Raw genomic sequence first — 144,179 nt, 5'->3', positions numbered from 1 at the left:
TATAATGTAAGATTTGTCATTTTTACGTCATAACTGATCGTGAATCTGTTGTTGCTAACAGCAGGTTGGACAACGCCGCCTCTAACTTCTCTTTCAAGAAACTGAAGTTGCACGGTATCGGTAATAAGCTGCAATTCCACTTTAGTAATTTACTGCATAGCATGCCATGCCAGGTGAAGTAATGTAAGGCACAGGATTCAGTTAATGATTTAAGACACACGCCATGGATTTTTCCGAACACATCAGTGAGGAGTTGCACGATAGTTTACAAATATAAATCTGAATACATGCCATATATTGAAAGCTCTTTGGTACTCAACTTCGTTTCACCTGTTAATGTACATTCAAACTTTTCAATTCGGGATGAATGGCCTTCCAATAACAACGAATCATTGCTGACTTACTCATGCGAGGGTGCAATGGGAATGAGGCTGCAAATGCTTCTGCTTGCTGGCTCTCATAGTCTAACTCACGGATAATCTCCTACCGTTTCTACTGCCAAACACATGCGATTAACACTTGTTAAAGTGCGTAAATAAAATACTCTCGATGTTGCTTATCGACAAGTACAAAATATATATTTAAACATACAAATATATACATAAACAAATCCCGCAGTAATTTATAACGGCTTGTAAAATTGACTTTTGTCTGCAGCTGACAACCCTTTAGTGTCGTTTACTTTCTCTCTCCTGCTATCAACAACATCTAACACCTCAATGCTAAGATTAAGATGGCAGCCATAGATGTGAGAACGTCACAGTGATGTCATGACGGGAAGTTCAAATTTGGGGGGGGGGGAGGGGGGGAAATAGGACAATTGGGCTACCTCCATTGAACTAATCCCGCTCCTCTCTCCCCTCCAAGCCTCTATCCTCCCCTACCCTCTCATCCCCTCCCCATCTGAAAATTGGTGGCAAAAGAAATCAGACAGTGCTGGGCTGCCAGATAGGATGGACGTAAGTATGCATTGTTTTTTATACAATTTGAGTTGTCAAACACAATAGTTCCAACTGTTGCTCATGAGGTACGGAGTCTAACTGAACTAATTCACAGCAGCAACACCACAGGGCGCTATCGTCCTTCCTCTTCTCCCATCCCATGACATAATCCAACATGGCGGTCTGCTGGGGGAAAAATGGCGGGGAAAGGATTCAGTCTCTGTTTAGCTGCTGGACTGGGAGGACAGATGTAATTGTTAACTGTCTTCAATGGACGATATGTCTGTGCTGGAGGAGGAGGAGTATATTAGCATCTGAGGATCATCTCGGTTCCGAGAGTTCCGGAACCTGTGCAGAAAATTGTGCCAGAGATCAACATAATCATCATTTCCGTCCTTTCTACTGCTCATGAAAACCACACACTGCATGTTATACCACCACACTGCGAGACCTTCAGATGTGGTGGCCCAGATTGCTGTACACACCGGTACCACTAATACCCAGTAGCACGTCCTCTTGCATTGATGCATGCCTGTATTCATCGCGGCATATTATCCACAAGTTCAAAGGCACTATTGGTTCAGATTGTCCGACTCCTCAACGGCGATTAGGCGTAGATCCCTCAGAGTGGTTGGTGGGTCATCTCGTCCATAAACAGCCCTTTTCAATCTATACTAGGTATCTTCCATAGGGTTTATGTCTGGAGGAAATGCTGGCCACTCTAGTCGAGTAACGTCATTATCCTGAAGGAAGTCATTCATAAGATGTGCACTACGGGAGTGTGAACTGTCGTCCGTGAAGACGAATGCCTCGCAAATATGCAGCCGATATGGTTGCACAATCGGTCGGAGGATGACATTCACGTACTGTATAGCCATTACGGCGCTTCCTTTACCATCAGCGGCGTACGTCGGCCCCACATGATGCCACCCCTAAACAGCAGGGAACCTCTACCTTGCTGCACTCGCTGGACAGTGTGTCTAAGGCAGCCAGCCTGACCGGGTTGCTTACAAACACGTCTCCGACGATTGTGTGGTTCAAGCCATATGCGACACTCACCGGTGAAGTGAACGTGAGGCCAATCCAGAGCGGTCCATTCGGCATATTGTTGGGCCCACCTGTACCACGCTGCATGGTGTTGCGGTTGCAAAGATGAACCTCGCAAAGGACGTCGGGAGTTACGTTGCGCATCGTGCAGCCTATTGTGCACAGTTTGAGTCGAAACACGACGTCCTGTGGCTGTACAAAAAGCATTATTCAACATGGTGGCGTTGCTGTCAGGGTTCCTCCGAGCCATAAACCGTAGGTAGCGGTCATCCACTGCAGTAGTAGCCCTTGGGCAGGCTGAGCGAGGCACGTCATCGACAGTTCCTGTCTCTGTGTATCTCCTCCATGTCCGAAGAACATCGCTTTGGTTAACTCCTATACGCCTGGACACTTCCCTTGTTGAGAGCCCTTCCTGGCACAAATTAACAATGGAGACGCTATTGAACCGTGGTATTGACCGTCTAGGCATGGCTGAACTACAGACAACTTGAGCCGTGTACCTCCTTCCTGGTGGAATGACTGGAATTCCTGGTGGAATGACTGGAACTGATACCGGAACTGATCGGCTGTCGGACCCCTCCGTCTAATAGGCGCTGCTCATGCATAGTTGTTTGGGTGGGTTTAGTGACATCTCTGATTAGTCAAATTGACTGTGGCTGTGATACAGTATCCAGAGTCAAAGTCTATCCTCAGGAGTTCTGAGAACCAGGGTGATGCAAAACTTTTTTTGGTGTGTGCATTTGGTGAAGACAAATCATTCGATAAAAGTCCAGTCAGTCAATCTTCCAAAGTGCAAGAGACAAGATGTTCAACCCAGAGTCTCTGTGCCCACTGAAGAGAGACAACACACCGGGTTACGGCACAGCCAGGGAGTGCTCCGGCTCACAGCACAGTCATACGGCAGCCCTAGTACCATGCGCTAAGCACTTCCTGTTGGGTTGAAATGCTCACGGCCCTCCTCCTGCTCGTTCTCATCCCCTGCGCACGTACACCCTTTGTCATTGAACACCAACTGGTTCAGGAGTTATTACATCTGGTGTTGCGGAATATTGTCACATACATAAGTTGAAGATGTCACAGGGGCTAACACAGACTCTAAAAAGATCGCAACACACTGGTGAAACCGTCCCTGAGACAGTCCGGGCTTTTGTGGTGAAATACTCTTGTTTTTGAGCACAAGCTGCTTCAGGAGTTACTAAATTCAATTGGATATGTCTCTAGATGCACTTTCAACAATTTCAACGCACAGTATTTTTCTTCAATTTTGTGAATGTATATCACCGCACTCGAACGTGGACTCTAAAGGATCGCCGTCCACTTGTGAAATCTTCCTTAAACACTTCACGCGCTTTTGTGGGAAACAGATCCAGAAACCAATATCAGTTGCAATATCTGATTTTACACACTAAAACAACGATATTTGGAAGCGGAAATAAATATCTCTGTAACTCTAAACAAGACGCTCACCAGTTTTCGAGTTTTAGCTTGTTTGAAGGCACTGCCAGAGAGAGAAAACTTTAAGTTCTAGAGCTTGTACCGATACACGGCACAAAATATCAAATCGTGGGACGACAAGTCAGAAACAAAACAAAGTAAAATGAAAACTGTAAAAAAACTTTGAAAATGCGCGTGCAATTAGCCGTCATAACGGTAATTTATAATGAAATGAAATAATAATGGTACAGACAGACTCTATAAGGTAACTGTATAAAATCTTTGTGGTAATTAATTGTCCTTTTAGTCGCTGGCGAAAGCAACTAAAAAAGACCAGCGTTATTACTCACCGTCTGTTCTAATCTCGAAGCTAACGCACGCTACGGCGGCCATTTCGCATTGTAAGTTGTAAATTTTAAGCAATATATGAGATTTAATGCTGATCGTGCACTTTTTCTTTCATATGCCTCGTGACCTTATAGGAGAAGTAAAAATACTATTTGTGAGGTGTTCATTACGCTGGATAATTAACAAGAACGGCCGAACAATCGACCATTCTTGGCAGATAACTTGCGTAGGAATAATTTCATTGCGTTCAGTCATCAGCGAACGCTTTAATGGACTCGCACCATAATTATTAAGAAAAAGAAAGTGAATCTACTAATTTTTGTCGTATTAAGGTAAAATCTAAGAATATTCAGTTGAATTCAAACATTGGCCGCTTCTCGGCAAGACGAGGATTATTAGTTTAAAAAAGGGAAATACTTTATTTCACTAAAAAGTTTCTTTTAATTAAATTTAACTGAAGTAAAGATATCCTGCACCAATATTTTAATGTGATAACACGAAATACAATCCCTGAGACTACGTTTTTTTTTCAGTATGGACGCTCCACGTAGACATCAGTTTTAACAAATTCTAAAAGCGCCTCGCACAATCCTATCTTAACAAGGCGGTGAGTCGCGCGCTGTTAAATAATCAGAGCTCAGAGAACTATATTACGAAAGTATAGATTCCGGTCCATCATATTGTCATCATCCTTTCTTGTGTCCGCTCCGCCAAATAAGTGCTCTATTCACGCTATTGCCGGGCGCAAATATCAGTAAAGTTAGGCGGTAAGATTTTCTTAGACTCTTTTTCGTCACATTCTTTGAGTACACCGTAAGTATACTTGAGGCGGTGTCCGGACCGACGCGGTAGCGGTACAAACTGCTGTAGTGTTCATCACTAAAGTTTCCAATTTCTAGAGAAATAATTTCCACTCTTTTTCTTTGGAATCGTACTGTGCGAGTGATAATGCTATGCAGGCGACATTGCTACGTGGCTGATATCGACAACTATCGCGTAAATAGTATGATATTCTGGCAAACCATAGTTAGTACTATAAACAAATTCATTTCAAGCTACACGTTTCGATTTTCCATATTTGTCAGTCTTGTTACAGTCAGCACATTTATTATACTATGCGCCTTGACATTTCGCCGAAGTCCTCTCGTTGGCAAATTGTACTCTGTGTTCTGTTTGGCGCTTTCTTCAGGAATCCCGCATTTCAGTCATGATATAGCTCTTCACTTCTTGCTGAGAGGCACATTGAATAATCAATATGATACCGATTCATAAATGTGAAAATAACTGTCTCTGTCTGTCACCTTTTCATGGTAGAACCACTGAATCGAATTTGAGGAAGTCTGGTATGGAGATAGCCTGAACCCTGAGAGAGAACAAGATTACCTAAAAAAATAAATCAGTAGGCAGAACTTAAAATAGTCGATAACAGTGAATCAAGGCAGCAAAATCTTTTTTGTGATACACTCTTTTACACTACGTTGCGCTAGCGATAAGAGCTACGTCAAATTGTAAAGTACGAAAAGATAGATCTCAAAAAGATCTTAGCTTTTATGGTTCACCCACAACAATTTTTGTCTTTTGATTGCACATGGCATAGCGAATAGGAAAGACATCACAAAAACGGTGAGTGTGGGAAAACCATAAAAGGTAAACATATCTTCTTGTGGAAATTTTTGTGGAGATTTTTGAGATCTATATCGTAGTGTAACGTCATTTAACGTGCCACATATCGATTAGGAAGTGTGTTGCTTTCGGCAAACTCTTTACTTTATACAGCATATTACCTTTAAATGGCTGAACAAGCTTCTTCAAACACATATCATGACAATTCTTATTAAACTAGCCTTCAAATAAATAAAAAAATCTGCGCTGAAATCGATGTGTTCTTGTTGGTGCTGCGATGCCATAGACGGACAAAAGTTATAAGATCTGACTTCGTGCGCTGAGATAGCGGAGGGGACGGTATACATCGCGAGCTGTGCTTCTCCGATACTTACTCATCGTAACAATGCTCCAGATACACGAACGAAACCGCGAGTAATAGCTAATTGAATACATAAATAAACAGACACTATTAATAATCGATGGAATACTTTCGGAAATGGTTACAGGTGGTACTGTGTTTACGATGCAGTGCATAGCTACGCTTTGAACGGATCAACATATCAGATTTTCAGACACAACCTTTTCTCGATCATTTGCTAAATGGAATGTCATTGAGTCTCCGTAGAACTGTCGCAAAACTTAAGTGATAAACATATAGATCATGTTTTGCATAGTGCTGAATCATACTAAGGCGACCTCCCTTGCTTTGCAGTTTTCAAGACAGAGCTACAAATCTGACAACAAATGAGCTTAAAAATGGTAAAACCACCAGCAGAGGCCTATAAAAGACGAACGGCGCTACCAAATATTAGAATCTTCGTCCCGTTGTTGCGAACATTTCCTGTAACAGCCAACATAGCGGAAAGATATTTCTCGACCTTACCCCGTTCGAAGACATATCTTCTAAGCAGGACGACAGAAGATCGCTCAAATGGACTGGCACTGATGCATACCCATCAAGTTATTGCATGGACGATGAATGCTGAAGAAGTGATAGAGATCTTCTTCTATAGGAATCGAGAGAGTAAATTTTCATTGCATCATTGTAAGGGCTTAAAGCAGAAATACTGGAAGAAGAAGCTGCTGCTCATCCGATATTTAATGGAGCTGTCACTGCGCAGCGAAAAAATGAATATGCTCTATTTTATGTTGTCCCAGCAAGTGCATGATTTAGCGTTGCTCTGTGTATGATTGGCTTGGAGTCAGTACCAGCGCAAATTCAAGTTGCGCTGTCTTGTTTTGTATTATCACGAAATAGGATAGAGAGTGCCACGAATGTGATAACGCGAATTTGGAAGCAATCATTAAAACAAAGATGTTTTCCGCTGAGGCAGGCTGGAAATATTTTTTTTGGCGCCCATCTGCTTAGGATGGCATGATGATCATAATAAGCTAAGAGAAAACAAGAGCTCGCACCGAAAGATTTATACCGGGTATAGTAGTATGAAATAGGAATTTCCCTATAGATGGTGCTATCCATCAGTGTAGGGCCCGTGAGACCGCGTCTGCAGCGCCATCTGCTTCCTGTAAGGCTGACGACAAGTGTCAACACACACCACCCCAAGTTCCATGCATTGGTATCTGTTCCAAACCCGTAAACATGTAGAGTTTTGTGCCTACGAACTACGATTCGTAGACAGCATTGGTTTTCTGTTATCATTTGAAGAAAACTGCTGCAGAATCTCACCAAATTCTTTCGTTGAACATGTTCTTGGAAAGCCACAGTGTTTCGAGAGTTCCAAAAAATTTAAAAGTGGTGATTTTGACGTGAGAAACGAAAAGCGCAGGAAACCACCGAAAAGTTCGAGGACAGCGAATTGCAGGCCTTATTGGATGAAGATGATACTCAAACTCAACAAGAACTCACCGAACAATTGAATGTGACTCAGAAAGCCATTTCTCTTCGGTTTAACGCTATGGGAAAGGTGCAGAAAGTGGGAAAATGGATTCCGCATTAACTGAATGAAAGACAGCAAGCAAATGGGAAGACCACTTGTGAAATGCTGCTCGCCAGATACAAAAGGAAATCGTTTCTCCATCGAATAGTGACAGGTGATGAAAAAGGAAATATTTGGAGAATCCTAAGCGTCGTGAATCATGAGTGAATCGAAGCAAACCATCGGCATCCACTGCAAGACCAAATCGCTTTGGGAAGAAGACAATGCTCTTTGTTTGGTGAGATCAGAAGGATCTCATGTATTATGAGCTGCTAGAACTTGAGCCGGCCGCGGTGGTCTAGCGGTTCTGGGCGCTCAGTCCTGCTACGGTCGCAGGTTCGAATCCTGGCTAGGGCATGGATGTGTGTGATGTCCTTAGGTTAGTTAGGTTTAAGTAGTTCTAAGTTCTAGGGGACATATGACCATAGATGTTAAGTCCCATAGTGCTCAGAGCCATTTGAACCAATTTTTTTGCTAAAACTTGGTGAAACCGTTAACACGGATCGCTACCAAGAGCAAATGATTGACTTAAATCGAACATTACGCGAAAAACGACAGGAATAGGGAAAAAGGCAGCACAAAGTCATATTGTTTCATGATAACGCCCCATTACACACAGCAGAATGGGTCAGGGAAACGTTCGAGGCGTTCGGTTGGGAAGTACTAGGGCATGCGGCCTATTTTCCAGACCTGTCTCCGCCCGATCATCATCTGTTTGTGTCGCTGGGACACGCTCTCGCTGAACAAAGCTTCAGTTCGTATGAAAATGTACGAAAATGGCTCGCTGACTCGTTCGCGTCAAAAGAAGAAATGTTTTTGGCGTGGCATTCATACCCTGCCGGAGAGGTGGCAGAAATGTATAAATAGCAATGGAAATTATTTTGAATAAAATATCTTTTGTCAGTTTCAAACAACAGAGTGTAAATATTGCAACCAAATTCCGGTTCCATACTTCTACAACCCGTATGTTCGTTTTTTCCAAGCACTGTTGGAAAGTGGACATTGCTACATTAACTTTGGACTGCGGAACAAATTTAAGCTTCTGGGGAATTTCCTGTACTTGCTGCCTTCCTGAGCTAGGACATACCGGTGTTTTTCATTATTATTGCTCCTTACAGCTCTATATTAATTAGTTACACGTTTTCTGATTGGTTTTTTATGCTCATTTTATTGTGATGCAACATGCATTGTGTTTATCAAGTCCTCACCAAGAGAGAATTTAGTGTAAGGCATACTGTCTCTTTTTGCGAAACAGTTAGTGATCTATGTTTTAGTGAAATGATGTTTGCGAAAGTTTAGTGCAAGTAACGTTCCATGATATTGATTCTGAGACGCTCTGATTAATGATTGTGTTATTAATAAATTGTAGTTAAGGTCTCTAAGTTTTATGCTGCAGAAATCATACATCAAATATTAATTTACATGAGTGTCAAAGCACCCTACCTCGAACTCGTCGATAAAACTACAGACTGGCTGGGTATCGTGGTATAAAGTTACAGACAGATGCCTGCATCTTTATCTCGAACCGTGCAACTCAATTCTCTCGGTGGTTCTGCCTACCTGTGAGTGACTTTGAACGCCTTCCTTCTCCAACAGCTTTACAGCTATATTGCGGCTCGATTGGTCATAATGTGGAATAACGCCAGGATGAGATGTTGCCTTACTATCTACAGAACACCACTGTTCCGTTTCCATTCATCTAGGTTCGTAATACTATTTTCAACAAATAGAAAATATTCTGTGTATACCCCCAGTGCATGGTGACCTTAGTTGATATCAACTTAATGCTTTTCCGTAAAGGCTCTAACTATTTCAGCAGCATTGTGTAGATGACTGTCATCTTAGATGACGCACGCGTTCTACACAAGTGTGGTATTATTACATTTATTATCTAGCAGCCAGCAGGCGTCTATCTGCATCTTGTGGTTTGAATTTTTAACTAAGTTATCTTGCTGTGCTACTAGTTGGACTGGTGTATTTTGTTAGAATATCGCACTGTGCTTCTTCTTAGTCATATAATATCGTGTGTTATATACCTTAGAATGGAAATGTGGGAGTATTTGTCTTTCAGTAAAAGCTATAGCAAATGGCGATGGGAAATGGGTGTGCTTACGGAAAAAAAATCATTAAGTCCTTATGTTATATATCTCATTAAAACTTGTTGCGGTATTTGTTTAGCATTTATAGCCATCAAAGGTGGTCATACACTGAAGCGCCAAAGAAACTGATATAGGCATGTATATTCAAATACAGAGACATGTAAACAGGCAGAATACGGCGCTGCGGTCGACAACGCCTCTGTAAGACAACAAGTGTCTGGCGTTACAGCTACTACAATGGCAGCTTACCAAGATTTAAGTGCGTTTGAACGTGTTGTTATAGTCGGCGCATGAGCGATGTGACACAGCATCTCTGAGGTATCGATGAAGTCGGGATTTTCCAGTAGGACCATTTCACGAGCGTACCGCGAATATCAGCAATCCGGTAAAACATCAAATCTCCGACATTGCTGCGACCGGAAAAGATCCTGCAAGAACGGGACCAACGACAACTGACGATAGTCGTTCAACGTGACATAAGTGCAACCTTTCCGCAAACTGCTGTAGATTTCGATGCTGGGCCATCAACGAGTGTCCGCGTGCGAACCATTCAACGAAACATCATCGGTATGGGCTTTCGGAGCCGAAGGCCCACTCGTGTACCCTTGATGACTTCACGTCACAGAGATTAACGCCTCGCCTGGCCCCACCATCACCGACACTAGATTGTTGTCAACTGGAAACATGTTGCCTGGTCGGACGGGTCTTGTTTCAAATTAGATCGAGCAAATGGACATGTACGGGTATGGAGACAATCTCATGAATCCATGGACCCTGCATGTCAGTAGGGGACTGTTCAAGCTGGTGGAGGCTGTGTAATGGTGTGGGGCGTGTGCAGTTGGAGTGATATGAGACCTCTCATACGTCTAGATACGACTCTGACAGGTGACACGTACGTAAGCATCCTGTCTGATCACCTGCATCCACTCATGTACATTGTGCATTCCGACGGACTTGAGAAATTCCAGCAGGACAATGCGACACCGCACACGTGCAGAATTGCTACAGTGTGGCTCCAGGAACTCTCTCTTCCGCTGAACACCAGTCTTCCCTGGCACTAACATTATTGAGCATATCAGGGATTCCTTGCAACGTGCTATTCAGGAGAGATCTCCACCCCCTTGTACTCTTACGGATCTGTGAACAGCATTGCAGGATTCATGGTGTCACTTCCCTGCAGCACTACTTCAGACATTAGTCGAGTCCATGCCACGTCGTGTTGTGGCACTTCTGAGTGCTCGTGTGGGTCCTACACGATATTAGGTGGGTGTTCCAGTTTCTTTGGCTCTTCAGTGTACAATGGTGTGCTTACAGAGAATATCTTGCGATAGGCGTTACTTTTTACGCTTGAGACATTATGTTTTTCCTGTTAGATATTACCCGATATCCGGTGCATGCATACCTGTTATCCGGTACATGTATTGTGATTAGCGCGATTGCTGACGACTGTCTGGCGCCACGATCGAGCGAAAATGAACGTGGTCGGCTGTGGCAAACGAAAATACCGTCAAGAAGTCCGCCATTAAATACATTATTTATTCAAAGAATAAGAGATTTGGACAGAGGCGCCAGGAGCTCTCTGGTTTTCATGTCTCCAGCAGACGCGGTGCAGGTCCCAACAGGCACGGTGCTAAGTTATCGGTTCTCTGGTTCTCGACCTTGGTTGATACCGAGAAGAGCTTTACAGACCCGGTATGTCTCTCGAGTTAAACGGCTGATAACTGGAAGAGACGTGCCGATTCGTCGTTTTCAGGTTCCGCTGCAGCCTCGCCGTACGTCTACACAAGTGTTGTCCACCGACAGGCGCGCAGCGATTTCCGCGGAAGCAGAAGCTTGTCTGATGATGATGATGAAATAATTTATCTCAGTGCACTTACACCAGAAACTAGATGCGCACGCGTCCTGTTCACTGTCTATAAATAATCAGCGCTGCCGTTTAGGGGCACGTCGAGCTACTGGACGTCATTTTCTAGACTTTCCACGAGGTCTTCACATCACTTCGTACTTCAGCTGGTGAGATGTCGCAGTCATCGCCGGAAACTTTTACACTACCAACTTACAGAAGACCAATTTTATTGAAGTGTTATTCGACAGCAACAGATATTCATCCAGCTGTTAGTGAAGACATAAATGAAATGGATGCTATATGGCGGCCTGGACACTTGTACGATACAGACAGTGAAAATAAAATTTTTGTTCAATGGAAAACAAGCACTTCACGATACCATGTAATCAAAAATGACAGTCATTGAGTTTAAAGGCTGGCGAAATATACTGACTAGGCTGGGGTAATTGCAAACCAGAACAAATGCAAAAGTATCACATAACTTGCTATAAATATATTTCTAACAAAATATATGGCGAACATAATGCTTTATCAGAATGTAGCCGCGCGGAGTGGCCGCGCGGTTTGAGGCATCATGTCACGGATTGAGCGGACCCTCCCTCTGGAGGTTCGAGTCCTCCCTTGGGCAAGGGTGTGTGTGTTGTTTGTTGTTAGCGTAATAATTAGTTTAAGTTAGTTGAAATAGTGTGTAAGTATAGTGACCGATGACCTCAGCAGTTTGGTCCCTCAGGAATTCACACACATTTGAACGTTGAACATTATCAGAATGTAGGCGATATGACTACTGCAGTCGTATGTGTTACAATGTGAATGTGGAATTAGAAGACATTCCAAGGTCTTATGTGGACAAACAAAGCAGTTTCAAACAAAAAATTACGTTAGTGTATCTTGTATGCAACGAACTGATGGCCCATATACAGGATGAAGAAATATTTTTGCACTCGGACTTCGCAAAGCGATTCCTCAAGTGCTAACAACACAAAAATGTCTATCACAAAATTTCTCTCTGCGCATGTTTTCAGTAGTAAATGGACGTCAAAGACAGGCAGTCTGGCAACACTGTAATCCACATGGACGGTAAGTACCTCTGTCAGGTGGTAGTTGCATGCTGTGCAGTCGGTGCAGTGACTAGAGTTTTGGATCAGCAGGCGGGAGGTCGAGGGTTCGATTCTGGATCGAGGTGAATTTGTTTTCATGTGCTAAATGCAGTCTTCATGGTATGATATCTGTCGTCCTAATCGACATACAGCGATTACAGTGAATCCTCTGCAAAACATTTGCAGTTAAATGGTACGACCACAGAAATTGAAGTATAATCATTTTCATTGGCCAGCGTTTAAAGAAGCCTTTTGCACGTCGTGGACGCGAATTGTTTCGCACCACTGCATCTACTAGATTCCAAACCTGTTTTCTGTGCGCCCTCCCCAAACGTTCTATCTATTAGTACCAACTATTGTTCAAAATGGTTCAAATGGCTCTGAGCACTATGGGACTCAACTGCTGTGGTCATAAGTCCCCTAGAACTTAGAACTACTCAAACCTAACTAACCTAAGGACATCACACACATCCATGCCCGAGGCAGGATTCGAACCTGCGACCGTCGCGGTCGTGCGGTTCCAGACTGTAGCGCCTTTAACCGCTCGGCCACTCCGGCCGGCCCCAACTATTGTTCTTGCCTCGTTCAGGTACGTTACATTTCGTTAGGTATGTACTATGTAAATGTCGGATATGTGTAGCTAAAGAAAAGGTGTATACTACAGTATTATGTGGCAGAATGAAAATGGCAAATAAAGCCAAATACGCCTTGGCTCAGAATCGAGCCCTCGACCGCCTGCTGAAAATCCAAAACGCTATCTATTGCACCAGCAGTACTGCCTTCCGCTGGCTAAGGTAGTTACGATACATGTGATTACAGGGTTGGCAGGCTGCCAATCTTCAACGTCCATTTAGTGCCGGAAATATGCGCAAGGACGAAATTTTGTGAGAGACTGTTTTGTATTGCTAGTGAATCGCGCAGCGAAGTCCGAGTGTGCGAATTTTCACTCTGTAAGTTATATTTAGTTATTGCAAATGTCACAGCAAAGTTCATAATACAAATGTGATTCAGACATTATGTCACGGTTGCTACTTAAATTATTTTGTTTCATGCTTTGATAATATTTCATTAGCTGTGTGTAGCTACGATCACTTAGATACAAAAGTGGATGATGATTATGAAGGTATTCTAGAGGCACCAGTTCAACAGAAATTTGAAAAACAGCATGGTAAAATTAAATGCCATAATAAGAAAGATGTCTTTTATATGGATCATCAAATGTAGCAAATTTTATGATGTGGTAGTCGTGAAAACCCTTGCTCTGCCTTTCAATAAAGTGATCATGTCCAAAACGACAAAATTACAGAAAAAAAGCACTGTTAGAGGTAATCCATCTGTAAACAAGACAAAGATTAGTTGCCATCCAAGGCATTAGTTTAATTTTTCAGAGCATTGTACAATTAACGCAAGAAACTACATGCGTGTTATTGGTTAATGTTCGTCTGAACGAGACTCAGTTAGTGAAATTTCACTGACACCGATATCAAACCAACTTTTTTTGAGAGAAAGTACTGAAACATATTCAGATAATTTTAAAGCACTGTACTGTATCTGCAATGTTTGCATTCATAAAACGAGTGAAACCAGTCACATCCATTGTGTAGTACTTTTCCATGAATGCTCTATTTTGCACATGGTTAAGGTACTTGCAATAAAACTAATAAATTCAACACTTTTGGACTACAAGAATGTGTAAATAGTAGATTAATTATAGTGGATGGTCCAAAGTTTTCGACGGCCCTTTCATGAACGGCCACATTACATTATGCCAAAACTCCTTTAATATTGTGTTCCACTACCCATATATTAAGAGGTGCTGTATGGAACGTAGGAATTTGAATTTTTCTTTTTTTCTTTTTTTTTTTTTTTTTGCATAGGATCTGAAAAAACAATTCAGATAAGTGCGAGAAGATCTCGCACACAGAGTTTGGAATACAAACTTAGTTATGTATTTAGACAGTTCATCCATCCTGGAAACAGAGAATCTCGACAGTTTTGGCCTGTTATCGATTTCAATACAGGCAAGCTATACGTGTACCCATTCCTGAGAAAAAGGACTGTTAACAGAAGAAGAGGCAGTCGGATAACAAATGACGAAAAAAATATTTTTCGAGTGATATAATTAAAAATTAACAGTTCTGTGATTATTTCCGTTCATGCACTGTGAAACCTTGCTTGTTGCCAAATTTCATGATTCTAGTTCGAAGTTTTAATGAATGCGTTTGCTATTTTAAAGTATGTGAATTAAATGGCCGTATCTTTTGATTGCATTGACTTTGAAGCTTAAAGTTTTTCCATAGCCAAGAGACCATAGACCTTGGTATGTGCCACAAATGTCGTGATACGTCAATATGTCCTGAGAAAAAGGGGTCTTAACAGACGAACAGACAGGCAGTTGGATAAGAGCCGACTGATTGCTTTTATCGATTGGCATGATAGGAGACAATAAACTTTTGGATTTGTTAATTTAGGTGTATTATGCAACATCGCTTCTTGTAAAATTTGATGATTCTAGGTCAATTGAAAGTACCCTAAAGGTTTTGATAAGTGAGTTTGCGAGTATCAAAACATGTAACATAAATGGCCGTATTTTTTGATTGTATTGGTTTAAGTTTTACATCGCCAAAGGACCTTAGACTCTAGTATTTGACGTAAATTTATCTTTAATGCGTCAACCCATTCCTGAGAAAAAGGGATCATAACGGAAGGACACAACAACAGTCGGATAACAAATGACGAAAGAAAAAAATTACAAATAAACAATTTTCGGGTTTTTTCTTTTATTTGTACTGTAAGAACTTACTTCTTGCCTAATTGCATTATTCTAGGAAATCGGGAGTACAGCATAGGTTTTGATGAGTGACTTTGCAAATATCAGAGTAATGGCCATTGGCGTACTAGCTTCACTTTTTTAAACTGCGATGAGACTGGAGACCTTAGTATGTGGCATCAATATCAACTTGAGACGTCTACCTGATCGTGAGAAAATGAGTTTTTCACAGTCGAACAGACAGAGAGACAACAAAGTGATCCTGTAAGGGTTTCTTGTTCACTAGTTGAAGTAGCGAACCCTAAAAAATGTATGGAGTAGAGTTAAATCAAATGGCGCTTTATAATTTTTTTGTTGATTGAAAAATATTTTTCAATAAATGATCTATAACGATAATTACTGAGAAATGTCTTTTTTTTCTTACTTCACCAGTCATTTGCATACCCCAGCATTATCTTTTTCCTTTACCATAAGTCCGAACCCACGTTATACTTGTCTTCACATCTATGAAGGTGGATGCAAGTGATAGTGTATTTTTTGCATTGAGGGTATTAGCTTATATTATGCTGCATTACAAAAGTAGATGGGATCCAGCATATTGCTAAATTGTAGAGTGAAATAAATTTGTTATACCAAATACCTGGACACTGAGTTAGAATGGAGAACGTATTGTCCAAAAGCAGCTCAAAATAAATAGCGGCCTTTTATTATTCATGTAAATCTTTCTTTTAAGTACTTTATTCTGAACTCTCTGCAAATCAGCAATGTCATGACGTCACAATTACACACTTTGAAGTGTTGAAACACCGCATCTCATAATTTTTACAGCCAATTTTTGTTGAAGGGAGTGGACTCATAGTGATGTTATTGTGGTAATCAGCTAAAATTATGGTGCATTACAGTAGTAGGTGGAGTGTCTTGCGTATTACTGAATTGTAGAGCAATAATTTATTATATCAAACAACCTGAACTATGAGCTAAAATGGAAGACATACTGCCGAAAGCAGTTCAAAATAGGTTTAGCATTTATAGCAGTGGAGGGTGCTCATACAATGTTGTGCTTATAAAGAATGTCTTGCACTATGTGTCTTTGATGCCTCATTGGATTTGTAATGTGTGAGACGTCTCCAATAATAATTGTCTCTAGAAATGTCACATCTCACACTGTTACCGTCGTTGGTCGGCTCTCTCATGAATACGTGTTTATAAACAATCCAGTTTAATCGATTGCCATATAGCATACTACTCCTTCCTAAAAAACGACCACTTTGTTCCTTCGATCCCTGATAAGACACATACGTTGTGCATGTGCTTGTGGTGGTGGTGTTGATGACAGGATTAATTTTCACGAACCACACTATCCCGAAATGCAGCTGCACAGATTGAATGCATACTTTACATATTTAGGTACTGCTGCAACGTAAACATTGCATTTTATTAAATTTTATGACTCATTTTAGAATGTTGTGACATTGCAGATGTGGTAAGGTAATTAATTTGACCCTTGCAGAGTTTCTTCCTGTGCGTAACCTCAACTGGGCCCATGATAATCTATATGAAAAATGCACTTTTCGCGTTGCTGACGTATTTTGTAGACTCTTTTATAATATTGTGACGTCACAGATGCAGAAAATAATATAGGAAATACAGTCTATAAGGCTTTTGAAAAGTATTGCCTCCGTAGTTGTGATTGCAAACGGCTTCTATTGTATTTAGCCTGCAGCAGCATTTGCAATAGTAGCAGTAAGTGTTAGTACCGTCAATTATTTTTTTTGTTGTGTATGACATGATGCATTACCTTTGTCCATCCTAAAATGGTGCCTGAGAACAGCTTTAATGTGGAAATATCTACTTTGAGGGTGTATTTTGAGTAAGCTTAGTTAGTTACATTCAGACTGTCAACATGCTAATGCCTTGTCTGTTTAGTGTAGTATTTAAGGTAACACACATATTTCTGCAGTTATAAACCTCACCAAGTCAGTTTTACGACATTGATTCCTTAGGCCTGCCTTACAAAATGACAATTGTTTTATGCAAGGAGGACTAGCTTTGGAATACATACTGTCAAATTTTGGGCACTAATTTGGCGAATTTCGTATATGTGGAAATCAGCTTCCACTTTCTGTACATTTCAGACGTATTTTTGGAGACGTTTCGGAACACTGTCACCATAGATGAGATACAGTAATTGATTTCAGTCTCATAGCGCTATTTCTTGTACTTAACCTCAACTGGGTCCTAGATAATTGGCGTGAACATTGCACTTTATTGAGATACCGCCTTTTTTTGAGACGTTTCAGAATACTGCAACATCTCAGATGTGCAAAATATTTAATTTACTACTGGGTTGGGTTTTTTAACAGTGAAGCCATCTGTTGGTGACAGTGGGGATTACTCACGGTACAACGAAAGAACAATTCACGTTATTTAGAGTGAATCCATCTGTTGGCAACAGTAATAATCTCAAAGAAAATTGTGCTACAAAGGTCGAACTATCTTCCCTATTCCAGTTCAGCTATCAGTTGGTGACAGGAGCAACTGAGACGTGAAGCAGGACTTCTTTTTATTTTGCGTTTTCGGGGTTTGTGGGACAGTATTTCAGATGAAATCCATATTCAACAAATGTGAATTTTTATTTCGTTATTCATATTTTAGAAGCAAATGTCAGTTTTTCATTATTTATGGAGAATTATGCTATCTACTTGAATCGTTGCTTTTTGAATAATAAATAGAATATGCTCCAATCGTTTAATTACGGCCAAAATACATTAAGAATAAATTTTCTCTAGGTAAACAAATCTCTAAAGTAAGGAGAAAAGGTCACGATTTAATGTAAGGAATGTATTTTTTTGCTGTTCCGATAAAGAATGTTCCAGAGAAATGTTATGTATCGAAACTGTAAAGCAAGTTGAAGGCAGTTGCCGCAATTTGTTTTTGGATCACATAAAAGAAGTAGCTGTGAGCTCTCTCTCTCTCTCCTCATCTACGCATCTGCTTTCCTTTTCTATTAATACCCCGTATCAAATTATTATGAAGCATTTTAGAACTTTCTCGAGCTGCAGCGAAGGATAGTTGCCGACGAATTGTTTGGTGGCCACAGCTACTAGAGTTCGATCGGCTATTACTTTATCAAACTTTTATTTCAGCGTCCCTGAGGTCTCTTTTACAGGTATTTTCTGTCAGTATCCGGGTAATGTAATTACGCAAACTGCGTAATTTTTTAGATCGGTCACTGGACTCTAAACATTGCCGTCGGTCAACGCTCTCGTCGGTCTGATGGGGATCTGAGACTGGTTGGATGGATGTTTAATTTCGTTAGCCACAAGTAAAAATTTTCTATGCACCCTTTTACTATTTTAGAAGCATGCCACCAACAAAAGCGATGATTTTTTTTTTAAACCGGTAATATTAAATACTGTCCCAGTACTACATGAAGAATAGTATACAGCTTTAAAGATATTTACCAGTGTGACTGGTGGAAAAGTCCTTAAATGAATATTGGGAATTCAGTAATGCAAACATAGCTGATAGCCTTTTTAGTATTTTAGGAAATTCAGATACTGTGTCACTGCTGCTGGAGAGCAATTTGAGCAGCTACAGATCCCAGTACGGCCTTGGAGATAAGGAAGTTCTGGTGCTCAAGTAAGCGAAATATGATATGCACAATTGTCCAAGCTGTAATATGACACCACAGATAAGAAACCGCTGACGCTGATGTCAGCGAAATTTCTCCCATATCTGCAGTGGCGAACTACCCTGCCAGGCCGACTGCGTTTTGCACAATTATTTTGCGCACTATGCCGCACAGGGTTCTTTAACATTCGCCATGGAGGAGTCTGACTACAGGTCCCCAGCTCTGGCACCACATCTTTTTGCTAGTTCATGCATCACATCCTCCATCCTGCATATTTCCTCCCCCTCCCCTCCTCCCTCTCTGTCCCCCCTCCATTCCCACATTTGGGAATTGGCGGCAACGCTCTATCTGTGCTGAGCTGTTGGTGTGGAAGAGTTTAACACTTTTTTTGGGATTTTCAGGTATTATCCTACTGGAAGAATTTTTCAATACCGCTCGAAATAGCGGGAAAAGCTCAGGAAGGTGAAAGTTTTACCCTGTCCAGGAATTACATGCCCTGATTGCACTGCTAAACATCATAAGTCTAAAAACAATTCATAAGCACAGGTACAGATCAAATAACACATCGCAAAAAACGGTAACAAAAACCTCACCTACCGATAATATAATGACTTCTGAAATACTGCAGAAAACAGTACCCGAAAACAGCTACAAAGCTCACCCAAAGATTATATAAAGATCTGAACATATTGCAAATATAATGAAATACAGTATGCCAACACTCCCAGACCTCGCCTAGACATCATAAATACGCACCATACATACTGAAAATGTAATCTATAATAATACTTGCACTGTCTGATACCAGCTACAAACATGCGCAATGCTGAAAAACACTGTTACTGCAATGTGCTGAGTGCCGGGACAGCTGAAGGCGGGTCCACACTGAGCGTGCTGCGCCGCGCTGCGCGAAACGGCCTTGCGCGGCTCTGCGCGCTCAGTGTGGACGGCGAACCGCGCTGCGCCGCGCCGCGTCGTGCCGCGCCGCGCTGCGCAGTTTCCCGGCTGTCGGTACATCAAAGGAAGTGGCGCGTTTGCGCGCACTCAGTCTAGACGGGGCTTCGGCTCGCTCCATCTTCAGACCGTGCGCGCGCTCCAACTGGAACACAGTGCGCGCCTCAGAGCGGTGCGCGGACGGCGCATTCCCCTCTGTGCGCGGGATGCAGCAGCGTGGCGCAGCACGGTGCGGCGCGGCGCGCTCAGTGTGGACCCGCCTTGACAGCTCCGAACAGAAACATGTCGCGCACTAAGCCGGTTTTGCCGGCGGCAGCGCTTAATGCCGGGGTCTGGCACCACTAGAGGCGACAGGCACTCATCCGGCAGTTAGGTAATATCATTCTTAGGTGTTACATTGAGTGGTGGACAGCACAGCGAAAGTACAGCATGGGACAAATAAAAGTGGCCTGGAGAACAGAGATCCAGGTTACAAAGAAACACAGCAGAGGAAAGGAAATACAGTACTAACTGGATTATAGCAGCTGCTGAAATTGACCACCATTCAACTCTTGGCACTTTTGCGCCCTTGTCAGCAAGTTGCTCAAGGCGGAGCGAAGATGGACTGCTAAAACTGCTGCAGTATCTTCTGAAATGTTCTATTGCAGACTCTGAAGGCTATGAGAGTTATTGCAGTACACCTTAGATTTGAGGGCTCTCCACACAAAGTAATCGCACACTGACAGGTCAGGTGTCCTGGTCAGCCAGCTAAGGCCGTGACCAGACTGGTCTCTACTAACAACTCTGTCAGGCGTGAAGATTGTGTTAATGGTCTCCAAGATTCTGCTGTCTTATGGGCAACTGCTCCATCCTGTTGCAAGTTGCTGTAGGCCTTTTCCACCTCCGTTAATGCTGCCACAAACAGTTTCAAAATGTGCGCAATGTAACGCACCGAAGTCAGCATCTGACGAGAAAGATATACAAATAAAGCGGCGAGCAGACACTGCACACGAAACACAAACCTTCTGATCACACAATTGTGTGTTGTGGAAGCTATGTAGTCTCCACTTCTCAGATCCTGTGTTTCTGTGTGTTGAGTAACCAATCATGTGAAACCAGGGTTCATCAGACATAAAGAACAGATCCATGTCCAAGCCATTCATCGTTACCTCGGTGAACAGCCACTCACAAAACTGGAGGTGCTGAGGCGCATCTACTGGTTTTTAATGCATGAGCACTTGGTACAGATGCATGTGCAGGTCTAGGTGGAGTATTCATCTGCTCGATATACCAGTCTCTTGAGACAGGCGTTGGGTTGATTTGGTAGGACTCTGAAAGAATTTCTGGTGAACTGTAGCCACATTTTCCGGTGTGTGCGTTGGGCTCTTTTGGGAACATTTTTTGACTTGTGTAATGTCGTTTTCGGACGAAGTGTTGCGTGGCACTCTTTGCTGGCACTTTGACAACATTAAACCTTCCAGCAAACAACTGACCACACTGTTTCTGTGACTTTGTTGTCACGTAACTTCCCACACCAACAACTGCTCCATTGTGAGTGCCATCATCCCCTTTGCACTCCTCCAATCACACTGACACAGCCTGCACTACACTCTGAACTGGTGTGGATCACGTGGCTGGCGTATGTGTGTTGCGTGCATCGCGGGGTATACACATACATTCACATTCAGTCATATGCACTCACCCGGGCCACTTTTATTCCCTCAACCCTGTAGTAATATGACGAAAGAAATATGGTTCTCCCTGCAGCCAAACAAATGGGGTTACAGTGACCTGTCATCTTCCACAACCCCAGACCAACCGACCTCAACCAGAGGGCGCTCGAAATTGTGGCTTCAGGGTTTTTTTCCACCTCCTCTCCCGTCTTCCCCACACCCACTCCTCCCCCTCCCCTCCCCTTCCCAATCTTGGTATTCATTATGTCAGGTACCTGCACTGCTGCTGTATCGACCGATTTGTCACTGGAGGCTGCTCCACGATCTCAGGGGGTTACACACCATTCACTAACAGTTCCCAGCGGAAAAACCATTATTGCACTGAGCTGCGGCCGCTGAAAGGTTATCACAGGCGGCAAACACACAACGCAGATAGATCAGGGAATATTCACAAATAATCACACTACTAAAGACATCAACATTAACATCTGCTATGAAGTAGTACATTTCATGACACTCGAAAAATCTTTAAATTTATCTAGTTAAACCTCTACAAACAAATGGATTGTAATATGATAACGCTAAATATGCTGTCTCGTTTATTTTACTGACGTATTTCTCTCATGGACTGGCTGTGGCTGCCAGGTCTGTTGCGTGAGCTTCAGTAACAATTCCGGCAAATATCACTCAACCTTTCCACCATGCACCACTGGCGCAAGACATAAGTGTCATCGGGAAACACTTTGGGAGCTACCTGCAAAGCATAAGCTGGAAGGCGGTGTGGATATCCCGAGACCGCAGCCGCTACCTTCGAGCACTGCAAGCCGTGGGCACCATCTGGTAGTGGCTGGGGTATCAATAGTTTGTAGTCATACTGCACTGCTTAGATAGAGTCGCTTCACAAATCTTGCGCATGTCAGCTTATGTCTATCGTTAAGTGTGACTTTTTACGCCGAAGTGTGGAAGTGACATACAATACCAGCGGTCTGATTACGTATGCAGTCTTCCATAGGGTTAAGAAACATAGTTTCGTTCCCCTGCAGAATAATACTGTTAAGATCTGTGCTGTAGAGTTTTTTCATATGATCCGGTAACAGGTGCTTTGCTACATGTAGCCCCCTTTCACACACACACACACACACACACACACACACACACACACACAACAACAACAACAACAACAACACAAACACACATACAAAGCTAGTAGCGACTAGCTTCTGTATAGAGGGTACTGCAGGGAGAAAAAGGAAATCTGAGTGCTGCCTAAGGCTATGTATCACATTATTTTAGTATAAAGCATTCTGCAGCATATGTAATCGGAGTTGGCAGTTGAAGGTGCTTAGTTTCTTAATGTGTGCACTATATGTTAGATGGACGGATGATGCCATGTATCAGTACTTCAATAGTGAAATGTCTATGCACTCTAGAGGTATTGTATCATATTCTATAGTCAAGAACGTAGTGTACATTAGGAGAAATTCTTATGGATGTAGCGGGAATATAAAAAATCCGCATAGAGCAGAATTGGTTGACGCTGAAATGGACTATCAGCATTTACATTTGCAATGGTCTTCAGCAGATGACTGCTAACTTGAGCAGTGGCATAAAAGGCTACTTTTTTTTTATCAGAATAGACATGTGCTACTACATGATGTTTGGGAGAAACGTTTAAATCTTCCTCTGCTAAAAAGAACCTGGTTTTAAAGCTCTGAATTGTAGCTATGGAAATTGACTGTTCGAGTTTGATCCTGTCTAAATGCTAGCGATTTAGAAGTACATTTCTAAAATCACCATCGGACATATATTATGAGGAAGGTTTAATGGAACCTTTAATAATGAAAGAAGGGTGCAACATACACAGCACCAGTGAACTTAAATACGGCTGATACGGTCGCAGGTTCGAATCCTGCCTCGGGCATGGACGTGTGTGATGTCCTTACGTTAGTTAGGTTTAAGTAGTTCTAAGTCTAGGGGACTGATGACCTCAAATGTTAAGTCCCATAGTGCTTAGAGCCATTTGAACCATTTTTTGATCTTAAATAATCCTGACAGGCGTTTGGAGATTAAGTTAGATGCATTTCATTTCTTTGCAGCGCTGGAATTCTGGGCAATTTTTCTTTTCTTACTAAGAAAATTGTATTTCGAAATCAGGAGGCAATTTGTATGCATGGCATGGAAGACTGTTGTCTTAATGGAATATTTGTTAATGGTGGGAGGGAGTACCACACACACACATACACACACACATACTGCAGCATCACTTTACTTAGACACCCCTAACAGATATTTTGTAACTGTGTTACATGCATCTGCTTCCATTGCTTCCCTGGATGGGTTGGTATTTTATCGTTAGCAAATAACATTTCGAAATCAGGATGGAGTGAATATGCACTTAAATGTCATGGCAGACTGTAGTTTTAATGGAAGATTTCTTAATGGTGGGAGAGGGTATCACACACAGCATCACCATACTTAAATAGCTCTGACTGACATTTGAAACCTAAGCGACAGTATTTCGCAAATAATTGATTTCTGTATGCTTTGAAGTCCACATTTATTGCATGCAGAACCTGATGTGGTAGGTACACCATCTTGCAATGAACTTTCGCTGATCTCAGAACGATTGAGTGGCAAAAATGATGAACAGGACATCTCCATCTCAATACTGCGACTGTCTTAAGCAAAACCGTACCACAGATCTACTCTTGCTCCACTGCAGCACATACGACTTCCTGCAGAGCACGAGTGTTCACTACAAATTACTATTTCAGAAATACACTCCTGGAAATGGAAAAAAAACACATTGACACCGGTGTGTCAGACCCACCATACTTGCTCCGGACACTGCGAGAGGGCTGTACAAGCAATGATCACACGCACGGCACAGCGGACACACCAGGAACCGCGGTGTTGGCCGTCGAATGGCGCTAGCTGCGCAGCATTTGTGCACCGCCGCCGTCAGTGTCAGCCAGTTTGCCGTGGCATACGGAGCTCCATCGCAGTCTTTAACACTGGTAGCATGCCACGACAGCGTGGACGTGAACCGTATGTGCAGTTGACGGACTTTGAGCGAGGGCGTATAGTGGGCATGCGGGAGGCCGGGTGGACGTACCGCCGAATTGCTCAACACATGGGGCGTGAGGTCTCCACAGTACATCGATGTTGTCGCCAGTGGTCGGCGGAAGGTGCACGTGCCCGTCGACCTGGGACCGGACCGCAGCGACGCACGGATGCACGCCAAGACCGTAGGATCCTACGCAGTGCCGTAGGGGACCGCACCGCCACTTCCCAGCAAATTAGGGACACTGTTGCTCCTGGGGTATCGGCGAGGACCATTCGCAACCGTCTCCATGAAGCTGGGCTACGGTCCCGCACACCGTTAGGCCGTCTTCCGCTCACGCCCCAACATCGTGCAGCCCGCCTCCAGTGGTGTCGCGACAGGCGTGAATGGAGGGACGAATGGAGACGTGTCGTCTTCAGCGATGAGAGTCGCTTCTGCCTTGGTGCCAATGATGGTCGTATGCGTGTTTGGCGCCGTGCAGGTGAGCGCCACAATCAGGACTGCATACGACCGAGGCACACAGGGCCAACACCCGGCATCATGGTGTGGGGAGCGATCTCCTACACTGGCCGTACGCCACTGGTGATCGTCGAGGGGACACTGAATAGTGCACGGTACATCCAAACCGTCATCGAACCCATCGTTCTACCATTCCTAGACCGGCAAGGGAACTTGCTGTTCCAACAGGACAATGCACATCCGCATGTATCCCGTGCCACCCAACGTGCTCTAGAAGGTGTAAGTCAACTACCCTGGCCAGCAAGATCTCCGGATCTGTCCCCCATTGAGCATGTTTGGGACTGGATGAAGCGTCGTCTCACGCGGTCTGCACGTCCAGCACGAACGCTGGTCCAACTGAGGCGCCAGGTGGAAATGGCATGGCAAGCCGTTCCACAGGACTACATCCAGCATCTCTACGATCGTCTCCATGGAAGAATAGCAGCCTGCTTTGCTGCGAAAGGTGGATATACACTGTACTAGTACCGACATTGTGCATGCTCTGTTGCCTGTGTCTATGTGCCTGTGGTTCTGTCAGTGTGATCATGTGATGTATCTGACCCCAGGAATGTGTCAATAAAGTTTCCCCTTCCTGGGACAATGAATTCACGGTGTTCTTATTTCAATTTCCAGGAGTGTACGTCCTGTGACGACTCTCGAGCTGTTAATTTTAACGTAGCAACACTTGGCACAATTATTATTGATGCACTAACACTGCAGCTGTCAAAGACGTCGCTCTGTACGTCAGGGATGCCCGTTATCGATGCTCTCCTTTGTTCTGGCTATCGACCCGCTAGTGAGGGCCTTAGGAATTGCAGTCAGTGGAGTACCTCTTCACATCATCACTCTTCGCTGCGTCGCCTACATGGACGACGTCGGCGTATTTCTGGCTGACACGAGAGACATAGAATCCACACGCCAAGTGTTGAGTATCTATGAACGTGCATCTGGAGCTGCAATTAACAAAAGTAAAACTGTCCTGCTTCCACTCAGTCTGCACCTTCCTGACGAACGACAATTGTATAATATTGTCCAGGAGCACAAACTGCTGGGACTGAAGGTGTGAGCCACACTCAGAAAATGCAGGCCCTCACGCCGAGACTATGTCTCCACACCATCAGGGGATTGTGCCGTTGCCACGCCAACCGACGTCTGAACCTTCACCAGGCAGTGTCGGTCATTAACACGACGATCCTCGCCAAGGCGTGGTATGTCGCCCAGGTGCTGACCGCCCCGAAGCTTCTGGGAAATTCGGTTATGAAAGCAGTTTACTGGCTGCTGTGGCGACACTCCATCTTCAAAGTGCGAGCCACCACCTGCATCCTCGATCGGTCAATCGGGGGACTGGGATTCACCGACTTCCCGTGCAAGTTCACGGCACTCCTCATCCGCCGAACAGCGACGCTTCAGACCGACCACCCGAACGGGACAACAGCAGCCATATTGGATCGATACCGGCCTCAGTCACAATGAGCTCCAGTTTCAGTAGTGGACATCCCCTTCAAGCTGTCTACGTCAGGGAATTTTATCTCGCACGCAGTTACGTCTTTGAGGGGCTACAGATCGGAATACGTCGGCTCGACGGATGTACGAAGCTCTCCTAGGCTGTCCACCAGCGCACAAACTGGAAATACGGATGCCAACCGTCGTCTGGAAGCAGGTATGGGCTAATATTAACAACTCATTCCTGCCATGGGACATCAGTTCGTTGTGGTACCGAGTCGTCAGTGACACCTTTCCGACTAAGCAGCGACTAGCAGACATTCACCTCAGCCAGACGAACGAATGCAGCCAATGCGGAACTGCCGACACCAGAGACCACCGTGTAGCGTGCCGCCACGTGTGGAGAGTATGGGAATTATGCCGATTGATGGTGGGGCTTATCAACCAGACTGCACCTTCCAGTGTAACACCAATGTGGATTATCCTTCCTAACCTTAAACTGCAGCCAAAAACGAAGAGCAACACCGTGGCCTGGCTACTGGGACACACTGCCTACGCCATTTTTGAGTTACAACTCAGTGACGCCGTGCAGTACATGGCTTACCTGTGCGAATGTCATCAACGATTGCAACGTTCACCGGAGTACCGCGAACATTTTGCCAACACATTATCGGTTGCATTATTGTACGGATACCAGAGGGCGCTTCATTTACAGTGAATACATTCACTGGGAGTATCCCTTTTGTTTCTCCTTTCTCATTTGAGTTTTCCATTTTCTCTTAGTTTCTTACCTGATACACTTTTTTAAATCTTTGTTTACATTCCACAACTTCAACTGGTTTTTTTTAGAATGCTCTCTGTGAATAACTTGTCACACATTTCAGTTGTATTTATTTCTGTTATTAAAGGATTTCGATTATGTGAAATATTAACCAGCTATTCATGTATTGTTGTAACGATGTTATGTTCATAAATAAAAAAATAAAAAAAATTCGCGTCACTCGGGCGCATAATTTTTGGTAGTCAGGATTGCGTTCGCGCTGTCCTGACGATTTACAACAACAACAACAAAAAAAGACAGGGGCGCTGATATATATGTCAGTTTGCTGCACAGCTTCCGCCACCATATTTGAACGAGCTCCACTGTCGTACCTCACTATACATTCTCAGTTTCAGCTTTTCAACTTTGAGTTAATTGTCAGTTGGTATCTCGACATAAACAGGCATAGACTTATCTGCAGTTAGATGATATATACTGGTGAACAGTAACATGTATTCGACAGCTCAGCACTTCATAGTCGCTGTCTGCCAATCCTGTGAGCTAACATCTGTTCGCATTACATGGTTGATCTGCAAAGCAATAGCATCATATTGATGCAGCTAGGATTGTATAGGTTTGCATACTCCATTGGAATATGGATGGAAATAAAAGGTCTTTGGGAAATACGACATATTTCTCCTGGAAACGTAAGGTTGGATTGGGGTATGTAAGGAAGTATATAGACAATCATTTTTTTACTCTATCAGTGCGTAGAATTTGGGTAGAAAGGTAGTCCATAATATTGCTGGGATGGATCCTCCGCCATGCACTGTGCAGCCTCATACAGTGTGTTTGTTTTAGATGTAGAATCTTCGCAATTGATGAAGTTGCCTGCAAGAAGGTGGGAAGACCTGTGGTGCAGTTTATAATTGACCTGAACATAACTAAACCTATTGAACATTAATAGGGTTAGAAATTCCATACACTGTCGTTGGAAGCATTAACTGCAGCAAAACGCCTAGCAGTAAGCGTCCGGGACGAACTGAAGTTGAATGTGCATATTGGGCTCTTATTAAGTGACTAGAAATTTAAGGGAAGTAACCCAGACACTGAGAACAGATAAGTCAATGAGCTAAAGCAGAAGAATATGTCAGGATCAAATTAATTAGCATGGATGTTTACTTGGGGTGTAATCCACCCACTAAGAAGTGACAGTGTAGGAGGCGAGTGGCCGCAAATCGGCATTTCACCTTGAGACTTGACATTACAATTCGGATCGAGATGTAAGAGGCACTAAGATGACTGTTGTTGCTGGAGCAAACATCGACATTGATTTTGTCTGGCTTATACTTGCTGGTTAATTGCCTCTCGATGTACGATAGTGCAACATTTTCGTCTTGTGTAACACTGAATCGAAACTGTAATGTATACCATCACATCTGATACAATTTTATGCAGTTTAGACATAAACCGAATCAATCAGTTCCCAGGTCGTATCTGACACCATATTTGCCGTGAACTTTCACTGCAAAAATACTGTAGCAAACTGTCATCAATGCTTTCCTTTCAAATTTTACCAGGGTTTAAAATTTTAGAACCGACTATGCGTTAGGGGTCTAACTACGGCGATGGTCACCCTTCGATTAAAAACCCTGTATTCCAATAATGGCCTCCACACACACACCATTCCCGCCAACCAATCTGGCGCATCTCGACACTCGCTCTCGCAACACGTCACAATCGATTGTTCGCCTTATCGACCTGTGCCGAGTGCAAAGTTATAGTAAGGGCCTACGGACCCCTTACAATGTGGAATGATGATCAATGTGGAATGATGTTCAATGTGGAATGAGGCTCGAATCCGCCTGGCAGATTAGTGTCGAGGTCTCGTGTGCCGGCCAGCCTGTGGATGGTTTTTAAGGTGGTTTTGCATCTACTACGGCGAATGCGAGCTGGTTGCTCTTATTCCATCTCAGTTACACTATGTCGGCGATTGCTGCACAGACACTGTCTCCACGTATGCATACACCATAATTACTCTACCACGCAAACATTTGGGGTTATACTCGTCTCATTGCTGGAGCAAACATCGACATTGATTTTGTCTGGCTTATACTTGCTGGTTAATTGCCTCTCGATGTACGATAGTGCAACATTTTCGTCTTGTGTAACACTGAATCGAAACTGTAATGTATACCATCACATCTGATACAATTTTATGCAGTTTAGACATAAACCGAATCAATCAGTTCCCAGGTCGTATCTGACACCATATTTGCCGTGAACTTTCACTGCAAAAATACTGTAGCAAACTGTCATCAATGCTTTCCTTTCAAATTTTACCAGGGTTTAAAATTTTAGAACCGACTATGCGTTAGGGGTCTAACTACGGCGATGGTCACCCTTCGATTAAAAAACCTGTATTCCAATAATGGCCTCCACACACACACCATTCCCGCCAACCACTCTGGCGCATCTCGACACTCGCTCTCGCAACACGTTCCCTGAGGGGTGCACTGGAGGCCGAACCACACAGTAACCCTGGGTTCGGTGTGGAGCGGCGGTGGGGTGGGTGGACTGCTGTGGCCTATTGTGAGGCTGTGAACAACTGAGAACTAAGGCGGGATGAAGCTTCTCCATCATTTCTAGGTCCTCGCTTTAATACACAATACACACTTGATGATAAACATATGAGTGGACACGTACAAGATCCGTGAAGCAACTGCAGCTAAGCGGTGCTGGACACCCAAGGATGAGTGATTACCCTGGCCCCCATCATGTGGTGCCCACAACTTGCAGTCCTCACAGCTGCGGCCCCAGTATGTCTGTACTGTCTTCGGGGTCATGCTTTGCAGGTAGCTCCTCAGGCTGTGTAGCTCATGTAAAATTATTTCCCATGGACCCTTAAGCCTTGCAGCAGCGGTGCGTGGTAGAAAGGAGAGTGGTATTTGGTGCAACTGTTACTGCAGCTCACATGTGACAGTCATGGCAGACAAGACCAGTGCTTGAGAGCAATGCATCAAAAAAAAAAAAAAAAAAAAAAAAAAAAAAAAAAAAAAAAAAAAAAAAAATACAAGACAGCAGATTTAGGCTTATCACGTTACAGTCTATTTACAGTGAAAAGGGTACACTGGATACATTTAAAGATATTTTCAAGTGATGTGAAAGGTACCACTTCATAACAGATGTTTATATTGATGATTTCTAGCAGTGTATTTACGTGCGAGTATTCCATGATCTACTTTCATTGTGTCTCTCCAACTTGCAGTAACCTGTCAGCAGTCCCAGCGCAATGCAGTAAAGGTGTTTCTGCTTGGAACTGTTTGCAGACGGTGTCTGCGCGACCCCTCAAGATGTTGGAGCAGCTTCCAACGGTAGTTCAATTGATGCAGTAGCCATTAAGTACCTGACGCAACGAACTGTTACAAATCGGTTACTTCAAGGACAGCTCCAAGCCAGAAGCCTTTTGCGTGTCATTTGTAGTATGTATGGTGTCTGTTTATGATCTCCAGATGAAGTTTTTCACGATATTTGCAGTATATTCTGATCTGTAGCTGTGCATACAGATGTTCACGATTTTTTTTTAATGATCATGTACGTAACTGGAACATCCCCTAACAGGGTAACGTTTGCACCTTCCCCACAAACAATCAGCTTTTCCCATCAATTTTCGTGCGGTAAAACCCATAGTGTTACATTTTCGAGCTTCCCCTGGTGGCGGTATTGTGAAAGAGGGGACTTAACACATACACACACAACCGCAATCAGAAAAAAGTGAAGTGGGGATGCCAGAAAGTGGGTGCATGGGTTGATATTGTCAATTCTTCTTTCAACAGGACAGCACTTGCACCCTCCACAAATGTCCTTCGACAGCACAGACTATTTCCCACAGATTCCCAAGTGAGCGCTCTAGAATGTTGGGTTGGGTGGTAGTATTGTGAACTAGGCCAGACAAATCCTATTCAAGACTAAGCTGGAATTCCAGATGGTTGTATAAACAGCCCAGTAGGTTTGAACTGGTGACTGGCCTGTGTCAAGCTGTGAGGTGGATAACCCCTGAAATCAGAATTTTGAATAACCTCTGGTGGTGGTATTATCAACTAGGCCAATCAGCTCCACATGTAAAATCGAGCACATGTCTTTGGAAAAAGATGAGCGCTTGAGGTGGTCGAAAGTGGGGATGGGGGGGTGATATTTTGATTTTTTCTTTCAATGGGATAACACCTTCTCATCCCCAAAAATGATGAGATAAAGAAAATACCAATCTATGTCTTTCTACACTGGCCACTGGGCACAAACAGAGCCTTCCCATGATATCCCAGGGGCGGTGGGGAGGGGATGGGACAATGGAGAAATGGGATGGGGAAAGAGAGGTGTAGGGGGAGGAGAGGTGGGAAAAACTTATGATGTCAGAATTTTGAGCACCTTATGGAGCCAGCATTGGGAAACAGGTTAGTTGGTCTTGGGTTGTGGAAGAGACAAATCACTGCAACACTGTCTCTTTGGCTGCAGGGAGAAACATTATTAATTCAGCATGTTACTACTATCAGTGTGCTGTTAACCACACAATGTATTATCTAAGAATAATATTACCCACCTGCTGGATCGGTGGCAATTGCCTGTTATGCTGTCAGACCTCCGGCAGTTACTGCAGGCTGCGGGCAGCTCTGCAGTAACCTTGCGAGGTGCAGGGGTGGAGAAGAGTTTGTACCTCTTTAATTCTGACGATTTTTGCATGACAACGAGACATGCACTCGACCCCCTCCTTACTTAGCAGCTAATTAATTACGCGCACAATGGTAATGAAAGGAAATGCTGGTGGATTCTACTAGTTGGTAAAATAAGGAGTGCACACTCACAATAATTTAATAAAAATCTTAATCTACTCAGGGGAAAAAAAGAGGAACTTTATCATAACAAACAACAGGAAACGGGATTCTGCATATATCTACGAAATGATATGCGAATTAAATATTACAGTGAGATTTACTATAGGGTAAACCTTGGTAATTTCGTGAGGATTTCTATATTAACTTAATTTAAAGTACATAAAAATATTCTGAAAGGATGCTGAATTACATATGTAAGCCTGTCCTTAAATGCATTACTCAATATGCACAATGTTATGATTGGTTGATTCTACATTCTCTCCCTTATGACTTCATCAACTAAGAATTTGGTAGGTTATTTCGTGATACCACTTGGTAAGTTCGTGACATTACTTGGGTAATTTCGTGATAATACCCTAATTAAATAATGAAAGCATTGTACCTCTATAAAAGATTTTATTTTGACATTTTACAACATTGAGGCTTATTGATGATAATAATGATAAAGTACTGACGAAGTAATTAGTAAAAACACTGAATAGAATTTACTGATTAAATGAAAGCCTCATTTTAGTCTTCATCAGAAAGGTTTTGACACCTGTTGCAGATAAAAACGTCCTCACTCTCTTCAAAAGTATGTTGACACTTCGAATGGTACCACATTAAACAAAAACTACACTGAATCCATAGTGCCCCTGATTTTTTCCTCACGTCTTCTAAATAACTGTGGCCACGGGACCCACATTTATTGTCATCCTTCGTCCTCTTCTTTGTCACTCCAGAGGTGCTGGGTTGTGGATTTAATGTATCTTCCTTTCGTGGCCTACCTATAAATCAATAAATTTCATTTAACTAAATAAACAACAACTGTCAACTCTGTTAATGAAGCATGTGAGATAATATTTTAGAAAATGCATAGGCCTACCTCCGGCTCTTTTGGGAGCTGCTTCTTGAATTGGAGTCAGACATTTTGCCTTGCTATCTGTCTTTATCCTCCGCTTGCATTTGTTCCCATCATCTGTTAAGACAGGCAGAGCAAGAAGTTCATTCACCTCTGAATGACTTTCTGAATCATCTAATGCTGGTTCCAGATTGTCTTATGCAGGTTTGTCTGTCAGCTATGATGTTGCTATTGCCTCATCAGTCACAGCTGCAGGATTAAATGGATATATCCCAGTCTTCCCAAATGCTGATATGATGATCTCAGGGCTGAAAGCACTGTAGTAAGCAGGTTTCAACAATTTGTGGTAATCAGATCTGTTGGATCTGAGACCTGGATTCTTGACCATGTAGCTATTTAAAGATTTTCCCAACGATTTTTTAAGTTGCCTTTACACCCCTACATCGAATGGTTGCAGAATGTGAGAAGGAAATGTCAGAAGAAAGATCTGGTTCTTCTTGGCCAGATCAGTGACCTCCTCTGAAATATGAGATCCATGGGAATCCATTACTAAAATTATAGGTCTTGCAGGAGGTATACATTGTATGAAATGATTGAACCATTCCAGAAAAGTTCTCCTTTTATCCACCCTTTTGGTGATAGTTTCACAATGGTGCCAGGAATTACATCTTTCAGAAGATCTTCTGACATTCGAACACCCGTAAATATCACCATAGGTGGTACCCAGTGACCACAAGCATTGACACAGGGAGGCAATGTGTGATTTTCACCTCGATCAGCAAACGTTCTACTATATACATACTTTTTGCCAACTGCTGTAACGATCTTGGATGCTTTCACCACATATAAGAGCCCTGTCTCATCGCAATTCCATACTGGATCTGGACGATGTTGAACTCCTAGATCTGTGGCTAATGCTTCTAATTTTTGATAAAAGTCAGTAATTATTGGCCTATTTCCGATTGAAGACCTATAAGCAGCTATATTTTCAGGCACTCTGAAGCTAAGCCCATAACGTGTTTTAAAATATTTCCACCACCAATCCCTTGCAGCTTGTTCTTCTTCATTGAAGGGATGTTTCCTACCAGTTGCTGCAGCTAGCTTATATGCCAGTGTTCGAATCTGAATTACAGCCAATCCGAATCGTAATTCCTGCATGGAAAGTATGTAATTGCACATTCTTTGTTCCATTTGTACAGGTAAAGCAAACGGTTTCCGTAATTTAGGTAGACTTACACATTCACCTTTAGTCCTGCTAAGAAAGTCTTGCAGAGTAGACTATGGCACTTCACATTGCTTTGATGCCTTGTAAATTGAGCACTTCTCCTCTTTTACCAACCTTGCTGCTGTAAGAATATTTGGGTTCGCATATTTGAGATATTTTGGAGGCATCTAACATGCAGAAGAGAAAAACTGGTTAAGTTCGTGATAGATTGGTTAATTCGTGATATGAGATCTGGCTTAAAATGAAGTGCTCTATCTATACCACGGGCATGCTACTACAAATAATTAAATATCCGCTTTTAAATACGTTTATTAGCCAGTATTTACGAAGACTGTCTAGAGTAGCGCAAGATGGCAGTTAAAATGCTAAGATTTTTCGAGCGCTACTAAGGCTATTACGTCTAAACTAACTAACGCAAAAACACAAACCTTAATCAGAAAAAAATATTTATATCACATAAACAACTGTGCAAAATCAAAAAAATTTATCTTGTTAATATGAGGAGTAATCAGCACTCTGAAAAGATGTGGGATTCTGCAGCACGAAAGCAAAAGACAACTACCCCCAACGGAAGAAAACAACTCGCTGTACTGCCAAGGCCGCTGGTAGCGCGGCATGAAAGACAACCAGGTAGCGGACATGTGTTGCTATTTGTGGGTAAGCGACTGCACCTCTAGCGTGGTAGATTAATACGTGAAGAGGAATGCACAAAGTATCACGAAATAAACAATGCCACGAACTTACCAAGGTTTACCCTACATCAGAACGTAAAGGCACGTGATTACCGACACAAACAGTAGGTTAGAGGCTAGGGTATACTGAACTGTCATGAGAATAAGAGTTGGCTTGAGAAGAAGGGGCTCCTATTCTCTGTGATGCAGTAGACTGACGATAATGACTGGAGGTCCTAATGAATCAAATATTACTCTCCCGACTATATTGCAGTATCACGATTAGTAGTGAGAGCTCAAATGGGATCACATGGAGAAACAAGCAAGGTGGACTTGTAGCAAAGCGAGCGCGCATACTGTTGAGGACTTCGGTATAAAATTGAAATGTCTTATAATGCCGGAGCCGCAAAATACTTTACCAGTCCTTAAATCTGTAATTCTAAGTTCTGCCGAAAAAGTGCGATTAAGTCGCAAGACTGTTCGACTCTGATGAAGATTAGATCCAGAATCCCCTGGGCCCACGCAACGCAAGAGCGAAGCCAACATTGCTCAACTCCCTACTATACTCGAAAACCACGAATCAGCATTCAGTGCTGATTTCAAAATTACCCCACACTGTCTAAGAACATCATTCGCGCCAATAGCGACCGTTCCCTCCAATTCCGAGCAGGGCTTTATGACGTCGACTAGCCTCAGTTTAAGTTGTCGAATCATGCCTCTGCTAATCAGCTGAGGGCAATGAACTTGCCGTTTAACCAGCTATGGAAACAACAGGTCTAGATCACTGGCCACCTGGCGCCAGATAGTCGCACCCAGCAGGGCATGGTCCACAAGTATTCTCAGAATCATGAGGACAACGCAGTCAGTCGGTGCCAGCAGACTCAGACATCTCGCAGGTCATTTCGCCCTGCACACACTAGGCGAAACTCGACCGACGTCGGTCGTTCCACTAGGCGCTTAAGACCATTGATGTATGACCCTCTCAGTATTCTCAGAAGTGCAGCCCCCAACTGGAAACGCGGTGTGCCGCGTCCTCCGGTGCTCGCCTCGCTCAGGCCACCGAGAGAAGTAATCCAACATGCATAGGAATCAAGTGAAAAGTATTTTGAGCTCTCACTACAAATACTCTCATTACAATAACCTTATTTGGCCTGTTACCACCGTGCAATGACATAAAACATTAATATGGCTCCGAGCACTATGGGACTTAACATCTATGGTCATCAGTCCCCTAGAACTTAGAACTACTTAAACCTAACTAACCTAAGGACATCACGCAACACCCAGTCATCACGAGGCAGAGAAAATCCCTGACCCCGCCGGGAATCGAACCCGGGAACCCGGGCGCGGGAAGCGAGAACGCTACCGCACGACCACGAGCTGCGGACTAACATTAATAAAATTGATGAAAATGAGAGGCGACATGCAAAAGAGGGAATGAAACCTCTCAACCTGTCAGTGGTCCCTGCACAGTGCAGTAACAATGTTTCTGCTTGGAGCTGTCAGTGGTCAAGGCACGCAGTACAGTGCAGTTTCGGTATCTTCTAGCAACACACGTCTGCTCAGAGCTGTTAGGTGCTGATGCCAGTGTTATTATAGACTCCATTTACAGTATGTAGGATATGTGTTTATGACCTGTAGGTGAAGTTTAGGAGTGCAGCGTACATTATTTAACTATATTTGTAATATGTTTAGATCTTAGTATGATCCATGGGTGACTTTTTTAGCTGTGTTGAGGTACTATTTTGTGCATTATTTCACGAATCTTTTTATGATCTGTAGGTGAGATTGTTGTTATTGTTTTCTGCAATATGTTATTGGATCTGTAGCTGTGCTTAATTTTTTTTTAGATTCATGGTCTGTAGCAGTGTAATTAGGACAAATAGTTGTTGAACAGGGTAACACATTCATCTGTCTGAACTTTTCCCGCCAATTTTGAGTGGTATTGGACAGTTTTTCAACAGGATAACACTTGCACATCCCCAAAAATTATGAAATAAAGAAATCCTTCCACAACAAAATCCCAGCGCAGACTGTGCTTTCCCACCAACTGATAAGTGGGGGTGGGGATTGGAGAGTGTAGAGGACAGGAGAGTGTGTGGGGAAGGTGGGAGGGGAGGGGGAACTCATGACATCATCCACTGATGTCATCAGAGTGACGCTCCTGCATCTACTGACGCCATCTTAAATAAATTTGGCAATAATGGAGACTGGTCTCATATCGGCCTGTCTCCCTCTACTATTGTTCCTCAAAAAGAACATCGACTTCCCTCTAGGGATTCCCATTTGAGTTCCAGAAGCACCTCTATAATGCTCGTGTGTTGGTCGAACCTAATGGTGACAAATCTATCAGTCCACCTCCGAGCTGCCTCAACGTCCCCCACCAATCTGACTGGCGGGGAGTGCAAATACGCAAACAGTACTCAAAACAGGGTCGCACTAGTGTTCTATACGTGGTCTCCCTTACAGATGAAGCATACTTTCCTAAAATTTTCACAAAAAAGAAGTCGACAATTCACTCTACCTACTACAATCTTTACATGTCTGTTCCATTTCATACCACTTTGCAACATTATCCCTTGATATTCAATCGACATGGATGGTGCCAAGCAGCACAGAAATAATACTGTATTCGAACATTATGGGATTTTTTGTCCCTCTTATCGGCATTAACTTACCTATTTCCGTATTTACAGGTAGCTCTCATTCATCACATCGACCAGAAATTCTGTCTAAGCAACTTGCACCCTCCAACAGTCCATCAACAAAGAACATCTTCCTGTACTTGAGAGAATCATCAGCAAACAAACGCAGATTGCTGATCACCCTTTTTCTCAGATCATTTACTTGTATAGACAATAACAGCTGCTGCATCACACTTCACTGGGCATTTCTGATGGTACCCTTGTGTCTGATGAATACTTGCCATCGAGGACAAAATACTGGGTCCTATTATTTAAGAAGTCTTCAAGCCACTCACATATCTGAGAAACTGCTCTTACCTTCATTAACAGTCTGCGTTGAGAAACCTTGTCAAACGTTTGTCGGATATCTAAGACTATGGAATCTGCCTGTTGTCCAACATCCATGGTACGCAGGTTATCATGAGAGTAAAGGGCAAGCTAAGTTTTGCATGAGTAGATGGGAACTTTGCTGTCTCAAGGAAATTTATTAAATTCGAGCTGAGAATATGTTCAAGAATTCTGCAGCATACTAATATTGGTCTGTAATATTGCTAGGTCCATTTTTTCCACTCTTATGCACAGGAGTCACCTGCGATTTTCTTTATACCTTGGGACTTTGCTCTGGGCGAGAAATCCGCGATAAATGCAGGCTAAGGGGCAGTAGCATAGACTTGGCGACTTATTCGTTTTCAACTCTTTAAGTTGTTTCACTACGCCTATTACTGTGTCCTCTGTATGGAAGTTGGTGCGGTGGTCAAACAACAGTATGTTTCTACAATCCTCATGTGTGTACGATTTCTTCAACGTGAAATATAAAACTTCAGCTTTCCGTTTGCTGCGGTCTAGCGATTCTAGGCGCCCAGTCCGGAACCGTGCGACTGCTACGGTCGCAGGTTCGAATCCTGCCTCGGACATGGATGTGTGTGATGTCTTTAGGTTAGGTTTAAGTAGTTCTAAGTTCTAGGGGACTGATGACCACAGATGTTAAGTCCCATAGTGCTCAGAGCCATTTGAACCAATTTTTTTCCGTTTGCTGCCTTTTGTTATTGCACCAGACTGGTCAATGGGTGGCTGGATAGAAGCCTTGGCGGCCGCTGTGACCGAGCGATTCTAGGCGATTCAGTCCAGAACCGCACTGCTGCTATGGTCGCAGGTTCGAATCCTGCCTCGGGCATGGATGTGTGTGATGTCCTTAGGTTAGTTAGGTTTAAGTAGTTCTAAGTCTAAGGGATTCATGACCTCAGATGTTAAGTCCCATAGTGCATAGAGCCATTTCGATAGAAGCCTTAGATTCACTTAGCGACTTTACATAAGACTAGAATTTTCTTGGCAAGATCTTTTGCAAAACTACGACGATGGTAGCTGTTGTATGCTTCGTACATTGATCTTCTTAAAGACACACGAATCTCTGTTTGCTTTTGCTGTCGTCATTTCCATGTCCTCCTTTGAACCGATAGTTCAACACTCTTTGCTTCCTCAGCAAATTCCGAATTTTGTTATTAAACTGTGATGGGTCTTTCCCATTCCTAATCCACTTACCTGGCACATACTTCTCCAGAGCTGCTCCAAAATCCTGTGTGTGCGCGGGCATCGCATCTTGTTAGGCCTCCTGCATCTTGTGCCGCATGTTAATTCTACCTACAGGCCCACCTCCAACTGGGACACACATGTTTGGCTGTCATCTGGGGTAGACCGAAGGGGTAGTTGTCATACACAGGAACTGACGGCTGTTCACTGTTGTCGGCACGCAATTCATCTGACCATCAACTGTAACTAGATCTAGGCAAACTGCAGTTCCAGTTGATGTCCCTGTCCTTGACTCCACCTCCAACCCACAGTCTGGACACCAGGCTTGCTTCCAGCCAAGGCTAACACCCACGACCCATACCCCTGTGCCTGCCTATGGTCTGCATTCTACATGTACCTAGAAGGGTGAGGGGTTCATGGTTCGAGACAGAACCACTCCATCTGTCCCAAGTATTATGAATTCTGGACAGAGTCACAAGGTCACGTGGACTGACGAACAGCAACATGGAGCTAAGCAAGCGACGATGGGCCAGTCTTATTTATAACAGCACATGGACACTGTTAAGTCTCAGATAACCGCCATTCAGGTATCGATCTTGCTTTGAATAATGACTTTCTGGTTTATGTTATGGGTGTTTATACAGTGCTATGCTCACAACAACCTTGCCTTTGTACTGGGACACTTTAGATTGTAATAATGCTAATGATATGGTAGCACGATCACTTTTCTTCCTGGCTTTTGAAGTAGTAGGCAATAACTGACACATAATATCTATTGGAGAGGAGCTCTGAAAAGTGTGAGTAATTGCCTGAAGCTGGAGAAAATAAAGCCATATATTCAATGGTAAGTTGCATATGAGTAAATTGAGATATATTTAGATAAATAATGATGAAGTTACCTCTTTGAGCCAGATCCTTGGATACATACCGAGATGGGGTGAGAGTATGAGGAAAAAACATCCACATTCCCAAAGGTTTATGTCAGACAAATAAAAAGCATTTGCATTCTGATAATGTTATACATTTCAAGATATATGGAGGCTGCTTTTTGTGAGCCTAAGATGCTATAAATATTTACTTTGCTAATTCTCATTGACAAGTGCACTTTAAGCTATATGTTAAATCACCAATAGTGCTCATATGTGCTCTGCAGATAGGAATTCATATGGTATTGCTATGTCTTTTAAAACAAATGGGTAAATGGCGAACAGCTTCTTGTGAGCATAAGATTATGACACTGCTTACTTTGCTAAATCTCATTGCGTTTTAGTATGCAAGTTACGCCAGCAGAAGCGTTCATGTGTGTATTTAGATGTATTTAATGTGTGGTACATAGATCGAACTGCGCTCCTCTACTAACCTATAATTTATTGAAGTAGGTTCAATAAGCGACTCACATGCATTTTAATAACTTACACAGACAACTCAGACATGGAAATATTTAATTTGAAGGTCCACAGACCCTCCAAACAGCAATCCAACTTTCGCCCTTCTTAATCTAAAAGCTGTTACCAGTAATGCCAATATGCAAGCTGCATGTATTTTAATATGTAATAAAGACAATTTAGAAATGGAAAAATTTAATTTAAAGGGGTTTTGTGTTCGATAAATTGAATTTTATTTTGCTTTAATGTTTGGATTTTCGAGATGTGTAATTATACTACTATGTGTTATCATAAATAATTTTAAATTCGAGACATTGACTCTGTCATCATCTTTGGCAATGCTTTATCTCTGTAACTGTTTTTGGCCATGTTGTGTGTAAACAAAGCAGACATTCTCGTTGTGTATCGCTGTTTAAGTCATACATTATAAGAAAAGCACCTCTTTCTTGCTTCTTTAAATGGTGTGTCTATGTGTGTATGGTATTTAGCACTTTGTTATTGTTTTAGGGAACAATAGTTGCAATTGCAACGCTTCATTTGCGCTTAAAATTTACTATTTCTATTACAAAAACAATGTTAGGCATTGATTATATTTGGAAGTTAAAAAAAGTTATGCAATGACAGTACATTTTATAACACACGCTTTAAACTATTTCACCTTCCATGTATTGGATCCCTTTGTAAAACTTACAGATATGAAAATATTTGATTTGAGGTGCATTGAGTCTTACACCAGGGGTGGGCCTAATTAATTATATTAAAATGCCTATTTGTTTATGCGTTTCCCCGGTAGTTTACCTAGCTAGTGTATTCTGCCTGTGCATGTTAGATTTACTCTGTTTAACTATTATGACTAACCTGAAATTTCAGCTCTCTGCTAATTGTAACTATTTGGCATGGAAGTAGCACTGGAGTAGTTTAAAATCTTGCTTTAGACACGAATTTGACAGATATGTGTATGTAGATGGAAAATAGCATTCTGATACTTGACATAAACTTTGCACTATTTTGTATTGCTGACGTATGTTTGCAATTATTTTAGACTTGTAAAGAAGACTGTGACACTTTAAAAGGGCCATTGGTGTGAAAATTAATTAGTTTATGCTCTTTAGTGCCCAGCATTATGATACATTAATCGAACTATGAGCATTAACAAGTGCAACCATCTGTTTGTGTCGGTGACAACAAGCAACACTAGCATAAAACAGAAGTTGATCTTATTTTGCGTTTTGATCTTTTGTAGAATAGCATTTAAACTAAAACTCATCTTCAGCAACTACATATTTCTAACCCAATAATTACAATGTATAAGCAATCTTGCCTGTTAACTGTTTACGGAGAATATATTTCATACACGTTCTCATATTACAAAGCGAATACTATACAATTTCCAGTGAAATTTACAGATACAGCTAGCAAGGCAGAAATGAAAATATTTTTTGGTGCAAAGGAGGAGGCAGTCACATATTTTGTGTGTGTGTGTGTGTGTGTGTGTGTGTGTGTGTGTGTGTGTGTGTGTGTGTGCAATACAGAGGTACATATCTTACGCCATTTTACATAAATATCTTTGACTCTCGAGTGAAATTTTTGGAAATAATGCTTATGACACTTCGTGGCAGATTAAAACTGTTTGCCGGACCGAGACTCGAACTCGGGACCTTTGCCTTTCGCGGGCAAGTGCTCTACCAGGAGAGCTTCTGTAAAGTTTGGAAGGTAGGAAAGGAGATACTGGCAGAAGACATACATATCTTATAACAACCGCTGCATGCAAAGATTCGTATTGTTGGCAGCCCCTTGCAATGTTCCAGTACCTGCTTTATTTGGTGTTCCAGGTAAGCTACCGTAACTGAAATGAAAAACTACATTCAGGCGCGATAACAAAATGACAAAAACAATAAAACTCTTTCTTCAAAAACAGCCAATTCCGCAACTGCTGCTACAACAGAGTCAGAAATGAAACAATATCTCATGATATTAAACAAATATTTGTCAATTTGAAAGTCAACTTAAGTGAAAGAAGGAGAAAATTCTTGCATGTCAAAGAAAGTGCCAGTCATAAGAACAGTTGGCAACAGAAATACGTGTACCTTATGATTGAAATAGTGTGTTTAAGTTCTTTTACCTTCACTGGATATCATACGTAAGTTAGAGAGTTTTTCTTTCTTTAACACATTGTAATTTATATCATTTCACCCATTAGTTTTCACTCCATTCTCATTTATTTTATGAATTTTCAGCAGTCTTCATGTTTTGCTATTTCTTGGCACACACAAATACTCGTATGTCAAATACTTTGCAAATTAATTAGAAAAAGAATTATAAAGCAAACACTATTCTTGTGGCAAATGTATTAGTAGGAGGACTTTTTTGCCTCTAGGGGAACTAGGGTGTCTTCAACTGCCAACTATAAGTACTAGGCATTTTGTATCGAAGTTATTCTCTGTCTTGCAGCTCCAACGGGATAATGAGGCTAAACCAGATGGAAATGGCAGTAGAAGTCACGAGTACAAGGCCATGACAGGTCAACAGCTTTCTGCACTAAGTCCCTCCTAGACTTCTGCAGGAGATGTGGCATGAATGAGTATGCATGTGGCTGCCACAGTAGTCTCACTGCTGGCTTACATGACGAAACGCTGGCACGTGGTGCAGGCTCCTCACCAGTATCGTGGGCGTGCATGCAGCCAGTCAAGCAGAACTCAGTGGCCAGTTGACCACTGCACTGGTATACTACAAAGCACAGATGTTTCAATCACGAATCTGTTAATATTGCAGACACCTTTACTGATCCCACTGGGCTCCCACGTCACCTTCACCACCTGCTTGCATCATCATGGCTCATAGCTGCCCCTACATGCAGTGGGGAGGGGTGGGGGGGGGCGCTACAGTTTGGTGACAGAGTCAGCGGCATCATTTACGTTCAACACTGCATTTGGACAATGACCTATGGTGTCAACACACTGCGGTGAGTCATGAACTATTTAGTTATATTTTAGAGGGTGTAATAGACCTGGAAGTGAGGTGTGGTAGTCCTCTCAACTTTAAAGTTTACCTTGTTCAGGCCGGAAGAGACAACTGACTGATTTGAGTTTAGGGGTAATCGTAGAGAGCAGCATTTGGTTCCTGTAAGGTGTATGCAAAACTGCTTGGGCCCACTGCTCCATGCACAGAAAAGCGTCTCTAAACTAACGTGTCATCAGTATGGTCATATTGCAAGGCAGCGTGGAGCGCCTAGGTGGCTAGTTTGTGATGATTTTTTGGTATTGCGATGTCTTTTTGTACTATTGTATGTAAAGGAGACTTAGTGTCGCGTCGAGCGAAGTGGCGCGGTGGTTAGCACACTGGACTCGCATTCGGGAGAACGACGGTTCAATCCCGCGTTCGGCCATTCTGATTTAGGTTTTCCGTGATTTCCCTAAATAGCTCCAGGCAAATGCCAGGATGGTTCCTTTGAAAGGGCACGGCCGACTTCCTTTCCCGTCCTTCCCTAATCCGATGAGACCGATGACATCGCTGTCTGGTCTCCTCCTCCAAAAACAACCCAACCCAACTTAGTGTCGCAATGGCAGTGTCAGAAACACAGGAGCTGCTGCAGTTGGAAACAGTAAGGGCTCTGTTAGAAAAGGTAGCACAGCGGGCAGCAGACAATACACGGGTGTATGGGTAGCTGACAGCTAGGGATAGGCAGTTAGCATTGCTTCAGGCACCACAGCGTGAAGTGGATCCAGCTGCCGCAGGGTTAAGTGTTAATTTTTCTGAAAAATTATTTCAGGATTTTCAGATGTATAGAATCGTCAAAGAATACAGCAAAGTTTGAGCTGTTGGAGAAGGGGCTCTTACAAAGGCGCAAAAACCAGAATAGTGCAAGATTTTTTGGAAGCAGTTGAGCAGGATTGTAAAGAGGCAAGGGAAACTGTGAAAGATTTCGAATACGGGATAACGAAAGTAAATAACAGGTGTGCCGCAGGGGAGTGTCGTAGGACCGTTGCTATTCACAATATACATAAATGACCTTGTGGATGACATCGGAAGTTCACTGAGGCTTTTTGCGGATGATGCTGTGGTATATCGAGAGGTTGTAACAATCGAAAATTGTACTGAAATGCAGGAGGATCTGCAGCGAATTGACGCATGATGCCGGGAATGGCAAAAGAATCTCAATGTAGACAAGTGTAATGTGCTGCGAATACAAAGAGAGAAAGATCCCTTATCATTTAGCTACAATATAGCAGGTTAGCAACTGGAAGCAGTTAATTCCATAAATTATCTGGGAGTAGGCATTAGGAGTGATTTAAAATGGAATGATCATATAGAGTTGATCGTCGGTAAAGCAGATGCCAGACTGAGATTCATTGGAAGAATCCTATGGAAATACAATCCGAAAACAAAGGAAGTAGGTTACAGTACGCTTGTTCGCCCATTGCTTGAATACTGCTCAGCAGTGTGGGATCCGTACCAGATAAGGTTGATAGAAGAGATAGAGAAGATCCAACGGAGAGCAGCGCGCTTCGTTACAGGATCATTTAGTAATCGCGAAAGCGTTACGGAAATGATAGATAAACTCCAGTGGAAGACTCTGCAGGAGAGACGCTCAGTAGCTCGGTATGGGCTTTTGTTGAAGTTTCGAGAACATACCTTCACCGAGGAGTCAAGCAGGATATTGCTCCCTCCTACGTATATCTCGCGAAGAGACCATGAGGATAAAATCAGAGAGATTAGAGCCCACACAGAGGCATACCGACAATCCTTCTTCCTACCATCAATACGAGACTGGAATAGAAGGGAGAACCGATAGAGGTACTCAAGGTTCCCTCCGCCACACACCATCAGGTGGCTTGCGGAGTATGGATGTAGATGTAGATATACGAATTGGGGCAGAGGGGTACAGCAAGCAGAGTTTTGTTACAGGCAGCTGAGTAGAGGGCACTCAACGATTTTCTGAGGGGGTTGCCGTCAGATATGTTAAGAAGGCTGTGTAAAAGAGCACTGAGGCATCTGCATTTTATTAGGTTAGCGATGGAATGCGAAGAAATGGACATATCTACAGGGGTGCAGAATAGATGGGCATTTTCTACAGGCGTGGACGGACGGGGCATTTGCAGAGACAGCGTTGCCTGCCACAGGGAAAGAGAGGAAACGGAAGATACCAGCACCAGTTGTTTGGTAATGGATGTGGTGGCGAACGAGGAGATGGTGAGCAGTCAGTATATGCGAGGTGGCAACCAAAGTGCATGTAAGGACGCTCGCATTAAAAACAGATGCAGTGTATACTTATACAGTGGTGGAACGTGTACTAAAGGGTATTGTAAGAGGAGAAGAGTACAAGTTTATGATGGACACAGAGACGGATGTTTCAGTTTCCAATAGAGACCTAGTGGATCAGAGGCAAAGGAACCCACGCTATAGGTTATATGGTGTTCAGGGATAATGATGTGAGGCCCTTGAGTTTGGTGGATGTAGGTTTTTGTACAATGGTGGCTTAGCAGTGCATAGAGCTGGTGCTGCATGTAAATAGGAGCTAAACCATGATCCTGGGCTAGACTTTTTGTATCAACATTGCGGTAATATTGACATTTGACAGCGAATAGTGCATCTTAGCAGAGTGACATTCCAATTAGGATAACTGTCTCCAGTGTAGAACTGTTACGAGGGGCAACTAGTATACTGGACGAACCAGTTGACCAATGTACAACTGAACTAAGGCTTGATTACTCACGACTGTGTGCCAGTTGGCACTGGGAAGTCGCTGGAGGTGAATGTGCAGCCTGATTTATCCGTGGCTGTGTTATGTGTTGTAGAGCCTCTGGAAGAGAGCGGTATACCGGATCCAGCAACTTATTTATTAAGAGAAGTGTTGCAAACATTCAAGATAGGAATTTTAGGAGAGTGTTACCCATAAATATAGATAGTTTTGGCTCCAAAATTGTGAAGTCAAGGAAGGGAATGTTAACAGTAAGCTACGCCATTTGAGATGAGGATGAGTGGTGCGTGTGGAGTGTGAACCACAATCAGCCACAAGCCACCGTTAGGAGTGCATTACATAGAAAAGTTGAGCATCTAAAGGGAACAGAGATAGAGCAGATGGAAGAATTGCTGTTCGAATATGAGGATATTTTTCCATTAGGCCCATTGCCAGTAATGCCCATGACTCAACGCCAAATATCAATAGGGAACAAAGCACTGGTGTATCAGAAACCATATTAGTTACCTAAATATTTGCAGGTGAGTATAGAAGATATTACCAACCAGTATTTAGTTGATGGGATAATAGAATGTAGCAGTAGTTTATGTCGTGTAGGAATCATGGTCATACAGAAAAAGTCTACAGGTAGTTACAGAAAATGCAGGTTCTGCTGTGACTGCCTTCACCTGAAGAGCAAGACTAATAGATGCACACCCTATCCCCAACATTAATGATAGCTTGGGAGAATGTCCGTACTTTCCAACCAAGGGTTTAATTAGTGGTTAGCATCAAAGGCTGACTGTTCATGAAGCCTGGCCAAAGACAGCATTTTCGGTACCATGGTGGCACTATTAGTTAAAGAGAATGCCGACAGGACTAAAAAATGCGCCTAAATTGTTTCAGAGTTATTGAGAGATATGAAAACGTGATAGTGTCAAATTTAGCTAGACGATATCATCATGTTTGCAGAAGACACGGAGCACCATATACAGCGTCTGAAGGAAGTGAAGAGACTGAGGGCTACATACCTGACACTGGGCACAGAGAAGTGCCATTTTGCATCAGAACAGGTAAGTGATTTAGGGCATGGAATTAGTAAAGATGGAATAAGGGCTGACTCTAGGCTTCTGAAAGCTGTAGGAGAGTTCCCAGTGCCTAATTCGATTGAGGAACTACAATTCGTTTTGGGGATCTCAAATTACTACAGACGATTCATGAAAAAGTTTGCTGACATAGCACAACCACTCATGCAGTTGCTAAAGAAAGACGTGAAATTCATATGGACAGAAGATTGACGGGGTGCATTGAAGAATTAAAAAGAGTGGAGACATTATGTCTTATCCTAGTACCTACGGAGTTTCAGATGGAATTTATTTTTTTGTGACACATCTAATAATTCTTTGGGACGTGTCTTAAACCAGGAGATTAATGGTAAATCACATCGTGTAGCCTAGACATCGCGACAGCTGAATGTAGCAGAGAAGAACTGTTCAACGTCAGAGAGAGAGAGAGGTTGAGTCTAATTTATGGTATCATGTACTTTAGATGTTACCTTTACAGGAAAAATTTCGAGTAGACCACGCTGCTTTGAACTGGTAATTGGGACTGAGGGACCCATCTAACGGACTGACAAGAGGATCCCTGTGAGTGAGTTCGACTATGAAGTATTACACAAATCAGGGAAGAAGCATGGGAATGCATATGTGTTAAGCAGGAACGTAACAGTGTTGAAAGTTACGGGTCATGATATTGCTGAATGGCAGGCATGCAGGGTGCTGACAGTGACTGTAAACAGTACGGAACATAATCACAGATTAGCACATGCGACGGACTGTTGAGGAAGGAAATGAAGCTGGGGCCATGGTAGCAGCGTTGTTTAAGGAGAAGGTATTGAAGGAAGCACATGATCAGATGTTAGCTGATCATAAAGGATATGGGGAAACAAAACAGACAGTTGTCTAGAGATATTGATGGAGAGGGAGGAATGTCGATGTTGATCAATACGTGAGCAACTGCGTGCAGTGTGCACAGCAAGCTAACTTGAATCATAAGCAACTGCCATTGCAGAGTCTACTGAAAGCATCAAAACCATTCAAATGCTTGGAATCGACGATTTGCAACCGTTCAATCGTACACCAACAGGAAACCAATTCTTATTAACAGTAATGGATCACTTTTATTGGTATATGGAGATGGTTCCATGTCAAATCAGCAGGCATAGCTGAGCAAGCAATGGTTCAGAAATGAGTATGAAGTGTGAAGTGCCAGGTACATAACTATGGACCAGGATACGAATTTCGTATCAGACATACTGAAGAAGCTGTTGGCAGTTGTTGCATGTTAATAAGTTAGGAACTAGATCTCTTAATCCACAGGCCGTTGGTAGAATGGAACGGGTACATAGAATAATTGGGAAGATGTTAAGGTACTACCTGAATGAACATTGCAGCAATTGGAATACATGTCTTAGGTACGTCTTCACGTAATTCTGTGAGGGGGTGTATCGTCGGAAAATGTCATCACCGCTCGATCTGATAAAAGTAAAGAAAAGTAAAGCTGGGGAGTTGGTCTGTAAGTTTGCGGAAAGAGTACGAGAAGTATGGAAACGATTACAGAATGTCAATGCAAAGACATTAGAGAAGTAGGAAGTAACAGTGAAGCATACGTGTATATTTGCATATGTAAAGCATTGGAGCGAATAAGTTATACTAATGTAAAAAAATTTCTGTTATTTTTGTTGTATGTGAATGGGATTGCTAGTAGCAGTGGGGTTCCAAGGGGGGAGAAAGGGTGATATTAATCTGCGTCGTCAGGTTCCGATATGTCGACGGCAAGAATGAAAGCCAAGGAGCATGGGATTTCATCATCTGGATCGGAGTGGAGACGTTGCAAAATCTGGACCTGGAAGGAGGAGTCATATTCTCAAGTTAAGAGGATATGATATTATGCGGAATGAGGTGAGGAGGCTGGAAGAAATATTCAACCGATTTCGGCAAAGTGCAGAAGCAGGGTCTGGAAGGAGGAGTGGTGTTCTCGAGAGAAGAGGATCTGATAGTTACAAGCCATCAGTAGAGGCCGAAAGTGGTTTTTAACGCATGTGAAATGTGGAATGAGGTAAGGAAGGTGGAAGAAGTATTCTACAGATTTCAGCATAGTGCCAAGAACAAAAGGATGCTTAAGGAAGTCTCAGGAAAGTGTTATAAAGTGCATAGATCCTAATTACAAGGATAAATGAGACAGGTAGTAAAAGCTGCGCCACACACACAGCAGAAAGAGGATGGTTGGATGCTAGGGCGAACATTTTGAAAACAGTATTTGGAATAGCAGATGAGGGTCAAGTAAATTGAAGATGGAGGGGAGAGAAAGGGAAAGAAAGGGAAGGAACTCATGATGTCGGATGCATCGGAATTTTACGCGGAGTAAGCAACGTTGAGTGAAAATCTTTACTAGACCACGATTCAAACCTGGGATCTCCCACTTTCTTTTTTTTTTACGGCGTTGGGTTAAAATATGTGCCAGACCTAGATTCGAAGCCAGGATCTCCTACTTTTATTCCCTTCTTCACTTTTGGAAAGGAAAGGAAACTACAAATAAAGGTATATTTGCCACCCTCACTTTGATGCTGAAAGAAAAAGGCATCTGCACCTCTTTGAACTTTGGCTTATAACTACGCGTATTCCGAAAGTCGTACCTAAACTAAGAAAGGAGGAAAGGAAAAGGAGGGAAGGTGGGGAGGGGGGCGTGGAGGAGAGGGTGAGAAATTCAAATGTGTAACAGAGATAAAGCTTACCTTTTTTGTTTTCTTTAGACCTATAGAGTGTAGTCCATTAAAGCCACACATAATCACGGGGAAATCCATGCACGCCTTCTCGAAATAAAGGGGATTAGCGTTGAGTTGGGGGTCATTGTATCAAAACTAGTTCATCAAATCAACTGCTCATTGTAGGGACGTTCCAACTACGTGGTGGGTCACACAAAGTGCTCCGAAGGAAGTTTGAGAAGTATTGATCGTATTTCGGATTATCGACAATAGTGCAACGCATTCTTTAGCATTGTCCATTGTTATTCTGGCAGGAGTGGCACATGTGATAAAGGCCATAATTCGCTAGAGCAGCCGCCAGACGCCTACTGCCAGGCCACAAACAAAACATTGATCGTCCTTGTCTGGCGTCTGTATGTGGAGCAAAGTGGGATGTTGTCAAAGTGAACTTTGTGGAGATAAGAATGATTTGTTGTTTCCCATTGACAGTGACATACCACACACAGCGTGCAGCAGCGTGAAGAAAAGGGCAACTCATCGCCTGCCATATATTGCGCCACTTGTAGTGCGGGAACTTTTGTTCTGTCACACTAGAGGCACGGGCCAGTTGCATCTCAGTGCAGATCACCTTCGTTGACAGTATATGCACAGGTGGCAAAGAGGCAGAAGGGTAGCTGTGCCCCAGGAAAAAGATTCCAATTTGTAGAAGGGCTCTGGACGTCTGACAACACCACCAGAGGGGCCAACAAGGCTGGGGCACATGCATCAAGCAGTAATCTGGTAAGCACAAAGGGCAAAGCCGTCACATCGTCGGCTGTGAGCTAACAAGAAGGGTCTCAGATCTATATGGAACATGATGAAAGCCCATACTCCCTCGAGCCTGGGGAAGGTTGAGGGAATCATAGCGGTCTTTGAAGATCATCTAACAGAGGAACCCACTGCAGCTAATGTGTGGCGGTTCAGGGTGTCTGGGACAGGAAGAGCCTGCACGACAGGAGGGTTCCATGACGCGCTGTTGGTGTTGACATAATGTGTTCATTATGGGAGTTCAAGGGAGTAGAGAAGATGTTCAATGAGTCCAGACCTGATCCGCTGCAGCAGCCATCTGCAGTTGAGGGCCACAGATTGCTGCAGGTCAGATGTAAAATCGATGCCAAGGCTGCCCGACACATCACCGTCTATGCAAGTGCCACCCTGCTATCATTGGCACTTCGAAGCCAGAGAACCAAATCGTCACTTAGGTGGTGCAGCAAAATCGATGTCGATCTAGCGACATCCCCATCAGTCATTGTCACAGGCCACATAACAATGGTTCTAGAGAAAAAGCGTACAGCTGCGCTGACAGAGGGCGCCTCTGTCATACTGAGCGCCTTATCTGGATCGGTTGTGTGAGCCTACCATTATACAGTGCCTGGGATGTTGCACCAGCCAGGAGTTGTATGACTACCTTGACAATAGTTCAGGGTATCTGATATGACAGTGGACAGCCGAAAGAAAAGAATGGTAACTCGATCAAGAGTCTGACTGAAGTCAAAGGACGCCAAAGCTGCTGAAATGCATTGAGCTCAGATATCCGTAGCGTCAGAGTACTGTCAGAAAGTTGTATCCTCTGCCCAGCGATGCCTGATCATAGGACAGGATAAGACAGGCCATCTTCTTAAGATGTGCTGCAAAAAAAATGTGTAAAGAACTTCATATAACTATTTTGCAGGCTCAAGGGGCCATAGTCACTGATGTGCGGACCTCTGCAGGGTTTATGAGTTGGGACAATGAGAGGTTTCTTCAATGACAGCCAGTGAATGAGGGCGGTTAGTGTACAGCCTTGCATTATGGATGTGAAGGGCTCATCCAATGCTGCATTGGGTATCATGATGCCTGTCTTCATCATAGTGATGGTTTGAATCAAGACCCAGTGGTGTCATCGCCTGTCTTTCTAGAGCTTCAACAGAGCTTCCAAAGCCATATGGTCACAAGCACAAGCTCACACCACCACCACATCAAGGTGATGGCTCATGAGGGCTGTGATTTGTGGTTTGGCACAGTTCACTACTGTACGTCGTTCAGGCGATACGGCATTGTAGGGTAATCTCTCAACATCTGATAATAAAATTTGAGAAAATGCCTCCTCTAAGCTGCCGAATCTCTGCCACATGTCGTCATGGCCCACCAGAGGGCAGGTTTTGCACGGGACAGCCATCACAGAAGCGCCACAGCAGTGGTGACATGAATCCCAAGGCACCTCAATAAGCTGCCAATAGTTCTGAGACGCCAGTAGTGTCACCTTCAGCTTACAAACACCACTTCCATGCCACATCCTCTGGCAGTCTAGGGTGATAGTCCAGACATACGCTGCATGGTCGGAAAAGCACCAGGCCAAATCTCAAACAGACACCCCCACCAGCAGTAGCGTGGAATAAAAGCAGTCAAGGCAACTGGAAGAAGGTGCGTCATAGTGCTTGAATTCTGGGTAGTCGCCATGAATGTGTTCCCACGTGTCCACGAGTTGGAAACATTTACAATTGTGGCAAGCTGTGGACAAGGCAAATGGTCTCTTGGGTGGAGGGTGTAATTAAATCACCACCCAGCATCGAATCATCTTGCCACACTACAAAAGATGTAAGACTGCCCATACAAAGAAGGTAGAGCGTTCCCTTCACTTCCTCGATCCTGGAGGAGCATAGATGTTAATAATCCGAACACCAAAGAGTGTGAGAACCACGCTGCTCAAGTCCAGGAGATATTGGACGTTGTCGCTAGGTAACCCTTCACGGGGAGACGAAAGGGATATACCTAAATGGGTTAAGAAAATCATTGATACGGACTTTGCGCTTCTTGTAAGAGGGCCAAGTCTAACAGTGCCACATGAAGTGTAATGTGTAGCAAATGGTTCAAATGGCTCGTAGCACTATGGGACTCAACTGCTGTGGTCATAAGTCTCCTAGAACTTAGAACTACTTAAACCTAACTAACCTAAGGACATCACACACATCCATGCCCGAGGCAGAATTCGAACCTGCGACCGTAGCGGTCGTGCGGTTCCAGACTGTAGCACCTTTAACCGCTCGGCCACTCCGGCCGGCTAATGTGTAGCCTCGCAAAGTTATGTGGGGTACAGATACCACTAACATACATCGTAGCTAGGCGATATATCTATTTCAGCACTCCTGCTGTCGAGACATGGGATCCATCAGTGACGTCCAGCTGGGCATCCCAAACAAGATCGTCAAAGCAACAGCATTCACCGTTATGAGGTACTGGAGGCACAATCAGTGGAACGCACCCATCCACGGCTCTCACAGCCCATTCCGATTTCTTCTCCACATCGTCTGCCCAAGCAACAGAAGCAACAGCACTGTGTTGCCCCGGAGTGGAATCATGGGGAGACGGCCACATGTCAGCGACTTACAGAGACGACTTGCCAACAAAGAGCAGAGACAGTGGAAGGGAACGTGTCACAAGCTGCGGAGGACGAACACCTGAGGCAGCTGGGGAAGAAAGCATGCTCAACAACAGGCCTTCTGAGATTGATGGATCGTCCAACGTCAGTTCACCATCCTGTGCGTCCATTCTGAGAAGACAATCGTCAGATGGTGTTCTACTGTGTTTCTTGCACTTCCTTGGTGACTTCTGCTTGCGAACTTGTCACTCCGTAATGGACTAGGATTGGCCGTCATCTGACGTCGCCCAAACTGGAAGGACGTTTGTTTGTACTACGCCCAAGTCGACACTCATCGCTACAGTAACGTCGCTTCTCATGTACTTACGAGCATCTCAGGCGTCGTTTCCACCTATTATGATGGAGAGGGAATCTGAAGACGTGCCTTCCCGTTAGTAACGATGGTAGATCGAAAGCAATCTGGGCCATTGCATACGGCACCTTCACAACAGCGGCGAAGGTGCGATCGGTGGTGTGACATCCCCTACCAGCGTCTGAGTCAGGCATCTGCAGAAGATATCAAACCAAATGTGGCCCTTCTGACCACAGCCTACACAAGCTCATGGCTGACCATCGTACATCCTGGGCACTGGCACACTGCCTATCGTCATATGAGAAGGTACATGCTCTGTCAGTTCAAATTTTATCTGAAACATGCCATTTAAACATGGTAGGTCTTAGAAGCCTACCATTTTTCCACGTTGTGACTGATTACTTTTCTGTAAGGCCAAAAGGCAGATACGGCTATATCTTCCAGTACTTTAAAAGCAAATCCCTGGGTGAAACGTCGCACAACATCAGCATAAACTTGTTTGGTCCGCTGTTTGACGTACACGATGATGCTCGAGATGGAGAAGTGAATTCCTACTACATTTTGAGGTGCAAGATAAAGTTTGTCACATATGAACTGTTCCACTTCGTGCTCAGCACTGCTGACTATAAGTACTGGACATTATTTAACGAAATTATTGTCAGTCTTGAAGCTCTGTCAGGATGTTGGGGCTGTGCCGATCGAGGCTGCCACATGAACTGCCAGTAGAGGTCGCTGGTTTGAGGTTACGTTGGGCCAACAGCTCTGTACACTAATTTCCTCCCTGGCTTAGTGCTATGGCGCAGCAGCCCATCCTGCATCTTATCCAGCAGCAAGTCCCACTTCTGCCCAGGGGCAGCAGGTTCTTTCTTGTGCACTCAAGCCATATTCCACTGCGCGTCAGTATCGTGGGGCATGCAAGCTGCAAGCCAGAAGTCAGCGACCAGCCGGCCCCTGAGCAAGTGTACCACACGGCACAGATGCTTCAATAAAGAAACTGTTACCTTTGCAGCTGCCTTTCTCTAGAAGCCCCTGGGCTGCGATCTCCCCTCCGCTCGCACAATCCTGTGTCGCAGTTACCCCTCCCTGCACGCAGGGGCGGTTTATTGCAGTGCTTTCCGTTTTTATGGCTCAGTTTGAAACGACTAAATGCTTTACAGCCAAAATACAGTATTAGCATAAACAGAGTTTGGTTGTTGATACATGTCACCGTTTATTGCTCAAGTAATACACTACGAGAACACGAAGATGTTGAAAAATATAATTGTTACCGTTATTGAGAAGTCTATGAGGCAATACCACTCCCTATTACAGCCTCATTCTGAAGGTTTCCGGTGTTTTCACAGAATATAACGTCATTGCCTTCGACAAAGAAAGGCATTTAAATCATTTCTCTGTTTTACTACACGGCACAGCAACTTTTCTTGAGAAGTCTTAGTAACAGCAGCCCACGATTTTACAAATGTGGTAAATTTTAAGAAACTATAGGTGACGATGCGGCACTGAATATTACGAAAGCGTTCATTTTTAGGATATTTAAACATTTGCATATTTTCCAAGTGTGCAGCCAAAAAAGTGGACTGAATAACTCTTTTAGAAGTTTATGGTGGTTTCAGAAATGATTCTACATTCTTTCTTTTAAGTTCGGAACTATAATTATAAACTCTGCTAGTTATTCAGTGTCTGTCATGCAGATATTTTTAAACATCGCAACGAAAGTGCTACGTTTTCTATTATAGGTACATTAGTGCTAAAGAGAATTTAGTTACTGTAGAAGATAAACTTACGACTAAAACACTTAAATGACTAATTTATCTTAAACTACTAAATAAAGTACTACACACATCAAAAAAAGGTTTGCATCACCTCGGTTCCGAGAGTTCCGGAACCTATAAAGAAAACAGAGATCAACATAAACATCATTTCCGCCCTTTTTATTGCTCCTGAAAACCACACATTGCATGTTGCACCATCATACAGGGAGACCTTCAGAGGTGGTGGTCCAGATTTCTGTTCACAGCGGTACCTCTAATACCCAATAGCATGTCCTCTTGCACTGATGCATGCCTGTACTCGTCGTGGCATACTATCCACAAGTTCATCAAGGGATTATTGGTCCACATTGTCCCACTCCTCAACGACGATTCGGCGTATATCCCTCAGAGTGGTTGGTGGATCACGTCGCCCTTAAACAGCCCTTTTCAATATATACCAGGCATGTTCTATAGAGTTCGTGTCTGGAGAACATGGCGGTCACTCTAGCTGAGCGATGTCGTTATCCTGAAGGAAGTCATTCACAAGAAGTGCACGATTGGGAGGGGGGGGGGGGGCGAATTGTCGTCCATGAAGACGAATGCCTCACCAATATGCTGCCGATATGGTTGCACTGTCGGTCGGAGGATGGCATCACCTATCGTGCAGCCATTACAGCGCCTTCCATGACCACCAGCGGCGTACGTCGGCCCCACGTAATGCCACCCCTACACAGCAGGGAATCTCCACCTTGCTGCACTCGCTGGACAGTGTGCTAAGGCATTCAGTCTGACCGTGTTGTCTCCAAAAACGTCTCCGATGAATGTCTCGTTGAAGGCAAATGCGACACTCATTGGTGAAGAGAACGTGATGCCAATCCTGAGCGGTCCATTCGGCATGTTGGGCCCATCTGCATGGTGTCGTGGTTAAAAATATGGACCTCGCCATAGACGTTCGGAATTAAGATGCGCATCATGCAGCCTATTGCGCACAGTTTGAGTCGTAACACGACGTCCTGTGGCGTTGCTGTCATGGTTCCTCCGAGCGATAATCCGTAGGTAGCGGTCATCCACTGCAGTAGTAGACCTTGGGCGGCCTGAGCGAGGCATGTCATCGACAGTTCTTGTCTCTCTGTATCTCCTCCATGTCCGAACAACATCGCTTTGGTTCACTCCAAGACGCCTGCATACTTCCCTTGTTGAGAGCCCTTCCTGGCGCAAAGTAACAATGCGGACGCGATCTAACCGCGGTATTGACCATCTAGGCATGATTAAACTACAGACAACACGAGCTGTGTACCTCCTTCCTGGTGGAATGACTGGAACTGATCGGCCATCGGACCCCTTTGTCTAATAGGCGCTGCGCATGCATAGTTGTTTACACCTTTGGGTGGGTTTAGTAATATCTCTGAACAGTCAAAGGGATTGTGTCTGCTATACAGTATCCTCAGTCAACGTCTGTCTTCACGAGTTCTGGGAACCGGGATGATGCAAAACTTTTTTTGATGTATGTAGTTTCAGTGTAAGTATCCGATCTGAAACTCATCTCTCACAATGGCAGTCTAAATGTCAAACGAGGTAGCTTTACGCACACGTGTTTCCAATGCGATTTATCCTGTGTTTGTAAGACATCATCAACTTGACCATTTTAAAACTATTCAGCAGAGGGTAAATAAGGGATATGAATGTGGGGTTAGCAGTATCACCGGAAGAAAAACTTAAGGAAACAATTGTTTAATGTTAATCTTGTTGCATTTATTTGATATGATGCTATTAAAAATTGTAAGTCAAGCATTACTCAATATCTGGTAGTAAGATCTCCAGTGGCTTTCTTGACGCAGCGATTTAGGCTCCAAAGTGCCGGGGTAGGTGACTTCATTGACCATACATCGTTTCTAAGCCGGTGACAGAAGGAAGGAAGTAGTTGGTTCCAGCAGTTGGTCAGAGATCTTCGTGTCTCATGTCTTGGTACTCGGGTTCCATACCAGCATACTCGTAGTGAGGGAGGTGCTCGTGGAAGCCATCATGATGCTTCACGTGCGGCCAGCTGTGATGATGAATCTTGCGCTCTGCAATGGTGGACAAACATAGAAGACACAATTAAACTGACATAGTAGAAGAAAGTTATCTACAACAGAATTCACACACAGCAAGACTACTTGTCATACCCATTGGCAGTATACACCGTCCATCCAAAAAGTGTTCAGACTACTGTTATTCCTGACATTAAAGCGAAGTCAGCGCTTTAACTGCAGTGGCAGCTTGAACTAACAACTGTTAGCAACAGATGAGCATTTGATTAGTTAGTTGAGAGCAGGCAGTGTTAAATAGAGGACGTGTGGCCAGAGTTGGGTAGACTGTTATATCACAAATAGCTATGGAGCAACATCTCTAAACCAAGCGTGCAAAACATTCTTCAGAAGACGCCTGCCTTGACTTGATTAAAATGCAAAGAGGGACCATTTTTTTTAAATCCTGACGGGTGAGGAAACTTGGTGTTATCGATACGGTCCTACAACAAAACGTCAAAGTGCAGAAATTCGCATGAAGGGTCAACCCTTTGACGACATAACCGAGGTTTAAGCCAGTGTGACCTACGAATTGAACAACATAGCAAAGATGGGCTTTTCTGACAGTTTCGGTTTGCTGTATGGACGTTCTATGCTTCGTACTCAAGTGTGTGGAGACATTAGAGAACACCTGAAGCATTAACATCACTATCTTAAGGAACTTCTATTTTTTATTAATCCGTTCTCGAACATTTGTGGACTGATGGATTATTTTCTAAAGTTAGTAAGAGCAGGCATTGCCTGAAGGGGGAGCGACTGTTAAAACTATGTTTTTGAAAACGACCGTAATTCCACTTAGTATTTTTTATTGGCCTGTTTCGATCTTAAAATGAACAATAGCATCATCAGAATACACAGTTTAAAGTTGGCTTACAGGATTAAAGACTGTGTTTAAAGTTGGCGCTTTCAATGTCGTCAAGTACTACTTTACTTAAAACGTACATTAAACATCAGTTTAGGTACTATAGTACCACCAGTTTAATCTTTGGAACGGTCAGCCAACTTAAATAATAATAATTAAAAATAAGTGCGACTTGTGTCTGTTTTCAAAAACTTACTTTATTTCCTAAATTGGTTGTTGGCAGACTTGTGAAGGAATGGCTATACGCACTGAAGAGCCAAAGAAACTGGTACCCCTGGCTAATACCGTGTAGGGCCCCCGCGAGCACGCAGAAATGCCGCAACACGCCGTGGCATGGACTCGACTAATGTCTGAAGTATTCAAATGGCTCCAAGCACTATGGGACTTAACATCTGAGGTCATCAGTCCCCTAGACTTAGAACTACTGAAACCTAACCAACTTAAGGACATCACACACATCCATGCCCGAGGCAGGATTCGAATCTGAGACCGTAGCAGCAGCGCGGTTCCGGACTGAAGCGCCTAGAACCGTTCGGCCACAGCATCCGGCCAATGTCTGAAGTAGTGCCGGAGAGAACTGACACCATGAATCCTGCAGGACTGTCCACAAATCCGTAAGGGCGCGAGGGGGTGGGGATCTCTTCTGAGCAGCACGTGCAAGGCATCCCAGATACGTTCAATAATGTTAATGTCCGGGGACTTTGGTGGCCAGCGGAAGTGTTTAAACTCAGAATTGTGTTCCTGGAGCTACTCTGTAGCAATTCTGGACGGGCGGGGTGTCGCATTGCCCTGCTGGGATTACCCAAGTCCGTCGGAAAGCACAATGGATATGAATGGATTCAGGTGATCAGACAGATTGCTTACATACGCGTCACCTGTCAGAGTCGTATCTAAATCTATCAGGAGTCCCACATCACTCCAGCTGCACACGCCCCACTCCATTACAGAGCCTCCACCAGCTTGAACAGCCCCCTGCCGACATACAGAGTCCATGGATTCATGAGGTTGTCTTCATACCTGTACACATCCAACCACTCGATACAATCTGAAAGGAGACTCGTCCGACAAGGCAACATGTTTCCTGTCATCAACAGTCCAATGTCGGTGTTGACGGGCCCTGGCGAGGCGTAAAGCTTTGTGTCGTGCAGTCATCAAGGGTACACGAGTGGGCTTTCGGGACCGAAAGTCCATTTCGATGATGTTCCGTTGAATGGTTCGCACACTGACACTTGTTGAAGGCCCATCACTGAAATCTGCAGAAATTTGCGGAAGGGTTGCCCTTCTGTCACTTGAACGATTCTCTTCAGTCGTCGTTGGTCCCGTTCTTCTAGGTTCTTTTTCAGACCGCAACGATGCAGGAGATTTGGTGTTTTACCGGATTCATATTGACGGTACAATCGTACGGAAAAATCCCCACTTCATCGCTACCTCGGAGATGCTGTGTCCGTCACTCATGTCCAGACTGTAACACCACGTTCAAACTCACTTAAATCTTGATAGCCTGCCATTGTAGCAGCAATAACCGATCCAACAACTGCGCCAGACACTTGTTGTTTTATTTAGGCGTTGCAGACCGCAGCGCCGTATTCTGCCTGCTTACATATGTCTGTATTTGAATACGCTTGCCTATACCAGTTTCTTTGGCGCTTCTGTGTGTAATGAACCTACTGTGTGCTACGTCTGTCTAATTTAGCGTTCTATTTTCTGCATTATTTTGAGAGAACATTTACCTGTGCCAGGAAAGAAGCACACAATTATACCCTCTGTCAAGGTTGTAACTTTACTGTTATGAGAGATATTGATTTTTCAAAATTTGCATAGATAATGACGCACAACATAGCTTAAGAGATACAAAGAACGCATATTTGAATCTTTTATATAAAACATGAATAAATAGAGGGGTGAACTTTACTTAGCCCAAAAGCAATGTATCATTAGTGGAGACACTAGGAGGCAAATTTAAAAATTCAAACTTTGAAATTCCTGCATAACTTTTAGACTGTTGTTAAATAAAAAAGATGAAATGTAATGCTGTGTTTTTGTAAAGAATTAATACACAAAATCATTGTATGAATATGAACCATGCATGCGATTAATTTGTTAATAGGAAATAGCAGTGTATAAAGCATCCATTCAGGACACCACTTCAAGTGGGGTGAAATGGTGGAACTGGTACCACAGTTTATAATGTAATGCTTTTGATGACTTTTTAATGATTTTAGATGCAAGATTTATAGAACAATAAATATCCGTTTTCAAAACACACTTTGTGCACATGGCTTCACGACTGATTACGAAATATTCTCCGTTGTAATAAATAGTAAAATGATCATTCAATAATTATCATGTAAAATAACAATGATAATATTCAATTATACGGTGGAATATAGCGAACCAAACAAATCCGAGTATACTAGTGGTCACGAGCTGCTTCATACTGCTGCACTGACTTACTACTATTTTCATAGTGATCCTCAACAGTGGCAGCACTTGCGCGTGATGGAAAGACGCTGAACGTTCTCAAATGTATAACTCAGGTTTCCATTTGGGAGAAAATACTTATGTTTTAGCTAAGACACAGTAAAAGGTAGAGTACGCAATTGTAGTCAGAGGGTCTGAAAGAGTTAAGTGACAACAATAACAGTGTCATTTCAACCATCTGTGACAGCGTCTAGAGTAATATCATCAGAATTTTTCCGGTGCCTCTACAAAAAAAAGCACAAACATATTCAGTTGCTTTTTTGGAGAGCACCAGGATGAGTTTACCACGGGCCACAAGTGTCATGAGTGAACGACAGCTGTGGAGACGTGTCGGTCTAACAGACATGCAACTGTTGTACAACTGACCGCCCAGATGAACCAAGGGGCTGCCAACGATATCTTCTCAACGACCACACAGAGGACGTTGCTGCGTATAGGCCTCCGCAGCAGGTACCTGGTTCATGCACCCATGTTCACTGCTGTTCATCGGCGACGAAGATTGTAATTTGCACGCCAGTACCGGAACCGGGCGTCCACTGAGTGGCGATAGGTGGCTTTTTCCGGTGAATAACTTTTCATGCCCCACCAGAGAGATGGCCTTTGGCTTATAGAGCATGAGACGTCTGCAATTAGGAGAGAGTATTATGGTCTGTGTTATCTCGTCATTCATGAAGGCACAATGGATCTATTCTTGGGGATCATATCCACGCTTATATGCAGTTTGTTTTCCCTTATTATGATGGCATCTAGCAGCAGGACAATACAATGTGTCCCACAACTCGCAGTGTACGTGTGTGGTGCGAAGAGCGCCAGCAAGAGTTTAGCTATTCCTTTGGTCACCAAACTCCCCGGATTTAAGCCCAATCAAGAACCTGTAGGACCACCTCGAGTAACACAGCGTAGCATATAGTAACATATAGTAACGGTATTGGAGCTGCCACGGCTCAGCATCCCTGTCGATACCTTCCAGAACCTCACTGACTCTCTTCCTGCACGTCTCGCAGCGGTTCGTGCTGCAAAAGACGGTTATTCAGGCTTTTGAGGGGTGGTCACAGTAATGTGACGAGACTGTGTAAACAATGTTCACCAAACAGCTACAATGCAACAGTTTGAAGGCTGCATCTGGCAGCAGCTAAAAACATGATGTCATAGTTACGAAGTATATCGATATGTGCCGATATATATCGAGCAGAAAGGACATATACCGTATACCAGAGACCCAGACATACGACATATACGAGAAACCGTACTGAAAGCAATCGGACACTGCTCTGGGGAAGGACAGTAGCACTTGTTGTTTACATGAAATCCTGTGTCTTTTGATGATTTGATTATAGGAATTTTTTTATTTTTTAAAAGGCGAATTTTAGAACAGTATTTTTAAAAAAAATTAATTCATATTGTAAGTTTCATCAGAATTTTTCAGAAATCGAAACTTGTGATTTTTATGGCTGGTATGGGGTGGGGAGGGGGATTGCTGAAATTAATCACTGAGAGAAGCAATATGGCTGTACAAACTCTCGAAGAAATTTCCCCACTGCAGACTGTTCCTGTTCTCCTTGTTGATAATGCATATCTCATCACACTAGCCATAGATCTAGAATTTCACAAGAGATGGAAATACATTGACGACAGCGTGCACTACATTCGTGGGAAAATTCAAGAAGATCACGTAGTCATCCAGAATGTACCAGGCAACGGTGAAGCTGCAGATAATTGCACCCCTTCAGTTAAATGAAATTCTTTAATTTATGTATTTAGCAATATAAACATTTAGGGGAAGACTGAAGTGCATTATTTATGTTGACCTTTGAATGAAACCTCTATGCTACGTAGTAGCGTATCACTGAATGAAACATGTGCAGTGCCTTTTGTTGTCCCAAACATACGTTCTAAGAATTACGTCTCACTTGTGCTTTATTAGTTTAGTTAAAAAATAATGTGAACTTTTCTTTGAATTTCTACAAATGCCTGCAAAGTAAAACCATAGTTCCGTAGGTATTGATCGTTAATAAGAATACTATTATCAGCAGCCGAATCCGAGTAATGTTCATCTCACTCAGTTTTGTCATACAAAAGAAATCTCTCTCACTACTAGCAGAATATTATGGCAATACTGAACTAGTATATTTTGTATCCGTATTCCGGTTTCTTCCACAGCGAAAAGATTTCCCACCTCGACCAACAGGCATAATTTTCTTTGTTATGTTGAAAATAAGCAGAAAGTGCGATGAGGAAACGTAATAGCGAGTTAACTGTATCAACACGATCGATTGTCGTAATCACATCAAAGGGGCCATCGCTTAGCTTCCCACGCTTGAACTTCAAATTATCGCGTGTCAGAGATCTCTGACAGTGCCCTAGTCAGGAGTTGGTGAAAGTTTGGTACATTCTTAAGATTTCGTTTTCATAAAGTGAAAATTTGATTACAACCAAGGTTTCCGAATGTCGATTATTCAGTAAGATAGTATTTTTCTTAACTGTGTAAATAATTTATTGACGCAAATAGAAATAAAATGAAAAGAGTAGTTTGCAAGTTCGAGCGAGCAGAATGAAATTTAAGCGTATTCGTCTGTTTTACATCTACTTGGTTAGTGCTTAATTTGCTATGTACTCTCAAGGGTTTGGTAGAGGTTTCATAGAACCACTTTCAGACAGTTGCATTCTCGAATAACACGTGGGAAAAGCGAACGCTCATATGCCTTATTTTATTATAAAGATCATTTCCTTCTATGTAGATGCGAGTCAACAAAATATTTTTGCATTCGGAGTACAGAGCTGGTGATGGAGATTTTTTGAAAATATCTCACCACAGTGAAAAATGCCTTTGGTCTAATTATTGCCACCACAACTTGCTTATCATATCTCTGATACTCTCTTCCATATTCCACGATAGTATAAAACGAGATGCCCTTTCTTGATGTTCCCTATATCCTCCGTCAGTCTTATCTGGTAGGGATCCCATATAGTGCAGCAAAACCCCAAAATTCGACGGCCAAGCGCAAGACAGGCAGTATTTTCATTAGATCTGATGCATCTTCTAAGTGTACTGCCAATAACACGCAGCTTTTGTTTCATCTTTTGCAGTAAATTTTCTAAGAGATGGTTCTACGAGGGGCATTCAATAGATAATGCAACACTAATTTTTTTCTTCCCCCAAAGCAGGTGGGTCTTCTTCAGGATTCCAATGTACCATCATATTCCACACTCTTTTTGTTACAACATAATCTCCGTTCAGTGCGACGTTCTTGCGCCACATTACTGAGAGGGCATGTATGGTACCACTCCACTAGTCGACGTCGGAGCCAAAGTCTGGCTGCAACAATAATCTCCCCATCACCCACGTACTGCTTCCCGCGGAGTGCTTCCTCCATTCGTCCAAACAGTTGGAAATTGGAAGGCGCGAGATTCGGATGTAGGGAGACTAAGAAGAACAGTTCAATGAAGTATTGTGATCTTTTCTCGGGTGCGCAGACTTGTGTGAGGCATTGCGTTGTCATGGCGAAGGAGAAGTTCGTTTACATATTTGTGGCGACGAATGCTCTGGAATTATTTCTTCAATTGCCTGACAGTAGTGTAACACACTTCAAAGATGACTGTTCTACTACCGACAGAGACGTCCAGTTGAGCAGCGAGCTGTTTGATAGTGATTTGTCGATCACCTCGAATGAGAGTGTCCGCAGGTTCCAACATTTCACGAGTCACAGCTGTCTGCGGCCGGCCGGCAGGCAGCAGATCTGACATGTCTGCGCGACTTTGTTGCTATGACGACAGACTCCTCGCCCAGCTCACTTATCGGGTTGCATTCTTCCAGCGGCCATGAGCGCTCTGGTTGGCCGCTAAATGGAACTCAATGAACAGCTCCCTGCTTCGGACGCATCTCCGTTACAGACGCCATTTATAGTACTTATAGTACCGATACCTATCAGAACGTCGTGAAACAACAGGGGCTGAAGCTGGAAAATTGCTGGCTCGTGTATATAGATTAAGAACAGCTGAGAGCTTAAATACTTCCTCGAAGAACTCGAGATATCACGCTGCACCACTTCCCGTCATAACTATGAACTGTGCCCTTGCTGACAGGAAATCACGAATACGGTGGCACAACTGAGACGATACTCCACAGGCACGTTATTTAATTAGGAGCCACATGTGTAGAACGGTGTCAAGAGCCCTCTGAATATCAAGAAATACAGAATCAGCTTGGGAGCTCCTGTCGGTAGCACTCACCACTTCATTTGAATAAGGAGCGTGTTGTGTTTCAGAAGAACGATATTTTCTGAATACGTACTAGTTATGATATCCTTTTCTTCAAGGTGTTTCATTATTTTGGATCACAGTATATGTTCCAAAATCCTACAACAAATTGGTGTCAATGATATGGGTGTATTAATGTGACCTCTGCCATTTTCCATCCTTTACAACGGATTTTTCGTGTAGTGAACGGTAGTATATAATTACTAAAAATGGAACTCTTTTATCAGCATACTCCGAAGGGAACTTAAATGGTGTATTGCCTATCCCAGAAGACTTAACTTCTTAAGTAACTTGAGTTGCTTCCCTACACTGAGGGATGCACTTTGGAAGTACTCACATTGCCATCTATTCTTTATTCGAATTCTGGAATATTTACTGCATCTTCTTTGGAGAGAGAATTTCGAAAAAACGTGTTTGGCAACTCCAGCTCAGCGACGCTGTCGTTGGAAAGATCCTTTATGATGAACTGAAGGTGAAGGACTTTAATGAATCGTAATTTTTCTTCACTTCATTGAAAGGTGCTCTGTTAGTGATTTGGACCTCCTCCTCTTTGTTTTTCTTTGAGGAATACAGGACTACCACCGCTCCATCCAGTGTAACCACTGGAGCAGTTCACATCGATTGGGGAAGTTGTGCACGCAACGCATGTTACGTTGTTGGTTGTACCACGATTGACACATTGACACAAGGAGCCCCTTACGTGAACGTGACATGTGTCCATACCATTGGCATCTGAACCACCGCTAATGGATGGGATGAACGATTTCACTATCAGACGGAGATAGTCAATCTTATGCACTCTGACAAGATAGGTGAATCAAAAGTTATTATAAAGGCGGCAGTTATTACGAGCCTATCATTTACTCGTTCCATGAAACTTTTCAATTCAATCACTTATTTATCAGATCTCTTCAACTGTTCACCTGAGTTTCGAAAATTTGGTAACCTTTCTGCTTGTTTGCCACTACATGTTTCTATTAGGAGCATTCCATTCCGGAATCGTTTCATGGGCCTCTAACGGTATTTTTATGTAGAAGGGTGATGCCTTCTGTAAAATCCCTTTCTCCCGTTTAAATACTAAGAATAAATTTTTGTACAGCTTTAAGCCAACATCCCATTTTCCTGCGGTACACGACGTCTACCGCCGCGCCGCACCGGGGTCGCTGACGCGTGATCATAGTTTACGGCTACAGAGGACTGGCGCCGTTCATCAGTTCCTGGGTTCGCCAAGCACGTGTCCAGCCTACGTAAGGAGACTGAGCTCCACGACATGTTCGCTATTTCACACTACCCACGACGCATATGTCTTATCGAATGCCACGCATGCACCGAATATTCCTCTCCCCCTCCCCCAAACTTCCTCCACCCTCTTTAATCAAAACATGGCTACAAGAGAAGTATTAGTGATTAATAAGCTCCCAGAATACCTTAGAGATCACAAAGTATTAATGAACTGCTCAGATAACTAAGTTTAGAAATACTTTCTTTGTAGTATTTTTCTAGGTTTTGGGACAAACTAATGACCAACATAACGGATTTAGTTTGCATATTTCCATTAATTAGTGTCATAATTTTTTTATGTAACTCATCACTTCTCAACTCCCTCATAACACATATATTCCCTAATAAAATTTGTCATAAAACCGCAGTTATCCAACAATAGAAGAAAAATGACTGCTATTACTCATTATTCATTACTACTCAGGCAGAAGATCATAGGTATGCATAAAAATACAGTGCTAGAAGAAAATTATTACTCCTGGAATAAAGACGTCGATTTTGATCTGATGGCGGCATATGTCGCCCGGGGGATAGTAGATGTACTAGCAATGATTTCAACCTCTTTTGGCATAAGTGTCTCTTAACATCAAGGGGTACCACATTTGTTCACATTAAGAAGAAGAAGAAGAAGAAAAAGAAGAAGAACATAGTATTGAACTTTTACTTGTCATGAAACCCTGTTCAGTGCTAATTCCATAAATCCCAGTTTGCTTCCCACTATTAAGGACGTGTTCTTAACCTTTTCCCCTTTCCTTTTTGTCATAAGTCGTCGTAAGTTTTTCTTTCGTATTACAGTTATTAAAATACAAATCAATAGCATGAAGTGTGTTCCATACCTATAGAGCCAAAGCTATATGGGCTATAGTGGCTACTGTACTGAGCAGTCTGAGACAAGGAACCGCAAGAGGCGAGGTGATAATTGGAAGAAATTTGTCACAACGGACAAAAATAGTCGTGGGATTTGTGTTGCGTAAGTCACAGGGACGTGTAGACGGTTCCCGAAGAAGAGTAGCTCGCACAGTAGATGCTGAAGAGATGCTAAAGTAGCCCATGAAATGTCCACTTCAAAGAATATGAGGGCTGGTCATAAAGTCTGCGTTATCACTCCGAAAACGTCAAGCTACATCCATTAAACTTGGCGGCGCTGTTATTTAGCTCTTCTCTAGATAGTCACCCTTCCACGTGACATATTTTTGGCAACGATGGATGCCTTGGTGGACACCTTGGTTGTAGAAGTATGCATTTTGGCTGTCCAGCAAATAATATTCCCCTCGAAAATGACACAGTCATCATTGTGGAAACACCATACAGTTAATCGTTTCTTCAACCAAGGAAAGAGGAAGAAGTCAACAAGCGCCATGTCCCCAGAAGGAGGGGAGTGTAAGGCATAATTTAATAGCCCAAAGAAGCAGCACGAATGACTCTATCCTGTACAGAAGAAACTGTGGCTTTGTCGTGGAACAAAACCACAGACTTGGGCAGCTTTTTCGCAACGTTTCGTTTGTACAGCCACCGTAATCTCGTTAGGAGATTTTGCTAATATATTCCTGTCACTGTTTGCGTCTTATGAGCATAATCTGTTAGCACCACACCATGACAGTCTCTAAAATGGGTTCAGCATGATAGTTGATTCTTTTTCTCTTTCATCGGTGGTGAGCCACATGTTTTCATTGCTTGCTTTTTGGTCCTTTCCTTCGGGGCCGTTGTGATACACACAGCAATCGTTCACACTCAAAAAATGCTAAGGAAGTCGCCTGACACTGCTGCAACATTCCCCAAGCTGCGAAATGGTCGCGAATAGAACAGTGACCAGAAAGTGAAGAATAAACTTCTATATTTCCTTCTGTGATCACAAACTTGTTATGTTCTCAGACTACGAGTTTCGGTCAGCAATGACCATCTTCAGACCTGTTTTAAAATCATGTCCTAATATAATGGAGTCATAGTGTCATTGTCGAAAGATAAGCACAGAATCATCTTAGCGTCGTCACACATACATAAAGTATGGTATCTACATGATTTTTAAATAGATCTGAAGATGGTCGTTGCTGACTGAAACCGGTAGTCAGAAGACCTAACAAGTTTGTGATCATGGAAGCAAATAAAGAAATTTGTGTAACATTTCTGCTGCTGCCTCGATTCTGCGTTTTCTTTACTTTTTTTAAAAAAAAAAAGAAAAAAAACAGGTAGCGACTAATGTCATGTTCCAGTTGCTGTGGAAGATGTTGAAACTGATACTCACTTTTTCCAATATAGCCACAATTGCGGTATGTTCGTCTTCGAGCACCGGGGTCTCGAATCCGATTCTCGGTTCTTCACAGAGGGACGGCCTGCCACTTCGTTCTTCGTCATTCAGACTTGTTTGATCATACTGGAAGCATCTGCACCACGCAACCGCTTTGTTATGTTGTGGTACATAGTCGCTGTACACGTCCAACAACTCAGCGTGGAGTGTTGCAGCGTCACTCCCTTTCAAATGCAGAAAACGAATCACTGCACGAGACTGCTGTTTATCAGTGGGCTGTGCCATTTTGTTTTGGCTGAAATAACGGTGTAGAGGTAACGTCTTTGATTAGTAATTACAGCGTCTACTGTCCCGGCTTCGAAACCTGCCATCACTTAAGTTTTGATTAAAAATCATCATTAGGCGGCCGAAGACTTCCATCCAGAGATGTCACTTTCATTCTGCCAACGAACCTGTCAAAAGGGTGGAGGAGAGGAGAGAGGTTCAGGGCACTTTCTTGTCCTTGGGGTGGGAAACTGCCCCTAAAGGCGGAAGAATCAGCAACGATCAATGGCATGAGGATGTAGAAGGTAATGGAAACCACTGTATTAAAGACACATAACGTAACGTGTATCCACTAGACATGTGGTCCGTAATTGAAAATCTCTCCACTGGCAAGATTTTCCAGAGACTCCAGGAGCAGACTGCCAAGAGGGTGGTGATCATGAGAAAAAGATTGAATAACCAATGAAAGGATAACGTTCTACGCGAAGGAGCGTTTAATGTCAGAAGCTTGAACGTGGTAAGGAAGCTACAAAATCTGAAAAGGGAAATGTGAAGGCTCTGTCTAGATGTAGAAGACATCAGTGAAGTGAAATGGAAACAAGACAAGGATTTCTGGTCAGATAAGTATAGGGTAATACCAACAACAGCAGAAAATGGTATAACGGGAGCAGCATTCGTTATGAATAGACAGGTCGGTCAGAGAGTGCGTTACTGCGAACAGTGCAGTGATAGGGCTCTTCTTACCAGAATCGACAGCAAACAAACACCGGCAACGACTGTTCAGGTACACACGCCGATGTCGCAACCTGAAGATGAAGAGATAGAGAAAGTATATGAGGATATTGAAAGATTGATACAGTACGCAAACAGAGATAAACATCTAATAATCATGGGGGACTGGAGTAGGAGTCGAAGAAAAGGTTACAGGAGAATATTGGCTTGGTACAAGGAATGAGAGAGGAGAAAGGCTGATTGAGTTCTGTAGTAAATTTCAGCTATAATAGCGAGTACTCTGTTCAAGAATCACAAGAGGAGGAGGTATACTTGGAAAAAGCCAGGTGATACCGGAAGATTTCAGTTAGATTACATCATGGTCAGACAGAGATTCCGAAATCAGATATTGGATAGTAAGGCGTACCCAGGAGGAGATATAGACTCAGATCAAAATGTAGTTGTGATGAAGAGTAGGCTGAAGTTTAAAAGATTGGTCAGGAAGAATCAATACGAAAAGAAGTGGGATAGAGAATGCGAGATACACTTGAACTTCCCGAAGGCTACAGATGAAGCAATAAGGAGTAGCTCAGTAGACAGCACAGTAGAAGCGCCGGCCGCGGTGGTCTAGCGGTTCTGGCGCTGCTGTCCGGAACCGCGGGACTGCTACGGTCGCAGGTTCGAATCCTGCCTCGGGGATGGTTGTGTGTGATGTCCTTAGATTAGTTGGGTTTAAGTAGTTCTAAGTTCTAGGGGACTTATGACCTAAGATGTTGAGACCCATAGTGCTCAGAGCCATTTGAACCATTTGAACCACAGTAGAAGCGGAATTGACATCTCCAAAAAATGCAGTCACAGAAGTTGGAAAGAGAAGCATACGTACAAAGACTGTAACTGCGAAGAAACTGTAGGTAACGGACGAAGTAATTCAGTTGATCAATGAAAGAACGAAGTTCAAAAATGTTCAGGAAAATTCAGGGATACAGAAATACAAGTCACTGAAGAATGAAATAAATAGGAAATGCAGGGAAGCTAAGACGAAATGGCTGCATGAAAAATGTGAAGAAATCGAAAAAGAAACGCTTGTCGGGAGGACGGATTCAGCTTACAGGAAAGTCAAAACAACCTTCAGTGAAATTAAAAGCAAAGGTGGCAACAATAGCAGTGTAACTGCAGTTCCACTGTTAAATGAAGATCTGAGAGCGGTTAGGTGGAAAGAGAACACTGAAGGCCTCTATGAGGGGGAAGATATGTCTGATGTGCCAGAAGAAGAAGCAGGAGTCGATTGAGAGGACACAGGGGATCCAATATTACAATCAGAAATTAAAAGAGCGTTGTAGGACTTTAAATCCAATAAGGCAAAAGGGATAGATAACATTCCATCAGAAGTTCTGGAATCAGTGAGGGAAGTGGCAACAAAACGACTATCCACGTTGGTGTGTAGAATGTATGAGCCTGGGCACATACCGTCTGACTTTTGAAAAAAGATCATCCACACAATTCCGAATACTGCAAGAACTGACAAGTGTGAGAATTGTCGCTCAATCAGCTTAACAGCTCATGCTTCCAATCTGCTTGCAAGAATAATATACAGAAGAATGGAAAAGGAAATTGAGGATGTGTTAGATGACGATCATTTCGGCTTTAGAAAAGGTAAAGGTACCAGAGAGGCAATTCTGACGTTGCGGTTGATAATGGAAGCAAGACTAAAGAAAAATCAAGACACGTTCATAGGATTTGTTGATCTGGAACAATCGTCGACAATGTAAAATGGAGCAAGATGTTCGAAATTCTAAGAAAAATGGTTAAGCTATAGGTAGAGATGGACAATATACAATATGTATAAGAGCCAAGAGGGGATAGTAAGAGTGGACGACCAACAATGAAATGCTCTGATTAAAAAGGGTGTGAGACAGGAATGTAGTCTTTCGCCCCTACTGTTCAATCTGTACATCGAAGAAGCAATGATGGAAATAAAAGAAAGATTCAGGTGTGGGATTAAAATTCAAGGTGATAGGGTATCAATGTTACCATTCGCTGATGGCATTGCTATCCTGAGAGAAGGTGAAGAAGAATTACATGATCAGCTGACTGGAATAAACAGTCTAATGAGTACAGAATATGGGCTGAGAGTAAATTGAAGAGAGACGAAAGTAATGAGAAGCAGCAGATATACGAACTGCGATGAAATTAACATCAGGATTGGTGATTACGAAGTAGATAAAGTTAAGGAATTCTATTACCTAGGCAGCAAAATCACCAGTGAGTGACAGAGCAAGGAGGACATCAAAGCGGACTAGCACTGGCAAAAAGGCCATTCCTGGCCAAAATAAGTCTACCAGTATCAAACATAGGTCTTAATTTGAGGAAGAACTTTCCGAGAATGTACGTGTAGAGCACAGCATTGTATGGCAGTGGAGCATGGACTGTGGGAAAACCGCAACAGAAGACAATCGAAGCATTCGAGATTTGGTGCTACAGACGAATGTTGAAAATTGGCTGGGTTGATAAAACAAGGAATAAGGAGGTTCTCCGCATTATCAAAGAGGAAAGGAATATATGGAAAACACTGACAAGGAGAAGGGACAGGATGATAGGACATCTGACATCAGGGAATTGTCGAGGGTAAAAACTGAAGCGGGAGATAGCGATTGGAGTGCATTCAGCAAATAATTGAGGACGTCGTATTACAGCACACAACGAACTAATGTAGACACCGAAACACGTTATTACAGGCCATATGAAACTCTAACAGTGGTGTTATACGAACGTACTACTGTGTGCACTGTAATCGAAAAAAGGAAGAAACGACGCACCACCAAGGAGTTACGCAAATTAGTCATATTCATACAGGTATCGACGGAAGATGCAAAATTGTAAACTTCGGTGGCCGGTGGATGAATGTGTGACGCTGCAGTGCAGTTCCACTGTACAGCTGGCGAGGATAGTAGATTGGAGATATGTCGATACCAGAGTATTAAAGGCTCTGAGAATTTCACTCCGTGTACTGAGTTGGACAGTAACTATGCCTCACAGACAGGCGCGTGAACAATATATGCAGATGTCAGCACTTGTAAACTAACCGGTTGGAGTAATCGGCGAATTGCTCCACCTTTGAATAATAGCGATGCCACTATTCGTCGATTTGGGCATGAATGAGTGAAACATGGCCAAACATAGCGTCAAAAAGAAAGCGGTCGACCTACAGAGACGACAGAACGTGAGAACAGAGCAATCGTCGAGAGGCACTCAGAGGCCCATATTCATCATCGTCATCATCGATCCGACGTGCAAGTCGTGCTTTAGGGACTATAAGGGCCAATAACAGGCGGCTCACAGAAACGGGACTGAACTAAGGGCGCACCTTTGCGCCGACTACCATTGGCATCTGTTTACACTCGTTTCGGACACATTTGACCAGGAGTCTCATTGGCTGGAGTAGAAATGTCTTCAGTGATGAGTCCATCTTCGAAATGATACCCAATGACCGGCGAAGACGACGCTGGAAAAGCCGAAGACACCGGTGGGATACTAACCTTACTGTCGCCCGTCATACGGTCCGACAGCCAGGAGTGATGGTCTGTGGTGCCATTTCACTTCATAAGGAGGACCCTTTTGGTTGTCATCTGCGGCACAGTTACAGCACAATGGTACGTCGACGATATGGCAAGCCATCCTAGGCTTATATTTCAGCATGATAATGCCCATCTGCATAGAGTGGGAGTTTCAATGCTTGTCTTCGTGTATGCTAAACCCTACCTTGGCCAGCAAGGTCGCCGGACTTCACCCCACTTGAGAACGTTTAGAGCCTTATGGGGAGGGCCCTCCAAGCATCTCAGGATTTTGACAATCTAACGCGCCAATTAGATAGAATTTGGCACTGTATCGCTCAGGAGGATATCCAGCAACTGTGTCAAACTATACCAAGCCGAATAACTGCTTGCATAAGTGACAGAGCTGGACCAACGCGTTATTGAATTTCTTAATTTGTGAAGATCTTTCTCCTGAATAAATCGTCCAGCTTTTCTGAAACTTCTACCGATTTGCAACCATTCGGATAATTTATTTGTGGTGCATCGTCTTTTTTTGTCTTAGAATGTATTTGGTCGGAAGACGAAGTTGATCACACGAAAGCGTATTGGATAAATGTAGTACATGATGGAGAATACTTCGTATTTTTATTAGTTTCTGTACTATCCCAACTGTGCAAAGAGCGAGTGAAAATGACTATACTAATGCATCTGCACGTGCTCCTATCTATGATATCTAATTCTCATGATCCTTATGCGAGATATACGATGTATGCAGAAGAATTATTGCGCAATCTTGAGATACTGTGTCCCAAAAAAATGGTTCAAATGACTCTGAACACTATGGGACTTAACTTCTGAGCTCATCAGTCCCCTAGAACTCAGAACTACTTAAACCTAACCAACCTAAGGACATCACACACACCCATGCCCGAGGCAGGATTCGAACCTGCGACGTAGCGGTCGCGCGGTTCCAGACTGAAGCGCCTAGAACCGCTCGGCCACCGCGGCCGGCACTGTGTCCTAGAACCAAGAAAGAGTTGCTACTTTTTCATTTTTGCAGTAGAGTATAAATGCACAAGAGTATGCTATTTGCTGGTGATGTGAGACGTTGTTACTTGTTGATATATTCCACTCTGCTGCGTTGATCATGAGATGCGTTTCAGAAATTGACCCTTATACCACACTTCTTGCATAATGTGTCTTGAAAATGCACAAGGGATTGAAATGAAGAAATGGGCCATGAAACAAGCGTTTAGTTTAAATAAGAATAAACTATAGTATGGGGAAAGTGACAAGGATTTTAATTCAGCTGTGGACCCAAGCATAACAACCATACATCAATAAGTAGCCTCGTTAGCGAAATTATTGCCTGTTATATTTATGATCTGAAGCTCACATTGGGTGTAAATCCTTACAGATACAAGAGAAACTCGGAATATTGGCTACCAGACGTCTGCTTCTTTTCTGTAATAGAGTGTATTTTACTACAGTGAGGCGATTGGTCATTTCAATGGGGTGAATGGCGTGGCACTGTAAATAGACACTTCAGGTAGACGCGGATCGGCAGCTGTGGTGTGTCTTCTCAGGAAGTCCGCGGCATACCTGACTGAATCTCAGACAATACCTGTCATTTAAGTTATGTCATGCTGATGGTCTTCTTATTACCGTTCATAGCCAAAATTTTGAGCTAAGTCAAGCAGATGCCTCGATTTGAGATGTCACTGTGCAATTGCAAGACATAAGTCTTAAAGAATACAGACGAAGATATGCAAAATGTGTCAGGAGGTTGATTCGTTTGTTTCTAAAACTAGCAATTATACGAAGAGCAAAAGTAGCTGAACATTATTTGAGAAGCACAGTAATATGGTGCTTGTTCACTTTCATCGACATGTACACGGAAAAATATGGAGCACTCCACTCCATTTACTGGTTCCTGCCCACGTTACATATAAATTGTTGGTACGCCACTGTGTGTTGTAGAAAACTGAATATAATGCGTTTCCTCAAAATTTAGGGAGAGTACACTTTCAGAGAAAACTTAACCCTTGCAACACTAAGAGGCTGGGGAGCCGGGGAGGGGGGGGGGGGGGTGGAGTACTTCATGTCCATGTTTTGAAATCATTGTAATCTAGTAATGTACTTTATATTTTAAAACTTTGAATACATTCTAATAGTTTTTAGTGATTTCTTATACCAAATTCGGTGTTTTTTTATATTTTTCAGTAAATGTAAACCAACAATTTAGGCCTTAGTACTGACTGTGAATTTTCGTAATAAATGTCATATTTATATTTTCAAGTTCTTGACTCTTCTTGCACATGTTTATATCGTTAATAAGTATGTTGTGAATTGAAGTCACGACAGTTAATGGAGACCTCAACTTTTTAAATTTTTTGAGGTGGTCATAAATCACTCTTCCTCTCTGCATACATAACACAGAAAATACAGTACTAGTGCTGTGATTGTGCTAAAAGATATTTTCAGATTCTGGACCCTTCTTATACTACTTGTACATCAGCACCTAATTAGAAAGAATGTTATTAATACGGTTGTAGGCGCTACAGTCTGGAACCACGCGACCGCTAAGGTCGCAGGTTCGAATCCTGCCTCGGGCATGGATGTGTGTGCTGTCCTTAGGTTAGTTAGGTTTAAGTAGTTCTAAGTTCTAGGGGACTGGTGACCTCAGAAGTTAAGCCTCATAGTGCTCAGAGCCATTTGAACCATTTTTTTGTTATTAATAAAAGTTGTCGGCAACTAATGAAGTATTTAATTTTTTTTAATTTTTTTGGTGGGTATAAAGCACCCTCTTGAGGTACAATATCTTATGGAAAATGCTTTGGTATTGCTAGAGTTAATAATGCTTTGAACAACATCATTAACCATCTCTACAGTTGCTTTCACTCTGATGGGATAATCTGGAAAAAAGTATCAATTCTGCTTGTTGAAAGTTAAGTGGAAAGACATTCCCATAATTAAGGAATAGAAATCGACTCAAAATTAAACCCTGGGACCCCTTTGCGATATATCCCCATTCACTAATATTTTGTATTCTTCCAACATTGTTTGAATTATTCAGCATATCTTTTTGCAATATGTTTGTTAAGATGATTCAAATCCGTTGTGTGTAAAGTCGACAGTTTCCTAAAGGTTGGGTTTTTCAAAGAGTCCAACATGATTTACTCAATTAAATGCCTTGGAAAGATGACAAAAAATTCCAGCTGGCAATAATTTATTATTTAAGGCTTGTGATATGTGATGAGTAAATGTTAAATAGCTCTCTCAGTCAAGAAACCCTTCTGGAAGCCAAATTGTGATATTGTATGTAAATTGTTTTGACCTAAACGTGAGACTAGTCTTGAGTACATTACTTTTTCGAATATTCTGGAAAAGATGTCAATAAGGAAACTAGTCTTTCTTGTCACCTATATTGTAAAGAGGTTTAACAATTTCATATTTTAATCTGTCTAGAAAAAGATCACTGTTCCCGTGATGAAATACATAATTATGTCATTAAGGACAACTTTTCAGAATTTTATTCGAAATTCCATCAACACCATATGAGCTTTTGTTTTGCAGAATTTTCATATTTCTATTAATTTCAGTGATGGATGTTCATGCTATTTCTAGATGTTAAAGTTTTATGAAATGGCATTTGTATAAGCTCTTGCTTTTTCAATTGAACCATTGAATCCATTTTTGCTGCTAAATTTAAGAAGTAATCGTTAAAAGTACTTGCAACTTATTAATTGTTAGTCATAGCGTTGTCATTTAGTTTAACTGTTATAGTATCTTGTACACAGATTGATTTTTTCTTTGCATAATTTTTCTTTTCCCTCTTAAATGAAATTTTGATTCTCTTAGTTATCCATGGCATAGTTTTTTTTTTAAATTGATCTTTGTGTGTAACGTTTCAGGAAAGCAATCCTAAAATATTGAGATAAATGAACTATGGAGTGGATGGAATTTCACATTTGCTCTCTTTCTATACAGGGTGAGTCACCTAACATTATCGCTGGATATATTTCGTAAACCACATCAAATACTGACGAATCTATTCCATGGACCGAACGTGAGGAGAGAGGCTAGTGTAATTGGTTAATACAAACCTTAAAAAAATGCACGGAAGTATGTTTTTTAACACAAGCCTACGTTTTTTTAAATGGAATCCCCTTAGTTTTGTTAGCACATCTGAACATATAAACAAATACGTAATCAGTGCCATTTGTTGCATTGTAAAATGTTAATTACATCCGGAGATATTGTAACCTAAAGTTGACGCTTGAGTACCACTCCTCCGCTGTTCGATCGTGTGTATCGGAGAGCACCGAATTACGTAGGGATCCAAAGGGAACGGTGATGGACCTTAGGTACAGAAGAGACTGGAACAGCACATTACGTCCACATGCTAACAACTTTTTATTGGTCTTTTTCACTGACGCACATGTACATTACCATGAGGGGTGAGGTACACGTACACACGTGGTTTGCGTTTTCAATTACGGAGTGGACTAGAGTGTGTCCCGATATGTCAGGCCAATAGATGATCAATGTGGTAGCCACCATTTGCTGCACACAATTGCAATCTCTGACGTAATGAATGTCGTGCACGCCGCAGTACATCTGGCGTAATGTCGCCGCAGGCTGCCACAATACATTGTTTCATATCATCTGGGGTTGTAGGCACATCACGGTACACATTCTGCTTTAATGTACCACACAGAAATAAGTCCAGAGGTGTAAGATCAGGAAAACGGGCTGGCCAATTTATGCGTCCTCCACGTCCTATGAAACGTCCGTCGAACATTCTGTCAAGGGTCAGCCTAGTGTTAATTGCGGAATGTGCAGGTGCACCATCATGCTGATACCACATACGTCGACGCGTTTCCAGTGGGACATTTTCGAGCAACGTTCGCAGATCATTCTGTAGAAACGCGATGTATGTTGCAGCTGTTTGGGCCCCTGCAATGAAGTGAGGACCAATGAGGTGGTCGCCAATGATTCCGCACCATACATTTACAGTCCACGGTCGCTGTCGCTCTACCTGTCTGAGCCAGCGAGGATTGTCCACGGACCAGTAATGCATGTTCCGTAGATTCACTGCCCCGTGGTTTGTTAACCCGCTTCATCGGTAAACAGGTAGAACTGCAACGCATTCTCTGTTAATGCCCATTGACAGAATTGCACTCGATGATTAAAGTCATCACCATGTAATTGCTGATGTAGCGACACATGAAACGGTTGAAAGCGGTGACGATGCAGTATGCGCATGACACTACTTTGACTCAGTCCACCGGCTCTCGCAATGCCCCGTGTACTCGTGTGTGGGTTCATGGCAACAGCAGCTAACACACCAACTGCACCCGCTTCTCCTGTGACGGGCCTGTTACGGACCCGTTTGCGTGCTACGACAATACCTGTTGCATACAGTTGGCGGTAGATGTTTTGCAATGTGCGGCACGTTGGATGCTCTCTGTCCGGGTACCCTTCTGCATACACCCTGCAGGCTTCAGCTGCATTTCGTCGACACTCGCCATTGATGAGTATCATCTCCGCCTTTTCAGAGTTCGAATACATCATGGTCACAGTTCCTATAACACTACACTATCACAGACGTCTGGTAACACGATGTACTACAGTTGGTCTGCGTGCGGAGACGAATGCAGAATAACAATAGCAGCAAGCGCTACATGCGGACACTGCGACAGGTAGACCAAACCACAACAGTGCACTACAGCCACACTCGTAAACGCGGTCGTCATCGCAAACATGTCCCTGCAGATGCTGCTCGCCGACCGTGGCCCGTGTTTGTTACAACACGCAACTGAACGTCGGAGGTTTCAAGCGTCAACTTTAGGTTACAATTACGTATTTGTTTATATGTTCATGTGTGCTAACAAAACTAACGTGGTCCCATTTAAAAAAACGTAGGTTTGTGTTAAAAAACATACTTCCGTGCATTTTTGTATGGTTTGTATTGAACAATTACACTAGCCCCTCTCCTCACGTTCGGTCTGTAGAATCGGTTCGTCAGTATTTGATGTGGTTTACGAAATATACCCAGCGGTAACGTTAGGTGACTCACCCTGAATATGCCTCTTCCCATGCATCTTCTTTCAACTGCCTCGCTGCTTTGTATGAACCTGCCTCAAGACTGTAAGGTGCTACATTTTTTATTTTCATTAATTGTGTATCAAGACAGATAATCTATTAACAATTAGGTACACATTAAATACTTCAGTCTGAGCACTGTCCGGAAAAATGTTATCAATCAGAGTCATACTGTTTTACCACACAAAAGTTGGAAAACTGACTGCTGAAATTAAACTGAAACACCTAAATACTGATTCCAGTTCATTTTTCCTATCTGTATCTTTTAAGAAATCTACATTGAAATCTCCACACACTACTAACTGTTTTTTTACTGCCTGCCAGGTGGCTCAATAATGCTTCTAGAATTCTCAGGAACAGCTGAAAGTTTCACAGAGGGGATCTTTGGACTATTACAATTACCAGAGAAGTATTCTGCGGTAACTTTTCACAAGCACATGGTTCTAGGTTCTGCTCTACACAAAAACTGTTTGTTTCAATATTTTTGTCTTTGTGTGCAACTTTTATGTAAGTTGCAAATCCTCCTTCATTCAACTTAATTCTACACGAAAATGATGCTAGTCTGCAACCCCTGATACTTAACTTCACATCCCTGTGGTTACATGGTGTTCATAGTGGCACAGAACATCTGTCACATCAGAATTCTCCACAACTCATGAATCAGGAAATGTGCAGAAGTGACATAGACGCGGATAGCTGATGTCCACAATTCTTGGAAAAGTGTAGAGAAGGAAATTATGCAGTAGCAAATGTCAAACGATTGTTGATGGTGATGATCACTATGTGATGTCCTAATCGCATAATTTTGGAGACACATTTTTCTGGCCGGCCGAAGTGGCCGTGCGGTTAAAGGCGCTGCAGTCTGGAACCGCAAGACCGCTACGGTCGCAGGTTCGAATCCTGCCTCGGGCGTGGATGTTTGTGATGTCCTTAGGTTAGTTAGGTTTAACTAGTTCTAAGTTCTAGGGGACTAATGACCTCAGCAGTTGAGTCCCATAGTGCTCAGAGCCATTTGAACCATTTGAACACATTTTTCTGCACCTTTACCATATGTAACGATCCAGCATTAACGAAAACAGCGATTTCATGTGTATGGGAATGACAGCAAGTGCTCCAAATTTGTAAGTAGACTTACCACCAAGATTACTGAGATAGCAGTCAACCTGGTCCCCATTTTTTGTGCAGCCGTACCAATCAACGACTGCAAGTAAACATAAACATAATATATAATGTTAAAAAACAACAAAAGAAAATATTCTTGACAAAAAAGCAGTATTTCTCTTACAAATTAAGCCTCGCTAAAGCTCATGGAACTTACCCTTCCCAGACAAAGGGAGCAGTGGCTCGTGTGACCACGGACACAGTCTCAGCTGGCATGCGAATCTGTCGTCTATAAGGTCGCAGTTGTACCAGTTCTCTTTGCACGGCGGTGGATCTGCAAAGTTACAGATTCTTATATCAGCATACCGTCATATATATGTTTTACGCAAAGCTATCTGTAAGGTGTGGTTTTGGTTATCATCTCTCTCTTCTTTCCTACGTAACTGAATATTTACCAATTTATTGCAAGTTTTCTGCGTGGTGCCTATGTTCAAGCAAAGACTTTCTCAATATTTTCTTTGCTTCTGTCTTCATGAAGTTCGTTTCAAGCTAAAATACTGTACAAGGTGCTTCAGTAAGTATTTTCAATAGATTAGTGTACTTTGTCCTGCTGTGAAAGGAATGATCAGCACGTAGCGATTAGAATGCTCAAGAAGCCGTTGTTGTTGTTGTGGTCTTCAGTCCTGAGACTGGTTTGATGCAGCTCTCCATGCTACTCTATCCTGTGCAAGCTTCTTCATCTCCCAGTACCCACTGCAACCTACATCCTTCTGAATCTGCTTAGTGTATTGATCTCTTGGTCTCCCTCTACGATTTTTACCCTCCACGCTGCCCTCCAATGCTAAATTTGTGATCCCTTGATGCCTCAAAACATGTCCTACCAACCGATCCCTTCTTCTAGTCAAGTTGTGCCACAAACTTCTCTTCTCCCCAATCCTATTCAATACCTCCTTATTAGTTACGTGATCTACCCACCTTATCTTCAGCATTCTTCTGTAGCACCACATTTCGAAAGCTTCTATTCTCTTCTTGTCCAAACTGGTTATCGTCCATGTTTCACTTCCATACATGGCTACACTCCATACAAATACTTTCAGAAACGACTTCCTGACACTTAAATCTATACTCGATGTTAACAAATTTCTCTTCTCCAGAAACGATTTCTTTGCCATTGCCAGTCTACATTTTATATCCTCTCTACTTCGACCATCATCAGTTATTTTGCTCCCTAAATAGCAAAACTCCTTTACTACTTTAAGTGTCTCATTTCCTAATCTAATCCCCTCAGCGTCACCCGATTTAATTTGACTACATTCCATTATCCTCGTTTTGCTTTTGTTGATGTTCATCTTATATCCTCCTTTCAAGACAATGTCCATTCCGTTCAACTGCTCTTCCAAGTCCTTTGCTGTCTCTGACAGAATTACAATGTCATCGGCGAACCTCAAAGTTCTTACTTCTTCTCCATGAATTTTAATACCTACTCCGAATTTTTCTTTTGTTTCCTTTACTGCTTGCTCAATATACAGATTGAATAACATCGGGGAGAGGCTACAACCCTGTCTCACTCCTTTCCCAACCACTGCTTCCCTTTCATGCCCCTCGACTCTTATAACTGCCATCTGGTTTCTGTACAAATTGTAAATATCCTTTCACTCCCTGTATTTTACCCCTGCCAACTTCAGAATTTGAAAGAGAGTATTCCAGTTAACGTTGTCAAAAGCTTTCTCTAAATCTACAAATGCTAGAAACGTAGGTTTGCCTTTTCTTAACCTTTCTTCTAAGATAAGTCGTAAGGTTAGTATTGCCTCACGTGTTCCAACATTTCTACGGAATCCAAACTGATCTTCCCCGAGGTCCGTTTCTACCAGTTTTTCCATTCGTCTGTAAAGAATTCGCGTTAGTATTTTGCAGCTGTGACTTATTAAACTGATAGTTCGGTAATTTTCACATCTGTCAACACCTGCTTTCTTTGGGATTGGAATTATTATATTCTTCTTGAAGTCTGTGGGTATTTCGCCTGTCTCATACATCTTGCTCACCAAATGGTAGAGTTTTGTCATGACTGGCTCTCCCAAGGCCATCAGTAGTTCTAATGGAATGTTGTCTACTTCTGGGGCCTTGTTTCGACTCTGGTCTTTCAGTGCTCTGTCAAACTCTTCACGCAGTATCTTATCTCCCATTTCATCTTCATCTACATCCTTTTCCATTTCCATAATATTGTCCTCAAGTACACTGCCCTTGTATAAACCCTCTATATACTCCTTCCACCTTTCTGCCTTCCCTTCTTTGCTTAGAACTGGGCTGCCATCTGAGCTTTTGATATTCATACAAGTGGTTCTCTTCTCTCCAAAGGTCTCTTTAATCTTCCTTTAGGCAGTATCTATCTTACCCCTAGTGAGACATGCCTCTACATCCTTACATTTGTCCTCTAGCCATCCCTGTTTAGCCATTTTGCACTTCCTGTCGATCTCATTTTTGAGACGTTTGTATTCCTTTTTGCCTGCTTCATTTACTGCATTTTTATATTTTCTCCTTTCATCAATTAAATTCAATATTTCTTCTGTTACCCAAGGATTTCTATTAGCTCTCGTCTTTTTACCTACTTGATCCTCTGCTGCCTTCACTACTTCATCCCTCAAAGCTACCCATTCTTCTTCTACTGTATTTCTTTCCCCCATTCCTGTCAATTGTTCCCTTATGCTCTCCCTGAAACTCTCTACAACCTCTGGTTCTTTCAGTTTATCCAGGTCCCATCTCCTTAAATTCCCACCTTTTTGCAGTTTCTTCAGTTTCAATCTGCAGTTCATAACCAATAGATTGTGGTCAGAATCCACATCTGCCCCTGGAAATGTCTTACAATTTAAAACCTGGTTCCTAAATCTCTGTCTTACCATTATATAATCTATCTGATACCTTTTAGTATCTCCAGGATTCTTCCAGGTATACAACCTTCTTTTATGATTCTTGAACCAAGTGTTAGCTATGATTAAGTTATGCTCTGTGCAAAATTCTACATGGCGGCTTCCTCTTTCATTTCTTCCCCCCAATCCATATTCACCTACTATGTTTCCTTCTCTCCCTTTTCCTACCGACGAATTTCAGTCACCCATGACTATTAAATTTTCGTCTCCCTTCACTACCTGAATAATTTCTTTTATCTCGTCATACATTTCACCAATTTCTTCATCATCTGCCGAGCTAGTTGGCATATAAACTCGTACTACTGTAGTAGGCATGGGCTTTGTGTCTATCTTGGCCACAATAATTCGTTCACTATGCTGTTTGTAGTAGCTTACCCGCACTCCTATTTTTTATTCATTATTAAACCTACTCCTGCATTACCCCTATTTGATTTAGTATTTATAACCCTGTAATCACCTGACCAAAAGTCTTGTTCCTCCTGCCACCGAACTTCACTAATTCCCACTATATCTAACTTTAACCTATCCATTACCCTTTTACCCTTTTTAAATTTTCTAACCTACCTGCCCGATTAAGGGATCTGACATTCCACACTCCGATCCGTAGAATGCCAGTTTTCTTTCTCCTGATTATGACGTCCTCTTAAGTAGTCCCCGCCCGGAGATCCGAATGGGGGACTATTTTACCTCCGGAATATTTTACCCAAGAGGACGCCATCATCATTTAATCATACAGTAAATCTGCATGTCCTCGGGAAAAATTACGGCTGTAGTTTCCCCTTGCTTTCAGCCGTTCGCAGTACCAGCACAGCAAGGCCGTTTTGGTTAATGTTACAAGGCCAGATCAGTCAATCATCCAGACTGTTGCCCCTGCAACTACTGAAAAGGCTGCTGCCCCTCTTCAGGAACCACATGTTTGTCTGGCCTCTCAACAGATACCCCTCCGTTGTGGTTGCACCTACGGTACGGCCATCTGTATCGCTGAGGCACGCAAGCCTCCCCACCAACGGCAAGGTCCATGGTTCAGGGGGGGTCAAGAAGCCGTATACAACACAAACAAGATGAAACGGCACTGCCCGACCTTAACGAAGTTCAGAATTTCCTCAGTGGCTGCTTTTCGCGGCTAGTCGAATGAGGACAACTGCATGGTTATTTCCTTGGGGGCTTTGATATCTTTTGGGTTTTGCTTTTGGGTATTTCACGGAAGGTAGCTTTAAGTACGTGCAAGGTATTAGAATGCAACCATATTCTCTCTCGCAGCCTCGTGAACTTACGGAGTATACGTAATAATTCACTGACGTACAAAATTGTTTTCAAGTAATTTATGTCTTTCGAATGAATGCGTTTCTCCGTATTTGCGCTACGAAGTTTTTGGGACTTTTTTGTTATTGCAAAGAACTGCATGAAAATTACTTTCAGTACGCTACTAAGTAGGCAACACAAGTTGACCTCTGAAAAACTACACTGCAGCTGAAGAAATTGCGCCCCACATGCTGCAGCAGTTTTGACAAAAAAATCGAATTACAGGAGGATGTCTGCCACATCACGAATCGAATACACTCTTACCCTTAAAAACTATAAGGTAACAAAATGATTAATCTTGCCCAACAATCGCCCAATAAATTTGTGTAAAATTGCAGAGTTGTGAAGATGTTATTGAAATTCCCGTTACTTGCATGTTATTAGTCTGGTCGTAGTATATCACTGACTTCAATAGAATATTAACGTTAACCAGAATCTGAGTATCACTTTGTATACAAAATTCACTTTTAGGACTGAAATTCCTTCAAAACTTAGTTCATCCTACTACTAATGGGATTTGCAGATCAGAACATGCAATGAGTAACATTTCAGTAGAGCTAACCTGTAGTACCCACTTGCATACCAATAATTGTGTTATGATTGTCGCAGGTCAACGCAAAGAGCTGTGCAATAAGATCTGATGCATTGGTAGTGGTGACAGCTTCATTGATTTTCAGCGAACAACATTATATTAAAATCACATCATTCACGCACTGCGCACCACACACTGATAAAAACCGTCTTCTGAAATTGTTCTCTGTTATATCATTTTTGTTTGGACAATAACGCACCTGCGTAATTCTTCGAATTCAAATTACTTGTGTTCCTCAGATCTCTCAAATACAGTTCAAATGTGCATCATTTTACCTGTAAATCCAAAATTAGCTCGGTATCCTTCCAAGTGTTAACAGTATCGATATTAATCATATAGGAGAAGATCCACACCTTATGTACTATGTTTGGGCACAAATATTATTTCGATAACGGTAGCCGTTAGTGATGCATCAGAGGGTTCTTCAATTCATGGCGCAACCTATATCTTTTTCCACTGAAAATAAGCACAAGACGACTATGTCTGCCTAGAATTCTAGTACATACCTCAAATAAGAAGATGTGTAAAAGATGTATACCCACTGACACCCATTCTTTACCCACTCCTATTCGTCACAAACTTGCACACAAGCTAAAACAATGTGACTTCTTATCACAGAAGATATTTAATTAAACATCACTATGATACAGATATTTAATTAAACATTACTAGCATACAGAATTCATTATACTAAATGAGGATGCACCACCAACTTTGATACAAAGTGTTAAACAGTTCAGGGTCTCTTCTCTAATGGAACACAAATAACTGCATATTCTCATTGATATGAAGGTCTGAATCAGCGAAAATTATCTTTCACATGCTTAACAAAAAGCATTAAATTTCAGTTACACACTTAAATTTTTAACGTCTGTCTGATGTTTACAGTAACGTATGAAGAAGAAAAGAAACATTAATTACCTCTGTGATGCCAGTCAGAAGATTCGGGATATGTTCTTTCAGCTTCAAAACAATATCTCAACGAAAACTTTAAATGTCCTTCATAGTTGATCACGTTGTAGAGGAAGCCAAAATCATCCTGTCCTGTGGAAAGGAAAAAATGTTTGATGCAAAATATCATATTCATTCAGGTACAAGCATCAACATTGGATTAAAATAAACTCTACCAATAAACAGTTCTAGGTGAATGGCAGACAACATCAGAGCACTTTGATATATGGAATTTGATATCTGTTGATCTTTATTAGTTTCATGTTCCATGCATCATTTGCACAATAGGTTGTAATGATGTGGAATGAGTCATTTTACATTCACATCTGAAATTAAACTTCAAAAATTTACTTATTTCTTTAACCTGATCTGATTAGGGCCATCAGGCCCTCTCTTGCATTGGACTAGGGTTTCACAAATACAGTACCTTTTTCACACCATAGTTACCTAACATATAACAATTTTAATACGACAAACAGTATGGCTACATGCTGAACATTTATAATTTTTTGCTTATTTTTAATTATTATTGCTACATACATACATTGGAGTTAGTAATTCCTATCTATCATCCTTTACACATTGAAATAATGGTAAGGCTTGTACACAATGGATGGAATTGTCAAGGTGGCACTGTTTCAGTTTCTTTTCAAATTTTGTTATGCTGTCTGTCTGACATTTTATATCACTGGGCAAGTCAAAAAAATTTTAGTTACAACAATGTGCACCAGTTATTCTGCTAAAGGCAACCTTAATGTGAAGTAATTGATGCCATTTTCCTTATGGTTTTGCCATTCTGTACATCATTGTTTCTTTTTAAATGAATCATTTACAACAAAATTCCCAAGGGAATACATTACTGCAAATTAGTAGTCAGAATGCCCAAATTCTAATCAGGTGTCTACATGATGATCCAGGGTGAGCATCATATGTTATTCTCATAGCGAGTTTCGGAGCAGAGATGACATTTTTCCTAAAACATGAGTTACTGCAGAACGTTATTCCATATGACATTATTGAATGAAAATATGCAAAATCTGTTAACTTACTGAGTTGTCTCTTCCCAAGATTTGCAATGATTCTAAGTGCAAATGTGGCTGAACTAAGTCGTTTTAGGAGCTCCAATATGTGCTTTTTCAAGCTTAAATTTTCATCAATATAAACTCTTCAAAATTTTGAAGTTTCCATCCTATTTATTATTTTCTTATCATTTGTGTACTACCTCTAGATGTGCAGAACTTAATATGTATCTTTTTGAAATCGAGAATGAGACCATTTGCAAAAGTCCAGTCAATAAGACTGTTAAGAATATTATTTATTATTTCTGTTGTTACTGTGTATAACTTGTACTGTAATCCACAAAAAGAATTAATTCTGCTTCTTATATATTGGACAGAAAATCGTTTACATAAGAGCAACAACGGCGGACCTAAACTGAGCCTTGGGCAACTCCAAATGTGATTTCTCCCTAATCAGAGGACTTTTCCCTGATTACACTGGTTGAATTAGCAAATACAACTTTCTTCATTCCTTTAGTTAGATATGAAAAAATCCATTAGTTGGCTATAACATCCATTCCAAAAAATCACATATTATCTATAAGGATAGCGATGCACAAAGTCAAATGCCTTAGGCAGGTCACAGAAAATGCCAATTGGTACTATTTTGTTGCTTAATGATGTAAAATTTGTCGAGTGAATGAGTAAATGGCATTCTCACTAGAACATCTCTTTTGAAATCCAACTGTAGTTTAGTGAGGCTATTGTTATTCCTGTGTTGGGTTTTTATTCTAGAATAGTAAATGGAGAATGATTTCAGCATTGAAGCAGGTCGGTAGTCATTGACATCTCTCATATCATCTTTCCTTTAGGGGGATTTAACAATGGCATATTTCAATCTCTCTGGAGAAATGCCTTGCACCAATGAAGCATTACATATTTCAGAAAAGACTGGGCTTATTATATCGGAAAAAATCTTTAGTGCTCTGTTAAAAACACCGTCAAGCCCATATGATCTTTTACTTTTGAGACAATACATAATTTCGATAATTTCAGAGGGAGAAGTTGATGACACGTTCATTTAACTGAATTTTATAAAAGTTCTTTTTTCAGTGTAATTCTGTGCTTCTCTTGAATTTTTTGTACATATATTTTCTACCGTATTTAAGAAATGATTACTAAATGCATTTGCTACCAATGACTCAGCATTTATCACCCTTCAGTTTAAGTAAATGATGATGTTATGCTGTTCTTTAGCTGGTTGTTCTGTCTTCCGTTTCACTACATTCCATAAAGCATGACATAAAGAGAATGTTCCAGATTTTTTAAACACCTTTCCTTATAATATTTAGTAGATCTCATAGTGTGCCACTACTGTAGAATCTTTTCTTATTCTTGCCAACAGATACTATTCCCTTCCTTTCACAAGATCCTTTAATCCCTTTAGTGACCCACAGTCTTTTTACATAGCTGTTTAACCTCCTTTTCGAATAGCTTGTGTGGAAAGCAATTTTCAAATAATGATATCTATTTATCATGGAATATATTAAATTTTTCGTCAGCATCTCGTTCATTACGAATTCTACCGCAGCTCAACTGTTGTAAGCTATTCTCAAAAATATTTGGTCTGGAGTGAGTAATGATTCTGATTTCTACCGAGGAGTATTATCTCATTTATCTTAACTAACTGTGCACCATGATCAGAGAGTATTCGTTACTTGGTGTATAGTTATTTCCTTGCTTAGAGATTTATCAAACAAAACATTATCTGCTATAATCCACCAGTGGTGGAAAATTAATTACTAAGATTAAATTGTAAGATCCAAATAAGACTTCCAGATCATTTTTTCCTGTGAGAATCCTTTCAAAAATCTACACTGAAGTCGCTACAAACTATTAATTGCTTGCTACTGCCTGACAGACAGCGTAGTAAGGAATCCAAAATTCTCACAAACAGCTCAGAATTTCCCTCTGTGGATCCATATACAGTTACAGCAAAAAATGTTCAGTATTAATTCACAAGCACAATTTCTATGTTGAGTACCGAGTCTATTTGCCTCAACATTGCTGGATTTGAGTTTTGTGTAAATATATGTAACGACTTCTTGTTTTCCTTTGACCCTTTCTAAGGGCCAAAGGTTCCTTTTCCAATCGTATTTCCATCGCATAAAGATGGCGAGTTTTAAGCTAACAAGCACAAAGGCTATACAGAAAAATAACTGACTCACACGTGGCAAATTTTAATTCGTATTTGGTGTGCTTAATAGGGGAACGGTAACCGTTTTAGAAAGTCGTAGTATAGAGTAATTCGAATAAAACATTGCAGTTAAAATATGTCCAATTTTTGTTGAGTACAGAGATACAGCTGGTTACAGAATTACGTTTTGATATAGCATGTTGGTACTCCAACTGCTTTGTATTTATTCATCGATTGTTTTGAAGTTCAACTTGTGTGGTTGTGCTTAACTCGACATCATAGAATTTTTCGACTGTGACCATATTTATGACTCACTAATCAACATTACTCTATTGTTTAAGCTGTCCTACATATTTGCAAACTCTGAGTATGCCTATATGACATTTCTGTATGTTTTTTGTAATGGAAACGCTGCTGCTGCTTGTGGGGACAAGGATACACGATTTCGTAACTGCATAGTACCAAATGCAAGTGTGTTTACCGGTGTTTTCACTAAACTTCATGCGACTGGTGCAGTGCCCAGCAGTAATATTTCATCTCAACATGCAAGTGAACCGAATCTTAATGAAATAGAAACCATTATTCACTTGGTATGAAGTAGTGCTTAAGAAGCACACTCATGTTTACTGCATGGAATTGGTTTTCCACAAACAGTGATATGGCGGACATATATGTGCATGGCCTCATTCCTAAAATTACTCAAAGTCACTGAGGGTATTTTCGTTCCATCGTTTCAACTACAAGAAAATGCGTGTTTTTCTCACCAGAAGCCTTTCGGTTTTTTGAGGTAAAGCATCATCAGTGGTCTGTAATTACAGATATTTACAATTATATTTGTTTTTAAGATCGAAAAAGAGTTCCTTAGCAATTCGTTGCGTTTTACTTGCGGTAACTTCTGCTTGGTTTCGCTACTACATCAGAAAATGCCGTCTGCTAGCACGTATTTATTTCTTTTCTCATTAGACTCTGTTACTTGTAGTCTAATTTTTCGCTGCTTTGCGTAACTATGCATTTTTTACGTTTTACACAGAACAATTAGTCGTAGGCTATTGTTTACTGTTTATTTCTATGCTTCTAAATGTGTATTATGTTTCGTAGTATTGCCAACATTGTAACTAGTTTGTCTTTGACTTTTACTTTTTTAGTTAATTGTATCTGTGTTATTTAAATTAATTGTGTTGCTATGTATTTATATAATGTAATGAAGAAACAGTAATAGAGAGATTTTTGCGTGGTGAATAGACGATGGAGGAAGAAGCAAAGACTAACGCACATAAGTGTGTAGTAGTGTAATGAGTAGTGAGTTGGAGGATATGATGAGGAGCAAGAAGTGAAATGATTTTTTTTTTTTTTTTGGGAGGGGGGGGGGGGGGGGGAAAGGGGTGGCGTTGGGTGGGAGAGGGTGAAGGATGGAAAAGGTTCTTTTCTTTTTCATGTAATTTTTCCGGTTATTTTATGTAGTGTTTGGTCTTTAAAACATATTTGTTCTTTGTGCAACTGTTTATTTTGCTTTTAATGCTTTGTGTATATGGAAATTTTCTTTGAAAAGGAGAGGTGTCTGTCTTCACTGATTCTTATGCTGTTCATGTCTTTTTCAATATTGCTTGGTATGTGATATTCCTGTTTTAGATGATCTGCAAATGCTGAATTGTTTGTACCCTATGTAAATGACCTGATTGGTTCCTTATATCTTGTGTCAAATGTACTGCCAGTCATTCCAATGTATATCTTTTCACAATCTCTGCAAATGAGCTAATAGATACCAGATTGTTGATATCCATCTGGTTTTTATTTCAGTTCTGGGATGTGTTGTTTTCTGTTTCTACACGCACATCTACATTATTACTACGCAAATTACACTTAAGCGCTTGTCAGAGGGTTCACTGAACCGTCTTCACAATAATTCTCTATTATTCCAACACCAAACACTGTGCAGAAAAAATGAGTACTAATATCTTTCTGTTGGATTTCCTTTATTTTATTATGGTGATCGATTCTCCCTAAGTAGGCCAGGATTAACAAAATATTTTAGTATTTGCAGTTGGACGTTGATGATTGAAATTTCGTAAAAAAATTCCGCCGCAAAGAAAACTGCCTTTATTTTAATTATGTCCATCCCAAATCCTGTACCATGTCAGTGACACGCTCTCCCTCATTTCTCGATAGTACGAAACATGCTACTCTTCTTTGAATTTTCTCGACGTACTTCTGGTAAGGGTCCCACACTGCGCAGCAGTAGTCCAAAAGAGGATGGACAAGCATAGTGTAGGCAATCTCTCTAGTAGATCTGTTGCATATCGTAAATGTTCTGCCAATAAAACGCAGTATCTGGTTAGCCTTCCCCACAATATCTTTGTTGTGTTATTTCCAATTTAATGTGTTTGTAATTGTAATTCCTGGGTATTTAGTAGAATTTACGGCCTTTAGATTTGCTGATTATCGTTTAATCCAAGTTTAACGGTTTCCTCTTAGCACTCATGTGGAGGACCTCACACTTTTCATTATTTAGCATCAACTGCCTATTTTCGCACCCTACAGGCATATTTTCTAAGTCGTTTTGCAATTTGTTTTGACTTTCTGATGACTTTTCTAAACGATAAACGACATCACCATCTTCAAACAAATTAAGACAGCTGCTCACATTGTCTCCTAAGTTGTTTACATAAATAAGGAACAGCAGAAGACCTATATCACTACGTTGAGGAACGCCAGATATCACTTCTGTTTTACTCGATGACTTTAAGTTAGTTACTAACAATTGTGACCTCTCTGACAGAAAATCAGGAAACCAGTCACATAACTGAGACAAAATTCAATAAGCACACATTTTGACTATTACCCACTTGTGAGGCACAGTGTCAAAAGCATTCTGGAAATCTAGAAATAAGAAATCAATTTGAAATCCCTTGTCAATAACGCTCAACACTTCGTGTGAGTAAAGACCTAGTTGTGTTTTACAAGAACGATGTTTTATAGATCCGTGTTGACTGTTTGTCAGTAGACTGTTCTCTTCGAGGTAATACGTAAGTTCGAACACAATATATGTTCCAAAATTCTGCTGCATATCGACGTTAATGCTATGAGCCTGTAATTTAGTGGATTACTTCTACTGACTTCGTTGAATATTGCTGTGACCTGTGCAACTTTCCAGTCTTTGGGTATTGATCTTTCATTGAGGGGAGTATTTCCGTATGACTGTTAAGTATGGAGCTGTTGCATCATACTCTGAAAGGGACCTAATTAGTTCATAGTCTGGACCTGAAGACTTGTTTTTATTAAGTGTTTTGAGTTCCGTCACTACTCCGAGGATATCTGCTTCTAAGTTACTCATGTTGGCAGCTGTTCTTGAATCGAGTTCTAAAATATTTACTTCGTCTTGTTTGGTGAAGGAATATCGGAAGGCTGTGTTAGTAACTCTGCTTCAGCAGCACTGTCATTAGTAGTATTTCCATTGCTATCACGCAGAGAAGCCATTGATTGTCTCTCCCCATTAGCATACTTTACGTACGACCGGATTCTCTTTGGATTTTCTGCTAGGTTTCGAGAAAAAGTTTCGTTGAGGAAACTGTTATAAGAATCTCGCATTGAATTTCGACCTTTTGTAAAAGATCGCTCGTCTTGAAAATTATGAGTTCGTTTAAATTTGGCATGCTTTTGTCGATGTTTGTGCAACAGTTGTTTTGATCCATTTTGTATACCAAGGGTGATCAGCTCCGTCATTTGTTAATTTATTTGGTGTATATCTCTCAGCTGCTATCAATACTACTTCTTTGAATTCAAGCTACATCTGGTCTACACATACCGCTACATTGTTAATTTGGAAACAGTGTATGTATTTTTGTCAACATGTCGAGGATAAATTGGGGTCACTACCAACGATAATTGTATGAATTGGGTATGTGTATGAAATTAGACTCAAGTTTTCTATGAATCTTTCTACAATTGTATCATATGAGGTGGGAGGTCGGTAAAAGGATCCAGTTATTATTTTATTCCCGTTGCCTAGAATGACCTCTACCCAAACTAACTCACGGCAACTATCTACTTCAATTTCACTACAAGGTAAACTACTTCTAACGGCAACAAATACGTCACCGCCAACTGTGTTTAGTCTATCCTTTCGGTTCTTCGCAAAAATTTCGGCTGAACTTATCACCGGTTTTAGCCTGCTTTCAGTGGCTATAACGATTTCAGCATCAGCGCTTTCTATTAGCGCTTCAAGCTAAGGCACTTTCCCAATACGAATACGACAATTTACAACTGCTATACCGATGGTTCCAGTATCTCGTTCTTCCTGCATTCGGCCTGCACCCTTTGAAACTGAAGCCCTTTTTGTGTTTTCCCCAGACCCACTAATCTAAAAAGCCGCCCAGTCCACGCCACAAAGCCCCTGCTACTTGTGTAGCCACCTCCTGAATATAGTGGACTCCTGACCTATTCAGCACAACCCGAAACCCAACCACCCTAAGGCGCAAGTCGAGAAATCTGCAGCCTACATGGATGCAGAACCATCTGAGCCTCTGTTTCAGATCCTCCACTTGGCTGCAAATGGTGAACTCTGCTTTCATCTTGCAAGGAAGATTGGCAGGTTTTACCGCTTTTGTTAGCGGCTCGAAACCAGAGAGAATCTCTTCTGATCCAAAGCAACACACATCATTGGTACCAAAGTGAGCCACCACCTGGACTTGGTTGCACCCTGTGCTCTTCATGGCATCTGGAAGAATCCGTTCCAGATCTGGAATTCCTCCACCTGGTATGCACACAGAGTGCACACTGGCTTTCTTTCCTTCCTTGCCAGCCATGTCCCTAAGGGGCCCCGTAACGCGCCTAACACTGCAGCTCCCAACTACCAATAATCCCAGTCTGTGACTTCTGGATCTTGTACGCTGATTGGTTTCCTCAGAATGAGGGCAGGAGACTGCATCTGTCTGAGGGACAGTGTCAGTCACAGACAGCACCTGGAAACTGTTTGTCAGACTAACTAGGCAGGTCTTACGTTCGGCCCCCAGGGAAGTCTTTTGACGCATGCTACACTCCAAGGCGACCTACCACTCGATCACAGATGAGAGGTCTGCGTTGGTGTGAGCAATAACTGAGCTGGCCACCGGTGATGACCAATCGGCGAATTGAGACGTGTTGGATGTCTGTTGGATCCCCATGTCTGGCCCACAACAGTGATGCCCATCCAATGCAGCTTCAAGATGCATAACTGAACCTATACAGGGCTGAGAGTGAGGTGTCACCAAGTCGGCTTGCATCTGCACCCAGCAATCACACTCCCTATCCATACTGAAGACCGTAGAAAAATATACTACAAAGACAAACAAAGACTTGTCTACTAAATATTAAATTAACATGCTGAAATCCAGGAAACTAAATTACCAAATCACACAGATGACACTACAAAATTCGCTCCTGTTTAGGGACTCGTAAAATGTCACAAAATTGGTTACTTCCCTGCTTTTGCTTGTGTCTCGGCCGGCTGCTGCTGCCTGATGTTTGTGAGAAATGTTTGTGCCTTGTTTTTTGAATGTTAAGTGTGAATTAATTATGGTAGGTCATGTTTTTCTCCCGGTAGTGCAGGTTGTAGGTGTTGATGTGGTTTAGTTAGTTTATTTTATTTATTGTGCCTTTACTTGTATGTTTAGTTTGCTTAACCCTGTTTGTTTGTGTCCATTTTTAATGCAATTTGTTTTACAATGGCCAGCTCTTTTTGGTACTCAAAAGTGTTTAGGGGGGATCATGTTCAGCCTGTTTCTGATTCTGCAGGTGGTTTGAGGTTGCATTTTAGATAGGGTCACTTGTTGTGGGGTTTCTGTGTATGTCAAATATGTGTCTGTGATTGTCTTTTATTATAGTTATATCTAGAAAGTTGAGTGTGTTTTCTTGTTCTTGTTCTATTGCGAACTTCATGTTTGTAAGTACAAGATTTCTGTCTTTGTGTAGTTGCTGTATTCTGCTTTTGGTTTCATCTACCGTTCATATTATGTCATCCATGTACCTGCACTAGCAGATGATGAAGCTTTTCTTTGTCTTTATGTCTTCAAATATTAATCTTTCTGTATGATTCATGGAAGCGTTGGCTAATGTTACTGAAATAGGCAAACAGGTGGGTAAACTTTCTTCTTGTATGTAAAATTGTTGATTGAATTAGGAAAAATTGTTGTGTTATTAACGGTAACAATATTATTGATTCATCTGTTTCTTCATGATGTATGGCCAGACAAATTAGAAATTTATCAAAATAAACTTTGAACTTTATCAATTGTATTTGTTTAATGCTTTCTGTGAAAATGTGTTTGGTTTACATTCTCTGTAACTAATAAAGGTTGATAGTATGTGCTATATTAAATGCTTTATTTAAATTAGTCTTGACTACTAGCTAGTAAAATATTCGCTTCTCCTGCTGAAACCCCCTATGTATTTTAATATAGGAATGTATGTAGTAGTGGTGCTTAAGTTAGTATCTTATACACTAGGCAGTGGTTGTATTAGAATCTACATTCATTACATGGTAATAACTATAAATTGTTGAGATATTGTATGCATTATGTCTATAAATAACATAAGCTAGTAGATATTTAAGTAAGCTGACTGGGGGTCAGGATGCAAACTGTAAGTGTATGAAAGGACGTACGGTTTGAAAATCAGCAGGAAAATTGAACTGGGTGCTGTTTTGGAGGTGGTGGTGGTGGTGGTGGGTGGGAGTAGGTGAGGAGTAGTGTGTATTTGTAAATAATATAGACTGCTGTTAAAAAGAGAGATGGTGCTCTTGTAAACGTAACAACTTTGTTATTTGTTATAGATTCTGGTTGTTTTATTTATGGTGTTTCAAGAATGTCTAGTTGTTTTGCCTTTAGGTTAGAATGTAGAGTGCTGAAGCAAATGTTGTTAATGCAGTGTTTTGTTTCATGTAGCTCGTTGGCTACTCCTGATGTGTGGTATTTAATGTTTCTTAGTGCCCCCATGTGTTCGTTAAATCTGGTGTCAAATGATCTGCCTGTTTCACCTACCTAGAAACAGTCACAATTAAAATAATTAATTTTGTACACACTTTTATAAGGTACTGGACTTCTTGTGTTGCAAATATGATGAAACTTCTGGGCAATGTTGTTCTTGTTGTGAAAGGTTACAACCTTTGCATCTAAAGAAATTGACATTTTGATATGAAATATTTTACAGACAGGATCGTATCAGAGGTCTTACTCTCTGTTATTTTTTTTTTTTTTTTTTTTTTTGTTTTGTGAGTCCCTGAAAATTATTGAGTATTTTAATGTATCTGTTGTGGAGCTGTTAAATCCATATGGCTCTTTGTTTTATTATTTCACTTTCTTGTTTAAACTTAACTCCAAGCAGTTTCATTCAGTTAGCCCTATTAACGAAATACCCAAATGCTGCATTTTGTATGTCATGAAATGATGAAAAGGAATGTGAATGAAAATGTGTATTGTGCTAAGTTTCTAATAAACTGGGTCCTCATTTAATCAAACAATCTCTCTCTCACTCTCTCTCTCTCTCTCTCTCTCTCTCTCTCTCTCTCTCTCTCCTCCCCCCCCCCCCCCCCTCTGGTGGACACACACACACACAAAAATACAAATATATAAATGTAAGTATGTATTATTGTTATTTGTGTCAAGACTCTGTAGGACCACGCAAATTATTCTGCCTCATTTGAGCATTATTTCTGATCATCCACGATTCTCTCATTTTTTCTCTGTGAAGTCTCTTTCTACCTTGAGTCCACTTTGTCCCATGGTTTGTTTGGGACTTCATTCTCTGACCTTACATTCCACTCGTGTATCTTGTCCCTCTATGCATTCCTGTCTTAAGTTTCTATTGGATCGATTTTTATTGCTTCTAGGTCCAATTTGACTTAAGTGATCCATGGTGCTGTTGATATGACCCCTTGTATGTATGTGAGAATTCTCTTGGTGTGTCGTTTTGGTGGCCGCCTGATGATGTGCCCATAGAACTTCAACCTTTTTCTGACATCTGCTGCTATTATTTAACATCTTCTCTGTGGTTTTTCTAGAGTGTAACCCGTGTCCCTCTTCTATCAGCCTGCTTTAGGCCGAGAATTTTCCTCGTGATTTTCCTTTCTTCCTTCAGTAAGCTTTCCATGTCACTTTTCATGTAGAGTGTTAGCGTCTCATGTGCATACAGTACTTCAGGCTTGATTACTGTGTTGTAGTGCGCGACTATTGTATGAATGGACATGCATTTTCAATTATATACATTCTGTGTCATGCCGAATGCTTTCGTCATTTTTTCTAGTCAAGTATTCTGTGCGATCTTTTCTCCTCCTGTAGTTCAAGGATTTCACCTAGATATTTGAAGTGTGCAACTCTGTTTATTTTGCCGTATTTTGTGTCTAATTTTGTTATGGTTAGGAGTTTTGAGCGGAAAAATTCAGACTTCACGAAAGAGGTTTGCAGCTCAACTTTTTCCGCGCATTCCTTTAGTACTTCTAAGTGTTTGGTTGCTGTTGCTCCGTTGTCTGATAGTATGGCTAGGCCGTCTGCAAAAGCTAGGTTTCATATTTCTATTTTGTCCCAGCATCTTCCTAGTCGTGTTGGTTCTCAGTGTCCTTGAGTTTTCAGTTCTTTTTCCCATTCTCTCATTACTTTGTCCATGACTAGTATGAATAATAGTGGGGATAATCCGTCACCTTAGCGCACTCTAGCTTTGGTCTTGAAGCACCCATGAATTTAACTTTCGATGTTGTGTCACCTAATTCCTATCGGATGAATCGTAATGTTTTTGGATCGAGTCCCTGTTCTTCTAAGACGTTGAACAAGGATTATCTGTAAACAGAATCATACACTTTCTTGAAATCTATGATGGTGCAAGTAATTGGCGCATTCCTGATGGCCTTGCATCTTATAATTGTTTTCTGATTGATGATTTGTTCTGTGCATGAACGACCGAGGCGAAAGCCTACCTGGTATTCACCAGTTTTGTGTTTTAACTGTTCTTGTGTTCTCTGGAGTAAGCATACTGAGAAAATTTTGTAGGTGACTTGCAGGGAGATTCCTCTGTAGTTGTTTACATTGGTCCAATCTCCTTTATTGTCTAGTGGGTGGATAAGTGCACATTTCCAGTCGTCAGGACGTTTTTCTGTTTGCGAGATGGTAGAGATTATTTGCGTAAGCTCATGTTGTGTCTTTGATCCAAGGTTCTTTAGTAATCCCGCAATGAAGCCGTCTTCATCAGATGTCGTGTTGTTTTTTAGTTTAAGTGTGTGTTTGTTGACTTTTTCACATGTTGTTGGGAGTGATTCTAGTTGGGTGGACATACAATTCCGTACTGGAAATCTTGTTACAGGTTCAGGACTGTTAAGGAGATCGGAGAAATAACGTGCCAGTTCTTGACAATTCTCTTCGTTAGTTTGCCAGTTTTCCATATAGTCTCCTGAAGGACAAATTTTGAGGTGTGTACCGGCAGATCCTCCTTGAGAGGGTCCTGTAGAATTGTCTCGTGCTGTGGTTGCGGAAGTTTACCTCTATAGCATCCGGTTACTCCTTTATATACTTTCGCTTAGATTGATTAGTAAGGTTTCCAGCCTGTTTTCTTGATTCTTGGAAACAACATAGGCTTTCTGGGGATTTTTTACTATTGTAGTCCTGAAAAGCTGTCATTGATTTGACATACCATTTTATGGAAATGCATCTTTTTTTAGCAAGAACTGAGCTTTCAGTAAAACTGAACAGTTTCTGTAGGAAGATATTTACGTCAAAAAGAATTGGATCACAAAGTGACCAATTTACTCAATTAAAACTTCCCTCTCTTTCTGAGAATGGTCAAAACTACTTCAGCAGTCTTAACTTAGCATTTTTTCCAGTCTTTTAGGCTACGAAACACGATTTAGAAAAAAAAATCAAATGTTTCTAACATTGCCTTGGAAATGATAGCTTGAAATGGTTCAGACTGAAATTAACACTGTCTTTAAGAATTATTTATATATAATTCTCACATAGCAGAAAACTGCACTAAGTTCCCATTCACTTATAGTCTTTAAGAAAACTGATTGGAGAGTCTTGCTTGTCGTGTTGTGACTTTCGTTGTTGCTTGCGTCGTTTAGATGGGCGGTGGGCAAACCAAGATTGCACTGCCTCTTCACATCTCTAATACGTTAATTCCTCGTCGACCAGTATGGCGACATTTAGAGCCATAGTTCTTCGGTAGCCACAACTCCAAAACTTTGCAGTGCCACAAGTGCAGAAATTCTTACATCCGCACTTCACAAAATTCAAAGACGACTTAATTGCACGCACATTAACGCCACATCACATTATAGTTGTTAAAACGCACTTTTTACCACAAAATAAAGGTTTTCGTCGCCGCCACAGACAACATGGGTGCTCATTTCAAAGTCTCGCTCTCTTCTTCTCCTCCTCCTCCCCTCCTCCCCCCCCCCCCCCGCCCTCCTTGGTACTGCGCACGATACCACTCGCGTCTCAGTTACGGAGCCAATCACAACTTGGGTACGTCATTATTATGACTTTTAAATTCAAGTAGTTATTTGATAAATCCTGGGAGCTGTGCCATAAAATAAGTTTACAAAAATAACTATAACAACACTTTCTCCATATTAACTAATACGTATTCAGAAACTCGTTACGTTTCTAAATTAGAAAGGCATCTGCTTTTCATTTACCTATAGGTAAGCATCGAATCTTATCGATCGTTGGCAACACGTCGAAAACATTTATGGAAAAAATTTTAATATTATTGCATTTAATTGCAAAGTGTAGTCTTTCTGTTACTATGTATGTATGTGTGTGTGTGTGTGTGTGTGTGTGTGTGTGAACACTCTTCTCAATTAGCACCAGGGGAGGCACCGAACTTACTATTTCAATGTGACGAAGGGTATCCTCAAAAATTCTCATTTCTAGAGCCATTTAAATCCAGAACGTCTCTTGCACTTTTTGAATAAATATTGGCGAGGAAAAATTTCTCCACCGCCAAGATTCGAACTAGAAGAGCATAATATCATGTGAAGACTACCTACACTAGAGTCGGGTATCTATCCCGAAATGTAGTAATTAGTTCATTATTTCTGAATCGTTACCTCTCGCAGTCCATACGTTATGATTCAGTGAGTATAGTATGTGTTAAACATGTCAACGCTAAATTATGCGGTAAGAATATGTAAGAGACCTTGGTTCTTGCAATAATCTAAAGTACTTTGAATTCTGCTTCCCTTTTTCTAAACTCCTTATGTCATTTTTGGTTAAATGGCTTTGCTTTTAACCAAAGAGGGAGAGTTAATTCAGCGATTTTTAACAAGATGGAGATTGTGGCTCTAACAGCCTATAGTCTGGGAGACGAGGCTTTGGTATTGACAGCTCGGTAGCGTCTTCCCGTTGCCTAGCGACCGCAGGCAGGCAGCCAATGACGGCCTGACTTTGAGCGGGTAGCAAGGGCCACGTTGCCGCTCTGAAACCCGGCCGCGCGCGCTTATGAAACTTACCAGTGTCTCGCGTGCAGGCGGTGCGGTCGTTCGTCGTTTGTCTGAAGTTGAATTCGCAGTTTATTTCGTTTTTGTTGTTTTTAGTGTTTCTTTGTTTATGTTTCGTTGTAAACAATGTCTAGTGCGGCGGGTAGTACCAGCCCAACACAAGAAGTGAAACGGAGGTAGAAAAGTGTGCTACACACCCAGGCCCGTGAATTCGCGTGCTCTGTGAGGGATTACTTTGAGAAAGAAAAGGACAAAGGTAGGCCCTTAACTCCTGTTGTTCAGGTTGTGAAGAGAACTGCAGCAGCATTGAAAATAAGTAAGAACACTGTTGTAAAGATAGGGAAAGAACAGTATAGTGTAGATTGTGACGAGAGTGGCACAACAAAGCTGCACACACCAGGAAAGAAGCGACCCAGAAATAAGCAGGTGACAGCTTTGGACGATTTTCAGAAAGACGCTATTCGTCGTCATATATACAGCTATTATAAGAGAAGGGAACATCCCACTCTATCTAAATTACAGGTGTCGCTTCAGAAAGACGATCTTTTTAAAGGGAGCAAATTTTTATTGCGTACAGTGTTGAAAGACATAGGCTTCAGCTATTCACTGTTTAACGGACGCAAAATATTAATGGAAAGGACAGATGTAGTTGCATGGCGGTGCAGATTTCTTCGCAGGATCATGGGTGTGGAATTCGAAAGTATGGTGTGGTTAGCTGAAACTTGGGTCAATGCCAGCCATTCTTTACGTAGAGGCTGGAATGATGGAACGCCCGAGGGGACAATGGCAGTGCCTGTTGGCAAAGGAGAGCGTATTATTGTCTTACATGCAGGAACATCGAAAGGTTTTGTGCCAAACTGCTTGAAAATGTTTCGGTCAAAAAAGACGGGAGATTACCATGAAGAAATGAAGTGTAGTATTTCAAGAATGGTTCGAGACATCGCTTATGACGAATCTGACAAGTCCATCAGTGATTGTTATGGACAATGCGCCTTATCATTCCGTTGTTCACGATAAGGCACCAATCTTGGCACCAAAAAAAAGACGATATCATTCAGTGGTTGAAACGGCGAAAAGGAGATTTCAGAGAAGATTTAAGGAAGGCGGAACTGCTCGAAATTGTGGCACGAAAGAAACCCCAGTTTCCAACATATGTAATTGACGAGATTGCTAAAAGGCACGGGCATGAAATCGTTCGGCTTCCTCCATACCACTGTCACTTCAATGCAATTGAAGGAGTGTGGGCGCAGATAAAAAATTACATTGCTGCAAACAATAAAAAATTCACGATCTCTGAAGTGGAAACTCTCCTTCCAGCAGCTATCAATAAAATTGTAAACAGCACTGCAAGTGCCATCAGAGAGGCGGCCAAAACCGAAGGGGTTGTGGAAGAACGCATCGAAAATTTAATCATACATCTGGGAGAGAGCAGTGATAGTTCGAGTAGTGCTGAGGAAAACAATGTCAAATCAGATTCTGACAGTGATGTGAGTGGTGTTTTTCCATTACAGTAACTACAACGTATTCAGGTATGTAAGGAGGGAGTTTGCTATAGATCTACAACCAGATCATCATATTGGGAGTACTTTCTTCAGATTATAACTCTTAATACACTGACCAATTACTCTGTAGCTTGTAGTAGAACAAATTAATAATGCTAATACTTAACAATGGAAACCAAAATTGCTAATGCTCAACAACTTGCGAAAATAGTTTTCATTTCAGTTGTGAAGTTTAACAAATAACTTTATTATGTTTCAGCATCTTAGATACTTGTACTAAATAGCTCTTATCAGTTTCGAGTTAATATATTTCAAGCATCAACTTTAAATAAATTCACGCGTACCAATACGACTTGTATTTTGTCTCGCTTTTATTTCTGCTGCTAGAGAATGCGTGTAGCAGACAGGGCGCCGCGTGCTGTGAGCCACGTTCGGTAACAGCGCCGTCTGCCGCCGGAACTGTCAGTACCAATCACTCGTCTCACGGACTATAGTACATCATGTTTGTGAGTTACTTTATTGACAACAAACATTTTTCCTTAAAAGGAGTGGCTGCACCCAGTATTAATATGACGCAGCAAACGAAGTGCGTATGGAGAAAATTTGTCTTTTTAATATGTGATGACATGATGCATGTTTCATTGGCATATTTTATACTGTTTCATGATTTTCATGACGAATAAAACTTGAGTTTTCGCATCACAGGCTTCGCACCCTGGCTTCGCACGTATAGAGCACTACGTATCTGTGGCCGGACACAACTTTTTTGCCTTAGCAATAATAACTTACGAACATGAACCTTTCTCATAAATCAGTTTATCTATTAGTAAAAACTGTATCAGAATTCCTACAGTATTTCCCGAGATCAGCCTTCACATACAGACAAACACGTGAAGGAGAACATTAATTTATTACACTGCGTGACAAAATAAGCGAAGCAACCACAAGAAACGATCGGACATCAAAGTAACTTCGTACCGTGCACACCATCGGTGAGTATGTAAACGGTTGGAGTAGCAATTCTCTGTGACAGGTAGAACAGCCACCAAAGTGCATTCGTGTTCAGTGTCGTTACCAGACCTGGTAGGCTGCCGCTAACATCACACCACAGCCGACCGTTGATGAACGGCATCGCATTGTGTTCATTGATGAATCGCGGTTCTATAGTCGTCGGATGACCATGGTCGGCGATTTCTGTGGCGACCTGCGGGAGAATTCCCATTCTTCCAATGTTTTGGAGAGGCGCAGTGGTGTTTTTCCTGGCGTCATGGTGTAGAGAGCAGTCGGGTACGTCTCCAGGTCGCGGCTGGTAGTGACTGACCGCATAACGGTGTGTTACGGACATCCTGCGTCTTCGCGTGTCAAATGTTATGCGACATCTGCCTTCAGGGCAACGCTCGTCGATACATGTGAGCTGTGTGCGTGGTGTTGATGTACTCCCGTTACCAGCAGGATTCCCAGGGCTATGGGAATAGCTCCGACGTCAACTCTGTCCCACTGCTAGGATCAAAGATATCACGGACGAGTTACAACAATTGTGAGTCAGCATGGCTCAGGAGAGGATACAAGAGCTTCGTGGCACCCCTCCCAACCGAATCAGAGCAATCATCCAGGCCAGACAGAATACAAAATCATAATTATAAGCATGCTCATACAGTCAAGCTCTTTGACAATTTGGGAGTAATTAGTCGATCTTGACGTACCAATTTATTACACAAGCATAGTCTGAAGCCCAAAACAGAAAGCTCTTCTCTTGGCAGTGTCCTCTCTGTGTTTGCAGGAATATTTATATCAGTTCCTCGCTGAATGATTTTATTGTACCTTCCTAAAAATAATGGCATTTAGGTAAGATTGACTTGTAATGGGCCCTCAGAAACTTCGTCTGATCTTGTTATTCATATTTTGATTTTCTATTGTTTTCTCAAATGGTTCAACGCGAATACTGTAATCGTTCCTGACAACTGGCCAATACCGTCACCTTTCCCATTTCCTGATGATTATCAACAACCTGAAATTAACGCCTTATATCAACAGATGATATTATTATTGTGTATTAATTAATTATTAACTGTATGAAGTTTTATGTGCTTATGTGGCAATGGTATTGTGGACATATGAAATAAAGTAGCCAGCAATCCTGAAAAGCTTCTCAAACACCAATATGAATGTTGCTTGGATTCAGTATAGCAAAAAACTAAATGTGGGAGAGAGGGATCTTATGCTGGAAGCCTAAAAGTTTTTCTTCTTTTTTGTAATGACAGTAGCAGAAGAAATGAATTAAAATTTGTGCTACAGCCAGAACTTGAACCCGTGTCTCCTGCTTATTTGGCAGATGTGCTAACTGTTTTTTTTGTTATTTCATTTAATTAACTAATTATTTTAAGCAGTAAGTAACTGAAACTAGTATGTACAATCATTGCGTCAAATTGGGGACACACGTAACTGCAAACACACTTATAGTTGCCGCAAAGGGCAAAAAGAAAGAGAGCAAAGTGTGAGGCTAAGGAAGCCATTAAATAAAACCGAAGGGTGGAATCTGTACCACCATTAACTGGTACTACATCTTGCACCGGATGGGAAACAAAAACTGCGAAGAAGCCTTTGCACTGGGGACAAAAAGAGGAAAGGGGGCCGGCCGGTGTGGCCAAGCAGCTCTAGGCGCTTCAGTCTGGAACCGCGCGACCGCTACGTTCGCAGGTTCGAATCCTGCCTCGGGCATGGATGTGTGTGATGTCCTTAGGTTAGTTAGGTTTAAGTAGTTCTAAGTTCTGGGGGACTGATGACCTCAGATGTTAAGTCCCATACTGCTCAGAGCCATTTTTTGTAGGAAAGGGGGCCAATACTGCTAAACAGTGCGAGGGGTCACGACGAAACTCTCCATCTGCTTTATCATCCAGGTATAGCTTCTCGCAGTGACCAAGGTAGATCCCACCTTGTACCGTGTGGTGTTCCATCACAGTCTTGTAATTTTCGCTTCTCTTACCCGTGATGATCCAGCTGCGTGGAGAGTTGTGGAACGCATTCCATAAATAATTAGATAAATACTGTCGATACTTTGGGTAACGGTGGATCTGGCAATGTCGTTCCTGCAAATAGTTCCAAAAGTCTAAAGTGTCCTTAGTGTCGTCTTGGAACAAATAATGCACTGCTCGTCCACGAAGCCACGACACGACATTAGTTTTCGTGTGTGACTAATATGTCTCATCCGGGAATAATACAGTCTTGGGTTCGATATGATTTGCTCCTATCAAGTTACGAGTTACGAGTTTTTCATTAACGAAGCAATAATTGTTACCGCTGATTGCGATGTATTTCAAAATCATTGACTGTAGGAATTGAAAATTAATCAAAAGTAAAATAGATGCCCTTAGCCAGATGTACGAAGTAAATTAACAGAACACCAGTTATTTATGGCTGACACCATAATATTATTGATAGACCACATCAAACGTACCGGTTAGAGGCTTTGCCTTAACAGCAATTCTTGCCAGTTGACATAAGTGTTCTTTTATACTGTAGTGTGAAGGCACACAAACTCCCTAAACTTTTACTCAGAACTGTCAAAGCCTGTTATCCAACAGAGGGACACATTTGCATAAACATCATAGATATAAAACCTACTACACGTACTGTTCATATTTTTGGTTCTGTTGCTGATGTTATATGTGACTGCCTGTAGTGCTGCTAAAGGAGGAAACAACCTAGCTTGCTTGTATCCTCTTTTAGAAGCTTGTTTGTGACTCTGTTGTATGTTGTGTATTGTAAGAGCACTGGTATAGATGCCTCTTGTAAGTTACTTTGCCTGTTACCTTTTTGTATGATTTTACACCTTTACATGATAGTTACTGGATAATGTACCCATACTACTTATAAATGCATCATTAACACCAAAGTAGTTTGTTGTTGTGAGAATGTGTATTGCAAGAATTCAAAAGTTGCGCATAGCTCACCGTTCTCACCATTCTTCTTATTTAAAATGGCCAATACTGAAAGGGCCTAAACACAGCTGAGTAACTCAACCAAAATTAGGGAAAAAAGCTTAGTTCTCTCAGAATGTCCACCGCATTAACAACCTTGCAGACAATATTAATAGTCAAATCAGGTTTCCTGCAGATAATGCAGTTATCTGTAATCAAATGCTGTCTGTGAGAAGCTGCATAAATATTCAGTCGGATCTTGATAAGATTTCAGTGTTGTGCAGAGATTGGCAACTTGCTCTAAACGCTCAGAAATGTGAAAGTGCGCACTTCACAAAACAAAAATACGTAGTATCTCTTGACTATAACATCAGTGTGTCACTGTTGGAATCCGCCAACTCATGCAGATACATGGGTGTAACACTTTGTAGGGATATGAAATGGAATGATCTCATAGGTTCAGTCATAGGTAAAGCAGGTGGTAAGCTTAGGATTATTGGTAGAATGATGGGGAAGTGTCGTCAGTCTGTTAAAGAGATTGCTTACAGATCACACTTGTGACCCATCCTAGAATACTGATCAAGCGTTTGGGACCTGTACCAGATAGGACCAGCAGGGGACATTTACTGTATATAGAGAAGGGCAGCATGAATGGTCACATATTTGTTTAATCCATAGAGAATGTCACAGAGATACTAAAGGAACTGAACTGGCAGACTTTTGAACACAGACATAAACTATCTTGATAAAGTTGTTAAAACAGTTTCAAGAACCGGCTTTAAATGCTTACTCGAGGGATATACAACAACTCCGTACATATTGCTCACATAGGGATTGTGAGGATAAGATCAGAATAATTACTGTACATGCAGAGGTATTCAGACAATCTTTCTTGCTGTGCTCCATATGTGAATGAAACAGGAAGGAACCCTAAGAACTGGTACAATGGGACATACCCTCTTCCATGCAACTCATGGTGGTTTGCAGAGTATGGATGTAGATGTAGATTTGCGTCACTCAAAGGAAGTACGCTGACATTTGCTTCACTAAGTGCCACACTGCCGTAGGTTCACCACAGCTGAGACAGTATTCATCGTTGTCTTGAATACCACAGCTCGTGCATGGGTGAGTCCACCACGTGGATTGCATGTATGCTTGATCTGGTCACCTCCTTGCCGTTGACAGTGGTATACCACATCGCCGTGAAGGCAATGTCCAGTGTTACGTGGTGAATCGTCCTCCACACTGCCCGCCAGTTGACGTTCAGGTGCTTCCTCTCCACGATGTTGTCGGGTCGTTCACTCTGCAGGACACGATAAACCATCCGTGCCGTCGCCAGTCGAGTCGCTGGTAAGGCAAATTGAACGTAACTGCGTTCGAGGTAAATGACACCGATGTAGAAGAGTGATGATGGGACGTGGTGTATCGGCACAGGTGGCGAGAGGGAGGGCGGCGCTAGTTCTTCTAATAACAAACTCGTCAGACTGTCCGGACGGGAGCACCACCGTTTGACTAATGTCCTCACAAATAGGGCGATCGCTCTGTCATGAACGTGATAAAGGCCAAGCCCTCCTCGATCCGGGGGAAGGGTGAGAGTCTCATATGTGATCTTGAAAAGCATTCCTGAACTCACGAAGGACGCAAAAGACGCCAGTATACGGCGAGGTGACATCACCGGTATAGGTAATACCTGGGCGATGTGCGGAATGAGTGACGTTAAATGTGTCGTGACATGCTGGGTCCGTTGGACGACGTCCAGTGCTCGTAGGCGCTTGTTTGTTATCCCAGTCCGAACATTTCGTAAAAGTCGTCGAAAGTTGTGAGCAGCGGTTCGTCGTATATCGTCTGTGAAATCAATGCCGAGGCATCTGGAAGTATCTCTGAGCTGTAACATTCCGACACCGATGTACATCGCCACTGATTTTGCGAAGCTAATACGACTATGAGTGGCCATGATACATGTGGCCATCCAATTCAGTGCGCTGGCGGTGTCGTCGCCGTTGCGGATGACAATCACCAGGTCGTCAGTATATGCTTTACATGGGAAAGTGAGGCCGTGTAACGTCATCATACCCGTTAGTCATTGGCGCAGGCCTCGTAATAGCGGTTCCATTGGTCATAGAGTTAAGTAAAGTGGACAGTGGGTAGCCTTGGCTTATCGATCGAGAAATGGTGAGGGGCTGCGTAGGTCGGCCGTTGACGATCACCTTGGATGTCGCGCCACGGAGTAGTCAAATGGTTCAAATGGCTCTGAGCACTATGGGACTTAACTTCTGAGGTCATCAGTCCCCTAGAACTTAGAACTACTTAAACCTAACTAACCTAAGGACATCACACACATACATGCCCGAGGCAGGATTCGAACCTGCGACCGTAGCGGTCACGCGGTTCCCGACTGCAGCGCCTAGAACCGCTCGGCCACTGAGGCAGGCACGGAGTAGTCGCATGACGACAGTGGCAAATGGCTGTGGGTATCGCATATGTCGCAGGACCGCTTCCAGCGCACCCTTCAGACGACATGCCCTCGCTAGTGAGATCAAGTCATGACATTCACTGAGTGCTGTTCCAATATTATTGTCACCTTCTAATGACGTTTTATCGGGGGCGATGATGTGATGTAAAGTCTGGTGTACCCGCGCCGCCAGAAAAAAGATCTTAATTCGCAATTCAGTTGCGTCAGTGGGCTGTAGTCCTGCATCCACGAGCCACCGGATGGTTTGTGAATAGGAATGATCATCCCTTCTATAAGGGCCATAGGGAGCGGCACTTCTGGGGATAGTAGTTCGCGACAGATGTCCATCCATAGGGTGGCTAGTAAATATTTAAAAGTCTGGTAAAATTCAAAGGGGAGGCCATCAGGACCCGGAGACTTGTTTGCAGCTCCTTTTCTAATGGCATCGATCACTTCTTTTTCCGTAATTTCCTCCATCAAGGCCGCTTTCGTTGCCAGGGTGAATGTGCCGTAAATCGTCTGCGAGACGTTCTCCAGTGCTGTCGGATCAGGAGGCTGAGCTGAATAGAGATGGGAATAATGATCGTACAATGTCTTGTTGCTTGGTGAGGCGACGACCATTCTCCATGTCGATCAAGCGTATCAGTGCTTTTTGGCGTCATTTACGTTCACGAAGTACGTGGAACATAGACGGGTGTTCTCTCACTAACCTATCCTGTGTCGTCGAGCGGATGACCACCCACTGTAGGTGGCGTCGCATATTACCAATGATCGGAGTCTTAGAACGGTGGACCACATTTTGTCGTTCCAGAAATGGCGCCATAGCACTGCAGTCTCGCAGTTCCCTGAAGTAAAAATCGAGTGTGTGTGTACGCCAAGCAGCGTGGTCGCGACCGTAGGTTATCAACATTCGCCTCAGTGCCGGTTTGGTGCAGTCCAATCATCAGTGGATCGTTGTGGGATATGCACACAGGCGATTTTCACACGAATGCGAATCCTCAACGGCTTGGTTGTAATCCGGGTACGACAGGTGAGCAACGTTTAATTTCCACGAGCCTGTGTCTTCTCCACACTTGTTGTTGCCATATGGTGATGGCACTGATGTAAGCAGAGTGGTGAGAGAAAGCTGCAGGCCACAGTTCCACATCCTGTGTCCCAGCGGCAAGAGAGCGTGAGACATAAATCCCGTCGATGTGACTGGAGGAGTGGCTCGCGAAGTATGGGAATCCCAGTCGGTGACCGTGAAGATGTTCCAAAGTTTCCACCATTTGCAGGTCTCTGATTAGCATCTCGAGTTCTGGGCAGGGTTTATGTCGAGTTCCGGGCATGATTTATGTCGTGGGAGTTGGTCTCTGGCTGCCAGTACGCAATCGTAGTCACCTCCAAACACCAGATGGTAGTGGCGGCCTTGGAAGAGCGGGACGACGTCTTCCGCAAAGAATCGTGAACTTTCATGACGTTTGTCCGTCCCAGAAGGAGCATAGATATTCATAAGGCGGACACCCAGTACTGTGAGTGCCATCCCTCATGCCCCAGGCAGAAGGACATCGCCCACCACTATCCCTTCCCGAAGAAGTACAACGACCCCACTGCCTCTGGGGGAAGCTGGAGAGACACATTCGTCCTAATAGTACATGTCTGGGAAGTTGTCGATGTACACCTCCTGGAGAAAGGCTATGTCGATGGAAGCAGAGTTCAACATATCCTGAAGCAAGGATAACTTAGCACGTGTCCATGTAGTGTTAATGTTTACAGTCGCAACACGATACCACATCATCTGTGTTGGCCATCAACACCCTTGTAAGGGGTGTGTGCACGTGACATCAGGCTGTCTCATCGCTGTCACTGATGGTGGAAAACGATCAACATTGGTGGGGTGAATTCCCTTGCGTGTCGTACGACATGATCGGCAAGGAGTTTTCCTTACTGTCATCCGCTGAGTCGCCATGAAATACCATTGGCTGTTGGTGGCTGTTGGTGGCTGCTGCGCCACTCGGCGCAGACTCCTTCGGCGCTACTGGCTGGCAATCGGCAGCGGCTGTCTGCATGTGATCCTGCTGTTCAGTGGGATCGGAAGGACTGGAGCCGTCACCATGGCGATCTTTTGGATGGGATGTTCCTGCGGCTTCCGTACCGCCGGTACCGGCGTCGGATAGCCCACAGTCCATGTCAGACGTACGTTGCAAGCACTCGTCCGATGGAGAACGCCGCCGTCTCATGTGTTTCCTCGGGGAATGCTGTTTATGGACGTGTGTTTCAGTATCAGAAAGAGGGTGGATCTCTTCAGCTGCTCTGGTGTCTGGAAGAAAAGCCTCTGCCGTGGGTCAATGTCCATCCTGTCATCAGTGCTTTCTCACAAAGTCGTTCAGTGACTGTCCTCAGGATTGAGCGCCGTTGTAGTGCCTGGATCCGGTACTACAGGATCTATCGTGGCCTTGCTATCGGGGGCGGCTATCGGACGAATGTGGTCGGAATCGGAAAGAGTGGCCACCTGTACAACCCCGGCATAATTGACAGGCAGGGTCGTCACCATAAAAGGAGTCATAGATTCACCTGTCAGGATTTGAGCATGCCGTCGTTGGAGACAATCCGACCAGACGTGTCCTTCTTGGCCACAATCAGAGCAAGTGCATGGCTGTCCGTCATTCAAATTAATCGCCCTACATCCGCCGTGACAAGATATGATGGTACACGTTTTGTCAGTTCAATTTTGATCTAGCGTACCCCGTTAAGAACGGGGTACGTTGTAAAGGTGGTCCATTTTTCTACCATGTGGCTGACCACTCTGCCATAAGGCTGGAAAGCCGCGGTGACTACGTCCGGTGGTACTTCGAGCGGGAGTTCGAAGACTCGTATAGTATAAAGACCAGACCCCGCATGATCAATAGAGATTGCCCCAATACGCCCATCAGAATGTTTGAATTTAAGATCGTTCACATGTGAGAGCACGATTCTGTTGCACACCTCGTCACTTACTAACTTGACGTAGACAACACTGCTCGTGATAGAGAGATGGATACCAATTATGTCCTGCAGATCAATTTTAACGTCGTCACGTAGAAAACGTTTCACTTCAAAAGCTCGCTGTTGTGCGTGATCGGTTCAAAAATGACTCTGAGCACTATGGGACTCAACTGCTGAGGTCATTAGTCCCCTAGAACTTAGAACTAGTTAACCTAACTAACCTAAGGACATCACAAACATCCATGCCCGAGGCAGGATTCGAATCTGCGACCGTAGCGATCTTGCGGTTCCAGACTGCAGCGCCTTTAACCGCACGGCCACTTCGGCCGGCCTGTGCGTGATCGGGTTGAAAACTGATCTTGATGGTGGTTTGTCTGTATGAATGTGCCATATTACGTCGGTAGTGATGGACTCTAACTACCGGCGACGAAGTACACTACTGGCCATTAAAATTGCTACATCAAGAAGAAATGCAGATGATAAACGGGTATTCATTGGACAAATTTATTATACTAGAACTAACATGTGATTACATTTTCACGCAATTTGGGTGCATAGATCTTGAGAAATCAGCACCCATAACAACTACCTCTGGCCGTAATAACGGCCTTGATACGCCTAGTCATTGAGTCAAAGAGAGCTTGAATGGCGTGTACAGGTACAGCTGCCCATGCAGCTTCAACGCAATACCACAGTTCAAGAGTAGTGAATGGCGTATTCTGACGAGCCAGTTGCTAGGCCACCATTGACCAGACGTTTTCAATTGGTGAGAGATCTGGAGAATGTGCTGGCCAGGGCAGCAGTCGAACATTTTCTGTATGCAGAAAGGCCCGTACAGGACCTGCAACATGCGGTCGTGCATTATCCTGCTGAAATGTAGGGTTTCGCAGGAATCGAATGAAGGGTAGAGTCACGGGTCGTAACACATCTGAAATGTAACGCCCAGTGTTCAAAGTGCCGTCAACGCGAACAAGAGGTGACCGAGACGTGTAACCAATGGCACCCCATACCATCACGCCAGGTGATACGCCAGTATGGCGATGACCAATGCACACTTCCAATGTGCATTCACCGCGATGTCGCCAAACACGGAAGCGACCATCATGATGCTGTAAACAGAACCTGGATTCATCCGACGTTTTGCCATTCGTGCACCCAGGTTCGTCGTTGAGTACACCATCGCAGGCGCTCCTGATCAAGGGTAACCGCAGCCATGGTCTCTGAGCTGATAGTCGATGCTGCTGCAAACGTCGTCGAATTGTTCGTGCAGATGGTTGTTGTCTTGCAAACGTCCCCAAATGGTTCAAATGGCTCTGAGCACTATGGGACTAAACATCTGTGGTCATCAGTCCCCTAGAACTGAGAACTAATTAAACCTAACTAACCTAAGGACATCACACACATCCACGCCCGAGGCAGGATTCGAACCTGCGACATTTAGCAGTCGCGCGGTTCCGGACTGAGCGCCTAGAACCGCTAGACCACCGCGGCCGGCAAACGTCCCCATCTGTTGACTCAGGGATCGAGACGTGGCTGCACGATCCGTTACAGCCATGCGGATAAGATGCCTGTCGTCTCGACTGCTAGTGATACGAGCCTGTTGGGATCCAGCACGGCGTTCCGTATTACTCTCCTGAACCCACCGATTCCATATTCTGCTAACAGTCATTGGATCTCTACCAGTGCCAGCAGCAATGTCGCGATACGATAAACCGCAATCGCGATAGGCTACAGTCCGACCTTTATCAAAGTCGGAAACGTGGTGGTACGCATTTCTCCTCCTTACACGAGGCATCACAACAACGTTCCACCAGGCAAAGCGGGTCAACTGTTTGCGTATGAGAAATCGGTTGGAAACGTTCCTGATGTCAGCACGTTGTCGGTGTCGCCACCGGCGCCAACCTTGTGTGAATGCTCTGAAAAGCTAATCATTTGCATATCACAGCATCTTCTTCCTGTCGGTTAAATTTCGCGTTTGTAGCACGTCACCTTCGTGGTGTAGCAATTTTAATGGCCAGTAGTGTAGTAAACAACTACGGATACTTGCGACCGCGCGGACCGGACGTAAACAGGACGTCATCGCCGCAGCGCTGCGGAAAGCAGACTGAAGTTAAACCACCGTAGCAGTACGGCTGAGAGAGTTGTATGGTCTATCCTAGTCTAGTATCCTCCCTAACACAAACTTCAGTTCATGTCTTCAGCCTATTTTCCCCTTCTTAAATCGTCAGTGTTGCCGAAACTCTCCAATATTGGCATTTTAATTTATTCCTTCAGTTTCTGTCATTATTGAACATAAAGTTGAGACTCATATGTCTCGAGGAAAAGTGTAATTCTAGCCAAAACGCTTGTTGTGTTTCAAAGAAGGCGACAAAATACCCACCTCGGACGTGACTTTGGTCGCCGGTCTCAATGGAGCGTGTCCAGAGTACGGCCACCGGCTCCACGGAACCCCACTTGAAGCTCCCCTCGCAGATAAGGCCACCCTCGTGGTGGCCCCGGCACCAGAACCAGTTGTACAGCAGGTCGCACGACGGCCACGGCTCTGGCACTGAAAGAGCCAGCCCAGACCACGAGGGTGTGTATCACCACATCGATAGCAGAACTGTAGAATACTTCACCACAGGTTTGGTGTAGACTTGTGTACACTATATTTTTGTCGTTTCTTATACAGTGTCTCTCTCCTAAGAGTCGTCTGTCGCATTTTCTCTGGTGTTTAACAGTTATTTACAACTTCGCTTCTGTTCTCTACAGCTGGAGTCAACCCAGACAATTGCTGCTCATCTCGTCTTTCAGGCGGCGCCCAGTGTCGACGGAAAGCGCCTGATTTGTTTCCCATTACAAACAAAATGAATTTTAAGGAGAAAGTTTTTACACGCCAAATCGATAGATCGGTTCCTGATTGTCTAGTTTGAACGATATGTATTAACAGGGCCACTAAAATACGAAGAAGAACCGGTACTCCATCAGCGACAACATTGCTTTGACCGCGTGATTGCTACCGCCAAGCATGTAGCGCTGCTGAGTCGCTGCACACATCGCTGCTTATTCTTACTGTTTTACTGTCCCTGTTAATGCACATCGATAAAACTAATATCGGACTACGTTGATTTGGGAGCGCACTGTCGAAGGGGCGCATAAAATTCAGATTTAAAAATGGGAAACTCATCGGCGCTTCCTGAAGGCACAGGCCGTTGCATTAAAGACGTGACGAGCGATAATTGTTTGGCTGACTCCAGCGACACAATGCAAAAAAGAGAAATATGTGTCGCAACACCAGTGAAAACGAGCATTACCACTTTTAGGAGACTGAGGTCAAATGACAACACATGTAGAATGTTACCACCGAATTCCTGTGGCGTCATCGAAAATTACTACCAGGTACAGATCGAACAATAGGTGACCTGTGAACCTAATGAAAATGCGGGTGCCATAACTTGTAATTTTCAGCTGGTGTCGTACCCAGCCGATATCGCATACATCAAGAATTCTGAGGAGTGACTTCCTTGATACTGTGCTATTAGAGAAGTAGGTGATTTCATCCTCCCAGAGTCTCTGGAGGAAGTCACTGCCCACATCTGCCACAAGGATCTGCAAGGCATCTGGTGCAAGCCAAGTCACTAAATTGCTGCTGAAGCAGATTGTGCCACAACCAGTTCCTGCAATTTGCAACCGATCCATACCAGTGGTAACCACCAATCAGCATGTTTCCACGCTGGTGCAGTGCTGATACCAAAGGAAGAGAAGGAGCCTTGAAAGCCAACCATCTGTACACCTATCAGTCTACTGCCTGTGCTCTCCACATTCTCTAAGCGACTGCAGTGCAGGCATCTCTTCAACACAATAGGGCTGAAAATCTGGTTCCAGATGACCAGTTTGGATTCTGATGCGGTCACGTGCCATTGAAACAGTTAGTTAGCTGGTGGAAGAAGCACAAGAAGCCTTAGAACACTAGGATACCTAGAGCAGGTATTGTTGGATTTTTCCACGGCATTTCACACCACAGAGGATAATGGGCTTCTGTTCAAATTACTAGAACACGAAGTACCTTTGTCACACGTGCTGCTGCTTAAATTTTATCTGGCTGGCAGAAACTTCCATATGAGGATACAAGGCAGCCGCTCTATGAAAAGACATATTCTGGCTGGAACACCCCAAGAATCAGTCCTTGGCCAGTTCCCTACACACTGTACACAGCTGGTGTACCACCGATCGATGGTGTCCATCTTGTGCTGTACACCGATGACATGGGATCTAAACCAGAAGCGTCAACACCTAGCACCGCTTCCAATCTGCCGCCGAAAATCTAGCAGATTGGACAACGAAATGTAGTCTCCAGTTTAATACTAAGAAAAGCCAAGAAACAGCACCCCTATTGATTTGTAGCACCCGTAGATCGGCGGTGGTGACGATCCATGTACCAGGACTAACATATCTAAGCATTACCTTGAATCAACTGCTGAATTGGGGAAAACATATTAAAGAAATATAAGGAAAATCAATAGGGAGACTTTGTGTCCTTTACCAACTAATCAGTCTGGGTCCACTAATCAGTCACGACTCGGCTGTGGTCTACACAGCTCACTAACTCGTGCAGTATGGAAAATACTTTCATAGCCTGGCATAATGCCTCAGACACGCGCATCAAGAAACTACAGTGCTTGCAGAACAGGACCTTGACGCCCGTCTATCACCTTTCACGAGACTTTTCTTCGAGAGACATCACCGAGATCATTGGAGTTCTCTCTCTCTCTCTCTCTCTCTCTCTCTCTCTCTCTCTCTCTCTCTCTCTCTCTCTCTGCAGATGCGATTAATAGAATGCTCTCATACTTTACACAAAAACGAGGTGGTCATACATCAGTTAATCTGGTTGCTGGGCAATAAAATCCACCACAATGCTCGAATGAGGTGGCTCGATCTTCTCCGCAAGAATTAGCTGTACAGTTGTAAAGCACGAAAACTTTTACATAGGAAGACACAACAATAAAATGAAGACAAGACAAACAACATCAGGCTAATAACCGGAAGCATAACTTAAGCAGTTGATGAACTCCAAGACCCCCGGGACATGGGGTCCACAGATGGCGAGGAAGATGCGCTGTATTTGGGAAACCATTCTAGCGACGACACAGGCAGCAAATGGAGAAATCATCTACCATGAGCGACTCCGACGAATTGCAGATTGTTATGGCGTGACATGAGAACGAGCACCCCAGAAAAGGCAAAGTCGATCGGCTGTTTGAATATTATTTCGTGAGCATCTATCGAAAGTGGTCCGAGCGATGTGGAGCAGTGGTTAGCACACTGGACTCGCATTTGGAAAGACGACGGTTCAAACCTGCGCCTAGCCATCGCTTCAGGGAAATTCTGGGATGGTTCCTCTGACGGGCCCGATCGATTTCCTTCCCAGTCCTTCCCTAATCCGAACTTCTGCTCCATCTCTAATGACCTCATTGTCAATGGGACGTTAAACACTAATCTTCTCCTCCTCGAAAGTGCTTGAAGGACAGTGAAACCATGAGCAAGCGGCTAAGTGTTTTACGTCCAGATCACATCAAAGAGGATGGCCCGCTCTGAAAAGCGGGATAGGTGGCGATCTGTAGTAGATGGCATCTTCCAGCAGAATAACACCGTCACAAAGCTATAACCATTCTACAGCGGTTTGAGGAGTATGACAGTCATTTGATGTGTTGCCCACCAAATTCGCCTGAGCTGAACCCAACCGAACACACCTTCGACACTATCTGGTGCCAGCACCATGCCCCCAAACCACCGGCTCGTAATTTACAGAATTTACGAAAACTGTGTGACCAGTGCGCAAACATATGGCGCGATATACCTTCGGAAACCTGCCAGGGACTTGAATCCGTGTACGCGGAGTTGCCGCCGTATTTCGTTCCAAAAGTAGGCCAACACGTTACTGAAAAAGTGCTCACAATGTATTGGCACAATAGTGTATCCTCTCTGGCACTGTATGCCACAGTCCTCCACCATCTCCAATCCTTCAGTAGGGTTGTTACCACATATAGGGGAGTACCTTTGGTAGTAGTGTCTGGAAATAACTGATGGAAACATCAGTGGCAGCGAAGTTTGCATTTAGTCCTGCCTGCGTACTCAAGTAGTCAGTGCAGAGAGCGACCTTTATTTTGCTTTAGGATCGAGATATGATTTTTGGTCCGTATATCAGCTATCTAGCTGTGATCGAAGGAAAGGAAAATGCGCTAGTGCGAGTTCTCTAAGATCTATGTTACTCTTTCCACAGAAGAAGAGCTCATCGATTCTAGTTACAAGAGATAAATTTCTGAGGCTGCTCTAAATAAGAAGGAAATAAATGTTCGACACCGAGTATGGCACAAAATTTTCAGATGACTTGAAATATTCGGAGATAAGTAAATGTAACTATCTAAATTTTAATGTTTTCGCTTTTTGATTCTTATATTTCCTCCAGAACATTTATTAGAATGAAATCAAGGTGTGACTCATTGTGATACGCAGACATCGCAGAATTTTCAGAACAACACGGCGTACCAAATAAATATTTTCTATGAACTGAGGAAAGAGTCGCTGCAGCAAGCAAAGGTGTCCCAAGGTGGTGCTGTTTCACTAGAAATAACTAAAGCTTGAAGAAAGATGATAAAAAAATTAACTTGCAAATGAGATGTCTTTGAAGCTAGGCAATTCATCAAAGCTTAAACGATGTTGTAAAGGATGTATTTCACAAGAAAGACAAGATATGAAAGCCACAGACCTATAAGTGAATTCCGTAATACACAAAAATTTAAATAAATTATTAGAATTGTAAAATGACCATCGGATTTAAATTAAACAAAGCAGAAGCTTGTTTCAGAAGTCGATATAGTGCAAGGGACCATTTGTGACTCGTGATTCAAATAGTAGAAAGGAGTAATGAACATTGTTTATCACTGACAGGAATACAAAGATCTTCAGGAAGCTTTTTACTCAACTTAAAAAAATCTGTACCTGTATCCCTTAACAAATAAGTGATTAATTCAAACAGTGTTAATATAATGAATAATTACAAACACACACAGCAATTCTCAATTTCTTATTAAACTTCAGCAGTATAATGGGTATTTCCGAACTAACAATTCAGTTGGGTAAGGGCTTTCCACACCATAGAAACTATTATCAGAGCAGTCCTTGGGAGTGATGTGAGGTTTGTAACTGGAGACACGAAGAATAAATATTTGTTAACAGAACACCTCGGTTTTGTTGATGATGTGTTATTTACCTCTAACGCAGATAAATCTGAGCAACAAATAGTACAACATAATTAAGCAAATTTGAAAGTAGACTAATAAATAATTTATTATGTAAATAAAGTACTCTATACATCTAATGTAAAATAATACAATGTAACAAACTAGAACACAGAACGAGTTGACGAATTTCAGCATCCAGGATAGATGAAGATAATGACTTAAGTGGCTATAAAAAGAATACACCGAAATTGATGATGGCTTCGAGAGCTGATAGTAGGATAAGAGTAAATAAGCTACATGTGTCTGAAACGGAATGTGTTTTGACACGGAAATCCGTTCAAAACTTGAAGGCTGCATAGTGAATAGTAGACACAGTCTCCTAGGAAAATGTTTTAAAAGATAGGATAAGAAATTAATGAATCAGGGGAATGTGGAGTGGATGACCTAATTATGAATCTGATGAAAATATGATGGATTTTGTAGGCTAAAGGATGTGTGATGGACTGAGGAAATTATGTGAAAGAGTTCAACAGATAAGAAAAGAACAGACGTAAAAGGTCGGTAAAGGACATTCGAAAATACGAGGAGAAATATGCATAAGGTGCAAGACTGTAGTGAATGAGAATATCTGGAGGAGGTATCTATGCAACGGTGAAAGTAAAGTGACTAACGATAATTATGATGAAGTTTCATGGCACAGTAAACTCTACGGAATGACTTATATTACTATTAGTGGAAGCAATGCTTGTTATTGTTTTGTTGTAATGATATTCAGTTCGTAGACTGGCTTGATGCAACTCTCCACGCTAGTATAACCTGTTCAGACCTCTTCATCTCCGCATAACTACTGGAATCACATCCATTTCAACTTTCTTACTATGTTCATCCCTCTATCTTCCTGCACAATTTATATTCCCCACACTTTCCTTTATTACCAAACTGGAAACTCCCAGATGCCCTAATGTGTCCTATCAACTTATCCCTTGCTTTAGCCAAGTTGTATCACAAATTTATTTTTCCTGGGTTCGCTTTAATTTCTCTAAATTAGTTACTCAATATTCTCCTTCCAATCTTCAGCATTCTTCAGTCTCGCCGCATTTTAAAACCTCTATTCTGTTCCTGCCCAAACTGCTTGTCATATGCGTTAAACTTCTGTACACTGCTAAATACCTTCAGTAAACAATCCCTAACATTTAAATTTATATTAGATGTTAACTAATTCTTCTTTTTCAGAAATTATTTTCTTCCTATAACTAGACTGCATTTTATATCCACTCTACTTCGGTCATCATCAGTTATCCTACTGTCTAAACAGCAAAAATGGTCAAGTCATTTTAGTGTTTCATTTCCTTGTCTATTTGTCACCATCGGCTGATTTAATTCGGCATCATTCCAACATCCTTCTTTCACTTTTTTTACTGTTCATCTAACTTCTATTCAAGGTACTATCCATTCCGTTCAACTGCTCTTCCCCTTACACAATTACAGTATCGTCGTCAAGTCTCAAAGTTTTAATTTCTTCTCCCTGAACTTTAATTCTCTTCCCAAATTTCTCCTATTTCCTTTACTGCTTGCTCAATGTACAGATTGAATAATTTCGAGTATATTCTACATGCCTGTTTCACAGCCTCCGCTCTAGTTCTTTCCTTTACGTCTATCGATACGCATAAAAGAAGTCTGGTTTTTGAGCAAGTGCTATAAAACATTTCTCTCCCTGTACTTTATCCATACTATCTTTAGAATACCAAAGAGTGTATTGCATTCAACTTTTTCTAAATTTTTCTATATCTACAAATGGTGTAAACGCAATTTTATCTTTCTCTGACATATCTTGTAAAATACACTACTGGCCATTAAAATTGCTACACGACGAAGATGACGTGCTACAGACGCGAAATTTAACCGACAGGAAGACAACGCTATGATATGCAAATGATTAGCTTTTCAGAGCATTCACACAAGGTTGGCGCTGGTGGCGACACCTATAACGTGCTGACGTGAGGAAAGTTTCCGACCGATTTCTCATACACAAACAGCAGTTGATCGGCGTTGCCTGGTGAAACGTTGTTGTGATGCTTCGTGTAATGAGGAGAAATGCGTACCATCACGTTCCCGACTTTGATAAAGGTCGGATTGTAGCCGATCGCGATTGCGGTTTATCGTATCGCGACATTGCTGCTCGCGTTGGTCGAGATCCAATGACTGTTAGCAGAATATGGAATAGGTGGGTTCAGGAGGGTAATAAGGAACGTCGTGCTGGATCGCAACAGGCTCGTATCACTAGCAGACGAGATGACAGGCATGTTATCCGCATGGCTGTAACGGATCGTGCAGCCACGTCTCGATCCCTGAATCAACAGATGGGTACGTTTGCAAGACAACAACCATCTGCACGAACAGTTCGACGACGTTTGCAGCAGCATGGACTATCATCTCGGAGACCATGGCTGCGGTTACCCTTGGCGCTGCATCACTGACAGGAGCGCCTGCGATGGTGTACTCAACGACGAACCTGGGTGCACGAATGGCAAAACGTCATTTTGTCGGATGAATCCAGGTTCTGTTTACAGCATCATGATGGTCGCATCCGTGTTTGGCGACATCGCGGTGAACGCACAGTGAAAGCGTGTATTCGTCATCGCCATACTGGCGTATCACCGTGCGTTATGGTATGGAGTGCCATTGGTTGCACGTCTCGGTCACCTCTTGTTCGCATTGAGGGCACTTTGAACAGTGGACGTTACATTTCAGATGAGATACGACCCGTGACTACTCTTCATTCGCTCCCTACATTTCAGCACGATAATGCACGACCGCATGTTGCAGGTCCTGTACGGGGCCTTTCTGGATACAGAAAATGTTCGACTGCTGCCCTGGCCAGCATACTGTCTGTTGTGGACTGGCCAGACAGCCAATCCACTATGACCGGTAGCCGAAAGGCACGCGTTAAGCTCACGCAGGCTGGCGTGAGGTCTGGAACTGGACAATGTCTTGAGACTAGCAAAAAAGGTACGTAGCTTCTGGAATACTTAACTTTAATCCGTAATTGGTGAACATCGCTCTTGACGGTACATGCATCACAAGATAAATAGCAAATGATAATGGCGCCTTGCTAGGTCGTAGCAAATGACGTAGCTGAAGGCTATGCTAACTATCGTCTCGGCAAATGAGAACGTAATTTGTCAGTGAACCATCGCTAGCAAAGTCGGCTGTACAACTGGGCGAGTGCTAGGAAGCCTCTCTAGACCTGCCGTGTGGCGGCGCTCGGTCTGCAATCACTGATAGTGGCGACACGCGGGTCAGACGTATACTACCGGACCGCAGCCGATTTAAAGGCTACCACCTAGCAAGTGTGGTGTCTGGCGGTGACACCACACTGTCCAAATCTCTCACCAATTGAAAACGTCTGGTCAATGATGGCCGAGCAACTGGCTCGTCACAATACGCCAGTCACTACTCTTGATGAACTGTGGTATCGTGTTGAAGCTGCATGGGCAGCTGTACCTGTGCACGCCATCCAAGCTCTGTTTGACTCAATGCCCAGGCGTATCAAGGCTGTTTTTACGGCCAGAGGTGGTTGTTCTGGGTACTGATTTCTCAGTATATATGCAACCAAATTGCGTGAAAATGTAATCACATGTTAGTTCCAGTATAATATATTTGTCCAATGAATACCCGTTTATCATCTGCATTTCTTCTTGGTGTAGCAATTTTAATGGCCAGTAGTGTAAGTCGCTCGGGGAATATTGCCACATGTGTTCCCACATTTTTCGGAACCCAAATTGATCTTCCCCGATTTCGGTTTCTATCGGTTACGGTATTTCATTCATTATTCTGTAAATAATTCGTGACAATATTTTATAGCCATGACTTAGTAGACTGGGAGAATCAAACGTTTATAACGGGTGGCAGGGATAAAGAATCCAGTGAAATTTTTTAAGTGCATTATCTGAAAACTACCTTGAGCACTTAAACAGAGGACCGACTCGTGGTGATAGCATATTAGACCTTCTGGTGACAAACAGACCCGAACTATTTGAAACAGTTAACGCAGAACAGGGAATCAGCGATCATAAAGCGGTTACTGCATCGATGATTTCAGCCGTAAATAGAAATATTAAAAAGGTAGGAAGATTTTTCTGTTTAGCAAAAGTGACAAAAAGCACATTTCAGAGTACTTGACGGCTCAACACGAAAGTTGTCTCAAGTACAGATAGTGTTGAGGATCAGTGGACAAAGTTCAAAACCATCTTACAATATGCATTAGATGAGTATGTGCCAAGCAAGATCGTAAGAGATGGAAAAGAGCCACCGTGGTACAACAACCGAGTTAGAAAACTGCAAAGGGAACTTCACAGCAAACATAAACATAGCCAAAGCCTTGCAGACAAACAAAAATTACGCGAAGCGAAATCTAGTGTGAGGAAGGCTATGCGAGAGGCGTTCAATGAGTTCGAAAGTAAAGTTATATGTACTGACTTGGCAGAAAATCCTACGAAATTTTGGTCTTATGTCAAAGCGGTAGGTGGATCAAAACAAAATGTCCAGACACTCTGTGACCAAAGTGGTACTGAAACAGAGGATGACAGACTAAAGGCCGAAATGCTAAATGTCTTTTTCCAAAGCTGTTTCACAGAGGAAGACTGCACTGTAGTTCCTTCTCTAGATTTTCGCACAGATGACAAAGTGGTAAATATCGAAATAGATGACAGAGGGATAGAAAAGCAATTAAAATCGCTCAAAAGAGGAAAGGCCGCTGGACCTGATGGGATACCAGTACGCGAGGATTTTGCCCCCCCCCCCCCCCCCCCCCTTCTTGCAGCGGTGTACCGTAGGTCTCTAGAAGAGCGTAGCGTTCCAAAGGATTGGAAAGGGGCAGAGGTCATCCCCGTTTTCAAGAAGGGACGTCAAACTATAGACCTATATCTCTAACGTGTGCTCCCTGTCGCCGTTGGATAAGCAGCTGCCAGCAGGAAGTCGTATACTCCTAGCTCACTTATTTGTTACATAGTTTAATTCTTAATTTCTTTGCGTGTTTGTGGTACTTGCATTGTTTAATTCATAAATTTCGGGCGTATTATAGTATTTGAGAGTTGTAGCATCGCGTTTTAGTACCTGAATAGTGTAAAATCGCGTAGTCTCCTTCCGCCGCAGAGTAGTGTGTCAACAATGCGCAAGTAGCAGCATTACTGCATTTACTAGGCAATCTTGTATTTTAATAACCGTTTAAATTTTGTGTCGATTTGTTTGTGCTCTCTGTAGATTAGTTCAGACGTTCTTTGCACAACAGTTTTTAGCATGGATAGGGATTGCAACTGCTGTGTTCGGATGCAGGCTGAGTTGGCATCCCTTCGCTCCCAGCTTCAGGCAGTGTTGGCTTCGGTCATACAGCTTGAGGCTGTTGCCAATGGGCATCACTGTGGGGGTCCAGATGGGGGATTGTCGGGGACGGCCAGCTCGTCCCACGCATCCCCCCATCGGACTAAGACTGTGGCTGCCCGAGATACTGCCCACATTGAGGCTGATCCCTCACCTGTGGTAGAGTGGGAGGTCGTCTCGAGGTGTGGCAGGGGGCGAAAGACATTCCGGAGGGTTGAACGGAAGGCCTCTCCAGTTTGTCTGACGAACCGGTTTCAGGCTCTGTGTCAGGCTGATACAGATCTTCGGCCAGACATGGCTGCTTGTCCTGTTCCAGAAGTTGCCCCTCAGTCTGCAAGATCCGGGCAGTCACAGAGGGTGAATCCGGGCGGTCGCAGAGGGTGGGTTTACTGGTAGTTGGGAGCTCCAATGTCAGGTATGTAATGGGGCCCCATAGGGATATGGCAGCAAGAGAAGGGAAGAAAACCAATGTGCACTCCGTGTGCATACCGGGGGGAGTCATTCCGATGTGGAAAGGGACCTTCCAGATGCCATGAAGGGTACAGGGTGCACCCATCTGCAGGTGGTCGCTCATGTCGGCACCAATGATGTGTGTCGCTATGGATCGGAGGAAATCCTCTCTGGCTTCCGGCGGCTATCTGATTTGGTGAAGACTGCCAGTCTCGCTAGCGGGATGAAAGCAGAGCTCACCATCTGCAGCATCGTCGACAGGACTGACTGCGGACCTTTGGTACAGAGCCGAGTGGAGGGTCTGAATCAGAGGCTGAGACGGTTCTGCGACCGTGTAGGCTGCTGATTCCTCGACTTGCGCCATAGGGTGGTGGGCTTTCGGGTTCCGCTGGATAGGTCAGGAGTCCACTACACGCAGCAAGCGGCTACACGGGTAGCAGGGGTTGTTTGGCGTGGACTGGGCGGTTTTTTAGGTTAGATGGCCTCGGGCAAGTACAGAAAGGGCAACAGCCTCAAAGAGTGCGGGGCAAAGTCAGGACATGCGGGGACCACGCAGCAATCGGTATTGTAATTGTAAACTGTCGAAGCTGCATTGGTAAAGTACCGGAACTTCAAGCGCTGATAGAAAGCACCGAAGCTGAAATCGTTATAGGTACAGAAAGCTGGCTGAAACCAGAGATAAATCCTGCCGAAATTTCTACAAAGGCACAGACAGTGTTTGGAGAGGATAGATTGCATGCAACCGGTGGTGGCGTGTTTGTCGCTGTTAGTAGTAGTTTATCCTGTAGTGAAGTATAAGTGGATAGTTCCTGTGAATTATTATGGGTGGAGGTGACACTCAACAACCGAGCTAGGTTAATAATTGGCTCCTTTTACCGACCTCCCGACTCAGCAGCATTAGTGGCAGAACAAGTGAGAGAAAATTTGGGATACATTTCACATAAATTTTCTCAGCATGTTATAGTCTTAGGTTGAGATTTCAATTTATCAGATATAGACTGGGACACTCAGATGTTTAGGACGAGTGGTAGGGACAGAGCATCGAGTGACATTATACTGAGTGCACTATCCGAAAATTACCTCGAGCAATTAAACAGAGAACCGACTCGTGGAGATAACATCTTTGACCTACTGATAACAAACAGACCCGAACTTTTCGACTCTGTAAGCGCAGAACAGGGAATCAGTGATCATAAGGCCGCTGCAGCATCCCTGAATATGGAAGTTAATAGGAATTTAAAAAAGTAAGGAAGGTTTATCTGTTTAGCAAAAGTAATACGAGGCAGATTTCAGACTACCTAACAGATCAAAACGAAAATCTCTGTTCCGACACTGACAATGTTGAGTGTTCATGGAAAAAGTTCAAGGCAATCGTAAAATGCGTTTTAGACAGGTACGTGCCGAGTAAAACTGTGAGGGACGGGAAAAACCCACCGTGGTACAACAACAAAGTTAGGAAACTACTGCGAAAGCAAAGAGAGCTTCACTCCAAGTTTAAACGCAGCCAAAACCTCTCAGACCAACAGAAGCTAAACGATGTCAAAGTTAGCGTAAGGAGGGTTATGCGTGAAGCGTTCAGTGAATTCGGAAGTAAAATTCTATGTACCGACTTGACAGAAAATCCTAGGAAGTTCTGGTCTTACGTTAAATCAGTAAGTGGCTCGAAACAGAATATCCAGACACTCCGGGATGATGATGGCATTGAAACAGAGGATGACAAGCGTAAAGTTGAAATACTAAACACCTCTTTCCGAAGCTGTTTCACAGAGGAAGACCGCACTGCAGTTCCTTCTCTAAATCCTCGCACAAACGAAAAAATGGCTGACATCGAAATAAGTGTCCAAGGAATAAAAAAGCAACTGGAATCACTCAACAGAGGCAAGTCCACTGGACCTGACGGGATACCAATTCGATTCTACACAGAGTACGCGAAAGAACTTGCCCCCCTTCTAACAGCCGTGTACCGCAAGTCTCTAGAGGAACGGAAGCTTCCAAATGATTGGAAAAGAGCACAGGTAGTCCCAGTCTTCAAGAAGGGTCGTCGAGCAGATGCGCAAAACTATAGACCTATATCTCTGACATCGACCTGTTGTAGAATTTCAGAACATGTTTTTTGCTCGAGTATCATGTCTTTTTTGGAAACCCAGAATCCACTCTATAGGAATCAACATGGATTCCGGAAACAGCGATCGTGTGAGACCCAACTCCCTTTATTTGTTCATGAGACCCAGAAAATATTAGATACAGGCTCCCAGGTAGATGCTATTTTCCTTGACTTCCGGAAGGCGTTCGATACAGTTCCGCACTGTCGCCTGATAAACAAAGTAAGAGCCTACGGAATATCAGACCAGCTGTGTGGCTGGATTGAAGAGTTTTTAGCAAACAGAACACAGTATGTTGTTATCAATGGATAGACGTCTACAGACGTTAAAGTAACCTCTGGCGTGCCACAGGGGAGTGTTATGGGACCATTGCTTTTCACAATATATATAAATGACCTATTAGATAGTGTCGGAAGTTCCAACGGCTTTTCGCGGATGATGCTGTAGTATACAGAGAAGTTGCAGCATTAGAAAGTTGTAGCGAAATGCAGGAAGATCTGCAGCGGATAGGCACTTGGTGCAGGGAGTGGCAACTGACCCTTAACATAGACAAATGTAATGTATAGCGAATACATAGAAAGAAGGATCCTTTATTGTATGATTATATGATAACGGAACAAACACTGGTAGCAGTTACTTCTGTAAAATGTCTGGGAGTATGCGTGCGGAACGATTTGAAGTGGAATTATCATATTAAATTGTTGGTAAGGCGGGTACCAGGCTGAGATTCATTGGGAGAGTCCTTAGGAAATGTAGTCCATCAACAAAGGAGGTGGCTTACAAAACACTCGTTCGACCTATACTTGAGTATTGCTCATCAGTATGGGATCCGTACCAGATCGGTTTGACGGAGGAGATAGAGAATATCCAAAGAAGAGCGACGCGTTTCGTCACAGTGTTATTTGGTAACCGTGATAGCGTTACGGAGATGTTTAGCAAACTCAAGTGGCAGACTCTGCAAGAGAGGCGCTCTGCATCGCGGGGTAGCTTCCTCGCCAGGTTTCGAGAGGGTCCGTTTCTGGATGAGGTATCGAATATATTGCTTCCCCCTACTTATACCTCCCGAGGAGATCACGAAAGTAAAATTAGAAAGATTCGTGCGCGCACGGAGGCTTTCAGACAGTCGTTCTTCCCGCGAACCATACGCGACTGGAACAGAAAAGGGAGGTAATGACAGTGGCACGTAAAGTGCCCTCCGCCACACACCGTTGGGTGGCTTGCGGAGTATAAATGTAGATGTAGATGTAACGTCGATTGGCTGTAGAATTTTGGAACACGTGTTATGTTCTAGCATAATGACTTTTCTGGAGACTAGCAATCTACTCTGTAGGAATCAGCATGGGTTTCGAATAAGACGATCGTGTGAAACCCAGCTCGCGCTATTCGTCCACGAGACTCAGAGGGCCATAGACACGGGTTCCCAGGTAGATGCAGAGTTTCTTGACTTCCGCAAGGCGTTGGATACAGTCCCCCACAGTCGTTTAATGAACAAAGTAAGGGCATATGGACTATCAGACCAATTGTGTGATTGGATTGAAGAGTTCCTAGATAACAGAACGCAGCATGTCATTCTCAATGGAGAGAAGTCTTCCGAAGTAAGAGTGATTTCAGGTGTGCCGCAGGGCAGTGTCGTAGGACCGTTGCTATTCACAATATACATAAATGACCTTGTGGATGACATCGGAAGTTCACTGAGGCTTTTTGCAGATGGTGCTGTGGTGTATCGAGAGGTTGTAACAATGGAAAATTGTACTGAAATGCAGGAGAATCTGCAACGAATTGATGCATGGTGCAGGGAATGGCAATTGTATCTCAATGTAGACAAGTGTAATGTGCTGCGAATACATAGAAAGAAAGATCCTTTATTATTTAGCTACAATATAGCAGGTCAGCAACTGGAAGCAGTTAATTCCATAAATTATCTGGGAGTAGGCATTAGGAGTGATTTAAAATGGAATGATCATATAAAGTTGATCGGTGGTAAAGTAGATGCCAGACAGATTCATTGGAAGAATTCTAAGGAAATGCAATCCGAAAACAAAGGAAGTAGGTTACAGTACGCTTGTTCGCCCACTGCTTGAATATTGCTCACCATTGTGGGATCCGTACCAGATAGGGTTGATAGAAGAGAGAGAGAAGATCCAACGGAGAGCAGCGCGCTTCGATACAGTATCATTTAGTAATCGCGAAAGCGTTACGGAGCTGATAGATTAACTCCAGTGGAAGACTCTGCAGGAGAGATGCTCAGTACCTCGGTGCGGGCTTTTGTTGAAGTTTCTAGAACATACCTTCACCGAGGAGTCAAGCAGTATATTGCTCCCTCCTACGTATGTCTCGCGAAGAGACAGTGAGGATAAAATCAGAGAGATTAGAGCCCACACAGAGGCGTACCGACAATCTTTCTTTCCACGAACAATACGAGACTGGAATAGAAGGGAGAACCGATAGAGGTACTCAAAGTACCGTCCGCCACACACCGTCAGGTGGCTTGCGGAGTATGGATGTAGATGTAGATGTAGAATATTGTAACAAAGTAAATGGCAACATTTAACCATACAGTAGAAAGGTATGCATCCAGTAAAAATAACGGATGTAGTTCCTCTTTGCTCAGCCGTTCACAGTACCTGTATGGCAAGGCCATGCTGGATAACTTTACAAGGCCACATCAGGAGATCTGAGGAACTGTTGCCCCTGTAAGCACTGAAGAGACTGCTGCCCCTCTTCAGGGACCATAGGTTAATCTGACCTACCCACAGATACGCCTCCATTGTGACTACAACAGTGGTACAGCTACCTGCACATGGCTGAAGCAACCGAGGGAGTTATCGCAATGATTAGCACACAGGCCATCCAGTTTTAGGTTTCCTGGGATTTCAGTAAATCAGTCCAGAAAAATGCCAGGATGGTTCCCTTGAAAGGGCACGGCCGATTTTCGTCCCCATCCTTGAAATAGTCCAAGCTTGTGCACTGTTTCTGATTGTATCTATGTGGATGGATGCTAAGCCTTAATCTTCCTTCCATCAATGAGGCACGTAGTCACATCACCTCCGCAAGGTCTATGATTCATGGAGAGAGTAAATGCATACCTTTAAAAAAAAAAGGCCACAGATAATACCCAAGTGGCTTACATGTCTTTACGTTCGGGACGGAAACAGTATCTCCTAGACAGATATGTTTCAGTATTATCATACAATCTGTCTTCCATATTCTACGCTCACAACGGTGAAATACATTAACAACCGCATCCCCGTTGCCTAAATGAGTCTTCCCACTATCTAACTGTATTTACTATGTAGACGGGCATTTAATGATGCCAATTCCGTCCAAGATGTTCGCTCAGACTGGATGATATGCCGTGTATTTGCCTATATAGAACTTACAATGGGCCGCAGTTGGACAGCATAGCGTTGCCAGAAGAGCTACGATCGCAGGCAGCATCGATGGTGTCATCGTCAGCGCAGAATACCAACTGCGCCACAGCCAAAACTGAACTTTTCCGAGGCAGACACGCTTACGTTCCCCGATAAGACTAGGCGTGCGACTGGTCATGGCTTGCCAAGACTGTGATAAGCACGTATTAGACGTGCTGTTAAGTTAAACCGAAATATTCGCTGTTAGCTGGTGACCACAAATGGACCAAGTGTATATACACTCCTGGAAATTGAAATAAGAACACCGTGAATTCATTGTCCCAGGAAGGGGAAACTTTATTGACACATTCCTGGGGTCAGATACATCACATGATCACACTGACAGAACCACAGGCACATAGACACAGGCAACAGAGCATGCACAATGTCGGCACTAGTACAGTGTATATCCACCTTTCGCAGCAATGCAGGCTGCTATTCTCCCATGGAGACGATCGTAGAGATGCTGGATGTAGTCCTGTGGAACGGCTTGCCATGCCATTTCCACCTGGCGCCTCAGTTGGACCAGCGTTCGTGCTGGACGTGCAGACCGCGTGAGACGACGCTTCATCCAGTCCCAAACATGCTCAATGGGGGACAGATCCGGAGATCTTGCTGGCCAGGGTAGTTGACTTACACCTTCTAGAGCACGTTGCGTGGCACGGGATACATGCGGACGTGCATTGTCCTGTTGGAACAGCAAGTTCCCTTGCCGGTCTAGGAATGGTAGAACGATGGGTTCGATGACGGTTTGGATGTACCGTGCACTATTCAGTGTCCCCTCGACGATCACCAGTGGTGTACGGCCAGTGTAGGAGATCGCTCCCCACACCATGATGCCGGGTGTTGGCCCTGTGTGCCTCGGTCGTATGCAGTCCTGATTGTGGCGCTCACCTGCACGGCGCTAAACACGCATACGACCATCATTGGCACCAAGGCAGAAGCGACTCTCATCGCTGAGGACGACACGTCTCCATTCGTCCCTCCATTCACGCCTGTCGCGACACCACTGGAGGCAGGCTGCACGATGTTGAGGCGTGAGCGGAAGACGGCCTAACGGTGTGCGGGACCGTAGCCCAGCTTCATGGAGACGGTTGCGAATGGTCCTCGCCGATACCCCAGGAGCAACAGTGACCCTAATTTGCTGGGAAGTGGCGGTGCGGTCCCGTACGGCACTGCGTAGGATCCTACGGTCTTGGCGTGCATCCGTGCGTCGCTGCGGTCCGGTCCCAGGTCGACGGGCACGTGCACCTTCCGCCGACCACTGGCGACAACATCGATGTACTGTGGAGACCTCACGCCCCACGTGTTGACCAATTCGGCGGTACGTCCACCCGGCCTCCCGCATGCCCACCATACGCCCTCGCTCGAAGTCCGTCAACTGCACATACGGTTCACGTCCACGCTGTCGCGGCATGCTACCAGTGTTAAAGACTGCGATGGAGCTCCGTATGCCACGGCAAACTGGCTGACACTGACGGCGGCGGTGCACAAATGCTGCGCAGCTAGCGCCATTCGACGGCCAACACCGCGGTTCCTGGTGTGTCCGCTGTGCCGTGCGTGTGATCATTGCTTGTACAGCCCTCTCGCAGTGTCCGGAGCAAGTATGGTGGGTCTGACACACCGGTGTCAATGTGTTCTTTTTTCCATTTCCAGGAGTGTAAATCTACAACTATACTCCACGTGAGAACGTGGTAATTTCCGTTATTCTTATTATCACCATGTAACACTGCTGCTTCGAATTTTGCCGTAAGATATGTGTTACGAGGGATTTAGAAGTGATAACAGCAAAAACAATGGAGTGTAAATGTTTGTGCAACCGGAGAAATTTTGCGCCTGGGACTAAAAACATCTTGCATGAATATTGTAGATAAAAAACAACTGGGACTAATAAAGCAGTTTGTATGTGTTCTTCCACGAGACAGACCCTGCTTTAAGTACCTTTCTATGAAATTGCCCTTCATCAGTCAGGAATAATTGATTCCTGGAATTTTTGTTGGTCCTCGGATTTACAAAATGAAGAAAGGTCAGGAATTTGATGGTACAATAGAGAAGCAGTATTTTCTTTGGAGAAATTTGGAAACTTTGTGGCTATAACTGACTTTACAGACGTCTGAAGTTACGCTGACGTCTGGGAGTTGCTCTCTTCCAAAAATCGCCGCCTGTGGGCCCTGGCAGTGGTCACCTATTTCTTGAGACGGACCATGGTTGAAGTGCGACTTCACGACGGCACCGTTAATCGCAAGCATGCAACCAGAAGTGTCTACGGTATCAGCTTTGAAAGAATAAAAGCCTGAATGTACAGTGAGGTGGATAGCATTTCTGAAGCACTAGAAACATGGTCAAGGTCAAGATATTCCACCTGTAGGACCAAAAAAAAACACCATTTGTCAATGTTACACTTCAGATTGAATTGTTGAACAATAGCAAACAGAGTAAAAGAGTCCAAATAGTTCACTGTGCCAGGTACATACCACGTCAGCTGTTTGAAGTACCTTTGAAAACTAGCTGGCGCACTGACAATGCCAAAAGGAAGCCTTTTATAGCAGAATAGACCAAATGGAATGTCAGTCACCAGAATTTTACGTGAAGCCCCGTCCAGAGAGAGATGAGGATAAGCATCTCACAAATCACTCTTAGCAAAAACGTTGCGGCCTGTGAGGCTCGCTATATCATCCACTTTCGGAACTGGATAGATATCATGGTTGACTGTGCGTTAACTGTAACCTTGAAGCCACCACAAACCCGAAGTGCTCCACTCGGTTTTTCCACAATAAGCTCAGGGTGGTCCTCTGAACCCTAGTGACTGCAATAAGAATCCCCTCTTTTTGGATGTATCTGTAGCTTACTCTGGAGAGCGAAGATAATATTCCGAGCTGTGCTGAAGCGAGAAACTGTCGTTGGAAGGAGGGTAACATCAGCCTCAGATTCAGTGACGCCGACGATAGGGTGAGAAAACACTGACTTGCACGTGGAACGGAAGCCGTTTAAGTATGAGTTTGCCCTTGACGGGTGAACGCTGTAGATGGAGTCGTATACTTGCAAGCCCAAAGCGTTAAAAAGGTTGAAACCAAGGACGTTTGTGCCTCCTTCAATGTTAACCACCAAGATGTCATGAAGACCGATGAATGACACTGAAAGCGAACCGTGAATTGACTTTGCACTTCGATAGTATTGTTTCTGTAACAACACAAATGTCCGTAAGACATGTGAAGCACTTGTGGACATGTAACACATGCGGAGTGTAGGTTTTGGGCCTCTTGTCAGATCCTGGGGAAGGAAAGTCAATGTGGGTATAATCTACACTTTTCTTGAGGACGGTCAGCAGACTACCGTTTTGTGTCTTGTCTTGCCACAGGAAGAACATTTACCCCAGCGATACTAGCACTTTTTCCATGGCTAATTGATAAAACAGTTGCTGCACGGAAATAGCCATTGTGGGTGTCGCCATTGGTCGAGGTTTTGTCAGCTGCAGATGAATTAGCAGGACGTGGCTGCGGCGAGTATGGTAGGCCGCAAACACTAGTGAAGGGTCCTGCAGTATCTCAGAGGACCGTAAAGACTGTCGAAAAGCCCTAATGATGGGGAGGCAAATCTCTAACGTGGGATCCTTGAGTTTGAGGACTTCTTTAGGAGGTCCATCGTACAGCGTATGTACAACAATCGTGTCTCTAACGAGGTAAGCTGTCTATTACTGCTTACATAGACGAAAAGTCATCGAGTAAAACAGAAGTAATATCCGGCGTTCCCCAAGGAAGTGTTGTAGGCCCTCTATTGTACGTGATCTATATTAACAACATAGGAGACAATCTGAGTAGCCCTCTTAGATTGTTTGCAGATGATGCTGTCATTTGCCTCTTTTAAAGTCACCAGATGACCAAAGCGAATTGCAAAATGATTTAAATACGAAATCTGCATGGTGAGAAAAGTGGCAGTTGACCCTGAATAAAGAAAAGTGTGAAGTTATTCACCTGAGTACTAAAAGAAATCCGCTAAATTTCGATTACGCGGTAAGTCACACAAACCTGAAAGCTGTGTAATCCATTAAATACTTAGGGATTACAATTACAAATAAACTAAATTGGAACGGTCACATAGACAGTGTTGTGGGTAGAGTAAACCAAAGACTGCGATTCATTGCAAAACACTTAAAACGTGCAACAGGTCTACTAAAGAGATGGCTTACACCGTGTTTGTCCGCCTTATTCTGGAGTACTGCTCTGCGGTGTGGGATCCCCATCAGGTGGGACTGACGGGTGATATCGAAGAAGCACAAAGAAAGGCAGCTCATTTTGTATTGTCGCGAAGTAGGGGAGATAGTGTCACAGACATGATACGCGAATTGGAGCGGCAATCCTTAAAACAAAGGCGTTTTTCGTTGCGACGGGATCTTCTAATGAAATTTCAATCACCAGTTTTCTCCTTTGATTGCGAAAAGATTCTGTTGGCACCCACCTACACAGGGAAAAATTATCATCACGATAAAATGAGAGAAATCAAGGCTCGCACAGAAAAATTTAAGTGCTCGCTTTTCCAGCGCGCCGTTTGAGAGTGGAATGGTAGAGAGACAACACGAAGGTGGTTCATTGAAACCTCTGTCAGGCGCTTCATTGTGAATAGCAGAGTAATCACGTAGATGGAGACATTGAGAATTTGCACAGTGGAATGGACACTCACAGGATAAAATGTGCTATTTGGCTATCCACTCACTGTAAGAGTGTGACACCTAACAAACGTACGGCAGGCAGACACAACATGCACTTCACACACCGAGGTTCCAGGTGGAAATAATTGGCCATATGGTAGAAACGTTGACATCTTCTCCATCGCGGAGGCCCCTCTCTTGAAGGATATCTTTCAGTTACGACTTTGGTGTCGAGAAGATGTTTGACATCATATGCTGCACCTGCCGGCAGACCGAGCGAGGTGGCACAGCGGCTAGCACACTGGACTCACATTCGGGAGGACGACGGTTCAATCCCGCGTCCGGCCATCCGAATTTAGGTTTTCCGTGATTTCCCTAAATCCCTCCAGGCAAATCCCGGAATGGTTCCTTTGAAAGGGAACAGCCAACTTCCTTCCCCATACTTCCCTAATCCGATGAGACCGATGACCTCGCTGTCTGGTCTTCTCCTCCAAACAATCCAACTCCCCCCCCCCCCTCCCCATCCCCTGCGGCAGAGTCACAAACTAGGCTGGCTGTGGTATTACCTTGCTGGTTTTCTCGTTCCGCGATTTAAATAGGTAGACTGAGGTTTGTCGGAAACTAATTTTGTACAGAGTTTGTACAATTTCCTGTGACGTCCGCGGGAAGGTACTTGATGACAACTTTGAGATACACTATGTGATCAAAAGTATCCGAACACCTGGCTGAAAATGATTTACAAGTTCGCGGCGCCCTCCATCGGTAACGCTGGAATTAAATACTGTGTTGGCCGACTCTTAGTCTTGATGACAGCTTCCACTCTCGCAGGCATACGTTCAGTCAGGTGCTAGAACGTTTCTTGGGGAATGGCAACCCATTCTTCATGGAGTGCTGCACTGAGGAGAGGTATCGATGTCAGTAGGTGAGCCCTGGCACGAAGTTGGTGTTCCAAAACATCCCAAAAGTGTTCTGTAGGATTCCGGTCAGGACTCTGTGCAGGTCAGTCCATTACAGGGATGTTATTGTCGTGAAACCACTCCGCCACAGGCCGTGCATTATAAACAGGTGTTCGATCATGTTGAAACATGCAGTCGCCATCCTTGAGATGCTCTTCAACAATGGGAAGCAAGAACGTACTTAAAACCTCAATGTAGGCCTGTGCTCTGATAGTGGCACGCAAAGCAACAAGAGGTGGAATCCCCTTGCATGAAAAACACGACCACACCATAACACCGCTGCCTCCGAATTTTACTGTTGGCACCACACACACTGGCAGATGACGTTCATTGGGCATTCCCGATACTTACACCATGCCATGGGATCGCCACATTGTGTACCGTATTTCGTCACTCCACACAACGTTGTTCCACCGTTCATTCGTCTAATGTTTACGCGCCTTACACCAAGCGAGTCGTCGTCTGGCATTTACCGGCGTGATGTGTGGCTTATGAACAGCCGCTCGACCATGAAATCCAAGTTTTCTCACCTTCCGCCTGTTATAGTACTTGCAGTGGATCCTGATGCAGTTTGCAATTCCTGTGTGATTGTCTGGATAGATGCCTGCCTATTACACATTACGACCCTCCTCAACTGTAGGCAGTCTGTCAGTCAACATACGAGGTCGGCCTGTATGCTTTTGTGCTGAACGTGTGCCTTCACGTTTCCACTTCGCTATCACATCATAAACAGTGGCCCTCGGGATGTTTAGGAGTGTGGAAATCTCGCGTACAGACGTATGATACAAGTGATGCCCAATCACCTGATCACTTTCGGAGTCCGTGAGTACCACAAAGCGCCCCCTTCTGCTCTCTCACGATGTCTAATGCTTACTGAGGTCACTGATACGGAGTACCTGATAGTAGGAAGCAAGACAATGCACCTAATACGAAAAACATATGTTTTTCGGGTGTCCGGATACTTTTGATCGCATAGTGTACTTGTCGGTTGGCGACTGGTGTGTAAAAACCTTAACTTTTTATCCTCAAAAATTCGCAGGCCGATCCTTTGGCCATCCAATGATGGGAAGTGATACTTGGTTTTATGGCGCTCATAAATCACCCTTACGGGTCCTTCGACATGTTTTTTTTTTCAGTTCTCTGTGCAGGAGTAGGTGTCGCCCTGACTACTGGATGGTATTAGGTGGTATCCTGGCTGATGGTTTTGCGTCAGTGCAGGGTTTGAGTCGTTGCTCGTTCCTGCTGCGCTCTGTCAGGCTGTGGCGGTGCGTATTTGTTTGAAGTGGGTACAGGGTGTTGTCGTTTCTCGATGTCTTCCACTTCGTGACAGTTTTTGCGTTTTCTTCCAGATTATTGATGGACAACAAGTTGAAACCCTTGGTCCTCATCTTGATTTGGTTGTCGAGCATCGTCGTTGTCCGATATGTTCGGTGGCTTAGAATCTGACGAACTTTTAACTCTGTCTATTCCTCTGCATTAAGTGTGATGTCCTCTGCATTATCAATATTATGTGGCATTATTCACATCTGATGGCGAGTGCTTTAGCACGTTCTTCTCAGAGTCTTCTGTCTTGGGCGATGATACGATGGTTAGGTGCCGTCGACAGTTGTTGAATTGGGAAGCACGAGTGTATGGTTTGTGTAACGATTCTTCTTGATTCCACCTGCGACGTCCCCATTCGCGACCTGTGTCTCAGAGGGCGAAGGCTGTCCTCCTATGGAGGCGCCCTGGCGTTCCGTCATCCTCTGTGTGAGCTGCCGTACCATGTCCGTTGCCTGGTTCGTCATAATCAATTGTTCGTGCACCTTCACCTGGGTCGTCGTAAGTGGAGCGACCGATTGGCCCTGCGGCGGGACAAAACCCGCCGGTTAGCGATCAGCCAACTCTCTGCGCAGCCGAGCAGCACCCTCTAAACACCATTAGGAGGCGCTGAGGCGAGGTGCCTGCCTCAGTCGCGAGCGCACTTCGATGCGCCCTGCGAGACATCGCGCAGTCGACTGCTCTAGGCAGCGTGACCCCTTCGAGGAAAGGCCGCTGATAGACCATTGGAGTCAGAACAGATTCCACACTACAGGGTATACAGCCCACACACAACACAATGAAATTTAGAGATACTCTGACTGCCTTAAGGTCTGTTACGGAAAACTTTCTAGGGAACAGAGAATATCCAAATTACAAATGACAAACCCATGTTGAAAAATTTCAAGAAGTTGTGTTGGTGCATGAATGTGAAAGTGTACTTCTTGTCCACTTGTCACTTACATTCTGGATATTTCCCATTAAATCTGGGACATTATACAGGGCTATTACAAATGATTGAAGCGATTTCATAAATTCACTGTAGCTCCATTCATTGACATATGGTCACGACACACTACAGATACGTAGAAAAACTCAAAGTTTTGTTCGGCTGAAGCCGCACTTCAGGTTTCATCCGCCAGAGCGCTCGAGAGCGCAGTGAGACAAAATGGCGACAGGAGCCGAGAAGCGTATGTCGTGCTTGAAATGCACTCACATCAGTCAGTCATAACAGTGCAACGACACTTCAGGACGAAGTTCAACAAAGATCCACCAACTGCTAACTCCATTCGGCGATGGTATGCGCAGTTTAAAGCTTCTGGATACCTCTGTAAGGGGAAATCAACGGGTCGGCCTGCAGTGAGCGAAGAAACGGTTGAACGCGTGCGGCCAAGTTTCACGCGCAGCCCGCGGAAGTCGACGAATAAAGCAAGCAGGGAGCTAAACGTACCACAGCCGACGGTTTTGAAAATCTTACGGAAAAGGCTAAAGCAGAAGCCTTACCGTTTACAATTGCTACAAGCCCTGACACCCGATGACAGAGTCAAACGCTTTGAATTTTCGGTGCGGTTGCAACAGCTCATGGAAGAGGATGCGTTCAGTGCGAAACTTGTTTTCAGTGATGAAGCAACATTTTTTCTTAATGGTGAAGTGAACAGACACAATGTGCGAATCTGGACGGTAGAGAATCCTCACGCATTCGTGCAGAAAATTCGCAATTCACCAAAAGTTAACGTGTTTTGTGCAATCCCACGGTTTAAAGTTTACGGCCCCTTTTTCTTCTGCGAAGAAAACGTTACAGGACACGTGTATCTGGACATGCTGGAAAATTGGCTCATGCCACAACTGGAGACCGACAGCGCCGACTTCATCTTTCAACAGGATGGTGCTCCACCGCACTTCCATCATGATGTTCGGAATTTCTTAAACAGGAGATTGGAAAACCGATGGATCGGTCGTGGTGGAGATCATGATCAATTCATGTCATGGCCTCCACGCTCTCACAACTTAACCCCATGCGATTTCTTTCTGTGGGGTTATGTGAAAGATTCAGTGTTTAAACCTCCTCTACCAAGAAACGTGCCAGAACTGCGAGCTCGCATCAACGATGCTTTCGAACTCATTGATGGGGACATGCTGCACCGAGTGTGGGAGGAACTTGATTATCGGCTTGATGTCTGCCGAATCACTAAAGGGGCACATATCGAACATTTGTGAATGCCTAAAAAAACTTTGAGTTTTTGTATGTGTGTGCAAAGCATTGTGAAAATATCTCAAATAATAAAGTTATTGTAGAGCTGTGAAATCGCTTCAATCATTTGTAATAACCCTGTAGTTAAGAGCAATGAGAAAGCCTGCACTACGACATTGTGGTGATAGGGAAGAGGTACCAGGGAAAATAGAATGATGCAGTAAAATGAAGATGATGTGAGGAAATAAAAAGTGAGAAAGACTGAATATTAAATGTAACAGACTGCTCATAATCTTATTAACACAACTGTTTGTAATATTTTGAGTATATGCCTAAAAAGAATAATTATAAAAATCTTATTTTAGCATTTGTGCTTTGATTACTTACATCATTAAAATTTGTTATCCTGTTTAGAAAAAAAGACTGACATGATGGGACAAAATGGGAGTGATTTTTAGAATAAATATTACAAATTCAATCTAGCACATCTACTCATCTGAAATTGTCAGACAATTTTTGAAAAATGTGTGCTTGTATTAACAGATACATTGGTCCATGCATTTAAATGCCAAGTAATACTCGGCTTGAAGTGGTGAGATGGGGAGCTGAGTCAGATAGCCTCGTTTATATAGTCAATACAGCCTCTTTCCTTTTGTGGCTCACACATAGCACGCTTTCAAACCATATCTCAGCTCTTCTTACCAGTACAAGTTCCTACAATATTCTATGGTGACCTTATGTATCTTCTTATCTCTTCATATAATAATAACGTCCATCAGAGGCACTTCATTATTCTGCTTGTACCAGGTTTGCCTCTCTCTGATTATGTGACTTGGCAGCTCCATCAGACTATGTCTGCATAAGCCTGCACGCACATACCTCACGCCTTCCCTTTCCTTTAGCGCTTTTAAGGCTACTTATCCAGAAAGAGCAACCTCCTGCTCCTCTCTGCTTAGAATTACATTGTAGTTTTACGTAGGGGGTGTATTGGATTATGGTTGCATAAGACACCATCATAGGTCGTGCCCGAACTACTACTGCCAACCCCAGGAAAGAAGTATCAGCTAGATATGCGTTATGTAGTCTGCTCGGATATGTGGTGTGTTTCTTGTTATAACCTTCCCTTATTTTGAAATGACTGAAGAGGTTAATGTTGGTACATCAATAATAATTGCGTCATATATGCGATATCTCAGATCTGCTTTTGCAGAGGCATGCAATGTGGATGTGCTGTAGACTGTAGTAGTGGGGTAAAGCGGGCAGCCAGCCGTTTTCTAAGTGTGGGTTGCCTACATCAGGGGCAAGCATACACTCAAGGGCAAACCTATTGTTCTGCTCCATGTCAGCCATTAATCTAGTGTTCTCTTTCGATTGACAGGTCCTTAACCTATTGTCACATGCTACTTTATATCAAACTGATAGCAAATTAATGAATTAATCACCCCCTCTGATGATGTCATGGTATTCATCTCTCCTCCACCCTTGCCAGTTTCTGTTCCACTCTTAATTTCATGCGCTTTTGAATAGAGTTTCTGTGACACTTTACACTGTCATAAAACCTACTGGGAAATCCCAGAGACCCAAAGCTACTTCTGATATCAAAGTACTTGACTAATAAACTAAACTCATCAGAAAACAATTCGCAGGAAACAGCCTACTGCATCACTTTCGGTATTCACGTCCTACATCACATTGTTCGAATAGCCCACCTCCCAGTGTACCAAACTGATTGACTAATTAATTAAATCGATATCCTTCAGTTCTCCTTGGTGGATACTGAAAATATTATTTGACTGACAGAAAAATGACTACAGTGTGTGGAATAAGAACTAAATAATTTATGGAATACAAGGCAGCGTATGAAATTTTAGTGCTTTTTTTTATTACGAAACACATGTAATTGCACTATCACAGATCACACTAAATATACCTGGCGATCACGCATCGCTGTCTGCCAGGCTGCGCTGTGCTTCAGTTTCTGGGCTCCTCCACATTAGCCAGGGCCTAAGATGCAGTAGTTGACAAGGCTGGATGTCAGAAATCCTGAAAGACGCACATATGCCGTGTGCTAATGTTCCGATGTCCAAATGCAGTGTGCCAAACCCCTCATACACCGCCAGTGCCAACACTCACAGGTCGGTGAAAACTGCTGCCTTGATGGCAGCCACAGTTGTGGACGCGCGTGTATGCCAGAGTTCACCACCCCTGGCAATGCAGGGTATTTGGAAATGACTGGCGTGGTACGAATTCGGACGTTATCAATACGTGCAGCGCCAACACTTGTCAGTGATCGATAATGAATTACTCAAATTTCCATGCAACACACACCATCGCAGAGATACCAAAACACATACTATTAGTTCGCTATTCAGCTGTCCAGAGGATGCTACCGCCGGGGCCCACCCCCACAGCTGAGAGCAAGAACTGAGTAGCCGGCCAGCCGGGTATTTTCTTTGTACCTGCTACTCATAAGAGCCTTAAGTCAGAAATATCCATTCTGGCCAGAGGCTACCTCCATCACATGCTCCACGTGCCAAACGGTGTCGTCCAAGGAAACCTACCACATATTTATCACGTTAATTACAATGAAATATTACGACTGCAGCCTCAATCTGATGACATTCAACAATGAGCGAATTATCGGAAATACCTCTTCCTGAAAGCTGTGGCTCTGGAATTATCAGTATTTACACTGAATTCCCAAAGAGGCTGGTATAGGTATGCATCTTCAAATACAGAGATATGTAAATAGGCAGAATACGACGAGACGGTCTGCAACGTCTATATAAGACGACAAGTATCTGGTGCAGTCGTTAGTTCAGTTACTGCTGCTACAACGGCAGGTTATCAAGATGTAAGTGAGTTTGAACGTGGTGTTACAGCTGGCACACGAGCGATGGGACATAGCTTCTCAGAGGCAGCTATGAAGATGTGATTTTTTCCCTGCAATCATTTCATGAGTGTACCGTGAGTATCAGGAATCCGGTAAAGCATCAAATCTCCAATATCACTGTTGCCAGAAAAAGATCCTGCAAGAAAGGGGGCCAATGACAACTGAAGAGAATCGTTCGACGTGACAGAGGTGCACCCCTACTCAAATTGCTGCAGATTTCAATGGTGGCCGATCAACAAGTGTCAGTGTGCTAACCATTCGACGAAACACCTCTATTGTTGATGACTGGAAACATGTTACCTGGTCAGACGAGTCTCTTTTGAAATTATATCGAGTGAGTGGACACGTATCGACATGGGGAGAACTTCATGAATCCATGGACGCTGCATGTCAGAAGGGGATTGTTCAAGCCGCTGGAGGCTCTGTAATGGTGTGGGGCGTGTGCAGTTGGAATGATATGGGGCCACTGATATGCCTAGATACGAGTCTGACAGGTGACACGTACGTAAACATCCTGTCTGATCACCTCCATCCATTCATGTCCATTTTGCGTCCCGACGGACTTGGGCAATTCCAATAGCACAATACGACACCCCATACGTCAAGAATTGCTACAGAATGGCTCCAGGAACACTCTTGAGTTTAAACGCTTCTGCTGTTCTCCAAACTCCCCAGACAAGAACATTATTGGGCATATCTGGGATGCCTTGCAACGTGCTGTTGAGAAGAGATCTCCACCCCCTCGTACTCTTACGGATTTATGGACATCCCTCCAGGAGTCATGGTGTCAATTCCCCCAAGACCTATTTCAGACATTATTCGACTCCATGCCACGTAGTATTACGGCACTTCTGCATGCTCGCAGGGGTCCTACGCGATATTAGGTTGGTGTACCAGTTTCTTTGGCTCTTTATTGTATATCCATCTTATGGCTGGGCATAATTTTCCACCAGGAAATCTGATGTTATCAATGCGTCCAGTGCCAACACTTGGCAGCGATCGATACTGAATCGCTCAGTTTTCCAAGGGGAATAGATGCAATACGCATAATTGCAGAGACAGCCCAACACCTACTGAACATTAGTTCACTATTCAGTTATCCAGAGGGCGCTGCCGCCGTGACTTGCCCTGCTTGTGAGGGCCTTAAGCCGGATATGCCCATTCATACTGGCCACGGGCTACCTCCGCACACACGCCCCACTCTTTTGAGAGACTATGTGAGCTAACATCCCAAAGATGTTCGGGCTCACATGCGGTTCCTCTTCGTCGAAAACTTTGGCTAAAACTCGTCTAGAGGTTGAGCTATGTGTGTCGCATTACACGCCCTAAATTAGACACTTGTGACCCTTTGGTTAAATTATCTAGCTGATGGCAAGATTGTGAAATTGTATGAAACATACAAAGTTAATGACATATAATAACAGTAATAATAATATCGAGAGCTAAATTAATGACCCATAAATGCTGCATTTTAATTAGAATAACGTTTATTCAGAAAACAAACTAATAATGAAAGTGGTCGTATTTACAGTTACTGTTACACTCGAACCCACATCCCTTTGACACAGTTCGATCAATCAATCACAATCTCATCGCGAAGTACAAGTCCAATCCTCCACCTCGTTGTCTACGCGAAAAGTTAAGAGTTCACACCAGGCCGCTCAGAGACTAAGTCCCGCGATACCACAAACGCGAAATTTTCTAAGTCGTTTCACTTCCTAGCTACCTAAAGAACGACCGTCCACTCTTCCGTCTAAACCAGCACTGTCCTCTGCTCGTCTCCGGCCGCGTCCCCGGTGTGCCGTACGTCATCGCTTAACTGACTAGTGCAGTTCGCTTCCCTGAAGCCGGCTATCTGATTGGCTACAGTTTATTCTACATTATTTTACATTTTAACATATTTAAATAATCAAAGCTTGACAACTTTTACGTTCTAAATGAAGTAACAATAATATCCATTACATAATAAACATTAAATTCTTTTACATAACACAAATACAATTTCCTTCTTAACTTTGAATGTCATAGCCAGTAGCATTGCACCAATGTACTTTCTGATAAATAAATAAAGAACAAAAATAGCTATTATGCACTGAACTTTACATAAAATATTCTATTACCTAATGATTCAATAAGGTGTCATGCTGCATCAATGGTTCAATGGCTCTGAGCAC

At 43.0% G+C, this 144,179-nt stretch overlaps 1 protein-coding gene across 1 annotated transcript; it reads right to left on the bottom strand.

Annotated features, from left to right (window-relative positions):
- Positions 1–57,098: 57,098 nt before the first annotated feature.
- Positions 57,099–130,066, bottom strand: LOC126457640 (uncharacterized). The gene is made up of 6 exons (XM_050094115.1): positions 129,992–130,066; positions 113,841–114,008; positions 85,940–86,062; positions 80,418–80,534; positions 80,235–80,300; positions 57,099–57,357 (listed from the first exon to the last, which is right to left on the bottom strand). Exons 1-6 carry the CDS (start codon positions 130,059–130,061, stop codon positions 57,230–57,232), a joined length of 672 nt encoding a protein of 223 aa, XP_049950072.1. The 5' UTR covers positions 130,062–130,066; the 3' UTR covers positions 57,099–57,229.
- Between the last annotated feature and the right edge of the window lie 14,113 nt (positions 130,067–144,179).

The sequence above is a fragment of the Schistocerca serialis genome, chromosome 1 (assembly GCF_023864345.2).
Source record: "Schistocerca serialis cubense isolate TAMUIC-IGC-003099 chromosome 1, iqSchSeri2.2, whole genome shotgun sequence".
Lineage (NCBI taxonomy): Eukaryota > Metazoa > Arthropoda > Insecta > Orthoptera > Acrididae > Schistocerca > Schistocerca serialis.
The sequence above is the reverse complement of the archived record's forward strand: the minus strand, read 5'-3'. Positions and strand labels throughout refer to the sequence as shown.

Excerpts from the sequence above, each read along its gene's own strand:
- LOC126457640 (XM_050094115.1), bottom strand. The coding sequence starts at position 130,061 with ATGACACCATCGATGCTGCCTGCGATCGTAGCTCTTCTGGCAACGCTA. Across the intron at positions 80,535-85,939 it reads TTCTGACTGGCATCACAGAG|ATCCACCGCCGTGCAAAGAG; the intron begins GTAATTAATGTT and ends GTAACTTTGCAG. Across the intron at positions 80,301-80,417 it reads GCTCCCTTTGTCTGGGAAGG|TCGTTGATTGGTACGGCTGC; the intron begins GTAAGTTCCATG and ends GTTTACTTGCAG.